Source organism: Python bivittatus, unplaced genomic scaffold, assembly GCF_059951505.1.
Source record: "Python bivittatus isolate LINGU-HERP-01145 unplaced genomic scaffold, Pbiv_v1 ctg000190_np1212, whole genome shotgun sequence".
In the NCBI taxonomy this organism is placed as follows: Eukaryota; Metazoa; Chordata; class Lepidosauria; order Squamata; family Pythonidae; genus Python; species Python bivittatus.
Window position 1 is genome coordinate 4,807,647 of NW_028277042.1, and position 106,516 is coordinate 4,914,162.

The 106,516-nt window shown below is 41.3% G+C and overlaps 3 protein-coding genes across 4 annotated transcripts; 1 reads left to right on the top strand and 2 right to left on the bottom strand.

Annotated features, from left to right (window-relative positions):
* Positions 1-34,365: 34,365 nt before the first annotated feature.
* DUS2 (dihydrouridine synthase 2) lies at positions 34,366-60,033 on the bottom strand. Of its 2 annotated transcripts, XR_015795259.1 has the most exons (17): positions 59,948-60,033; positions 58,587-58,744; positions 57,647-57,692; positions 53,745-53,836; positions 51,422-51,465; positions 49,968-50,028; positions 48,487-48,534; positions 47,718-47,783; positions 46,607-46,677; positions 46,389-46,475; positions 44,612-44,780; positions 43,299-43,420; positions 40,961-41,104; positions 38,978-39,065; positions 37,280-37,353; positions 37,036-37,161; positions 35,475-35,611 (listed from the first exon to the last, which is right to left on the bottom strand). XR_015795259.1 is itself a non-coding variant. In XM_007426064.3 (16 exons), the coding sequence occupies exons 2-16, from the start codon at positions 58,710-58,712 to the stop codon at positions 35,380-35,382; spliced, it is 1,470 nt and encodes a 489-aa protein (XP_007426126.1). In that variant the 5' UTR covers positions 58,713-58,744; positions 59,948-60,033; the 3' UTR covers positions 34,366-35,379. The 2 variants fall into 2 exon arrangements, 1 of the variants encoding a protein (XP_007426126.1); XM_007426064.3 differs by lacking the exon at positions 37,036-37,161 and having other exon boundaries at positions 34,366-35,611.
* A 614-nt stretch (positions 60,034-60,647) lies between these two features.
* On the top strand, positions 60,648-64,249 carry DDX28 (DEAD-box helicase 28). Its single transcript, XM_007426073.3, has one exon. It carries the CDS (start codon positions 60,683-60,685, stop codon positions 62,363-62,365), a length of 1,683 nt encoding a protein of 560 aa, XP_007426135.2. The 5' UTR covers positions 60,648-60,682; the 3' UTR covers positions 62,366-64,249.
* A 2,206-nt stretch (positions 64,250-66,455) lies between these two features.
* Positions 66,456-90,347, bottom strand: LOC103050624 (galanin receptor type 1-like). The gene is made up of 3 exons (XM_007426072.3): positions 89,658-90,347; positions 78,375-78,440; positions 66,456-67,592 (listed from the first exon to the last, which is right to left on the bottom strand). The coding sequence occupies exons 1-3, from the start codon at positions 90,345-90,347 to the stop codon at positions 67,275-67,277; spliced, it is 1,074 nt and encodes a 357-aa protein (XP_007426134.1). The 3' UTR covers positions 66,456-67,274.
* Between the last annotated feature and the right edge of the window lie 16,169 nt (positions 90,348-106,516).

Sequence of the window (106,516 nt, forward strand, 5' to 3'; positions counted from 1 at the left end):
CATTAGTAACCATCATGTTCTCTTGAAGTAACATTGGCTAGGATTTTACAACATAGTTAGGCCTGTTAGCATACCACGTGGTGAGAATGGAACCACTGTGATTGACAAAACGAGGTCCATGACTTAGCTGTTTGACTCAGTCAAGCCAATTGTGGTTTATTCCACGTATCTATGTTTTGTTCAATTTACATAGCCTCCCACTAGTATACAACCCAATAAGCCATAATTTTAAAAGCATAGCTTAGTATAAAATCAACAAAATCATTTCGACTGTTGAAGAAAGGTATCTGCATTTTCTCCCTTGTCGATATTTTTTCTGGTTGCTTTGTACCTGTTCCAGAGCAGTCTTCCCCAACCTGGTGTATTTTAAGTGTATAGGATTGCAACTCATGTAATTCCTCCAGCCACATTGCTAGGGGTTAGGAGAATCTGGGCTATAAAACCACAGCACCAAATCTGGGTTGTAAAACCACAGTTAGCCACTAGATGGCAGCAAAGAACGACTGTTTTCTGTCCCTCTTTGTTGCCCCCTAGTGGTCATCATGGATACTGCAGCATGGGTCTGGTACTGCTAGAATACTGGAGTCTAGTCACTGGGTTAGGAAAAGCAGTTTTAAAGGGATATGCTATTCCAGAGACTTCTTGCATAACAATCAGTTCAGCAGGTGATGTTTTGACTCAGTGATTCTCAGTCTCAGTGACTTTAAGATGTATGGACTTCAGTTCCCAGAATTCCCTAGCCAGCATGAGAATTCTAGACGTAGAAGTCCACATGTCTTAAAGTTGCTGAGATTGAGAAACACTGCTTTAACTGAAACTTCTACATTTTTACAAGACATCTTATTTGCCCACAGCCAGGACCCTTATGAACACTCATAATACGGATGCTGTAAATATGCACATATGTCCACTGTCAATGCAATCTTCTCAGCTCAAAGTCATGCGCCATTGATCTACTAACCGGTGTGCAATCAAATTCAGCAAGATGAGGATATAAAATTAAAGATTTCTTTTAACATGCATGTATTTTTAAGTCAACAGATACCAAGAAATACCCAGGGAAACGTTGAGTTTCCTGTAACTACAGAATCCTGTTCCTTCTCCTCTGTAAAACGGTCTGCTTCAAACATTTTCAGCCCTCACTTCCCCCTTTCAACCCCTGCAGAAGACCCAAATCTATCTATTGCCACTTAGCAATGTTCAATGGGTCCTTTCTACACTGCACATTTCATTTTATTTTATATGTATTCCTTTTTGTTAATCCCATTCTTCTTTCAAGGAATTTATGATGAGAGGGCTGGTCATAATAACTCTGGGGGACAAATCCATATCTCATAAAGTCTCCTGTGATCACCCAAAAAGCGTTCCATTCAAGAAGAGTTTGGATCTGTATTTACCTGAATATTATCCAGCACTCTAGGACTGGGTTGATATTTTGGCCAAGTTATGATTTGAGTAACAATGGTTTATTAAATAAACTGCAACTGGTCTGGCTTAAACAACACACTGAGCCATAAGCCATCATTTGCAAACCACAGTGACAATGAGATTTTTTTCATTTGTAATGTAGCATTTTCTGTGAAGCCAGCAAAGTCTAGGGACAACATCTACAGAAGCTTGTCAGAAGCTTGGAGCTCCAGGCAACAGTTGTCTACAAGCAATGATTTTTTACTTTTTGTGGCCTCTCTAATCAGTAACATCTCCCACAAAGACTCCAAAACTTCCATGTTCACTCTAAAACAGGCCCAGCACCATTTTTAACATTCCTGAATCCTTTAGAACCATCCCTAGGAAAAAACCAAATTGCATTGTTATGCCCAACACACACGGTACAGCCCCCTCCATTATTGGTCATCCGTCTGCATTGTACTGAAGGATTTTCAGGGCAGGTGAGCCCTGTGAATCCAACAGATTGTGGGGGGAAATAGCAGTGCAAAATCAGGAATCCACAACTTTCTGCCTTTTACCAAGGTTATACATACACACCCCTTGAACCCAGGTTGCTAATCCAAAATCCGTTTCTTGTTTAAGAGAAAATTGATAGGCTATCTGAAAGAAGTGGAAGAGATACGCTAGTTGGGGTTCAGAATAATGCTCAGATTAAGGGAAGAGCCCTGAACAATGTAAAAGAAAAAGTAAAGGTGTGGATTTCAGGGTTCAACACAGGATTTGCATGCAGACCAGACGGCTACCAGACCGTTTGGTTCAATGCACGGTATCTGGGGTTTTTTTAGTCATTTCCTTGTCACATTAGCAGTGCAAAGATTACACTCCCAGCACAAGTCAGTCGTGTCAATTTCTCTCTCCCCCACCCCACATCGCCATTTATTAAACTCTCATATGCAACAAGGAAGATTTCATGCAGAGTTTTAATAATTGTTCCCATCATTTTACCCCTAGTCAAAGCCGTTGCTAAATAAAAAGAATATCGTCAACTTAACAAGGCTGAAAAAGACAAAAGACACAGGTGCCGTCTGCAAGAATGTCTCTGCCCTTCGCTTCCCCGACTTAAAAAGAGAGAGAGAGAAACATTTCTAATCAGGAGAGTATTTGTCCAACAGCTGTCATATTTGCCCACAAGGTGAGCTCAGATGGAAAAATGACCCACATAAAAACTTGCAGGGGCCAGGAAGATCTTTTGTCAGCAATTCTATGGCTTTCTCTAAGCAGTTTAACAACTCCTCAGAACTTGGGGGGTTAAGATGAATCTACTTTAATGCTGTTTTTCCTCCTTCACGGTAACTTCTGAAAAGAAAACAGTGCAGTTTCTGTGGATTGCTAGTTTAGCATTCTGCCACAGAAAGCAGAAACAGTCTCATTAAGCTCTTGGTTGTTTTACATTTTGGAAATTATTTAAGGGGAAGAGAAAAATGGTTGCCGCCTACAGATTCCGCTTCTCTGTACGCTTTGGCTGCATGCATTAAATGCTTCCCCTTCTTTAATTCAAACCAGGATTTGCCTGATGAACAAAAGATGCTGAACCTTAAGCTAACTGCAAAGGCTGTGTTCATACAAAATACAGTATGACAATGGTGAAGGCTGAAAAGTTGCCTCAGCTATTGGCTTCCACTAGTCTGAGGAAGCAAGGAAGGAAATGTTGACTAGTCAGAAAAACTATATCTGAATCTCATAGGAATATAAGATATTGTCTTACGGAGTTCTGGTTCACCCATCTTGCTAAGCATAATGTGGCTTGTTCTGCAAAGCCAGTTATGATGTTTCTAAATCACTGTGGATACTTTAGAGCAGCGTTTCTCAACCTCAGTGACTTTAAGGTGTGCGGACTTCAACTCCCAGAATTCCCCAGCCAACATGCTTTAAGACAGTGATGGCGAACCTATGACACGCGTGTCAAAGGTGACACGCCACGTTTTGGGTGACACGCCAGCGTTCACCAACACCCAACAACAACTATTCTCCCTGTCTGAGTTACCAAAGAAACTGAGTCTGTTTTACTTGTATTTCATTTTTGTAATTATTTGACATTTCTTTATATAATGCATAGCACCACACATGATTTTTTTTTTAATAAATGAATATGTAAAGAATTGTTTCTCTTTTGTTTGGGGGGAGGTGACATGCCAGCAGAGTCAAGTTAGGCATTTTCCAAATTGTGACATGCTGAGCCCAAAAGGTTTGCCATCGCGGCTTTAAGATCTGTGGACTTGAACTCCCAGAATTCCCCAGCCAGCATGCTGGCTGGGGAATTCTGGGAGTTGAAGTCCACAGATCTTAAACTTGCTGAGGTTGAGAAATGGTTTAGAGTAATGTGGGAGCCCAATCAGGGGAAAGCAAACTATAACTTAGATCAGTATGGGATCCAAGTCACCAGCCCTGATCATTGATCCATCTACCCAATAATGCCTTTTCCACAATTCCAAACCTGATGCTTCCCAAAGGTGTTTGATTTGCTAAATGGAATTAAAATTCATGCCTCGAATAAAGCTGGGGAGAAAGACAAAGATCTATACAGCAAGCATCTGTGTCTCTTTTCTCTGTTATCATTTTAAGAATCAGCACTGCACTAGACTTCAGATTGCTTCAGCTGTGCTCCCTACCTTTTGAAATACGGATGAAAAAGACTTTGAACAGTGTCATTATTTTCCTGATTCCATTATCCATTTACACCACATATATTACAGTTGTAATCCTACACCCTGGTTTACTTGGGTGTGAGCACCAAATGAATTCAGTGGGATCTACTTCTCCGTCAGTATGTAGTTGGTAAATCTTTAATGCTTATTAATTGTTAACTATAAATGATTAATTATTATCAATTATTACTTATTAATGACTAATTATATTAGTCATTACATTTTCCCCATCCTTTCTCCAAAAGAGCTCATAATCCTTCTTTTGCCATGTGACCATCCTGTTTGTCCACCTTCTGTAGACAGATGTCCTCAGACAATATAGCTCCCAGCATTCCCACCCAATATGGTCAACCCAGAGTTCTCACTCAAGGCACAAGTGACCCACTCAAATTAACCTACTTCAGACACATTATGTGAAAACCCAGCTCCCTGGAGAAGACTCGAATGCTGGGAAAGGTGGAAGGAAAGAGGACACCAGCAGCAAGGTGGATGGACTCAGTTACAGGGCCATTGGAAGACCTGAAGGACCAGGTTAAGGATACATCATCATGGAGAAAATCTATCTATGTGGTCACTAAGAGTCGACACCAACTTGATGGCATCTAATCAATCAATCAATCAATGGTCAACCTATCTGGAGGCCTTCTAGTTATGGAAAGTTACCACAGCTAGGCTGTAAGAATATAGATGGCCCACTAGGTGGCGGTGAAGAGATAAAGCAAACTTCAAGTTTTTGCTGCCATCTTGTGATCAGCTGTCTCTTTGTAGCCCAGATCTTGTAGCCCTAATACTGACCTGCCCCAAGGTTAGACTTGGGATTCTAAACCAGGTTCCAAAATTTGACTTTGCATATTTATCTTCTTCTAAAAAATTAAAACTATGCTGTATGTATAAAAATATAAAATTATTACTATTATTATTATTATTACTAATACTATTATTATTATTATTGCTGGTATCATATTGCAACTTACAATATCCATCCCCATTTGTCATTAATGAGAAAGCAGAGAGCTCATGTGCTTCTCAACGTCCAGTACGTTCTAAGATGTTCTAAGAGTTCTGGACTCCAACCACGTCAAGGTAGATGATGGTGTAAAACTAAAAACTCTTGAACGAATTCTTCATGAATTACAGCTGGAATAGCAGACATACACACTAAAGTTTGATTCAGAAACAAGTTATTTAGTGATTGAGTTCACACGTTGCATTATATTATACAATAGTATGTTTGGTGATTTGTTTCAGTACAATTGCTGACTTTTATATTTTAAGCCTATTCAAAAATGGATCGTGTTTTAAAATGTGTGTTTTGTACTTGTGTATTCTGAGAGAAAATAATACAGAAGTACAACACTGTTTCAACCATAGATAATAAAGAATGCATAGTGAAAACAGTGACAATAAATGCAGTGTTTATACATACCTAATTTGACATGAATTACAATGATTAGTTTTTAAATTGTGTGTTCAGATTATGTTCAGCCAAGATAACAGTAACAGTAATACAATTTTTATAAATATGGAATTTACCATTAATTTCAATGATTAGTTTTAAAATTGTGCATTCCACGTTTTACCTAAGAAAATAATGTTCACCCAAGATGTTAAGAAGACAGACTTTTATATTTCTCATAAGAATTAACACATTTTTAAACTGCAGGTTGGGCAAGATTTGTAATCTTCATCACTTCTGCTTTGCAATCCAAGGCTCTTGAAAACTGAGTTTTATAAGAATCAGGCCTATAAGCCTACACCCATGGGGGATGTAAATATTTTAAATGCACCAGGGAAGACAGAAGATATGGTTTAGAAATTAACATTTTGACAGAAAATCGGTTTTAAGAAATAGATAGACAGTCATAATTTCATGCATTTTGCCTTTATGTAGCTGAGAATGAATACACCTTCAGAGAGGATTGTCTGGTGAGTACATTGAAGTGAAACCCAGTTTCATGAGTTAATGTTTAAAAAATCAGATTTTTAAAATACTTTTTCCCAACAAAATGCTGCATGCATGCCACCCTCTACAATAAGTTAAAATGTCTGGTCCTGAAAAATCACCCAAGTGATCTGAGTCATCTTGTGTGGAAGTCCTATCAAGCAGTGATAGAAGGAAACCACAAGGCTAAAAAGAATTTCAACACAACTGATAGAACTGCTTTCATCGGAGAGATGTGAAGGAAAAATGATTATCTATGCAATCTTTGTGATATGCTAAAAGCATCTGGTCAAAGCAATTGAAAGTCAGGCTTGCAAAGAGGAAGGCTTATTCTGGTCTATGGCATCCTGTGATGACCAGCTTTGCAAGGCAAATAAATGTATTATCTTTGGCGGCATTCACACGAAGCAGGAAGTTTGAAATCGTCAGAATTCGGTTTTACTAATGAAGAAGCTGATAAACAACATTTTGAAAGGACAGCTGTGGTGCCCTAGGCTCTTGCTGTTAGTATAGCTGGTGGCCCAGGACAATTCTACTGAGGTTTGTTGATTGAATGGACCAAATCAGGAATGTTGCCAGAATCATTTCCTTTCTTCTGGAAGGAAAAAGCCAAAGTTCCTGGCATGCATGATGTAAAAAACAAAGAAAAGATGAACCCATCCAAGTTTGTTAGCTGTGTCTGCCAGCAGGAAGAGATCGTAGGAGCGTTCTCAATACTTGAACCAGCTTCTTAGTTGCCCTCGGCCTTCTGGTTTACTGCTTCATGGAACCTCTCTGGTTTCTTCTTCTTTCCCCACAAAGTCAACTCTTTGTTGAGTAAAGCAGGAGTAAAAAGTGCAAGGAAAAAGAAAGAAGAAAAAGAAAGAGAAAAGTAAGAATATAATAAAGAAAGAGAAAAGAAATATATAAAGAAGTGACTTCCAACTTTCATCGTAACAAGTATAAACAAATTTAATGACTCTTTACCCCTTCTAAGGTTACAAACAATTAGCTCTTCATCCCATATCCCATCACTTTTCTACAGGCAAATCCATCAAATATCATATTTTCAGTCCTGGTGTCAGCAAAAAGTCCATAAAAGGTTGCCAGAAGTAGCAACATATCTTGTTTTAACCTTGATCAAATAAGCCAACTTTATATTCCTTCCTTTTCCTTCTAACAGCCTTAATCTTTAGTTCATTCAAATATTGTCATAGGATTTGATTTCTCTACATTTCTTCTTTGTCCCATCACACAGAGTTCTTCAGGTCTTTAACAAGCCTCTTTTGTAAATCCAGTAGGAAAAAATGATCCAGGTCACTTGGTTTGTCATTGGTATTTCCCTTTTACATTTTAAAACCTCAGCCAGTTTCTTTTGTAGATCCAGTGAAACATCCTTTTCTAAGCCATTCTCTAGGCCTGTCAGTTGTAATCCACTTTCGATACCATCTTTATCTTGTCAGATAAAATTTGTTCTACATCTGTCATTTCTTCAATAACATCTTTTGGACATAGTCTATCCATAGAAGCAGACATCATTACTGACATTGTTGATATTGTAGCTACTATTTTCTGATTCCATTCTTCAAAAGTCTCCTTCAGTATTTTCATTGTTAGAACATTTTGCAACATTTTGCAGGTTTGTAAATCTTTCCTAAAATCTTTAGTCCCCTCTAGTGTCCAGTTTTTGAAATCATGAAATTGCTTATCTTTGTTTTGTTCTGTAAAAACCAAAACAGAATCTATTTCCCACAAGAAGCTGTTTGTTCTTTATAATTAATTCCAATTTTTTTTTGATAAAGTTACAATATTCCAATTTTATCTGGACCCTTAGTCCATTTATAGCTTTCTAAGATCAAAATCTTATTTAGCTTTTGCTGTTTATTTCAGATTCTTTAAATTCTTAAGCTTATAATTAAAATTTTCTTTTGTTCAGGATTGAAGGCAGACTCACCCAGCATTTGGAACTTGTCATTCTGAACGTCCTTAGAAGTAGTTAATGAGCAATTTCCAAAAGTGATTATAAAGTGAGGTTTGAGAACTTAGTGTCCTTTAAAAGTCTCCACCATGGTTGCAAGCAAGATGGCTAATCCCATTGTCTTCCAGTGCTCAAACTCATGGAAAACTGCTGCCTGAGGTCTCATGAGCACTGTCTGGAGCACATGTGGGCAATCTCCCATCCTCACCTTATCCGAAGAGGTTCCAAGGGACCGGTCTATTCACCGGTTCCTTGGTCTTTGCCATAGTCATCAGCCTCATGTTCACAGAGCTGTCTTCAGTTCCCCATACCTCCCCCAGAAGCCAGCCTAATACATTAGCATTTCCAAGCACAACTGGTATGAACAGCCAATGCATGGGTGTCACCAGTGACATCAATTGATTCTAAGGGCTATGAGCAGAACAGCCTGGGAGGTGGGCTTGCTCACCACTAGAATCTACAAAATATTTTCTGAAAGTTCCTGGAATAAGCAATGAACAAAGAGGAAAAAAATCCTTTAGGACAGACCTTAATTATGATGTCCTCCAGTGTCAGCCCTTAGATGTAGTCCAGACAAGAAGCTCCAATCATTTATTGGATTTATTTACTTATTGTAAGTTTACATTAACAGAATCTTGTAAGTGTGAAAGTATATCTCTCCCCCCTGGCCTTTACAGTCCAAGAAACTAGGGAGGGTCCCTTCTGAAACATTTGCCAGGCCCCCATTTCTTCTGTGGACTCAGCTGCCTCTTCTCTGACCATTGCCTAGACTGTTGCTCCTCTTCCTCTTCCTCCTGTCTCTCAAGGACATTCTAGCAGACTGTTACTCCTAGCTATCTCCAGGGGAAATGGTTGACTGACTTCTTCCAGCTTTGCATGATGCACTGACATTAACTGATTACAGGGGCTGGAGTCATGCAACATGCAAAGCTAAAATGTTATAAGGGCCAATTTGCACTTCAGGGTGTGCCATGCAAACATAGTCAGCATGTAGTAGTAGACTTATCTTTGGACGTTTTGAAGATTACGGACTCCCGTAACAGTGTAAAGAGCATGGTGTGATAAAGGACAGGAGCATGTGGGGGAAAATACTGCAAAGCAGTTTTGATTGCACACACCAAAGAAGCATTCTACTGAAGGCAGTTTTCACAACCCATCTCACTGATAAAAATAATTTTGGAGGGTGGCGGAGAGGAAGGTGGGAGATTGACATCCCAGGTAAGACATATGAACCATATAGATGGAACTGCTTTTTACAGAGTAAGGACACTGAATCTATCTGGTCTGGAATGAGTAACATTTTTATATTTGGGGATCCTTCCTTCCTTCCTTCCTTCCTTCCTTCCTTCCTTCCTTCCTTCCTTCCTTCCTTCCTTCCTTCCTCCCTCCCTCCCTCCCTCCCTCCACCCCTTCCTTCCTGACATCAGTACAGCAAGTATGCCTGGAAAATTGCTCTAGTTTTTGCTTCCTTTTGTTTTGCTTCTGGGCAAAAGAGTTGTGCTAAGCTTAGCAGAAGTTAATACCCCAATGTTGACTGCCACCTTCCCCCCCAAATGTGCTGCAGAAAGTCAACAATTTATCATCCATTTTAGCATCAGAATGTTGGGCTGCTTTAGAGGGCCGCAGAAACAGGGCTCTTTCCCACTATGAATCCAGTGCAAGATCAGTGACCATGCAGCTGCTGTATAGCAATTCTGGAAGATGCCAGGAATTTAAGTCAGGGCCTTCAGCGTGCAAAGGAGATGTGCAGCTACGACACCCCAGGCCTTGCTATCATGTTTGGCCAGCAAGTAATTCTTCTTCATGTGTGGGCAGCTAATGCATATGTCTACTTAATTCATGTCCTCCTCTTCCACAGCTTATGTTCTGGCGGATGCGAGCCCTTTTCCCATTTTACAATCACAGCCCTACCAAGGGGCCCTTCGATGGGAGCCTCGCAGCTCCAGTTGACACCTGGAGCTCTGCTTTATGAGCCGAGCAGAGGGCAACTGGGGTTTGTTCCAGAAAGGAAGCCAGCTGGGAAAATGTCTTAGTGCTGGGAACTCTATGTACCCATGAATTCCGTCAAGGCAAGGGCACTGAGCGATTCTCGGCTGGGACGTGTTTCTACTCAGCAGGAAAATGCCAGAGCGAGTGACAGCTGCCTCTCCCGGGGTCCCTCGCCTGCAGATCCTAGTCATCTGCATGTATATGGATGATTAAAGAGAAGAGCCGTTAAAGGGAAGCGGGGGGGGCGGGGGGAGGAAGCAGTGCGGATTGTTGGGGAAAAACTTTTCCAACTGCTCGTGAAAGTAGATCTGTGTTTTGCACTTCCACCGTGCACGTCCCATGTAATCGCCCTGTAAAATATGCAAGCCTGCCCTTTAATTTCTTTTCACATATTTGACTCTCCCAGTGATAAGCTGCTAGCATCTGCTTCCCCGAAGGACCCTGGCGGTGTTCGCAGAAGACGTTTAACCAGGCGAGTCAAAGATCTAGCAGTGGCACTAAGCCATGTTCTAAGCTGGGGTCGTTGAATCTTATTTCACGGTTTTGTGCCAACCAGCTTTGGCAGGGCGTCTGCAGAGGGGGAGGGGGTTGAGAAAGTCAAGATGGCACCTGCAATTGAACAACCAGAGCCCTGCCCCTTTGTTATGTGTGCAGCCACCATCTTGACTTTCTTGACCCCTTCTGAGGACACCTCTGTTGGTTAGCTTGTGGTTCAGGATACTCTGCAAACCTAGAAAAGGGTCAATTCTACAATCAAGTTAATTACGTTACATGAAAATGCAAAAGTCTACTCACAGGGGGAAACCCTCTCTGGTGATGATTGAATGGGCCATGTTATACCTCGTGGACACATCCCATCCTGTTGGTGGCTCTTGTTTTTCTGAATCTAATGGTGTAACCTACATGTGAAATACCAGCTGTCAATCACAGCAGACACCAAATGTGCCAATAAGAACACAAAGATGGTTCTGATCAATCCTCAAAATCTCAAAACGCCAACTGTGGAAATTGGTGGCATTTGGCATAACTTTGCTTCACAAGCACAGACCCACTTTTAAAAATGCTATATTATTATGTATAGTATTCGTTTTTCTAAAAAGCAAAACAAAAACAAAGCAGAGTCTCTTAGAAAATGGGATCTTCCCAGGACAGACAGGGTGCACTTCAGCGCTTGCACAGATTATGCAGAAGAAGGAAATCTTTGATCATAAGTGCCTGTCAAGCCAAAGATGGACTACCAGATCTTTGGCAGCTGCCATTCTTCTCTGTGTGCGCACACACCCACAGCCACACACACCTGCATACACATGTGTGCATACCCACCATCTGGAAGGACTGAAAGCAACCGGCAGACTGTTGGCCAGAACAGCTGTGTCTCTCCACAGGGGAGTCCAGGAGTCCCTTAGAAGCAGAGGCATCTCAAGAGAGCTGGGCCAAAAATTAGAGTGGAGGCTTCCCATGACATTTGTATTTCTTGATCATTTTTTCTGCCTCTAAATAACACTTTAAAAAACTGGCCTTCCCTTAAGGAAGGCAATAAGCAGGCAAGGGATGCTGAAAATGAAGATACAAGTCCCCGGGTTAAGAACGCCTGGTTTAAGGATGACCCATAGTTAAGAGTGGAGCCTATTGTAGCAAAATTCGAGTTAAATACACAATGGTTTGAGTTAAATACACAACGGTTCAAGTTCATTACACAATACTACTTATACAGTATTATACACTAATTCTGTTCCGGCTTACATACAAATTCGACTTAAGGACAGATCTTGGGAACGGAACTTGTTCTTAAACAGAGGACTACCTGTATTTGGTTCAGACCCCAGTTCTGTCCTCAGGATGGTTTGCAGAACAAACCACAATTTTCTGGAGCTTTCGATACTCCACACGACAAACCATGGTTTGCAATTCATAGCAGCCAGCCTCAAATGACACATGAAGTCACAAACAAGCAAACTGCAGTTTTGGCTTAGCATATGGAGTCAGCCTGTCAAGAAATATTAACAAAAAATTGTCAGTCATTCTAGTTCCTTTGCTCTGATTGGCTAGAAAACAGTCCATGTGGAAGGAGAGTATATTTATCCATCTTAGGCTGGAATCTGATGTAACCCAACCTGGGAATTAGCTCTTCTGAGCACAAGAAGTTTTAATGCGAAGTAAACATACATAGCTTGGTCACTTTAGTAACATGTGCAAAGAAAATAACCAAGGTATTTTCTCTTGTTACTATTTTTCCTCCCGAATATGTCTGCTTAAAACACCCACCGCCTCCAGCCAGTTGGTTGGGAATGATAAAACTATATTCAGTTTTACATTTTACACTTCAGTTTCACATTTACAAATGCTTCCCATTTGAAGCAACTTTCTCTCTCTCTCTCTTTTTTTCCTTGCAGTGTTAAGTAAAAAAGGAAACATCCCTGAAAAAGAGTGGTAAACCATCTCTATTTTGTGATGAGGAAAACATCATGGATGTGTCCATGAAGTGATGAGGAGTCCTACTTGGCTCAAAGGAGACTTTACTTTTGCTTTAAAGAGAGTGGGACATCTGGCAATGTTGGGGTTGGGTGAGGCCCTGGGAGAACAAGATTTCCCTCTCTGATTTTTAGCGCCCCTCTGCCTCTGTGTAAGTCACAGAACACCATCCCATTCCTGGGATTTGCCTCCTATTTCTTACTTTTTTATTCAGTTTCTTCTTTTGAGGAATGCATATCCTCCCTTGTATGGTTGTAGATCATACCTAATTTTCCCTTTATTTAAACAAGCAAATAAACAAAAGAGTTTCCATCTCCAAGTGTGCAGCTTGGAGGTGAAAGATTGTAGGAAATCTGGAGAATGAATTGGTAAGTTCACACAACATCTTAAGTTGGCCTCAGCCACTTTAAGATGGGTGGACTTCAACTCCCAGAACTGGGTGATTCTGGCAGGGGAATTCTGGGAGTTGAAGTCCACCTATCTTAAAGTGCCTGAGGTTAAGCTGGAAACTCAGCTGATCAAAGCAGAGTGGCTGTGTTCTCATCCCATGGAATGTCTAAAGAAATAAACCATGTTATGCCTTCTTGCGATGACTTGGTTCAACACAACACCCTAGGACAGCGGTTGGGTTCCTATCATGCCCTGAACCACAAACAGCTCAACCCCATTTAAGCCTCATGTAGCAGGTTGTGTGAACCCAGGCAATCTGCCCCATGTTGCAGTTCAATCACTAGACCACACAAACCAATCACTTTTGAAAAAATATTGGTTTAGCAATATCATTGTTTAATGATATAATTTTAAGAATCTGGCCAAAGTGATTGAAGGTCAGACTCAGACAGCATTGCCTTCGAACCGAACAGAGCCTTTGTTAAATAGTTCACACAAATACTTTTAAACTCATTCTACCTTTCAACTTAATTTTTTTTGTTTACTTACTTACACAAGTCTTTTTTTTAAAAAAAATCAAAATAAAACAAACCAAAAGTAAGATTAAAATGTCCCAGCACAAAGATTAAAACTCACACCAACAAGAACACTCAAAAGAAGCATCAGGCAGTGAGCTGTTTCCTGAATCTCAAACAAAAGGCTCACTCCTGGGAAACCCTTAAAAAAATCCCAGGAGAGCTAATTGAGGGTGAAACTGGGAGATCCACTAATGCTGGTAGGCAAACAGATGTGCCTGTTGCAAAGGACAAAAGAAGAGAGGCTTGTAAAGAATTGTTTATGGATTCCCTGCCTCTGTGTGTGTCTGTGTGTGTGTTGTGTGCCTGTTGGTTAAGGCAAACACCAGTTCAATGGTATGATTTTCGGAGCTGTAAAAAAGAGGAGGCCTCATCTCATCAAGACTTTGATGATCAGAAAAAGGGGTGGTGGGCCAAATAAGGATGGATGGATGGGTGGATGGATGGATGGATGGATGGATGGATGGATGGATGGATGGATGGATGGAAAGTATGTGCTGAAAGCTGAAAACTTGAAAGCTGAAAAAAGGTGGGGTTCCTTTCCAGTGAACCTTGAGATGTGTCCACATCGCAACTGAAAACCTGAGAAGTGCTAGAGTAGGAGGGTGGTAAGATCCAACCACAGTGAAGGTAGCTCTGAGAAGAAAAGGACAGTTGGTCTCAGTGGTGTTTTATGGTAGTTCTCAATCATCTCACTATGCAGGAACTGGCAAGTAATAAAGAATGTATGATAAAGTGGGCTAAAAATTTTGGTTATAATATACAGATGGAACAAAGGGAAATATGTGGTTGAAAGGATTGAAATTTACACTATGTTATAATCTTAAAGAGAATGTTTATAAAATGATGTACCATTGGCATAGGTTACCAGAGAAATTGTCTAGAATGTATAAAGGCACTTCAAATTTATGTTGGAAATGTGAAGAACAAGAAGGGACATTTTATCATGCTTGGTGGATGTGTAAAAAAGCTAAAAAAAATTGGATTCAAATATACACATGGATTCAGAGGATTTTAAAGATTAATATAAAATTGAGACCAGAGGTTTTTCTTTTGGGATTGTTGGACAAACAGTTGGAAAAAAAGTCATGCATCGATGGTATCTGTCACTGGAAAGATTGTCAAAAATGTACAAAGGGACTTTAAATATATGTTGGAAATGTGAACAACAAGAAAGGACTTTTTACCATCTTTGGTGGACATGTAATAAAGCTAAAAAAATTGGACTCCAATACATATATTAATTCAGAAGATTTTGAAGATTAATATATAATCAATACCAGAGACATTTCTTTGGGGCTGATGGATAAACAATTGGAAAAATCTCATGGACCTTTGTTTTTATAGATGATAACTGCAGTGAGACTTATATGCTAAAAGGTAGAAGGACTTGATATTACCTACAATGGAAGAATGGATGGTAAAGTTGATGGAGCTAGCTGAGAAGGCGAAATTAACAGCTTTGATTAGAGATAATAACGTATGTTTTACTTATATCTGCTGTAAAAGAAGTCAGAAGTCATTCTTTTTTTGTATTTCTGTTTCTTTCTTTTTATTTTTATTTTCTTCTAATTCTTTTCTTGATTATTAGCGCTTGTTAGTTTTTATCTTTTTGTTTTTGTTTTAATTTAATAAGGTTTTTATATTTAAAAAATTGTACCTGGAAACACACAGGCAGCGAATGCAGCTCACGCAGCAGTGGTGTTGCATGTGTCAAATATCTGACACCATTTACTACCCATTTGGCCACATTCTGCAGCAGTTGAAGCTAATAGAAGCGAATATGGGTAACTCGGGGTTGAACGGTGGAGTCCTTGGGGTTCTCTGAGCTTGGTTGTTGAGAAACTGTCAGCATCTTAGACCAAGCTAAGTCCAGAAATGCGAGGGAATTCCTGGAAGCTTGGTATTCAGACAAGGCAGCCATCATCAGGCACACAGAGATAAACAACATCTACACACTATTCAAAAGAGACAATAGAAAGAAAACAAAAGACCAGAACATCTCCTCACCAGCAATCATCACCCAGATAAGCCGAGATTAACACCAAGATTATCACCAGACACACAAACAGCAGTAAACAATACCCTAATCAAGGAACTTTTGTTGTTGTTCAGTCGTTAAGTCGTGTCCGACTCTTCGTGACCCAATGAACCATATCGCGCCAGGCCTTCCTGTCCTTCACTGCCTCCCTGAGTTTGCTCAGTTTCATGCTCATTGCTTCAGTGATGCTATCCAAGCATCTCATCCTCTGCCGTCCTCTTCTCCTTTGGCCTTCCATCTTTCCCAGCATCGGGTCTTTTCCAAAGAGTCCTCTCTTCGCATTAGGTGACCAAAGTATCTGAGCTTGGGCTTCATTATCAATCCTTCCAATGAACAATCAGGGTTGATTTCCTTTAAGACTGAAATCAAGGAACTACTAGAGGAAAAAATAGAACAAAACAAAACCCACACCCCCACCAACACTGGCAGGGCATGCCACTGTATATAAACAGAGAGCAAACCCCACTCCATTCTAGCACTGAAGATGTTCCCTAGCCGGGTAATGAAACATTTGCAAGAAAACAACCAAGCTCAGAGAACCCCAAGGATTCCCCAGCTGAAGCTTCCAAATGTTCTTCAAGGGCAGCCCCATCTTTCTTTACCTTTACCTTTACCTTTACCATTATCTTTTATGCTAATACTTCTGCTAAAAATTTCCCATCCTTGAACACCCGCACTTGAAATGATGCATAATAGAAATCATCGATTGCCATTGCCAACAATAAAGTAAGCTCACGTTTGCCACTGACAGAAACCTGAAAGAAATTCTCAATTTCCCTGATTTAATGCTAGGAAAAAAAATCAGGAAAAAAAATACTACATGGGAGAAGAAATTTTTGAGAACAACAAGGCAGGTTTCAGCACAGCGTAAATTCAAAACCATCATTTGTTACCTGTTACTCCTTACTGCTATGTTAAGTAACATAATAAAGTAAGGGAGCATAGGATCGGTGGGTGGGGTCAGCCCTTCATGGTAGGTCAGGTCAGGAAACAAACTCTGCAAGGACTACTGCAATTCTACTTTATTGTTGAAGGGTATTATAACAGAATCTTGAGAGCCTGACAGATTTTTCTTTCCCCTCTTATACCCAAGACAATCAAGATAGGGCAATCTTGACTTTCTGTCTCACTTCCTCTTCCCTTCCAAGGCTAAGCTGAGGTTTACCTAACAGCTGTTAAATACCTTCTTTTCAAGGCCACCTCCGTACTCCGCTGCAGGTTGCCTTTTAAATTCCCCACAAGGCTGTACATGGGAAAAAATGCGCACAGCCCTTGCAGTCTTGTGCAGCGTCACTGAGTGTAGAAAATAAATGCATAAAGATCAGCTTAGGTACTGGAGGGTTACATAGGACAATAAGCCAGAAATTAAATGGACCATATTAAGGTTTAAAAGACGTGAGAATCCAACTAGTATGTTGGGTGGCCATATGTCCTACATGAAGGAGGAGATGTAGGGAAGAAGAGTCTTGGAGCTGCCCATCCACAGTTAGTGGCATCTAGACAAAAAAACCCAGGTGATCTTCTGGTGAGTGTTGGACGTCTGTTCAGATTGCAGCCATTATTTCCCAATGAGTATGTACAGATGTTGTGCTACTCTTTTTTCCTTTTCACCTGTTTCGATCTTTAAAAAAACCCCTTCTCTCCTTCATCCCCCACACCAAAGTTACCATTTACTGAGGAGGATCTTCAAGATACCTTAAGTTCCTGGAAGAAAGGAACCTGGGTTACTATATTGGTAGTCCTTGACTTATGACCATTCATTTAACGACCATTCAAAGTTATAACAGCGCTGAAAAAAGTGACTTATGACTGGTCCTCGCACTTACAACCATTGCAGCATCCATGCAGTCACGTGATCAAAATTTGGGTGCTTGGCAACTGGCATGTATTTACAATGCTTGTAGCATCCCGTGGTCACATGATTGCCACTTGCGATCTTTCCAGCCGGCTTCTGACAAGCAAAGTCAATGTGTTTGGGGGGGGGGGAGATGGATTCTCTTAACAACCATGTGATTCACCTAATGACTGTGGCAAAAAAGGTTATAAAATTGGGTGTGACTCACTTAATGACCGCATCACTTAGCGATGGATGTTCCAGTCCCAATTGTGGTCATAAGTTGAGGACTACCTGTACTAGGCATAGTAACATTAAACAACATTCCTGGCATATCCCCTTCTTATGGCTCTTTATCATTAAAGTAGACTTGGATCAGCCTGTTTTTCAACCAGGGAATAGCTTCCAAAAGAGGGCTGTTGCTTTTTCTTCACAGAGCATTCAAGCATGTTGAGATACTTTTTCAAAGTTCTCAGATAAGGCAATGTATACAAATGCTAAGTATTATTAGCATTATTACCAGATCATATGTTAATGCTACTCATACGAGCAGATGGCTTCTTCAAGAAGAACATGCAACCACAGGCATTTAGTAGAAATGGGAGAAAGACTCCCCTGATCCCGTTCTCAGACAAGCCTAGCTTCCTGTAAGCAGATGCATAAACTTTTTATACTCAAGGATCTGCCAGTTTAGAAGTGAAACAAAAAAGAAAGAGTCTGGCATTTTTATAATCCTGCATTGTAACTATATTAAACCTAATCCCAGACCACTGTATATTTGCCTGTAAGAAGTGTTGCGCAATACAACCGCGGCACTCTTAGGCATGAAGTTATAGGCTGTACAGTGTTCAAAATACAACTCTGTTAAATGGTTAGTAGTCATTCTCTAGCATAACTAACACTATGAGACATTAATTTTCCACGGAGCCTCTTGTCTACATTAGGATCACGCATTTCACAGGCTCAGAGTGAGCCACAAATGCTCTGCGTGCAGACAATAGTTTCTCTAGCACAATACAAGAATAGGCCATTGTTTTCCACCTGGGCTACTTTTCATTTTCTTTGGCTACCAAGGGTTGCAGAGCATATGCCCAATTTTATGGTGAGGTCATGGAGCAGCAGGACCCAATTTTTAGGCTCTTGGAGGAAATGTTGGTGGGTCAAGATCATATACTGTAGACGTCATATGGATTGAGATTTGCAGAAGCTTAACCCACCCCTCAATTTTCTCCCTCTGCTAAATTTCAGCACACTTGTGGATCTCTGAGGACATCAAGTGTAAATCTGAGGGCTGCCTGCCCTTCCTCTAACCAAGAGTCATGGAAACAAGATGAGCAGCCATATAAATAATTTAAATAAATAAATAGCTAGCCTCACACGGTCAGGAGGTCTGAAATCATATGGTCCCATCGCCTTGGAGGGAGGCAAATCAATGTGGTGGTGGCGATCAGATAATTGTGAGACTCCTTGTGATCCTCAGAAACTGAGGGGAGTGGAAATGTAATGAGAAGTGCAGCTTCCAATTACACAGAGCTTGTCTTTCTCTGAAATAAAGAAACATTTTCATTGGCTAAAATGAAGGCACATTTCATTGCAATAAATTAAGCAACAAATGGTTGTGGTGGTGGTGGTGATGTTTCTCCTGAACTTGGTTTCTTTAACAGGTTGCCACTACTACCATCTTGTTCTCACAGCTGATAATGTCTTGTAACCAAGTAAGAAAATTCTAAATTCATCATTGCTACTAGAAGAGAAAAGAGGTGTACGTGTTCTCTTTCTGATGAAGTCTACCAGTTAACAGATGTCAACAAAAGTGACTCTTGACCAGGGGATCTGCAGGAGGAATCAAAGAAGTCAAGATGGCAGCTATGATTGTGTGATTGAAGCTCTGTCCACTTTTAACAAGCATTGCATCACTGATACATATTAAAAAGAGGTGGGGCTTCAGTCACGTGGGCAAGGGTGCCATCTTGATTTTTTTTACTTCCTGGAGGATGCCCCACTCTTGACAAGTTTACATCACAAAACATTATTTAACATTACATCTTTTCAGATAACAATAGTAAAAAACAAGAAAACATACAGTCTGGAATATTGTTCAAAAGTCACCTCTGGCTCAGAAGTTGCATTCCTCTGATGTTGCTGTATGCATGAAGAAGTATGTGTGTATTTGTGTGTGTGGATGTGTGTGTTGAGCTGTCTACTGTCAACGTGAGTTCATATTTTTTAAAAATGAATGTATCAATATATACCACCCAGCTCCAGTGACTTACTGTAATGAAATTGAAATCAGTCGATCAATTAATAGAAATGCCATCAAAATAGCCACATTTTTTTAAAAAAAGTTGCTTGTTCACTGTAAAATCATCAATACCATCCAAGTCATCCTCCAAATGCCCAATTAAATAACACCATCTTTACTGTCTTGCAAAAGATTATTAAGGTGTAACATGGTATGTGGGAATGACCTTAGGAGACAGGAGGGAGAGCCGCAGACTTGTCACTGGTGGGTAAAAGGTATTTCAACCCACGGAAGGACAGAAGTGTGGGAAACGTTTCAGAAGGAGCCCTCCTTACTTTTCTGGAGAGTAAAAGGAAAGGAGTCAATCTTGCAAGATTCTGTTACTGTAACCTTATAATAAAGATAGAGTTAGTACTCATGGTTGTGTTTCTTCTCTAGACTACCTTGAAGGGCTAACATCAATCTTAATTGACTTAATTAATAGTAATGAATGTGTTTTTTAATTATTATGGAGAGTTTTCATGTTTGCTTTATGGTTTGCTTTTATTGTACACTGCCTAGAGTCACATTCTGTGAGATGGGCAACTATATAAATGTGAGGAACAAATAAATAAATAAATAAAACTCCCAGAATTCCCCTGCCAGCATGCTGGTTAGGGAATTCTGGGAGTTGAAGTTCACATATCTTATTGTTGTCAAGTCTGAAACACAGCAATCTAGGGCAATCAGGCTCAGATGGGAAGACCTCCCATAGAGAAAACCTTTAGAAATTCCTTTTCCTGCTCTTCCCTTGTGCAGAGGGACTATATATCAGCCAAGGGGTGAAACAAACCCTAGAAATAAACTTTGTCTCTGTGTATAAATGAAAGAGATAGCAAAGTCACCCAACCATGCTATCAATGCTTAACCAATGCTGGAGATCCATTCTATTAATTCCTTGACTGCCATTGTGGGTGGAGAGGAAGGGTATTTGTTTAATTAAATAAAATAGCTGCTCATGAAGTCAAGGAACTATATTCTTTTGGGCATGGAATGCTTTGATGGGTAAAGCAATGATATAAAGTAGGTGGGGCTAGATCAAGTGAGTGGGAGGAGCAGAATGTTAATTTTATTCCCCCCACCCATCTTTCTGAGGGGCTGTTAGTTCTTTGAGGTAGACCAGGATTGGAAACAGATACCATAAGAAATATTAGGACTCTGTGTTATCAATCTAGGTTATAAGAACAGTATATTGGGATCCTGACAGCATTTCCTTTTCCCTCCCTTTTATACCAAAGAGAGTCAAGGCAGGGCAATCTTGAATTTCTTTCACATGCTTTCCTGTTTTCCCAGGCTAAGCTCATGTTTTACTAATGATCGCTGCATATTTTCTTCAAGGCCTTCTTCGTGCTCCTCCACAGGGGTAGAGTTTCAAAATTGTTCTTCTGTTTTTACAATGACTTTTGGCTTATTTTATGACACATACTAAGTTATCATGTGCTTCCTGTTCAGAATGATGGGAAAGGATCCTGCTGGTCTGCAGCTGAGGCCCCTGCTGTTCATCTTTGCACCTGATTGAGCAAGGGAAGCAGCCGATTTAGATCACAGATCAGGTGGATCACCTCACATTCCCATCCTCAACTGATGCTTCAGAGATGGCTGTGTTCGGCCTAGGCTGTCTATTGCCACCTTTGGTGGTGCAGTGAGAGCAAGCAGAAGAGAAACCACCCTAGAAACCATCAAGAATATGTATCCGGTTCTTGGGGCATGTCTGATTTCAGACAGAGCAAGTAACACATTTAGTGCCTCCAGACTCTATCTGGGAGAGCATGTCAGTTGGATGCCCCCCCCCCCAAATGTATTTGAAAGGGCGGGTGTCAGATTTTCTCTGCTGGGGATGTAAAAAATTTGGGGGGTCATTGACTTGGTCATGTGAGCTGTTGGCATTCTTTTGGAACAACATTTTAGTATATATAAGTACACTTGTGGGGAAATCTCTTTTTTTATTTATATTTATTAAGAATGTTTACGTAGAATAAAAGTTTAATCAAAAGGAAAAAAGGAGAGGGAGAAAAAAGTGCAAGAAATGAAAAAGAGAAAAGAAAAAGACTAAACTTTAGAGACATATGAATGGCTTCCAACCTTCTTTTCAACAGATAATTACAATCTTATTACCCCTCCTCCCTCTTAGATGTTATACAAATCCCTTTAGTCCTTCTTTACAAGGGAAACCTCTTATTGCTAAAATGTTAACATTACATAGAATTATGTTCCAAAAATGTGGAATCTGACTGCTTTTCAGGAACGTTGGCTATATTGTGCATGAAGAATTGCCAAAAGAACGATTTCAAGAAATTGGAGAAGTATTATTATTCTGGATATTAAGGACTAGATTCAGGACATGTGTCAATTATCTAATTTTGAAAATTTTCTACAAACCATAAAATGATGCAATATGTTCAGCACATGCTTCATGACATCTTACAACAGTCTTATTTTCTTTTAAATCTGAAATGTTCATATTTTGTTTCATACTTTCCATATAGGTGATGTGCTTAGAAGGTTTATCATTTTCTTTTTCCTATTTTTCTGTATCATTTTCTATTATTTTTCAGTAACTCTGTTTTTCTTTTTTTTCCCCTGTGTTTTTTTTTTCTTTTGCTTTTTTAGCTAATTTGTTTCTTTTTGTATTTTTCTGTCTTTTTTTTTTTTAAACTGGTAATAAAATAAAGTTACAGAAATATTTAAAACCCTGTCTATTAGCAACAAGAAAAATGGCCTTGGAAGGCCTCCCATCTCAACCTGAAAACAAAAATTCTGCACTGTGTGTGATTGCAACTTTGTAAACAAGATTGGATCTGGTGGACAGAAGCTCTTTAGCCACAGAATTCTGCAAGAAGCGATTAAATGTTTAGGGTGGGGCCCTAAAGACCCACAGGACTTTTCCTACTCCTACGATGTTGTAGCTGCATTGCTTTTTTCAGACCGTCTATTTTGGTTTCAGCTCGAGAACACGTGCAGGCTTGTGCAGAGATCTGACAACATGATGACCTTTTAAAGTTAATCAAGCTGAAGGCTCGCAGCCACCCTGACGTGGGAGTCAGAAGATGTGGTCAGAGATATTTTGGCATAGGAGGAAGCTAATGGAGATATGCAGCTTCCTTGCCCCTAAAAAAAAGAAAGCTACAGAAGCTTTGTCAAATAACTCAGAAGTAAGAGGAGGGAATGGTCATGTTGCTATTTTATGGGCTGGGGAAAAATCAGTCCATGGCTGGTTCATCTTCATTCTAGCAAAGTCTCCAGGGTGATGCTGGACCATCACAGTCCTTAGGTAAAGTTTCAGCTGTGGGAAGCCCCTGCTCACTGGAGCTACCCTCCCTGGGTGGGGCAGCTCCCCCATGAACATGGGCATCAGTTGCTGCTGCTCCTTCTCCCCATTCCTCCCACCAAAGACCCAGGAGCAAGCCATCAGTTACACCGGGTGGCAACCACTATTGCTGTTCTTCTGTCCAACCGCTGCCATCACTCGTTTGCTACTTACAGCCAAGGGGAAGAGGGCAGGTGAGCAAGCAAGTGATGGGGGGGGGGGGTAGGGGAGGAGGATGGTGGTCCAGGCAGATGGAACTCTTGAGGGTAGGCACTTTATGTCCTGATGAGGTTCTTCCTGATGGGACCTTGGCAGAGGCCCGTTATGCAACCTTCAGTTTTTGGACCTGATCTTTTGCCTCTGGAGAGGAGAAACTTGGTCTCCTATTCCTTGCTGAAACTCATCCAGAGGCCTCAGGGTAACACAAGACAGCAAACATATATGCATGTATGTCTGTATTTCTATTGACATATGCATATTGCACTAAGCTACAACATGGCGTCTTTGTCTTGCTCAGTTGCATGAACACAACCAGTGTTGTTTGCAAAACACAGCTTATGGATTAGCATTTTGTGCAAGACTGTGGTTCAGACAATAAACCAAGGCTTGGCCCAACTTGGGAACAAAGCCTACATATGTTTCTCTGGCTCATTTATGTCTTCCTCCTCTTGCCTTCTTCACTTGATGACATCTGGATTCCAGGAAAGGCCTGCTGGATGTTGGTTTGGGCTGGTTTTTGCTGCAGCCCATAGTGAAGCATTAGACTTTCATTAACACTCATAATCTGGCCACCCCGGGTAAACTGTCCCACAGCCACACCCCACAGGGGAAAAGGCAACCCCCAGCGCCATGCATGGTGCCACTGATTTCACCCCAACCAGTTAACACTCAGTTCTCAAGAAAGTAGGACACATTATTCTTGATTACCTCTTGATAGTCTGGAATAGAGCACTGCTAACAAATGACGCACTGGCCCTACCCTCACCTCCTTCTTGTCTGCTACAGGTTCTAATCTCTCATTTCCCAGGCATGGAGGACCTTAAAGCCATCAATTTAGGTAAGGCTGCTCTAAAGAACAATCTTTGCCTCTCAGCATATCTTTATCCCTCAGGATCACTAGGAGATGAGGCCTTCTACCAGAATGTTGGAGAAAAGACAGAGATAGACAGGGAACACAAGAGTGTTACTGCTTTGATGTTACTTCAGATGCAGTGACAAATGATAGCAGTGACACATACCACCTGTGATGGGGCTAAGCAATTTGGGGCTACTGTCAAAGGCAAAGACTTCAGCTGGCCAATGATAAAAGACTGTGGCAATTGTGTCCTCCAAATCTAGAAGCTATCCTTGAATTTGTGGAAAGAAAGAAATTGCAAGCATTTGTTGAATAGCTTGATCCATCACAATACAGATTATATATAGAGAGAGAGAGAGAGAGAGAGAGAGACAGACAGACAGACAGACAGATAGAATGGATGGACAGATAGATGTGGGTGGATGATGGATGGACAGACTGATCAGCCATTTTGTAGAAACAGGAATGCAGTTGGTATGACAGAAGTGCAGCTTTACCACAGTTCTGCAGTAGCCGTGGTGATGGAGTAAGATGCCACATCTCCTAATTGGGTCATTCATGTGCCACAGCAGTGAGCAATCTTTGGGTACCTGGAAAGCAGCAATGGAAGGGGCCATGTATGTTGTGGATTTTCTTTTGATATCTAAATTGAGATTATTTTAGAATTTAATATGTATTTACATCTTTGGGACTTCCAAATTTGGGGAAACGGTGCTGCTGATTTTCAGCAATAATGGTGAGAACCTCCAGATGGCATTCAAATTGTATTTGCCCATTTCTACCTAACCCAGCAGTATTTCCAAAGCTTCAAGTAGGTCAGATTAGCTGCAAAACCACCACTACCTAAAATCTCTCCCGGGCACAAGTTGGGATCTACATCCAATGCTAATATGTCCACAGTGTACCTCCAAGTATCCAAAGCTATGGCAACATGTTAGACTGAAGAAATCCACATTGCATGAATCAGTTGGTTGCAGGTGTCTCTAAACACACCCACTGCTTTTTACCAGCACTGGGTCAGCAAAAAATACCAAGCTAAGTTGAGGAACCAGCACATCAGCAAAACAGAACAGTGCTCCTTCATGACGGGTGTGAAGTGTGTAGGCGGGCTGTTCTCAGATTCATCCTACACAAGATCTTGGATGGAGACTTTGGGGCAAAAGTGTTCATGTTGTTCATCTAAACAGGATGAGGTTAGATGTTCTGTTTTATAGCAACACAGCAATCTTTTTGGGAGGGCTCATTTTCCCCTTAACTTACGCATCACTTGGTTTAGCTTTGCCTGGAGGGGGCAGAGAGAAGGGTGGGTGGATACAACCCTTCAAAACAACCCCCAACACACACCTGTTTCTCTATTTTGCTTCCATTAAAACTGCAAATGGGTCTGCAAGGCCCAGGGAATATAAAGCAGCAACTACTTCTCTTTCCCAATATCTTTCAGGGATTAAAGAATCCCCTTCACCAGTTGACTACAAAGAGAACAAGGTGGTTACGTGTCTTTCAGTTTATACCAAACTGCCAATCTTAATTGTTGAGCAAAGCATGAAGTGTACTTCTGAAGATGAAAGCTTGAAGACTGTTAAATCAGAATCTGGTCTTCTCTCATGGAAACTCTTTGCAAGAACCCTAAGAAAATGACTTGAGATTCAGGCCTCTATAGGCTGAATATAGATGTCTCTCAAGCCACATTTTGGCTTATCAGCTAAAAGTTTCCCGTATCTTCTCTACAGTGCTGCTTTTCAAAATACAAGTTTTCAGGAAAGACAGGAGTTCCTTAGAAATTATATATTGGGGGTCTTTCAAATGGAAGAGAGTTAAAGATACTTCTCTGAAGTATAGTGTCTCCTCCACTCTTTTCCCTGCAAGCTGAGCCAAAGGAAAGGACTTCTGCTGTAGACCACCTTCGGGTTCAGAACAGTACTCCTAGTCAGCACACATTGTGAACTGAACACATCTCTCACGTGGCCCATAGGTAGAGCTATGGTATATTAGCCAATTTCTAGTGGAACCATTCAACGCCTGCCAGCTGCTGAGATTATTGTTAAAAAAAAAAGGATTTGACAATTCTCAGTTTGATTCAGGGAAGAATATACTTAGGATCTTAACAGCATCTATCTGGTATTCCTCAACATAAAGGAATTCTGCCTTAACTCAGCCCTCTTTAGCCTCACACTGTCCAGATATATTGGGACTTCAAATTTCAAAATTCTTCTGGAAACTTTCAGATGATCTGAGTGTAAAAATATCAGGAAGGGGCCAGGTGGAGAATGTTGTCTTAACTGTTTAAAGGAACCCAAGGACACTGTTTTGCTCTGAAAGTTTAAGCCGTTTCATGGTGGATGAAGCTATAGTGAAGACATTAGTGTAATTCTAATATTAACAAGCCCCAGCCTCAGATCATGGAAATACTCTGGCCCTATAATGAGTTGAACAAAAAGTAAGCCAGAATCTTCTGGCACATCTCTGGTGATTGCAACAGATAAGCAAGAATTTATGACTCTCACAGCTGTTTTACAGTAACTGATTATTAGCAAGATCCATCTTTGGAAGAGGAGAAAGATGAGACAAGGCAAGAGTTCCTTGATCCTGGCCAAATTGCCATGGATGGCCCTTAGAAGGTGGCTGGAGCTGTTTCAGGAGCTGTAGCTGCAAGCACAAAGCCAACCAAGGAATGCCCCAGTCCCAGAAGTAACTTCTGACAGTGATCCATCTTTGGACGCACAAACCTGATTTGCACATACACAGGTGGATCACAGCCAGACTGCACTTCCATTCTGCCTGGACAAGCTGACAGCTGGCTTATCCAGAACGTAAACCCTGAACACTGGCAGTCCCATCAGAGCACAGTCACTATTATTTGGAGGGGGGGGGGGTGTCATGACACCACAAAGTTTGAGAACCTCTGCATTAAATAATTCATTTAATGTTGGCTTACCTATAGTACATTCCAGACATTTCTGCAACATACCTTATACAGTGTGTTGAAGTTTCCTTGCAAACAAATTGGTGGGGCAAGGGACTTCCAGCCCTTCCCAAAAACCAAAGATTTGGAAATTAATTCATTAGAGAATTTTCTTTGCCTCCAACCCTTCAGCTTCATGCAGCCTCCTCCCACAGATGTGGTAGAGATAAAGTTGGTTTATGCACAGTGTGCTATGAAAACCCAAACAGCTAGGTGAATTCAGCAAATCATGATTGGTTGATCAGCATGTTACATGAACACAGCATCCAGGTGGAGTTTGAACATGGGACTTTTTATCTCAGCTGTTCTAAAATGCTATTATATACAAGGACATCTATTCCTGTTCTATCTCAGTTTCACAGCCTCCTCCTCAATTAAATAATGACCAAAACAAGTGATTATGTATTTGTAATATGAACCAGATATTGCATATCTGATTACATCAGAAGACAATGAACAAAGGGACAGCAGGTCAGAGGTGGCTTATTCATACTCTGACACAGCCTTCCCCAACCAAATGCCTTCCTGATGACTTAGAAGTGGAACTCCCAGACTTCTTAGCTGAGATGGCCTTGATATCATGTAGGCCCATGATGGTTGGGTTTGGGAACACTGCCCTACTCCAAAAGTGGGGTTAGTTCCTCTCATAATCTATCATGGATTAACCCTACGCTGCTCCACCTATTTGCAGATTCCATCGACTGGCTTAGCTTAGCCCCTTCAAGGATACTTCAAAACATCTACAAGTACAGTAGGCTGATCTAAAGAAGCACATTTCACTCTCAGCAAAGCAAACCATGTCAGCTTCCTCTTTTTCTTTCTTAGCTGATAACTCGCTCACTCACTACTTCCTCACTTGTTTCCGGAAAGCAACCGTTTCCAGCTACACCCAAACCTAATACAGGCTTTATCAGCATCATCGTCCAATTCATTGCCACGGATCTTTCACAACTCTCAACACTTCCCAGCAAAGGAAAGATGGATTGCTTCAGAGGAATTCGGCAGACAAAAAGGAGGGATTGCTAGGTCCAGCCACGACACAAACACAAGCATATTTTTATCAGTCATCTGGCTCCTTTAAATTGAGAGTTCTCCTTTTATCCTGTTAGTAACACTGAGAACCAGGATTGTGAGAGTGGTTGTGACTCAATGTCACTAAATAAGTACTATGCGTAAACAGGGTTTTGAATCCTATCCAAATGCCAAGTGGTTTATTTGCTACACTCAGAATTTCTCATCAGTTCCCGGGATGCCAGCCATGTTGGGTAGTTCTAGGATTTGCACACCAAACAGATCTTGAGAAAGTCAGGTTTTCATCATTATTGGTTGAACCAACTTCAAGGGGTTTCATAGAACAAACTTCATAGATCACCCTGAGCACAGTGGTTCACTCAACACACCAAGCCCAAACAAAACAAACTGAATTACAGTTTTTTGTATTGAATGAACCTAGCCTACATTGGCTCGCCAGAAAACAATGCATGTTTGATGGAAAGGAGACACTGGGTAGACCCAGTGACAGCTGGATGCTTCATCAATCAGCAACAGATACTGTATCAGTAATTAAAGAGAAGAGATTTGGTGAATGGGTCCCTGAGCATCCTTGATGTGGGTGAAGGATGGCCAATTTAAGACTTCTCAAGGGTCATTCTTAAAAAAGAACATGTCCTGGCAGATGTGAATGACACAGCTTCACAACTTGGTTTAAGACAGAGAAGATGGAGTTGGACATCAGTTGCTTTGTCCAAAACTACATCATATTTTCTGGATAACATTGCATTTCCTGCAACAAATTAATATGGCTGATAGACCAGGAATGAGGAAGGTGTGGCCCTTCAGGTGTGCTGCTGCTGACCCCCTGAACGCCCTATTATTGGCTATTTGCTCCCATTACTAGAAGCTGTAGCTTAACATCTTGAAGATCACTGGTTCTTCCCCTAAACTTCAAGACTCAGTATTGTCCCTGAATGTTCAGATGACTATAACTGCTTTTGACCATGTTCACATACAATGATGATTCTGAGCACTCCCTAGCAGGAAACCAGTGTCTCAAATGTTGTGCTTTAAAGCCAGATTAGCAGAAGGGCACCTGTAGATACAGGGAAGTAGGGTGCACACAACTGACACCAGTGAGTGCCTCTAATGATACCTTAACGGCAACAAGTTCAGAATGCAGAGAGGCAGACAAGATTTGCAGCATCTATTTGGAATGTGTAGAAAGTGTCTCCAGAATCATCACAATGTGGCTGCCATAAAAGTGCAATTTAAAATGTAAAGTGACAGCCATATTCACCTGTAAAGGTCTAATACTGCAGATCAATGCATTAGCTCAGAAGAAAACACCTCCTAGTGCAATGAAATTTATTCTCAGAGGCAGTGGTCTTGCGGCAGTAAAATTCCTTCCCTGAAGAATTTCTTTTGGTGTTGAGAGGCTGAAAAGCTTTTTTTCCCCATTCAACCCAGGCCTTTTACAATTGCCTTCTTCTTTATCTACGCTCTTTCCTTTGACTTAGTAATGTTACTTTGCTTGTTGTTTTCTGACAATTGACTTTAAGTGTTTCGTTGAAATTGCATCCATGACCTTTGTAAGGCATTTTTTAAAAGATCTTTTAATGTGGAAACATGAAAGTATAAGAAACAGAGATACTTTTATTGTGTTATTAATACAAAGTGTAAAACACCCCCTATACAAAACGTTTTCACCACCATATTGACTTTGTAAATTGATCTGTTAGGGCAGTGTTGTCCAAACTTGGCCACTTTAAGATGAGTGGACTTCAACTCCACTCATGGCTGGCTAGGGAATTCTGGGAGTTGAAGTCCACTCATCTTAAAGTGGCCAAGTTTGGACAACATTGTGCTAGGGTAACCCAGTGCTTAGTAGGAACATTGGTTTAAAGCAAAGTTAGTTAAAGGGTTGAAAGTAACCTGAGGCAGAAATGGCTTAATGTGGCAAAAGATCTGGTTTGGTGTGTCAAAACATGCCAGGAACCTCTCCTTCCCTTCTCACTACACACTTTCTTGGAAGAGCCTTAGGACTCAATTGGGAATTGGAGGAATTGGACCAATTAGCTGATTGTGAAGTATTCTCTGTCTCCAAGGGTGCACAGAAATCCCTGCTGGCAAGCTTTGTTCTCTGTGTGTAATTCGTTATAAGCAAATAAACAGAAGTCTCTGGTAGGATATATTACTTCAGTGTTAACCCTTCAGTCACTGACTGGTCTAGAAGCCAGGCTGGCATGAACCAGAGAATCAAATCCAAACTTCTCAAGAAACATGTGAACAAGTGGGCTTGCTTACAGGAAGAAGGGCGGAATTTGAACGGGTGGTTTTTGGTTATACAAAGAGTAAATTATTCTGTTTCCCTACCAACGGATTCTTCCTTGCCACCTTCTAGAGTCTCATCAAAGGACTCACTTGCTGTTTTGTTTGTTTGAAAAACATGCACTTTGACCACAATTTAATTTGGAAATGTGGTTAAATCCCATGTACATTTTGTATCCAGCATTTATGAAAAGAATAGCAGACTCTGCTCACTGGCAAGACTTTTAAAAAGTTTGAAAGTTGGCATGATATGCAGGTCCTAATCACATATACAAACTGAAGCCAACTCTCTAGTGAGGATAAGACCCAGGAGTTTAATTTTCCCAAGGCCATTCATGTAACGCCGCTGCAGTGGCATCACAAAAGTCAGCACCAGACTAGCAGAAACCCTGCAGAGATTCAAAAGGAGCACACAGATCTCAGCTTTCTCTCAGAAATATGCAGCGCTGTCATGCTGGATTAACCTAAATGAACTGCGCACTTAGATGCGGAAGGCTGTTTTAGCACGCTACGTTGAAGATTAAGTGAAAGCAAGCCACTGTGTCTATTTAAAAAGAAACTTTATTGGATTTGTCTAAGGTAGGGTAAAGTCACTCTATTTTCAGACAGTGAGAAGGCAAACTGAGTAATAAAAGCAAAGGGTCTCATAGAGCCTTGAAGTATAACAAGCATATTGTGGCTTAAGTGTTCATGGCCTGCAGTCCACTTTATCAGACACCTGGAATGGAAAGCATTCCTCCGAAGCTTTCATGTTGTAAGAAACATCTTACAGTAAGCTTTAAGTTGCCAGCAGGTATTTTATTGTTTTTGTTTCAAGAAATCAGCACAGCTAATCCTCTGAAACTGAGCAATAATGAAATCCTTGTGAACAGTTATAAAGTACAGAAAGCTACTTCTAGGGCTTCATGATGGCTTTCTTGACAACAGTATAAAAATCAGAGATTGATTTCTTTTCCCCTGCTTTCCAGTCTAGCCTATCACTTACGGAATTTCTCAGTGGTGTTCCATCCAAATGCCAGCCAGGTCCGACCCTGCTGAGTTCTTCAAGATCAGCCAATTTGGGCTGGATGGCACCCCCTACTGCTGGGGGCAGGACTGAAACACAGACATGTAGAAACAGCAGACTATACTAAGTAATACAGGATATTACAGGAGTGTCTGCAAGGTATGGTAAAAAAAAAAAAAGTCAAGGTGGCCACAATGGTGCAATTGAATCTCTGCCCTGTTTTTATGTGCACTGCAGGTAAATATTACAGAGATTTTTTTCCCCAGCCATATCGGTACTTACTGTTCCAAAGCAACTGCGAAGGAATCATACATTAAAATCATGCATCAATTACGAAATGCTACGTGAGTGCCTACCACTCAGACCAACATTACAGGTCATATCTTTGTTTGACCCTGCAGACATGCTATTTTAGGATTCCTCTTTATGGTATATTTAACTTAAAGCACATTCAAACACCAACCATCATGAAGATCAAGGGCTCCTGTGGTCTGAATAGTACACTATGACAACATCTTGACATAGCAACTTTAGCTCAAATGTTCACTCGAATCTGGAAAACAGTCAACTTTCAAACCTTAAGCTTCCTTTTCAATTTTTTTTTTTTTAAATCACAGAGCACCTTTGCAGGCAAACTGCTTCTGGAGGACAGACATGGGCAGGGGAAACTGAATCCAAACTGCAGCTTGGTTCTTCCAGCTGCACAGAGCTCCTTCAAGCAAACATCGTCAGAAGGACTCGTTCATTCTTCCTCTCTGTCTTCTGCCTTTGCTGGAGGGGGGCAGTGGGGAGAATGACAAACAGCTCCCACAGAAGTTGTGCACCCGCCAAGGGAGACGTTGGTGCCAGCCAGACCACAGCCACTAACAAGGCCCTTTCTGCATCTCAGTTAGCGCGACACCATCTCCAGCCATCTGTTTTCCTGATAGGGTGACAAAACCCTTTTTGTCAATGAGCACTCCTTTAACTAGCACCTGTTTTCATGACATTAAGACTTGCTGAAACGCGTCCTGCAAAGTGCATTCACTGCAGGCCGCAGGGGGTAAGCTAAAAAGGAAAAAGGAAAAGAAACCACCAGCACAGCATTTCTGAAGTCTGAAACAGAACAGCTGAGCTGTCCCACAGCCTCTGGGTCCATGTTCTCAAAGCAAGAGTCCCGGGGAAGCACGGGATGCTGCTATTCAAACTGTATCAAGCCCGACATTCAGCCCTACATTCCAGGGCAAGGCTCGGCTCCGTGCCTGGGACATTCCAAAATATGTTCCACTAACATCTCCGGAGAAGGAAGTCCCCAACGCAGGAGTATCTAAGGTCAAGGGGCACACAAGACTCTCTTTAGAGGGGCCCACAAGTGTCCTGAGTGGGGAGGGCAGGGGCAGCATGTCTTGCATGGAGCTCCTTTACAAAGCATCCAGGTCTACTCTGCGCTAGCTCTAGCGGGAAGGGGCAGGTAAAAAGAAAAAGATGAGAAAAAAAGAAAATCCAGAAAAATGTTGCCGCTGTCCACCATTTCATGATGCCACCGGGCTTCGTGTTGCTTCTGACAGGGGCCCAAGGCTTGGATTTTGGGATGATTACATGGAAGAAAGTTCCATAAAAAGAAGAAGAGAGGATTAGGAGAGAGATTAAAACTTACCTTTTTTTGGGGTGGTGGTATCCTAACTGTCTGAATTGGGCAACAGGGAATATTGTTCAAAAGAGAAATCCCTGTAGGTCTCAGAAACTGGTATGGAGCACAGAAACAGAGACCCAGTAATATCCATTCTGTAACAAGAAATTCCCAGTCTCTCTACAAGCAATGCAGGCATTAAAATCTATGGTGCTGATTTATTTATTTATTTTTCAAATTTTTGTATGCTGCCCGTCTCACTATACAAGTGACTCTAGGCAGCATTGCAGATAAAAAAAAACTATAAAATCCTAGAAAAATTATATAGGTTAAAAAACTACAAAAGGTTAAAATTAAGCTAAGAAGTTAAAACTACAATGCAGACTCAAAAGTGGAGAGCACATCCTCAGGCTACCAGCCACCCCCAGTGCTGCAAACCCCCGTTGGGTCCCTAGGCAAGTTGGCAGAGCCAAGTCTTAACGCCATTTCATGCTGACCTAGTTTTCATACATGAGTCAAGAGTCCAAAGAAGCTCCTAGTTTCTACACTGGACTCGTTTGGTTGTTAGAAACAGAAGGCAACCTGAAACCTCCAGGCATTTTCCCTTATAATTCTGAGAAGCCCTCGTTATTTGGCATGCAGGTTGGGGCTGACAGCACTTGACTCCAAAACCTCTGCTCCCCTTCCTAACAATGACACACAGCTCTGACGACAAACAACAGGCTGTGGTCTACGCTGCCCTCTGATGTGCACAAGGAATACAGCAGTTTCTCCTGTCTCTGCATCTACTCCAGTTGGTGGGCAGGAACCATCTTTTTCCTAGGTGGAAAAGGGATGTGTCCCCTTCTGCTGAGACCCCAAGGGAAAAAACAGCAAAAAGAAGATATCAGAGGGTACAGTAACAGAGTCCCCAGGTGTTCCTACTGGTCCTTCCCTGTCAGTTTTCCATTTAAATCTGAATGGCTATCAATTTGGGATTTCCTTCATTCACAGGAACTGCTTCTAAATGATCACTGAGATGCCATCTATAATCTCTAAATCACTTGAGCAAAAGCCTGACCTATCACCACCGTAGGATTGGTTCTTACTCCAGTCAGATTCCTCAATGAAGCACTATGCTTCCTTGTAAGAGAAGGGGAGCATTCAGAGTTGGAAAACGAAATAAAAAGGAAAAGATCACATTAGGGGCATCGTGTGCTTGTATGATGAAATCCATCCATCCTCCCCAGCAGGACATCACAGGTTCTCAGCATTGGATATGCCTACCTACCATCTGGCTGAGTCTCAGATGCTTTCCCATTTCCTTGCCTGACTGAAGTTTAGAGAAGTGCCTCCCCTCCCGATCCCATCCCTGTCCCATGTTTCATTTCTCATTAACGAACATCTGCCAAAATGGAGAGACATAAGGTCATTTGAATAAACCAGATTTGGGCCATTAATTTTCCTTACTTTATCTTGGTTCAGATTTAAATCAAAACAAAAAGACAAAGAGGGCTGAAATCAGAGCTTCGGAGATGATGTGCCTTTTTATTGTTACTTACAAACAATAAATGAAAGGACCACTGTTTGCAATGCAGATTCAAAGTATCACAATTCCGTATTATTTAAAATCATTATGCCCTGCAAAATGTAAGAACAAAAGAATGGAATAGGGTTCCTAGATCCATTCTGGTCACCTGCCCTCCTTGGATAAAATTAGTATTAGGGGAATCACTAGTTTGTACCCAAACATCTGACATTAAACAAGCTGTACATTTTGTTTGCTTGTATCACCCATTTCTTCCCCTAGAGAAGAATCAGCTGTAAATCAAGTATTAAATTCTGAGATAAGTTCCAATCAGAACAATTCAGAATTAAGCTTCCATCTCCCTCATTAACCCTTAGACCAGTGTTTGTCAACCTTGGGAACTTTAAGAAGTGTGGACTTCAACTCCCAGAATTCTCCAGCCAGCCAGGCTGTCCGGGGAATTCTGGGAGTTGAAGTCCACACTTCTTAAAGTTCCCAAGGTTGACAAACACTGCCTTAGACAGAGTCAGCAATGTGGCATTTGTAGGCAACATGAGATGTTTCCCCCTCTCTGCCCTGCAGCGTGTGCAAGCAACCACCATTAAATTTTTAAAATCTTGAAACATCATGCACGTCATAAGATTTCAGGTAAAAAACACGAGATGGTCAGGTTAAGAGAGCCAGTATCTTGCAAGATGTAATGATCTGGCGAGATTGCAGGCAATTTGAATAAGGAATTTTAGGAATGCCTGCCCTGTGACATCCAGAGCCAGGGACCCCTGGCATAAGAGAATTTGACATGGAGATAAAGCTGCTCAATTGGCTTAACTGTCCCAATTAAAAGGCGCAAAAGAAAAAGCCATAAGAAATGCAGTGCATATCCCAAGTAACATGAATCAAAATTCAAATTTACCTGTTCCACCTGATTGCATCCTAAAAAAATAAAGGGCAGAGAATGTGGGTGGAAATCAGGAGCTGCATAGTTGGAAAACACCAGCGAGCATAGCATGGTGTTCAGGAACCATTGCAAAGAGACGTTTTGGGAAGAAAATGAGGTTTCTTGCAAAGAGCTTCCGTCGCAAAGCTGTCTCCGTGTTCACCACAGTTCAAAAGTTCCTGGTCTTGCCTCTTGCGTTTGTTAAGCAAGGTGTGATTTGTATTTTCATTCCGTTTTCCTTCTGGGAGGCCAAGAGTTCTTAAACAGGCAATAGCCGCAGCTTGTTCTGCTAGCTTCTTGGATTTTTCCCTGGAAAGAAAGAGAACAGCCAAAAACTTTTCTTTCCTTCAACCCAAAAAAGAGCTTTATACCCCTAAAAGTTGCTTCACCTATGAGAAAATGTGGCAAAGGGAATCAGAAAGGCCTCAGTCAAATCTGTACCTTACCAAGCTGGATATTTACTGCGTCCCTTCCTATCTTCTCCCACAACAACAATCCTGCCAGGTAGGTTGGGCTGAGAGACAGGGTCTGGCCCAAGTCACCCAGGGAGCTTCTGTGGTTATCTGAGCAGCTGTTCTGGCTTCTTGATGCACGCCCTTGTCCTCCACCCAGCGTGCTTCAAGTGAGATGGCTCTAAAGTGGGCATGGGCTGGCCCCAAATCTGAAAGGACTGAAGGTTGCAAGTAAGGAACCAGCAGTTCTTAGGATAGACAGAAATGTCATGCCAACACTGAGGAAATGTCTCCCAGTCTCAAGGCTGGGAAGAGAACAGTCAAATTTCCACTGATTTGAAAAAGTGGGTCAGAATGTAATCCCCGGAGCAGACGTATATACATAAAGCTCAAACTCTACATTCTGCAGAATATATACTGCATATCTATCACTGCTGTAAAGCAGCTGAGCTAGCCATGCAGTGACTATGAGCTTCTGCCTTAAGCAAGTTCCTGAATATGGGGTTGAACGTTTGGGGTTTCAAGATGTACTGCCATGTGTGAAATTTGACACTGAAAAACACTTCAGCATAACTTAAGTCAGAACTACCCCAAATGGGGTACTGGCTTCACCACCCCAAGGCCGTAAGAAATGTCAGCACAGCAGATGCTTCCCAGGGTTTATAGCAGACATCCATGGGAAGTGGTAACTGAGCAACTCCACTGGACATGCCTGTGGCACTCACAGTCTGACGCGTTTTGAAATGGATAGGCAGATGCTGATTTACTTCAACATTTTTTTCCTCTCAAAGTACACAAAAGTATCAGGAAACCAACCTCTCTACTAAGTGTCACATCTATTTTAACACAGTGGAAAACCATAAAGTTCCATCCTGAATCTAACTTCTGCCATGAATTTTCTACGTGATAAGAGACTTCACTTATCAGCCAGTCCCCCTGTGTGCAATCAAGAATAACGTGATTTACCTTATTGGATTAATGTAAGAATTATTAGTATGTTAGGATTACATTTAAATGCAATTCTCAATCATAGTTTAGCATTATGTGAAGGAGCTGTGTACGCCATTCCCTCCTCTTCTCTTCTGGCACAGCTGCATAGATGTTAGAAGCATCTGCTGGTTTTAGAAAAAGCAGTTGGACTAGTCGCTTGAACCATAAATTATATTTAAGCTTATCTGTGGTGACTTAAAGTATATGCCTTCCTAAACTAGGGTTTGGTTGGAGAATTTGATTGGAGAATTTGAACTAACTATAGTTAAGATTAACCATGCTTTGGATTACCTAAAAATGGAACCAAAAACTTCCAGACTCCTTCCCAGATGTTACCGAGGGCAACAGCCTGACATTTTCTATGGTATGTCCTGCTCTTTAGCCATTCATCTGAATCAGCTTCGCATACAAGAACATCTAAAGGTATTATACAAAAGTTCAGTAGCATTATTATTACCTCTAAGTTGTCCTGTTGAATAACTTCACTCTTTCTAGCAAATGATCCCCTTGCAAAAACAGCTCCCCAAAGACTTACCATAAGGTTGAGCTGTACTTTTGATCTGCAACTGTCACAACAGAACAGAAAAGTCTATCCCGTGGTCTTTCAATCTAAAGCAAGGTGAGAAATGAAGGGTAGTTTGATTTGAAGTAAACACAAGTGATCCATTCAATATGCATTTGAATGAATTTTGGTGAAACTATCAAATCCCCAACAGGTGGGGCATTTCAGTTCAACGCTGGGAACAACCAGCAGCAATTTAAGCTAGGATCCAGAAGCTTAAGGCAGCTGGTCCAACCCATTCAAAGGGGCTTTCAATTCTTTGGTTTTCTTGAACAGCTGCTCCTCCAGAACACAGAGCAAACTGCTTGTTGAAAAGCTGGAGAATTTCAAAAGCAGCTTGTCATGCAACATGCTTGGGCCTAGTGTACAAGCAGAATGTGTCAAAATTCCCACAGGACACATACAAATATTTGCACAGGCCTCAAGTATCTCTTGCTATCGGAGCCAAAGTTTCAGGAGTGCAAGATTCCCTTTTCAAATCAAATATTTATTATGCTCATAGACCAGCATAACAAGATTTCCTTTTAGGGGATGTTTAACAAACAAATTTGCCATATAGATCAGAGGCGGGGAAGATCCCGTCCGCCAAGGGCTGTGTTCCTGAAGGGGATGGCCTGTTAAGCAACGGGCAGGACCAGAGTTCTCTTCTCTTAATACCATTCTTGCTCCACGCTTGCTCAGGAAGCAGAGAACATGGCCACTTGCTGGGTGCATAAACTGCATTCACGCTGCATGTTCCTGTGACTTCCCTGTTTCCTTTGCCTTCAAGGATCCCAACCCACCCACCTAATTCCACTGAGTTTCACAAGCATTTTCATTCTTCAGCAGAAGGAACAGCTGCAGAAGCCATAAAAAGCAGCCCCTGCATTACCTGACTGCAGACAAAATCATCTTGCATCTGATCCTCCTCTCCCCAATCTCCACAACAAAGCAGCAGGAGGACAGAGGGGGGACCAGGCAGCCTGTGCTGCTTCCAGTCCGCAGTCTGTCTGTGCCAGATGTGCAGAAATCAAGACATCTTCCTCTGCAATCCAGCACAAAAACAGCGGGCAGGTTTTGACAGATAAAGGGTAGGTGGCTATGAGTCCCCCTTCCCAGTGATAAATGCTACAAGAAGCATTTCTACAGCAAAGGGTGGGCCATTTTTCTACCTGACTGGCATAAGGGCTGGCATAATTTGCTTCACCTCTGCCCCTTTCCAGCTTCAGTGATTAACAAGCTCTTCAGCCTCATCTGATGGAGGCTGGAGAATTCACCTAACCTCAGCAAAATTCTGCTATTCTTACATGAGATGTTGCAAGAATTCAACATCCATAACTTTCTGCACTGATTTCATGGCTCCTGGCAAGACTGTGTGACTTTAGAGACTTTTAGGTTTTCTAAAACATGTTTATAAAATATGGGATGAGGCTGGAGAACACCAGTGAGCGGTGTGATACCCATCCCTCTCCTACCTGGAAGGAACTTCCAGGTGAGAAGAAACACAGTACATAAGTGTGACACACTACTTGGGAAGTTAATTTGTACACAATAATTAAACCATCCTGAAGTAGCAATCCTCTACTAAGAAGGTGGTCCCACCGAACTTAATACGGGTTCCTTCTGAGTTGAAGGATTGCTTTTCTTTCAAGTGTCGTTCTTGTGAATGTTTTGCAGGAGACAGCATCTTACTGTTTCATAGGCAGGTTGAAGAAGCTTTTCTTTCCTGCACCATTCCAGAAGATACATTTTAGGTGTAATTTGTGGGGGATACTCTCGTCTGAAGAGTAAAAAAAACAGAAAGAAAGAATAAATGAATACACATTGTAGGCCAGAGGCTGCATTAATCTTCAATAGCTTGCTCCAACCTGAATCAGTCCAACTTACTAGATCAGGAGGTAAAGCCCAATCAGTCCAACTTACTAGATAGAATTCTGGGAACTGAAGTCCACACATCTTAAAAGTTGCCAAGTTTGGAAAACACTGTACTAGATGATATAAGGAGAAACTCCTGGAGGTCCCACTCTTCTGGGAGGTGAAGGGAGTTGAAGCCCGGAGGTGCTGCTTTTCAGTGATAACTCCAGTGCTTTGGAATACTTCCCCGAGAGAGATCAGACTAGCTCACTCCCAACTGGGTTTTAGATAGATCTTAAAGACTGAGCTCTTTTCAAGAGTGTTCTAGCTGAGTTCATTATTGAGCTATTCTTTCTCTTTGTTTTCTGACTTTCTATCCTGGTAATGCTTGTGGATAACGGGGCTATGATTTTATGAGGCAGATTTAAATATGTTTAAGCTGTATAGTACTATGAATATGTAATTAACTTTTCATGTCTGGGAAGCTGCGGAGAATCTTTGGATTGCAGTAGGATACAAACATGATAAAGACAAAGTGAATAGTCAAGGAACATACGTGAACCAGTTTTATGAGCTCCTGAAAAACTGTAGAGAATCAGGGAGATGACCTTGATGGAAACAGGCAAGAACTGTTTCCTAAGAAGAGGGGCTGAAATATTCCTTAAGTCTTGAGAAGGAAGATAGTATTTGGAAGTGACGCAGGCAAACTCCTCCCTAGTTCACTGGGGCATAAGAGGGAGGGGAGGTAAAGCCCAATCAAGCTTGCAAGACTCTGTTATTATGGCCTACCAAGAAAATGTAGTTCTAATCTTGCTGTGAAGTCTGTTTCCTGATCTGGTCTACTCCAAAGAGCTGACAGGAATAAATAACTAATTCTAATAACAACTAATTAGAAGAATTATTGTCCTAATCACGCAGAGGGCAGTGGAGCTATGGAGGGCAACGAAGCCTCACTGGCAAATACTGTGGAACTCATGCCCTATCTTCTGAGAATTCAGCGAACATTTCAGCTAATGTATCTTTATCACTGTAAGGGCTAGAAACAAGTCGGCAGATTAGCAGAAATCTGGTTCATTTTAGCATCCATGTTCAGCACAGTATATTCCAGTTCATCACTTTTGTAATAGATGTTTATTATCATCATTTTACAAAGGCTGACTTTAAAATATCTGCATAGTTTTCATTAACAGTTTCCCCTAATATAGGCAACTTTGGGGAGCTAAGGTGGGAGGTGGGCAGGAAGGCATGTCTGATTATAGAGGAAGTGACAAAGCAGAACGAAAACTTTTTAAAAAAAATTCCTTTCAAAAATAAAGGGGCTTTTTTGTGGATTTTTTGTCAGAGGAAACTATTATACTAGCAGACTCTGTCCAAAACTGCCTTCCAGATGCAACTGGAGATCACTGATAGATCTCTGTATCTCTCTCCATAACACCCTTGGTGTAATTATTTATATCTCCAAAGCCTGTAGGATGAGTCCAGCTTTGGCCAACACCATCTGATGGAGAAAAGAGCTGGCTGTCCCTGTGAAACCCAACAAACATTGAGAGAGAAAATGCAGGAGCAACTAACTTTGAAGCAAATTGTGCTGGCTTGAGACTAATTTGACACAGCAAGCCAGCACCTGTGGTATTGTGTGAACCCAACTCATTAATGATATATTCATCAACAAAACATGATTAAAATCATGGATTAATGTGATGCTTGGACACAGCCAACTTATTCAAACCAAGATTAGAACAGCCTATGGCTTAGTGTAACATAGAAGCTCTCTATGTTTAGTCTTGAAAAGAAACAGAGGATGCTAATTATCTTACTTACTTATCAAACCTAACTGCCATTTTGATGACATCTGTGTCTTCAGTGTAATCATCATTATTCTGGTTCTTGACTTGTAGTGAAACTTTTTTCTTCTCCAGAAAATCGGATGCTTCTTGGAAGAAACTACTCATCTCAAAAGCTTCGCTAATTTAAAAAAAAAAAATCAAATTAATTCTAGAAAAATATTCTCGGATTCTGAAAATGAAATATATGTATATGTATGCTTATCAACATACACATTCATACATATATTATGAAAAGCACTGATTATACAGTAAGAGGTAAAGACTCCTCTTTAAAAAAATAAGCTAAAAACTCCTTTGAAACAAACTTAACTCCTGGGGACTACATAGACACACTCCTGTTATTTTCTTGGCAAAAATATGGAATCCACCTGCCACTGTCTTCTTCTGAGAAGTTTAGCCTACTCATTCAGTAACAAGCAGGCCTAACTGTGCTTAACTTTTTGAGATCTATCCCAGCCAGGTAACTGCTGCCCCACAAAACATATGCACTGGAAACCCAACCTTAGTAGTGATTAGGGATAAGAAAGCTGAGAGAGAAAACAGAAGACAATGTTCAGCCTTTCTGCTCCCCTCTTCTGCCTCCTCCTTTTGCCATAATATATTTGTAACCTCAAAGACCTTCCTGTCTTGGGGATTCCCAAGTGGAATGCAGTACACCGACTGGCCACTAGAAAGCAGTCCCAAACTTCGCATCCAAAGAATCAGAAGCAATTATTTGAAGCAACAAGGGAGGTTGCACCAAGATCCTAACTTCATAAGCATATTCAGTGGTCCTCAAAAAAGCCCCAAATGTATCATTCATATTACTTATCTATTATAAGTGCTTTTGTGTTCTTGCACAATGAGTCTAATATGACATTATGGAGAGGACAGAAAATCAGATGCTTCAACTCAAAACATTAATCTTTAAAAATATATGCTGCACGTCTACAAGTTGGATAAATGATTGTTGTGACATCTTACAGACTGACCAATCTACTATTGCATAAACAGTCTACTTTATCTGATGTATTGAAGAGAGGCCTGGGAAAGCTGGATATTACATATACGCTTAGCTACTGGGGGATCAGTGACAGACAGTGACTGCTAACAAAGCAATTGTTACAGTCTGACACATATATTATTACACTGATAGCTGATTAACAAATGTAATGGGGTCTGTGAAAAATGGGGTTATGATGAATTCTAGATACATATAAACTGGGTGGCTTCTAATTATAAACTGACAAGCTGCATTGATAGGGCAACCTGGGAAGCTGTAGAGTAGTAAAGAGATAGCCTTGAAGAAGATATGCCAAGATCATTAGTTAAACATGAGCTTAGCCTGGGAAAACAGGAAAGTATGAGAAAGAAACTAAAGATTGCTCACCTTGATTTCCTTCGATTTAAGAGGAAGTGAAGGGGAAGCAGGCTTTCAAGATTCTGATATTATAATCTATATCAATAGAGTTCTAGTGTTTTCTGTGGTGTGTGTTTCCTAACCTGGCCTCCCTTTAAAGGCTGACAGAAACTCCAGCACAGAGGTGTGCATGTCAAAACACTAGCATGCAGCTAATAATGCTCTGAAACCTAGCCAAAGTTGTCAACTTTTAATATTTAATTAAATATTTGTTCTCCAAAAATTTAACCAACAGAAAATGCTTTAGAAATGTGTCATTCTACAGGCCAGATACATCACATGCTTCCTTAAGCCAGCCCTTAAAATAAAAAATGTTACTTCTGAACATTTTTTTCCCCAAAGCTTGCAAATATTTTGAGTTGGATCAAGTTAGCTAAATTTAAATCATAAAGAACTTAGTGCAACAAGAGTGGCCCACCAAGATGCCAATCCTATCCCCATTTACCTGGGAAGAGGCTTCATTAAAGACTTACTGCTGAGTAGACATGCATAAGAATGTTATTTTAGCCTGGATTCAACCCCTTACATTTAAGCTTTTGAGGTCTATGGGGGTTTTCTGATAATAAAAATAAACCAACCAAATGGTGCTCAGCAGAAACTCATCTTGACAATTTCATGTTTAGATTTTCATATTGCTTTGAATAATATGAAATAAGATGAATAATATGAGTAAGATAAAAATCATATCAGCAATATGAAGATTAGAATATTCCAAATTCCCAAACAGAAGCTTTCCTTCCCGCAATGAGAGTGAACTTACATTAAAAAAAAAAAACAGGAATAAACAGAAGTATTAAGTTTTTGCATTAAAAACTTTAACGAATGTTTTAACACATTTGCATTTTAGTAGTTTACACTATTGGCTTTATCCAGGGACACATAAATTAAAATAAAAACATGAAAATGCTCCTACCAGATTTCCTGCAAGGATTGTGCTGCATGTAACTTCTTTCCTTGTGCATTTTCTAATTGCTCCCTTAACATCTGGCACAAACAATACTTTGTATTGGTGTAATGGTTATCATATCTCACTGCCTAAGGAAAACAAGATGAGTAACAACACTTTAATGAAGGAGGAAAAAACAAAACAGCTTTATAATCAGGGATGCAAATATTTCAAATTTTGTCTCTAGCAGGTTATTCTGTCAAAAGGATTCTTCATATTCTGAGGCTGAAATACTCAGTCTGTCTAAAACTCTTTGTACCTACAAGGTTCCTTGTCACAAAGAACACAATTGTATTCATTTCAGATCTCATTAGGGGAGACTGCCCAAGCCTTCAAATCCAATTCTCAAGTTCATTTCAAGAAAGGTAAATTTCCAACTCTCTTGAGTTGCAGGACATTTTAAAATATGTTAGAAAATTGGTACTAAAAAGTCATATATCAGAGATGTAACTGGACAAACTGTGTAGCTTACAGAGGGGGAACAATTACTGTATTAAGGGCAACATTCCCATTAGTACAATATCTATTTATTTATTAGATTTATATCCCACCTTTCCTTCAGGATCTCAAGGATGTTTACATAGTTGTGATGGAATGGACTTATGAAGGCCAGGCTTAGGGAGATAAGCGTGTTCCTAGCCCCCAACAGGAGCGTGGGAAGTTCAAGAAGATGAGGCTGGCACCTCCCTAAGGAATTCACGGTACTGTGGCTGGCTGGCTGGCTTGGGAACTTGGGTTCAGTCTGGTGAGATTCTGTCTTGAGGTGGAAGCTAATAAATGCAACGGAACTATATTTGCATTGTCTCTTGGAGTTTTTTGGGCTGAACCTGACAGTAGTGCTCCTTCCTCCTTTTTTCCCCACAATGGTAACCCGGTAACATAGGCTAAGAGGGAAGGACTGGTCCAAAGTCACCAAGGGAGATTCTATGGCTGAGGGTGTACAAGAACCTCCCAGGTGCTAGTCAACACCCTAATGCCTAACCCACATTAGCTCTCATATGGTTTGGGAGGGGAGCATGCAGCACCAGAAGCTTCAGAGATGGCTCCTTTTTTCCCCAGGGGCATCTGTGGGGGGCAGTGGGGGGGCAGACTGTATACTTGTTAAAGGCTTTGGAAATTAGGCCAAGAATCACAAGCTGCACTTCTCTTGTATAGGATTGCTAAAACCTGCTGTTATGAAATTCAGAAAAAAAGGAGAATCGAACACTATCCATGGCTTTATGTCACTGCAAACATAAACAAATGTTTTTTCCTAAGACACAACTATCAAGTATACATACGTATTTGATATATTCCTGCATGACATCCTTCAGGGGCAAAGAACCTTCCTTCCTGAAGACAGAGGGGTTCCACATGGCAGCCCGGGCAACCATTACTGAAGATGCTGTGGTCGCCTCCTGGAAGGTCCTAAGATCAGAATATTCTTTGATGAAATCATGGGATCCTCCACTGAAATAAGAAGGACATTGTTCCATCAGTATGGACAAAATGCATTACTAGCAGTGGTGCATGAACGTGATGCAGATGGCCGACTAGATGCTGTATGTTCTGCAGAACAATAAAACTCTGCAGGAAGCAGCTGACGAGTGTTCCTCACTTTTAAAGGATGGGACACCTTCAATAGTGGACATCAAACATTTCAAAGGGTCAAGCACTACACAGACAGTCTGTCCATCATGCATCAAAGTCAAAGTAATCTTTATTGTCATTGTACTACTTGTACAACAAAATTAAATGCCACCCCAGTGCAGCTTTAAAAATATAAAAACCATAGAACACAAAACACATATAACACAACCTTCACATTCCATATTGCACAACCCCTGATGCTGCATTAATACTGCACTATACGGTAGAGTTCAGTATAGTTACAGCTCTAAGATAGAAGCTATTCTTCAGCCTATTTGTCCTTGTTTTCATTACCCTGTACCGTCTGCCAGATGGTAATAGTTCAAAAAAAGGATGTCCCGGGTGGGATGGGTCCTTAAGAATGTTTTGAGCTTCCTTAAGGCAGCGGGAACTATAAAGTTCTTCCAAAGAGGGGAGAGGGCAACCAGTGATCCTCTGGGCAGTGGTGGTAACCCTCTGGAGCACTTTCCTATCTGCCACTGTGCAGCTAGCAAACCATGCACAGGTGCAGTGGGTTAAAATGCTCTCTATAGTACAGCGGTAGAAGGTCGCCAGCAGTTTTTCATTCAGTTGTTTCCTGAGAAGTCTCAGGTAGTATAATCTCTGCTGGGCCCTCTTAACCAAGGCTGCAATATGAGCACCCCAGGTCTAATACTAAGAATGTTAGTATTAATACCCCAGTACAGCAAATGTCTGAAAGTCTGCTAACTGTAGGGGAGGCAACATTTAAACTAGGAATCTTTATGTTCACACTGCACTTTGTCAACCAGTGCAGCTTTTTGGACTAAGCTTCATGTTAAGACCTGCTTTGCTTAACCAGTTTACTCAACAAGCTACAATTAACTAGGTTTACACAATACATTAAGCCATGAGCCATAGTGTTTTTTTAACACCTACATTCATACAACGTGCCACCAAAACCAAATAACTGGTTTAGCATGATGTGTGAACTTCATCTCTGTTGACAAGTACTAGAATATTAGTTCTACGTTTTACTGCATATAGGTTGGGATTCCACACCAACTAAGTATGAGATGTCAATTTGGCTTTCTGAGAATCTCAACACTCAAAAGCAAAATATAGCAACAAAGTTATAGCAAATATATACTCAGATGTGCATGCAGAATCACTGCTGAAGTCTCAGGAGCCAGGGTGTTTGAATCAGTTTTCCAGGAGATGGAAGTGGGGTTTCCCTCCCACAGGAATGAGAAACCAAGACACTGTGCAACTTCATGCAAATATTATAAAGTAGGTAAAGACAATCCCTCTTTTATTTGTGCAGCATGTGGATTGCTTACATGCAGAACCATAATGGTGCATACACACAGCTCTGGGTGCAACTACATAGCCATTTTTCCAGTCTGACTTTTCTTACTATGTGGTCCATTAGTACACCTGGATGCCTTAGAGATAATTAGTTCTACTTACTTGGCTATTACTGGTATAGAAACTGCCTCAGTGATGGCTTTGATCACATCGCACTGGACAGGGTGCTGGGGCCTCTCTTCTTTCTTCCTTCAAAAGGGGAAGATCAGTGATTAGCAGCAGAGAATGTTCTACCAGCAGATCCAATTCTAGCCAGATAGACTTTTATGGTACAGAAGGACTAATGAGAATTTCTCTTTTCAGATGGAGGATGCATTTACCTTCCATGAACTGCAATTGCAGCAACTCCAGCCTGCTCTATCCTCTTCACTAATCTTATAGTTTCTTCTTTCTGAAAATGGGGGGGGAAAAAATCAACGCTCACCCAAGTTTGCTACTTAACTTTCCTGAAGCTAAACGAAGACTGGGTTCAACACAACAAGTACGCACAATCTTTTTTGAGGCAAAAGGCTGCGCTTGGCTTTTGGGTGGTGGCCAGATGGTGTCCTCCATTGGTTGGGCTTGCTCAACCCACTACAATGTGTGTCAGACTCTTGGCAGCTGCATAAAACCCAGAGTGATTCTTCTTTCAAGTATAAGTCTTTAGTGAGATTTATTGAGATGGATGGAAAGGGGTTACAAGAATTACAGCAAATAAACTCTTTCCAATTTTGAACCAGTATGCCCCTGTGTTGTTAGAAATAAAATCAGAAAGCCCCCACTCTAATAGCCTTCCTGGTGAGGAAGCAGGCAACAGAATCTTGTAACTGTTTCTTTAATAGCCTCCTGAAACTTTATAGGGGTGAGAACCCACCATTACAATGTGGGTGGTTAGTTTGAGTTCAGGGTGCCTCGGGAACCCAGGCAATTGGATTTTTTTCAGCAAATTCTGTTTTAACAAATTGAGTAACACAGTGTGATGTGTTCAGTATACAAATGCTCTCCAAAGGCATGTAATTTAATGCATGGACTTTACATAGGTTAATCTCAGTACCCCCTAAACTCCAATAGAGGTTCTGCACCAATTGAAACCACATCTGATCTGGGCTCTTGTTACCAGAGAGTTTTAAAAGCGCAATCCTAGGCATGTTTACCTAGAAATGTTAAGACATACTAAGTTTAATGGGTCTTATTCCCAGATAAGGGCATATAAGTAGTGGTGAACAATTTTTTATCTCTCAGTGGCCACATCCTCATAGATGCTGGGGCTTTATCTTATGCTAATATTTGAAAGGTCCAGAGCCAAATGTAGGTGTGGTTAACATTATCTCCCTTCATTTTCACTCAATGCAACTGCTGCTAACAAAATGTTTACTGAATTTTTGCATCAAAACATTGGACAGTTTTTTTCCCCCAACATGCATTATTTGAAACGTTATAATATGTTCTTACCGATGGCAAAATTCGGATTTTGCAGGTTACTGGCCTAGACACGCCATTGACGAGAGTGGTCAGAATCTAAAGAACAGGAGACAACAGCACCCTTTAAGGACAAGGGATACAGAGTGATTGCTTTGAAAACCTAGGCCAATACTGCAAAAGCCTCTTTGCTCATTCCAAAAAGTCACGTCTCCTCCTCAAGTCCTCAACCAAACGGTGAACAGGCCAAATGACCCTAACGATTTCTTTTACACTTTTCTTGTGAACAAGGTCCGCAGCTGTGCTTGCAAACTGCCATCAACGTACACTTCTGATCACAGCCTGATCCTCCAGGCAAGCACTGAACTAGGAATATGGGAAGCTTGAATATGTTCCCGAACTCTGTTAAGAGTTACTGCCAAGCAAACAATACATCACTCTGCAAAGGAAAATGCAAGGCTAACAGTTTTCTAGGGATGCATCATTCTTCAGATGCATCAAGAATTACTCTGAGAAAGAAACTTATACATGCTTGGGGGAGGGCGGAGGGGGGAGGGGGGAGAAGGGTAGTGGAGAAAGGAGAAAAAAGAGACAGAGAGTGACTACAGAAGTGACATAACAAAAAGCAAGCAAAAAAAAAAATCAGTTAGTTGTGACACTTGTACATTTTTGATACAACTGCACTCAACATTCTCATGTCTTGCTGCCTTTCACAGCCCCCTTCGATTTTTCAAAGCTCCAGCTGCTTGTGTTTTTATAAATAACAACAGAAAATGATCAGCAGGGCACTGAGCATACTTACAGATTCTATTCTGTCAGGATCAGACAAGAGCGCTGCTCCCATTCCTCCCTGGGGAAATGCACACAAAAAGGACCATCACTCATTATCTTAGCAGCCCAGAATGGCTCTACCAAGAAGAACATCCAGCAACGTAACCACAGAATTTCAAAGCTGTGCAGGGAAACCAGCTACTTCTGCCAAACAAGGAGTACCACTGGGGTGAGGTTAACAAGAGAGTCATGCAGGCTGGGGAATTATGGAACTGAAATCCACCTCATTTGGAAGGCACCAAGTTGGAAAAGAGTCCTGCAGCTGAAAGGATTCAGCTTGCAGGGCCAAGAGCCAGAGGCTTGTTGCCATCTGAAGCAAACCGTACAGAGCTAGATGGGCCAAACACAAGGTTCCATAGCTGGGATCAGACATCATGCCAAGCCACAGTTTGCTTTAATCATGATTTGTTGAAATAAACCACAGTGGCCAGGTTTGCACGTAATACTAAATTGTACTGTCTAGTTTACAAACCACAACATCTAGTAGGCACATTGTACTAAGCCAAAATCAGGCAATCCTATTAGGATTTTGCACGAAGTGTGAATCCAGGCTACCAGCTGACTCCAACTGCTTCTTCACAGGAGTCAATACAAACGGCCCAAGATTGTCTTGTTTCAAAATATTCTTGCTGTATTTTATATTAGTCTATTAATTATATTTTGCTCTGTCTTGTGGAAAGTTCAGAACAACCCATGTGACCCTCCCAATGCTTTCCTATTTAGATCCCAATCATGCCACCAGATCATGCATTAACCGAGAATACTCTGAAATGAATGGAAGTAGTAGAAGGGATTTTTTGTATCTACTCAATAATTCAGATAGAAGTGAATCAGGAACTCAAAAGGCTAGCACACATATTTTCCTGGAGCTAGAGACTCACATCTTTAGTATGCAAAAAAGGGAAGCTTAGTTTGAACACAACTGATCAGAAGTGGTCCACACTGCTAAATCAGCCAAACCTAACAGGATGGCTTCAGTCACTATTTGTCGACTGTTAGGTTCAAGCAGGGAATACTAATGTCTCTTTCCCAATATGACAGAACTGAGACACAAAAACTCTGATTATGATTCTGGCTTGAGAGAAAAACAGGCAAGCAAGCTCATTCACATGTCATTCTGAAAAACAACTTAATTTGTTTTCCTGTTCCTGGGCCCAAGGTTTCTGTTAATACACTTAGCTGCTATGACACAACATATAATTACTTCAGTTAAGTGCAATTCTATTTGCAGCCTGCAAATACCTGGGAGTCATTTCAAAAACTTGAAAGAAAAAGGATGTTTCATACTTTTATAGTCAAGATGAGCAAGAAAGATGGCAATAATTCAAATAATGCTCCAAGTTATGCAGATGTTCGCCAAATCAAAGGTACTGCATGGCATCTAGTGATCAACAGGTGATAAACACGATTCATAAAGAAAAAAAAATTGCAGCTGGGCAAGATCCATCTTACCTTTGTGGAATATTCTTTGGGGCACCCCATGTTAACATCAATGCCAGCGACATCATTCTCTCTGAAACGACAAAGGCAAAAAGGCAATCACAAATGCATAAGGGGGGGGTTAACATGTATTTAAACACACACACATTATTAAGCAATTCATTTTTCAGAGTAACTTACAAGTGGCTGAAAGGGTGAGATGCAAAGCAATTGTTTGTTCTATCATCTTTGTGCAGAAAACCAAGAGAACCCTTCCATTTATTCCTGAAGCATTTCCTTCAGTTTGTTTATTTATTTGTTTGTTTCAATTTATAAGTTCATTGTCAGGAAGAGCAAAATTTCTCTCTGTCCAGACCAGATACAGCTCACGTACTAGCAGTTTCCAAGGATCCTGCTACTGACCTTACAGGATTCACAGCATGCCATGTATGAGTTGCACCTTCACCACAGAGAATACAACTCTGCTTTAAATTACCATAAGGTATCTTTCACTGCACTTTTTGGGGTTCTGTGCATTTGTTACAAAACTTCAGGAACATCACTTCCAGACTTACTATAAGATTTAATTTGCTTCTATTGAAGAATGAGAAACAAGCAGAGTTTCTAAACCGTTCTGCTAATCAATTCAAGGAATACTTTGCATAAATAAGCAACAGCTTTAAGCTATCATCAACCCTAGCCAGCTACAAATTCCTTGGGTGAATTTGTGTGTGTCGATCATTGGTTAGATCAATGCTATCCTTTTCTCCTCCGGGAACTCAAGGCAGATAAAATAAATACTCCACCTTTCCACTTTAGCCACACAGCAGTCTTATGAGGTTGGTTAGGATAAAAGAGCATATGGCCCCAAAGTCATCCCATGGCTGAGTGGGGATTTTAACCTGGGTCTCTCCAATCCTAATCCAACACTCCAATCCAGTGTTTCTCAACCTTGGCAACTTTAAGATGAGTGGACTTCAACTCCCAGAATTCCCTAGCCAGCCATGCTGGCTGGGGAATTCTGGGAGTTGAAGGCCACACATCTTAAAGTTGCTAAGGTTGAGAAACACTACTCTAACCGCTATGCCAAACTAATGCTGTCAACTTTTATTCCTGAGATGTGCAAAATGTAAAAGAGAATAAACTTTAGAAAAATGGAAATTTGGAGTGGATCTGCACCCCAGGCTGATCTAACTGGTAAAGGTTAATGCCAAATAAAGTCAAGTCTATACCTGATCCCATTTGTTTTCTCTTTCTTCTTTTATTCTTTGTTCCTTGTCATTTTTGTGTCCTTATGTTTTGGAGGGAGGGGCTGATGTGGCATTGTTAGCATTGCTATGATTGCTTTGACTGGTTTCAACCTCACTGAGGATGTTTTACGTTTTTTTTATATAGCCTATAAGCGGCTGAGAATTGTTTGATTGCAGCAGGAAAGAAGTACAATAAATAAGTAAAATGCATGTAAAGATATTCTGACAGATACATACACAAGTTTGGCTACTGCCAAGGCTCTCTCGGCATCGGCTGTGCCCTGAACAACAGTGAGGAGAAAAACATACAGGCATTATTTTTCTAGAAAGATAATTACAGCTCATTCTTCGGCTCAAGAGCTCCCAGAGCTGCTCACATATACAGTGGTACCTTGGGTTACGAACGCCTCTACTAACGAACATTTCGGGTTACAACCAGCTTCGGCAGGAAAAAATTACCTCGGGTTACGAACTCGCCTCGACTTACGAACCGGATCCGCGGCCGTTTTCCCTGCTGTCACGCGGTCGCGGCTTCCTGTGGGCGAGGTCGCGGTAGCAAGGAGACGTTCGGTGAGGCTTGTGGTGTGTTTTGTGGTGTTTTGCAAAGGTTTTTGGTGTGCATGTTAGCATGGCTCCAAAGAAAATGCAGAGCAGGCTTGGTGGGAGTAAGGCTCTGAAGAGAAAATTGCCTCGGGTTGCGACCAAATTCAGGCGGAGGGTGGAACGGATTAACCGGATTTACATTGAACCCTATGGGGAAATTTGCCTTGGGTTTCGACCAAATTCGGAGGGTGGAACGGATTAACCGGATTTACATTGAACCCTATGGGAAAATTTGCTTCAGGTTACGACCAACTCGGGATACGTCCAGAGTCACGGAACAGATTAAGTTCGTATCCCGAGGCACCACTGTACATTAAATCAGTATAGGTAGTCCTCACTTAACGACCCTAATTGGGATGGGAAACTGTGTTAAGTGAAGCAGTCGCTAAGTGGGAAATCATGTGACCGTGACTGTGCTTTCTGGCTGGAAAGAGACAAGACTACTTAGTTTCACAACTTCGGCTTTTGTTTGCCTCCTAACCACTCCCCCCCAGCCCCACTTTGGAATGCTCAAGTGCCTGCTTGCTGTCTTGCACACATCAAAAGCAATGTGATCACACCACAGCCCAGGACTGGGAGCAGCACACTATGCAAAGAGCTTACAGTACTCCCCTGAAATCTCTTCCTTTCCAATCTCTCTGCTCTGTGTGGGGCGGAAGGAGGGAGGTCAGGCAAAGGAGAGATTGCCTACAGAAATCGCTTGCTTTTTTTCTCCCCCCACTCTGCCCCCTGCAGAGCAGAGAGACTGGAGAGGAAGAGATTTCAAAAGAGTAAGCTGTTTACATAGTGTGCCTTGGCTCCCAGCCCCAGGCTGCTGGCGCAATCACATTGCTTTCGATGTGTAGAAGAGCAAACAGTTTATTTTCTTGCAATCCCTTTCTCTCCAATCAACCTGCTCTGCAAGGGGGGGGGGGGAGAAGGAAAAAAAAACACAGGTCAGGCACAGGGCAATGCATACGGACTGTAATGGCAATCATGTGACTGAGGGATGCTGCAAAGGTCATAAATGGGCTGTAAAGTTATTTTTTCAGCAGCTTTGTAACTTCAAACAGTCACTGAACAAATGGTCAGTAAATGAGGACTACCTGTAAAACATAAAAATCAGTGCAGCCACACACCTCAAGAATAGCTTTTGAACAGCAGTTCAAACAGTTTAGGAATTAAAAACCAGAAGGATTAATGTACTAGGGGATTATAATATACTATAAACATTTCTTCTGTGTTCAAAATATTATTTTTGAACTTGGTTATCCTCAGCCTAAGCTATTGCTTGTTGAAATACATCAGAATGAAGAGTAACAACCATTTGCCTAATCTGGACAACACAGACTGCCTTTAATTAAAACAGCCTATTGCATTCCAAGTCAGATTCCATAAAAGCAAAATAAAAATCCCCAAGTGTGCAGGTATGCCTGGGATACAGGGGAACCATATTTATCACTGTATCTAAGCATTCTCAGTGGAAGCCAGGGAAGATGGCGAATTGCAAAAACACACATCAAAATTATTTGCTGACGATTACTCAAACTCAAAAACGCTTTAATACTGTTAATGGAACGTATCCAACTTTATGTCACATTACCAGATTAATAATGAAAGAACCTGAATGCTGAGATGGAACTCGGCAGAGGAAGAAAGCTGTAGTGTATCAAGTAACATTGTTACAGAAAAAAAATCATTTTTAAGGAATAAATTTGACTAAAAGAAAAGATGTATTAAAAATAATAACCTATCGAGTTGGAAAAGTAAAATAGATATTTTTAGATGGAAAATGTTGCCCACCCTGGCTTAGCAGTGCGAATGAACCCAGCCTTGTAGTATTTAGAGTCACTCTGGATTCAACCTTGTGAAACAAAATACATTCCTCATTTCTTTTCTGTTAGTAAAATTACAAGGCAATTAACATGATTTTACTTTAGCAGTTGGTTTTGTTTTCGTAAATCATACAGATTTATACCATTTGAAAAACAACACAGTCTTTTTCCCTTTCACAAGTCCTGAACACAACTCTCTCATTGGGAGCAACAAAGTCCACAGTTCCAAGTATATCTGCGGGACAAAAAGGGAACAAGTCTGTATTAAGGACTTAATTAACACATTAATTTTAATTAATTAATTATTAACACATCCATACTGCCATTCAAGATTTCACTTTTTAGATCATAAGAGACTACTGATTACAGCCAAAGATTAAAATATGCTACCAATACTGAAAGTTCAATTTATTTTATTTTATTTTATTTTAATTTATTTATTAGATTTCTCTCCTGCCCATCTCCCCTACAATAGGGGACGCTGGGCGGGTTACAAAGACATTAAAACTATAAATATATATAAAATACATACCATATATACAATTAAAACAATACTAAAAACAAAAAAATCCAAGAAGATGGAAAATCAGGGCGAGGACAGCCAGCCACTATGGGGCTAGCCATCTCCCTGCTTGAGATGTTCCCTCCCCACCCCAGGCCAAGTGGCAGAACCAGGTCTTCAAGGTCCTTTGGAAGGCCAGGAGTGAGGGGGCCAATCGCACCTCCGAGGGCAGAATGTTCCAAAGGGCAGGGGCTACCGCAGAGAAGGCCCGCCTTCTGGACCCCGCTAGACAAAGTTCTTTTACTGAGGGGGTCCGAAGCATGCCTTCTCTGTGTGACCGGGTGGGACGGGTTGAAGTCATAGGGGAGAGGCGGTCCCTTAGGTAACCTGGTCCCATGCCATGTAGGGCTTTAAAGGTAATAACCAACACCTTGAATTGGACCCGGAAGCAAACTGGTACCCAATGCAGCTCGCGGAGCAGTGGTGTTACATGGGCCCTTCTCGGGGCTCCAAAAATAGCCCGCGCGGCTGCATTCTGGACCAGCTGTAGCTTCCGGATACTCTTCAAGGATAACCCCATGTAGAGCGCATTGCAATAGTCTACCTGGGAGATAACAAGGGTGTGAGTGACTGTTCAATGGGCTTCTCGATCCAGGAAAGGGCGTAACTGATGCACAACCTGAAGTTGTGCAAAGGCCCTCCTTGCCATGGCTGCCACCTGCTCTTCAAGCAGGAGCCGTGAGTCTAGGACCCCCCCCAGATTACGCACTGGGTCTGTCTGGGGTAGTGTCACCCCATCGAGCACCAGAGATGACAAAGTCCCAGATACAGAGGAGCCATTAGCCCACAGCCACTCTGTCTTACCAGGGTTCAGCCAAAGCCTGTTGCTCCCCATCCAGACCCTTACAGCCTCCAGGCACCGTGAAAGGGTGGCCACGGCATCACTTACTTCACCAGGGATGGAGATGTATAGCTGCATATCATCAGCATACTGATGATACCTCACCCCATGATGACAGATGATCTCACCCAGCGGCTTCATGTAGATGTTGAAAAGGAGTGGGGAGAGAACCGAACCCTGTGGCACCCCACACAGGAGGGGCCGAGGATGAGACCTCTCGCTCCCTATCAACACCGATTGGGATCAGCCCTGAAGAAAGGAGACGAACCAGCACAATACTGTGCCGCCCACCCCCAATTCCCTGAGCCGTCCCAACAGGATACTGTAGTAGACAGTATCGAAAGCCGCTGAGAGATCAAGGAGAGCAAGGATGGTTGCACTTCCACCATCCCGCTCCCACCAGAGATCATCCATAAGTGCGACCGTTTCCGTTCCATAACCGGGCCTGAAACCTGACTGGAAAGGGTCCAGATAATCCGTTTCCTCCAGGACCCTTTGGAGCTGTGAAGCTCTCAACCACCTTCCCCAAAAAGGGGAGGTGGGAGACTGGATGAAAATTGTCCAGTACGGTGGGATCCAGGGAGGGTTTCTTGAGGAGGGGGTGCATCAACGCCTCCTTGAAGGCAGCCGGAAACACCCCCTCCTGCAATGATGTAGTAACCATCGCCTGGATCCAACCACATGTCACCTCCCGAGCTGCTTTCACCAGCCAGGAGGGGCATGGGTCAAGATGGCAAGTGGTGGCCTTCACAGTCCCCAGGACCTGTCCACTTCCTCAGGAGCAACAGGATCAAACTGTTCCCAGATAACTGGGTAAGAACGGTCCCCCGGTATCTCCCCAGACCCTGCCCCACGTTCGGAGTCTAACTTGGAATGAATCCAAGCGACTTTGTCCTGCAGATGCCCTGAAAATTCCTCCGCACAGCCCTGCAAATGAACCCCCACATCCCCCTTGCCAAGGAGGGACCTAGTGATCCTAAACAGGGCCGCCGGGCGGCATTCTGCAGACGCAATAAGGGCGGAAAAGTATTGGCGCTTTGCCCCCCTTATTGCCATAATGTAGTCCTTAACAGCGGCTCTAACCTGTGTTCGGTCGGATTCAGTCTTTCTTTCTCCAGTAGCACTCTAGACCTCTCTTAACCCTCTTCAGCACCCTCAACTCCTCCGTAAACCACGGGGAGTGTCAGGGCCGATGTGGCAAGAGAGGTCACATAGGCGCGATCCTGTCCAAGGCCCCAGCCGCCTCCCTAAATTTGCAATTTTCTTTATTAAATTTATTGGATATGGCACTTTTACATAAGTTCTGAATACTTCTAAAGAATGTATTCTTTACATAAGTATCAAAAACAATACATTTAATAATCTACAAATAAAGTTGAATGTGCCAGCAATTTATAAGACAAGTCATATGGAAGAACAACAGGACATCTTGTTATTATATATATCATATTATTATATACATGTTTAGCTTAGTTAGTTTACAGGTGGAGTGATTATCTACGCCATAATTTGGTCAAAGGCCTTCCCCAAATGTAAAACTGGGCTGCTCTGAAAATGCATTCTAGCAGCCAAAGAGTTTATGGAAAATATTCAGCAGTCTGTTGAAGACAGCCCAATGTTTTAATTATTTTGCTAGACTCTTAAAATACATTCAGAGTTAGGAAAACAAACTGGAGTTTTATTTCATTCACGAACAAAGACCACTTACAGTATCCTGAAACGTGCTTCATTCTAAATACAGTTGAAGTATATTTGACAGGTAAAAGAAATGTTGGGAATTGTTCTAACAAAGGTATTAAAGGTCAGACATAATTATCAGGGATCAAAATTCCCTTCTCCAACTTCTAAGACATGATTATGCTTTTAAAAATCATTTCAGGCTGAATTAGCAGATGGCTGACATGATTTTCCAATTATGGATTTTTAAAAGCCAAATTAGCAATTACCAATTTCTTTGTATTTAATAGTTTCAAACAAGGCATTTTTATAGAAGCACTATAATTTGTATGGCACTGTTAAATGGAAATGCTGAAATTTTGCTGATTGAGCAATTTGTAAAAATAATTTTTATAATCCAGGCAATGGGCTTTATTGTTAATGTGTACATGTACACATGGGGTGTTCCCACAACAAGTGAAGCATGGCTTAGCATTAACCATGCACAAGAGACTTATCAATGGATCCTGCAACACCTTCCATGGGGAGAAGGAAAAATAGTGAAGTAGAACACTGCTGCAAAAGCAGTTCAGCCATGTGGCTGCTCCTGCAACCAGTCTCTATGCCTAACTGTACTTTACCCCATCGCTCAACTTCAAACATGTGGAGGCACACTGCAGCAAATACGTATGTCAAAAACTCAGACTGTAGCTTTGATGGAGGACCCCGGAAATCATGGTTCAGTTAATCACAAGTTATCATGTCAGAGGTTAATGAGTGACATATTCAAATATGGATTATGGAATTATGGGAACATATTACCAAATTATTTTAGTACTGTTAATTTCAATTGTATCAAGACACCTTAATTTCTTTACCAAGTGCTTTATCTAAAGAAAACAAGCAGTGCTAATCATTGTTTTAAACTACCAGCTTAAGAACTTTTTCATCTTATTTTTCACTCAAATATCAAATAAAATACTTGCCATTTACAACTCTTTTGCATTGAAGCATCTTTATGTCAATCAGCTCCTTAAAGAATAGGGCAAAAGTTACTAAAGCATTCAACCCAATAGAAAAAAACAGAAACAGCTTTAAAAAATGACATCCCCTCCCTCAGCAACAGATAACGTAAAAGATATCCATGCTGTTTTTTTAGCAACAGTGTCTAAGTGGCTTGTCATTGCTGCCTTCTGAGATATTTTCAGACTTCCCAGACTAGCTTTCAGCTCTGGAAATTCCCTTGTGATCTCCTTTCCAAGTACTAGTCAGTATTGGTCAGGTACTGCCACTTGCTGAGGCAGATCTAATTATATTAATATTGGAAGAGACTTCTACAATCAGTCCAAAACACTTGGTTCAAATATGGTTTCTAGCAATCTACTTGTGAACTCTACTCAGAGTATTTCTGTTAATTACTACTTTATTATGATTAGTGACCTGTACACTCTGTTAATTAAGACAGCAGTGGGGAATTGATCCAACAGTGGCCACAGAAACAGGCGGAAGGCAAATACACGTGACTCTGAAGCTGTCTCTCAGTTTCTTAATAGTGGCAAAACTATATTCCCTCAAGATCCTTGTGATGTGTTGTGTACAGAACCTTATATTTGGATCAAGTGTCTGAGTGGTAATATTCAGTATCAATCCTTCTGATCCTACTCTACTTTCACAGGCAAAGGGTTCTAAATGCAGAAATGGAGATGGAGGGAAGGTGAACAGCGCAAAAATGAAGTTTTCTCCTCTATATTATTGAAATCAGGAAAAAAAATCCATAGTAAAAATAAACACAGCTAACTAAACGTACTGATCTGTCACTTGATGTGGTAAGATTCAAATTCAAGTGTTGCCTCAGTAAATAAATACCTGTAATCTTTATCTCCTGAATCCAATCTGAAAGAGACAGAAATATCCTTTGTCCCCTACCTCACAATATACAATATCAGCACCATAATCCAAAGCCAGTAGTCTCATCGGCAGGGTCCCAACCCGCACCATTGGAGCCAATATTGCTTTATTTATGAAATTGAGGGATGTGCAGTTCACTGGCATTATGTCTTCTGAATCAGCTGAAACAAAGAAAACTAGAACAAAAACATATGTTCAAAAATTGAAGAGTGCCACTGAGTAGTAGTATAAACATTGTATAATTATTACAAAATTATTCTTTAAATAAATAGAGAAAACCACCTAGTGCACTTACAACAACAACTATCACAGTCAGATACAGCATCTAACCCTAGTTTAATTCATTTGTTGGTATATACAAAGGAACCTACTCTAACCAAGTAAGATTTGATTCTGGCAAAATAGCTGAAAACATACATAGAAGCTGAGCTGCAAATTTCAACCCGATTAATAATGGCTTGGTGTTACATCCATGTCCACTATCCTACCCTAATGCTTTTGGATTCTGCCCTCTCAACTGGGATGCTGAGATATAAGGCAAAGATTCTTAAAAAAAAACAAAAAAAACTCTCCCAGATCAAACTGTAATGAGATAAAAAAAGTTTCTATTTTTTTCATTCCATAGATCGCTTTATCTGTCTTGATCATGTACCCTATTTCCCCTCCTAAAAAGTTAGATGGGGGCCATATTCCCCTCTTCTCAAGAGTACCTCACCCACAGTGCTTTCATTCCCTCCTCGCTGGACTTGTAATTATTATTATATTTTTATCCTTTTTATATTTATATTTCCACCTTTTTATATATAATTTTTATATATATTTCCACCTTTTTATATATAACTCAAGGTAAGAAAGATACCTAATACTTCTGCCCCCTTTTCCCCACTACAACAACCCTGTGAGGTGGGTTGGGCTGAGAGAGAGGGACTGGCCAGAGTCACCCAGCCGGCTTTCATGCCTGAGGGAGGCCTAGAACTCACAGTCTCCTGGTTTCTTTGTACCTTCACCACTACACCAAACCTAGGTTTATTACTGTTTTCTACCAGTTTTATTACATGGCCACATTGAGGCGGCTTATAAAGCGTGGATAAATGAATGGGCCGGGCCCTTCGCTGCCCTTCCCCCACTTTTTCAGCCTCTTTCCTAAAATGTGGGGCCCAGAAGCGGAACTAAGGCGGGGTCTGGCCGGAGCCCTCCCCCCACTGGAGACCCCAGCCGCCCTTTCTGCCTTCAAGCGCCCCTCCCCAAGGCGAAGGGCTCCAGAACCGTCGCAGGGGACCTGCTGGGCCCAGCCTGCCCCGGGGGGAGCCCCGGCCCTTCCCACCGCGATGGGGCGCAGGCGAAGGGTCCGCTCGGAAGCGGCTCCCAGAGCAACTCACCACCACACGCCGGCTCCCATCGCTTGGACCAGCCTCACCCACTCCTGCGCATGCGCCAGGCGACGGGCTATGACATCACCGCCCCGTCCTTTCACCTCAGACTCGAGGCAGAGATAGGAAAGTTAGGAGATGCCCGCATTGAAGCAAGTTCCAAAGATGGGCATTTCAAAATAAAACTATGAAATCACCCTTTAAACGTGTAGTGATCTTGCACCAATTAAAATTATACTTGCGCCCATGGCTAGCTCTAATAACCGATATGGAGAATGCCCGAGTTAAAATTTTCATCTTTTTAGGGTAACTAACAGAATTGCAAAAATCTGCACAGCCGTTAGAAAACTTTTGGTATTCCTATAAACCACCAGGGGATGTTCAAATTTTTGCGGCCCAGTTCTGGTAAACCACAATTTTATTACTATAACACATGCGTGCATAATAGCTCTCAGATGGTCTCTATGTTTACGCTAAATGTCAAGTCATCATCTTATATTTATGAAAATAATCGTGGCCAAAAGTGACATTACGAAAAACACGGGTCTGTCGGGGCAGCATGTAAAGAGAGGCTTCTCTATAATTTTGCGGTCTATGACTTCTAAGCGCCCCGCCTCTGCGAGGCAGGAGCGGGCGGGGTCATCGGTCAATGTCATCGGGGGACGCCTCCACCGCGAGGCCTAAAGCCGCGCCTCCTTTACGTCATCAATTGGCGACCGTCGCGGTTTCCCTTCCCGCGCCGCCATGGCGTTCCCGCTTTGCGGGGCTCGTCGGGCCGCCGCGGCGGCCGCTCGATTTCCCCCGTGGCTGCCGCTGGCCGTGCGGGGTGGGATGCCGCGCCCGGCCTCCGGAGCGCCGCCGCCTGGCGGCCACGTGGTGCGGATCCCCCACGCCTGGAAGCTCCGGCTGGAGCGGCCCGCGTCCAGGCGGGAGCGAGGCGCGGCCCCCGAGGCGGAGGGCCGCGGGCCCTTCGGGGGACAGCTGTTGCTGCGGACCCGGCGTCGGGAACTGAGCCAGGCGGCTCGGCACACGGTCGGCCGCCTGGAGAGGCCGCGGTTGGTGTCGGACGGCTGGAAGCACCGCCTGTCCCGCGGGGATTATTTCCAGCTGGAGCGGACGCGGAAGGCGCCCCCGCAGGAGCGGGACGGCGGGGCCGCCGCGGCCACCTTCCTCGCGCTGGGGCTGGAGCCCCGCGTGGCGGCTGCCTTGCCCGAGGCACTGGGCATCTCGCAGCCCACGGCGGTGCAGGAGCGCGCCATCCCCGCCCTGCTGAAAGGGGGCAACGCGCTCTGCGCCGCGGAAACCGGCAGCGGCAAGACCCTGGCCTACCTGCTGCCCCTGCTCCAGCGGCTCTTGCAGGCCCAGAGGCTCCCTGAGGGGGAGGCTGACGCGTCCTCCCCCCGCTCCCTGGTGGTGGTGCCCTCCCGAGAACTCGCGGGGCAGGTACGCCGAGTCGCCGCGTCCTTGGGCGCTCCCTTGGGCCTGCAGGTGAAGGAGGTTGGCGGTGGCCGGGGCATGGCCGTGGTTCGGCGCCGGGTCCGTGCGGGTCCCACTGACCTCCTGATCGCCACACCGGGTGCCCTGAGCAAAGCCTTGAAGAGGCGGATATTGTCCCTGAGGAAATTGCTCTTCTTGGTGTTGGATGAAGTGGACACTCTGCTGGATGCCTCATTCATCGATCTGGTGAAAGATATAGTTCAGCAGGCTTTCCTGAAAGATGCAGTTCAGCAGGCTTTTCTAGCCCCAGGTTCTGAAGACAGCAGTGAGGTTTGGGATCCCAAAGCCCAGCTGGTGGCTATGGGCGCTACTCTTCCAAAGGGGCTGAGTCAGCTGTTGAGCGAGTCTGCTGATCTCTCCAACTTCACCATATTGATTGGCTCCAGTTTGCATCATCTTCAGCCTCACGTGGAGCAAAAATTCATACGTTTGAAGGGCTGTGACAAAGCAGCAGAGCTGCTACAGCTCCTCAAAGAGCGAGGGCCCTCCTCTGGAGCTGTTATGATTTTCTGCAACAGAGCCAGCACTGTTAACTGGCTTGGTTACATTTTAGAAGACCATAAGATCAAGCATTTGCGCCTACAGGGAGAAATAGCAGCAGTTATAAGAGCTGGTATTTTTAATGCCTTCCAGAGAGTTGATGCTGACATCTTGGTGTGTACTGATATAGCTTCCCGGGGATTGGACACCATTCACGTAGAGCTCATAATTAACTATGACTTCCCCTTGACATTACCTGATTATCTGCATCGGGTGGGGCGAGTTGGTCGCACCGGCAGTAAATTCCTTGGGACTGTAGTCAGCTTTGTAACCCATAGATGGGATGTAGATCTTGTCCGGAAAATAGAAACAGCAGCTCGCAAAAGAAGTCCACTCCCTGGGCTGGAAATAGTTGTTAAGGATCCTTTGTCTAAAAAGAGGAATTTCTGAATTTGCCTGGAGGACCTACGGTTAATGTTGTTTACAGTGTTTCCTAATTATATTTCTAACATTTTGTATATTTGGCTTTGGACCTACTCAGCTCCTGAATAAAATTGTGCTAGTATATGGCTCCTGACATGGAACAGTCAGATTATTTCACTAGGCCGACTCTTATGCATTTTAGAAAATTGTATCTATCCTGTGTAGACACAGAGCATATTCACCAGATTTATTCAGCCTTTATGTTTTGTATTGTTTAATATTGACTTTATGTATTATTTTAGGAATGTGTAAAATCTAGCAGTTCAGGTACAAAATGGTCTGGAGAATTCCATACCGTTCTGGCCCTCCTCTCGACCATGGCAAACCCCCTCCAGGCTGTGCCATTCCAGGTGCAATTTGGTGGTTTCCTGGAAATAAATTCCACATAACAAAAGCAGTTCAGGGTACACTAGGCAGACATTACTTTCTGAAATCAATAAATTGTATACATCCTTAATATTGTTTGTAAAACCAGTGGCCTATATGAACAGGTTTCTGGCTTAGGGTTTCTACAGAGCACCGTGCCTCACCATATTATAGGTTAATGGTTTGTGATCCCAGTCAGTGGCTTCATTCCTTTGATATACCAAGCCATTGTGATAAGTTAATGGAGTTGCATGTCCCACAATCATATGGAATTTGAGTTCTTCCAACCAAACATGGGAGCTCTTCCCAAGTTCCCATGATGATTGTTTCTGTGTTGAAAGTCTTCTATCATGCCTGCTATAAGACCGTCAGTTGACTCATCTACAGCCATTTTTAGTGCTAGCTCTACTTTTTTGTATTGCTGCCGAATCTCACTAGGGTTGAATCACAGCAGTTTGCTTTCAGTGCCAGAACACAAATGTTAACAACTAGATGAATTGCCTCTGGGCTTGTATAGAGAGCTTTGAGGATGTGGTATAAACATTTGCAGTCATCCAGCTTACTTTGAAGAGTACAAAGACAAGGCAGCACCATGAGCAGTAATATCCAAGATCTCTATGTGCATATTCAGAGAGCGTGCTAAGACAAAGCTCCGGTGGCTGTTAGAGAACCACTATTGGTTCTTTAACCATGGTTTGCCTAAGACTGCATGTCATCTCCCTCAGAGCAGCTGCCATTTCTAATTAACTGGAGAAGTCTTAGACTATGGACTTTGGTTAAAAACATGATTGGGAAGGGGTAAGAGGATGATACATGTGCTTGTCTGTGGCTTAGCATGATATCCAGGCATAATGGCTGCATTCACACAGCATAATTAGCAAGCATCATATTCACCCATAGCAATTTAACTGAGGTTTCAAATTTACTTTATGATCCAGTCCAAAATGGCCAACTTCTTGCATCCTTTTTGTTCAGATGCTACAACCCATAGCAAATCTGAACTACAGCTTCTGGCTTAAAGGGATGAATGATGGTAATAAATCAGCCTGGAGTCTCAGTTGAAAATCAGCTGGTTGCAGGGACTGTATTTAAAAATGGGCTTGTGAACTCTGCTTACAAACCTGGTTTCCTGCAGAGCATGCTGTGCAAATAAAGCCAGCATCTCTGGCTGCTGCTAAAGGTACAGAAATAAAAGCAGGAAGAGCAATACTTGAGGAAATTCAAAGATGTATCCTGCGGGGTTTTTGGTTTTTTGTTTTGTTTTGCCATTATATTCTTCCATTCCTTGGCTTTCTGATTCTTATCCATTTTTAATTCTGTCTCTTTCCTGTCACTGTATTAGAATTATCAAGGTGATGGTTGCTTAACAAAGTAATCTTAGTGAAGTCTTTCCTGTGTAGGATAAAAACAAGATTTTTTTGAAGCAGCAATAGAATGTTCTATTTTAAGAAAACCCCTACATTAATAAAATCTTTGTGAACTAAAGAGCATTTTTGAACACTGACTGGGATCAACATCCTGAACTATGTATGCATGTCGAACATTGTAGGGGAGCTATGCAAGTCTACAGTAACAAAAATCAGCAGAAGTCTGGTAACCCTTTTCAGACTAACAAAATTCATTAAGCATATAAGCTTTCAGGAGCCACAGCTCACTTCATCTTAGGCAGCTGATTTTTTTTTTTTTTGTTGAATTTGACTCTAGCCAAGCTTTGTATGTCGTTTTGAAATTTGTGCTGCCGTTTTACATTCCTAGGAATCAAAGGTTGGGCTAAAACAGGAAGTCAGCAAGGTTGGTTATAGATTTGTGCAGGATAGATGGAGAGTCACATGATGTTGCCATGCAAGCCATCAATCTTTACAGCTTAGCATACAAACAACATCCTTTATTTCAACTTGTTTCTTCTAAACATTTCGAGATGCAGCTATTTTATACCAGCCTGAGCAGGTTAGAAATTCTTTTTATCATGATTTTCATAACTCTGACCCAGTTTAAACATTGTGCTAAGCTCTGGGTTAGGGTTTGTTGAGGGGAAAAAACACAATTGACTGGACTTGTGTAACATAAAGCATGATTTACAAGCCATAATAGCTGGATTCACTTAGCATGCTAAGCCAAAAATGAAGAAGCCACATTATGACTTGGACTACTGTGTGAACCAGACCACAGCAAGCATTGCTGTGCAAGTAGATTAGTATCTGAGAGATGAAAATTTTAACGCAGCATGTTCAAATTTACAAAGGTAGATTAAATGAAGTGTTCTTTCCCATCACAGGTGAATCAGTAAAGCACTCTTACATCAGTTGTGCAATACAATAACAATGTATATCCATTGGCTTTTAAACTAAGGATTCCAATAATGCACAGTTACAGACTTTGACAACTGAGCAAAACCATATTTGGACACAAATATTAATCAACACTACAGTTTTCAGCTCATGCCTTTAAAGAGAAAGGCAGGTCAGTGTTTCAAAGATAATACTATAAACAACCACAGTTCTAAATCTCTGGCCAAAATGAAGTGTATGTTATGTATAAAATCAAATTCTCGCATCTTTCTGCTGTTACAAATGGAACTCACAACTAAGTGTTGTTGACGTGGCATGCTCTTTGGGGAGGTTTTCTAGCCCCCCCCCCCCGAGTTAAACTGTATTTGAGGTTCAGTGGGTAACCTCAGTTCTCCAAGCAGTATTGGGGGCAGAGATTCTCTGACTCTCCCAAGCCCACTGATGCCATTCCTTTACACACAGATGGCATTTGGCCACATGCTGACACCCACAGTTTGAATGCTGGATAAAGAACATGTCTCTTTTTCGGTCTGCTGGATGGAATCTGAAGTCTTGTATGTTCTAGTGGTGAAGAAAGGAAACATGGGATTTGATTCATCCTCTGCTGTGATCCACCTCGATCAGCACCCAAGCAACTACAGATCATTTACATCAGGTACGCTACATTTTCCAGAGCAAGGGCTGCTATTGGACTTTCAATGATGTGCTAAGGGCTGTTCTCCAAAAGCTGGTAGAGCCAGATAGAAACTATTTTCATTGACTCTGACAGTAAAAATGAAATAACCCAAATATAATTAGTACAATCACCCCCAGATCATGTCTGTCTTCCTTCCCAAGTCTGGGTGTTCCCCCAAATATGTGAATCTCAGCTGCATGAGAGCCCTACAACGGCTTTATTTGCTGGAGGATTATGGGAATTGTAGTCCACACATCTAGAAGCAGCCCAAGGCAGCGGCTGCCCAGTGTTTGAAGGGCCACTGGGCAGATCACTTTCAAGGCACTGAGGGGCTGCCTGTGGTGTTGAAACCTCAAATTGTGCCCTCTGCGCTGCGTAGATTGACAGACCTCCAGCAGTTCCTAATTTCAGAGTACGTGCTGTAGTGCCTCTTTTATTGAGGCTGTTTTGCTATATTTTGCTTACATTCCAACAAAGAGAGATACAGGCTAGTTGCAAATTAGAAAGCAGTAAGTGGTCTTTCTCCTGTAATAAAAACAATGTATTATAATATACTTTTCTGACTTAAATTGGCTTGGAATTTATACCATTCCTGAACCTGTGATACTTTTTTTACTTTTCTAGATCTTCTGGTTGCAATAGGATCTTGAAATTATTCCGGCAGAGGCAGAGAGGCGGCTGAAATAGATTTCAGGTGGTCAGCAAAAAAGTTCCGTGGCCCGCCCTTGCTCCTTTCCATAAATTAACAAAAAAAGTTAAAACTGCAAAATAAATCGCACAAAGCAAGATAAGCTTTGTAACCTTGCATAATGCACAGAGGGTACTGAATCCAGTTTTATTTTGGTGCAAACCTTTTGAAGTGTGGCAAGACACCCAAAATACCCACTGTCACCCTAAAAATCAAAACGCTTTTCAAAAGCACCTTTCTGCGAGCTGAAGGTAAGCCAAAGGCTAGGGTTTGGTAGCAGCAGTGTTAAGAGAGATTGCTGTACTGGTGTCTCCTTTCCACTGCCTTTTTCAGTAGCAGGCAACAGGTAGAACTTAGTACAGATTTGGTATTTTCCCTTCAGGCAGTATGAGAAGTAGCTTAGAACATTGTCTCCCCCCCCCCCCCGCTTTTTAAAATATTTTTATCCCGCCTTTTTCTTCAAATACAACTCAAGGTGGCAGACATACCAATGCTCCTTCCTCCTCCTATTTTCCCCACAACAAGAACCCTGTGAGGTGAGTTGGGCTGAGAGAGAGCGACTGGCCCAAAGTCACCCAGACGGTTTTTCATGTCTAAGGCTGGACTAGAACTCACAGTCTCCTGGTTTCTAGGCCAACACCTTAACCACTACACCAAACTGCCTCTCTTTTAAGCCACAAATGGACCAGCGCTGAAGAAGGCAGTCAAAGTGGTGCCAACACAGAATGGGTAATATAGCCATGGTGAACATGATGGATGGCCTGGTCAGGCCAGCTTTTCCAAGACGAGTCCATTTCTGAACATTTGTATTACCACCTATTTGCTGTTCTTCCCATAGTACTTTGTATGATTCCATTTTCACACATTAGTTGTGGAGTGAGTGGTGGAAAAATTCTCCACACGAATTCTCACCAGCTTGTCAGCAGGGGCCGGCTGAAGGAGGAACTTACAAGCGAAGACTTGGCGGCAGGCGTTGCGGAAGTTCTCCGACAGGAAAGCGTAGATGATGGGGTTGATGCAGGAATTCCCATAGGCCAAGCAGTGGGAGATGATGCGGAAGGTGAAGGAGGTATTGTTCAAGGGGAATTGCCCAAATTCTGCCCACATTGTGATGATGTGGTGCGGGAGCCAAGAGATCAGGAAGACGGCAACCACAAGCAGTACTGTCTGTGCCGTCTGCAAGAAAGAAAAGGACAGAGAGATTTTGGAAAGACAGCCTGCGTCAACTGCAGCTCGCACATCATAATTCAACCAAATGGCAAAGAAAGCCTCCTGTTTGTTCAGCTCAACAGACCACTTTGCCAACGCGTGTAGTTTTCTGGCAGCAGTATAGAAGTGCTTTGCCATTACCATCTTCCAGTCCTTTTCAATATTCCAATCTAATCTACAACCCTAAGGTTTCCAAGAAGTCTCCTATCCAAGAGGTAACTAGATCCAACCCTGCTTAACTTTTTCAGGCTCAACTGTAGTTAGCCAGATCCTGGTGTCTGTTGTGACTATAAAGAGATTGAGTGAAAATCTGGAATCCCTCTGTTGTAAAATGCAGTCCCCAGAGAGGTCTAGTTCGCTGCCATTTGTGTCATGCAAGAGGTGGCACTAAAATGTTTATGTTTTGTTGAAGAAGCCTTCAGAATTACACATTACTGTCCACATCTTGGGTTTCATGGGGAGGATATTGGACCAGCTGCTAGATTGTTCTGAGGCTCAGCTTACAGCATAGAAGTAGTTAATTTTTAGAACTGCAAGCATTTTGGGACTGTATTCCTTGGGGTAGAGTAGTAGAGTTGTTTGATTCATTTTACAATGTTTAACCAGTTTGCAAACCAGGTAAAATAGGTTATAAAAAAGATAATAAATAAACCAACTATGTGGATAATTTACAAACCTATATAAAAATATCAGGTAAAATAATTTTATTATTATAATATTCTATAGTTCTGAAGAATCTTATTATTATTATAACTAATCACATTTATGCAGGGTTGCCAGGTATCATAAAAATCTTTGAGATCAGCATATCTCAGCATATATTTTATTTTAAATGTTAATTTTCCCATAGATACCATATGCCATGCTTTATTTAACTATATATCAAGTGATAGGGAAGAGCCAATGTAGAGCTATTTCCAATCTGGCAGCTATCAGCAGAGTAATTAACTTATTTTTGATGTAGTTCTTAAACTCAGCTCAGAACAGATTGACAAGAAATATAATTTTACTTCTGCTACAAAGGGTTTGGTGGTAATATTGCTAATGACCTCATTCCCAAAAATGAGCTTGAATATTTTCATTTTAAAAAACACTGTCTTGTTTCAGGGTTTGTTTTAATTGTACTTCTGCTGTTTTAATTGCATTCCTGTAAGTGCTTACAGTCTTGGCCTGAGGCCATCAAGAAATCTCTCTCTCTCTCTCTCTCTCTCACACACACACACACACACACACAGTTTGAGTGTGGTGTAGTAGTTATGGTGTTGGATTAGAAGTGGGGAGACCCAGGTTCTAATCCCCCTGAATCAAAGAATTTCACTGGGTGATTTTGGACCAGTCCCTCACTCACAACCCAACCTACCTTACTGTGTTGTAGGGGAAAATAGGAGGGAACATTATGTACCCTGCCTCGAAGTTCTGAATGAAAGGTGGGATAAAAATCTAATAAATTATGGAATAGTCACTCACCAAGGTTGGGTTCTACAACATGCTTAACCAGGTCAGTTTAACATCTAGCAGATAGATCCTCACAGCGTGATAAACTCAGTAAGTGATAAGATTGGTTACATTTTTGCACTTTTGCATGTGAATCCGATCTGTTCAGCTTACTGTTTAATGCAGTGTTTCTCAACATCAGCAACTTTAAGATGTGTGGACAGCACCTTGACTGGGGAATTCTGGGAATTGAAGCCCACACATCTTAAAGTTGCTGAGGGTGAGAAACACCGGTTTAATGTATTGCATGAATCTGCCAAATGGGTCCATTCAACAACCAGGACTCTGAAGGTATCAGCACCTTGGAGAGTTCACATTCCCTTCTGTTCAGTGGCTGATGAGTTGCTTGCTGCTGACTTTAAAGAGGCTTTGACTTGCAATCTCACGCTCCTGCGTGGCTCCTCAGAAATTATAGAAACCATGCAGGAATCATTCCCTAGGACTGAGGATTTAAGTATCAAGACAGCTGCATCCTCATACTAAGAAAAGACTAAAGGAGACCTTGAAGGCTTCCTTCACTATGCTGTGTTTCCATCTCTGGACTTTGCAAATTTCCTAGTTTTGAAAATATGACGCCTTGTGTTGGCACTGGTGGATATCTGGAAGTCAATCGGTTCTTTAGGATCTGGAGGCCATAGGCTCAAACCAGGGTGAAACACCCAAAAGGTTTTTATTGAATAAATATTAAGAAAGTGACTGAGAAAAAGATAGAACAACCCACATCCCTTCAATCTGCCAGAAACTCCAGAGAAATGGCAGTGGATGAACCATATTGAGGCATCTGGCAGTTGTACAGCACCTTTTCTTCCTTGGCCTTTAGATCTATGTCAGGGTTCAAAGTGTCTGGGGTCTTTTGCCACCTTCTTATACTTTTCTTAAGGGATGGCAAGGATAAACATAACACCTGGAAATTGCTTGTGGAGCACATCTTATTAGTGACTTGGTCATAATAGAGAAAGCTGACCTTCTGCCAGAGGTATTTTTAAGTAAAACTTGGTCCCTAGCTGACAACATCTGAGGATGGTCTGATGATATATCTTGTCAATAACTTGAGAACCCAGAAAATTGACCCTCTTTCCAAACAAGTTTGTCCATGTGACATTATTTCTGAATGCTGCTACTTTCCTTCTCTTCTTCAAGTGTTAGAGCAGAGAACTCACATTGTTCTCTTCATCTCAGTTGTTGCTAGTATAGAAAAAGCTTAAAGGCAAGAGTGATTTACAATACAACAATGCGATCCTCAGAGCTTGCTGAGTAACGCTTTCTGAGCAGGCACATGGAGGAATTTGCAAGACAAAGCTTGCTAAGTTACACACAATTTGCAACACCTTGTTAGAGTACCTAATATGTGCAGAAGGAAAAAAAATGGATTGCATCACTAGTTCCTCACCAATCTTCCACAGTGCCACCACATGCCTGCATGCACTATGTTCTTTGTAATGGTATTAGTGAGTTTACTGTCCCTTCTGGTCATGTCTTCATGGTGGCCAAAACTGCTGTAAGCGTACACCTAACTGGAAGAGTATAAGCAGGAATATCTGCTTATATGGTGAGTTTACCTCAAGCATGGCAGCTAGACGCAACGTAGATGTTTCTCATGGTGGTGTCCAAGTTCCAGAACATCTGGGATGTCCATTCTTTTAGTTCCCTGCATGCTCCTTCTGCATGCTTTTAGCTGGAGCAGTCATTTGAGATATGTATTCTTTCCATTTTTTTCCAAGCGAATGGAATGTTGGGAAGAAATTATGTAAAGGGGTTTGAGACTTGTCCATCAACAAGAGAACTCTCTGAAAACCGGACCAAATTGGGTGTTGGGGGAGAATCGGGCAAAAGAAAGGTGGAGTTCAAAAATGGGCAAGTGCAACTGGGGGTTGTGGAGAAAAAGAAATCAGAAATAAAATCTTGATGGGAAAAAGAGGTAGGTAGTGCCAGTTTCTCCATTCTAAGCCTATCCTCTTCATTTCTGGATACTTGTACCAGAACAAAAGTATTACTAAGGGTTTGGGGAAAAAGAAATCCTGGAGCCATGCCTGCATGTTTGCCTTACCAGGCTAATTAATGCTCCATGCTGGACTATTGGAAGAGCATTAGCAATGCATTCAGATGGAACTGGCTGTGTTCACACACAACGTGCAAATTTAGATTAGCCCAACTGTGGTTTATTGAAGTAAACCCATTTTCTGGATTGACTTGACACACCAAAGCAGGAGTTCATCCCCAGTTTGGGTTTGTGTCATACATGAGACTAAAATGTGGTATGTTCATTTGTGGTTCGTGTGCTACACACATCTAGCCCTTGACTATTTGGAGAGGGGAGAAATTGAACATCCCTGTTCAATAGAAAGCTATTATCTGCACTGTCCTTTTAACACTAGTTACTTTCTGGGAGCTCACAATTATTGTCAGGTCTTGATTTGATTCATCACCCAAACTTCACCGCAGAAGTACAACCTCTACATTAGCACTTCCAGCACTAAAGTGCTATTGGAAATACTCTAATTACATTGCTCTTGGTTACTTTTGGAAAGCAAAGTGTTTTGTCCTGAATGCATTCACTGGTTGGTTAAAAAAAAAAAAAAAGAACCTCTGAGTCATTTGGAGTTGAATAGCTTTCAATGGCACTGTCCTGAGATTTGTTTTGGTAATTCTGAATAAATAATTGCCGCACAAATTACAAAGAGGAAAGGTGGGAGGTGATGGATAGTTGGAGAAAGGGCACCCTCTGGCAGAGAGACTCCAAAGCCGTCAGAATCAGATACAGCAACGTCTTGGGGCAGATTTAAAGGTAACCTTGGCAAACACAAGCCAAGCTGGCATTCGCTATGATCACATGGCTTTAGGGGTTGTGGAAGAAAATATGGCTTTTTCTCTTTTGCACTTTTGTCCCCAACCTCTTCTACTCTGTGTCAGCCCTTCCTACCCAAGTGGCCTCAACAGAAGATGATGGAAAGGCTTTATTACTCAACACAACATACACGCCCATTCCTGTCCCTGCCAAACCAAAATTATGTTATTTTTTCCCCACAATACCTCCTGATCCTGCCCTGTGGATAAAGAATTCTGGCAATGAGGCAACTAGTCTAAACAACCAACTGGATTTGAAAGCTGTGGGTTCAAACAGCAGCTTTGCAAACTTCTGGCCTTGTGCTGCTCCAATTAGAGTTAAATATGTATTGCCAAGTTCACCAGCCAACATCTTTTTTCAGCTATTGATGCCAATGAGCAGAAAGCATGGTTCGTTTTTCTTTTACACACACAAAAAAAATTCTCACTGGCTTCTTAATTTTTGGAAAGGGGCTTTTTTTAAAATGTGGCCCTTCTAATTCACGTTTCCCTCTTATTCTGCCATTTAGATCTTGCTTAGGCAACCTGAATGGGAAAAGAAGGAGAGCATGATGTGAAGGTCTCTAATGGTTTGCCACAAGAGATGGCAGTTGCTTCTCCTCACCCATGATGGTAGCAGGATTATTTACTCAGATTTGCCTCTGATACTGAATCCTAAAGGAGTGACTTTAGCTGAATTAATGTGACATTGGTTGGAGGGAAGGTAGATGTTGTGTACCTCGTGCCCTAAATCCATTGGCATGGTTTTCTCCGGTGAAGTGAACAGACGTGCTTGCAGATTTTCTGAAGGCAGATAGGATTCCGATTCTTTTCTCCAGATGGGAAAGGAGCAAGCAACTCAACGAACATTCATATTTGTAGAGAAGATGAAAAGTGAGGGTGGGATTGAAGATCTCAAATGCAGGCTTCCCCAACTCTGCTCTCCAGATGTGTTGAGGTGCATATGGATCCTATCAAGTAAGGTCCTGGTTCATAATCAAAGTAACTTCTTGATTATGAGCCAGGACCTCACTTGATAGGATCTCACATGCACATCAACACATCCGGGAAGCAGACGTGATTACGTTTGATACCACTTTTTTTAATACAGGAAGGAAAGCATGCCAAGCAAAGACATTCCTCTTCTCTTAGGCATTCCTACAGTTTTGATTTTAAGTGTTTGCACCACGCTGGAATATTAGGAGTTGGTGACACCTTTTCAGCTTAACAAACTTTATTCAAAGGCATAAGCTTTCATATCTATGAACTTGAGTGGTGAACTTTATATATCTCCTTGGCTAGTCATCTATTCCATTCTGTTGCTAAGTTTCCACTTTTTATTTCCTAACTTCTAAAAAAAAATTAGAAACTAAAAACTTGCAACAAAGTTGTAAGTATTCAATACCTTTGTTACTTTGTCCTCCCATCCAGAAAATAATAAACAAAGAATGCACTGAGCTGGTTGTTCACGTCCTCATGTTTCTCCTTCCCGAACGAAAACTCAACATTGCCACAAGAATTCCCCTACTGTATTAATGAACCAATCCTAACATTTTTTTTTACTCTGCAAATTGTTGGTGGTTAGTTTATTGCCAATCTGAAAACAAAGTTTACACACAGCACTTTTTGATTCTGGTATTTTCCAAGCATGTTGGACTATAGTATCCATCACTGGAGAGGAGAGATGGATGCCGTAGTCCAACACAGGTCAGGAAAGTTTGTCTAAATGTCTGAGAAGAGTTGTGATTAACACTTTCACCTTTATTTGTAGGTATATTTATCTATACTAGATATATAATTACAGGACTTTACAAGGCATTTCCAGACTTCAACCTAGTGGATGTATTTGGGAAATCTGAAAGTGCCAAGGTTCCACCACAAAATAACTACTATGGTGAACCAGTCTAGTCACAACTATATCTGGTACAGTTAAAAGTATCTACCCAGCATTATGCCCCATTTATGTCCATCAATATGATATAATTATCATATTGCTAAGCATAATATTATAGGCACAGGAACTAAACAGCTAATGGCCAGAGGAAAGCAGAGTCTCTCAGCAAAAAATATGCTTCAAATGGAAAACCGATTTGGTATATAATACATATACAAGAGCAAATTATTTTAAATTATATGCATCCTTCAGTCATCAAATAGCTAGAGTGCTTGGGTTTCGTGTTGGTAGTGTACTATTTTCTTGTTTCAGAGTGTGTCTGGCAGCCAAAGGAATCCAGACTGGAAGAATAATACCTCCCTGGAATCATCATCTGCCTCTCTCATTTTGAGGGATGCTTCGGACTCCCAATAATTTTGTTCTTAGCTAATGAGAAACAGACTCAAGGCAGTTGTGCACTTCCAACCAACATTTTGCAGATGTGGTTTTTGTGCTCCCTTGATTATTAGGCCAAAGACACCAATGTCCTCTGATACCTATATGGTGCTGAGGGCTGAAAGAGTGTTCACTTGCACAGACCTGCCCTTTCTGGAGCAGAAACTCAGAGGGCAAACTCAGATTGCATCCAGCCATTAGTACATGGCTGATAGCCTTCACCTCCACTGAGGTTCTCCTGGATTTCAAACTGGGCTTCCCACCTCTAGCCCTATCCAGACATGCTGGGGTTCAGTCTGGAGACCTCTTTCATGCAGAGCATGTGATCTGCCTAAGCTATGGTACCTGTTTGCTTTTGAGAAAATACATTTTCCACCTTCCTTCTGCAAGAAGCCAGTTTATTTGATTTTCATCACCATCCCAACAGGAAGGGGAAAGGAAAATCTCCTTACTCTGCATGCCGCACTCTTAACTGATTCTAGATGAGTGTTTCTCAACCTTAGCAACTTTAAGATATGTGGACTTCAACTCCCAGAATTCCCCAGCCAGCATGAAGTCCACATATTGTAAAGTTGCCAAGGTTGAGAATCACTGTGATTGATAGATGATAGGTGATAGATGATGATAGATGATAGATGGATAGGAATAAACAGCTCAGTAAAGTCCTAGAACTGCATTGAATAACATGCTACATTTGGTGTGACTTAGCGTGTTGTGTGAGCTGAACCCATTTGCTTAGTCTGTGATTCAGTGCATTGAGTATATATGGAAAATGGGTTAATTCAGTAGCCAGGTTAGCATCCTTGAAGGATCCCAGCCATAATACCATGTCTAGTTTGACCCTTATATGACTGTAATCACCAGGACTTTCTAGTCTTTTGAAGCTAGTGGATCTACTTGGGACATCTGAGAAACTGCTGAGGTTTCACCACAAAATAGCTGCTATAATGAACCTCTTTAATCACAAAGAAAAAAAGTGGTTTGTCCCTAAAATAGGGCAGCAGGCAAAAGATGGGGTTGAGCCTCAAGAACCAGATCTGTACTTGTTCCCGTAATGTTTGAAGGAAGGTAATGAGAGCTTCCAAATTGTTGGCAACAAATCACATGGACCTGCCCAGCAGTTTCAGGAGTCAAGCTCAACATGAGATAGACATAAATATTTTAAAGACTTTGCTAGGACTTACACAGGGCTTTTTATGGATTTTCCATCTCAAAATAACAGGTGATTTTAGCAATTATGGTGGGGGAGAGACTTCTGTACTGCTAAAAAGAGGGTTAAGGGCAACAGGCATTTCGTTATTTATTTAATGAATTTATATAGCTGCCCATCTTGCAATTGCAACTAAAACCAACAACAATAAGACATAGAATAAATAGTAATAGTAACAGAAACACTAATAGCACAACAGCATCTGAGGATAATCTAATTCCATATGACCATGATCATAACAAATCACACTCTTGTCCTGCAAGCATGTATCCTATTTGAACTGGTTCTGAAATTGATGCTCTTGTAAAATGGGCATTTAAGAGGTCTCTCCAGAGTGGCTCTTTCTTCACTCTTTCAGCCATACAAGTGCCCAATTATCTGAGACAAAGGATACGCAATTTACAGTTGCTTGGATAGCTTTTCAAAGGAAAGTAGTCAATGCATATGAGAGCCAGTTGGTATAGTGGTTAAGGCACCAGGCTAGAAAACAAGAGACTGTGAGATCTTGTCCTGCCTTAGGAACAAAGCCAACTGGGTGACCTTGGGCCAGTCCCTCTGTCTCAGCCCTAGGAAGCAGGCAAGGGCAAACCACTTCTGAAATCTTGCCAAGAAAACTGCAGAGACTTGTCCAGGCATTTACCAGGAGTCAACAGGGACTCAAAGGCACCAAAAAAAAAAAAAAAAGCTGATGCATATGCTGAGTAGGACCAGGAAAATACAACAGTAAGAGTAGAGGAAGAATTACAAGGCCATTGCCCCTTTAGGGATCAGATTCCTATTTTATATTCAAACACAGGCAAGCTATTTGTATTAAAAGAGAAGTCCACGTCCACATCAATAGAACTTCCAGCCCCCCTCCTTGCAAGGAGCAGATGTTGGCAGGCTGATTCTACAAAGGCTGAGCCTACAAAGGTAAAGGAAAGGATTAAAGTCTCCCCAGTCCTATCCTTCATACCCACTATTCTCATTTTATGATCCACATCTCCAGGTATGAGTTGCATAAATGGCTGACTTAGCCCCATAGATGCTTTTATGTCCAGGTTGTTGGGCAAGATCTTTTTCCTCCAAGTGGGGAAAGGCAGTGAACTCACACCAGTTCTAAGTGGCATTGGTCCCTTGTTTTGGCTACTGTGGGATGTGCTCCCTTTCTTGGAATCACCACCAGAGGGCAGCAAAGAGATATAGACATTTCTAACCCTTTGTCGCTGCCACCTACTGGTTGTTCAGAGTTTTGCAACTCAGACCTGGTAGCCCTATTACTATACAAAAAAATAATATAACTAACACAGATAAGTCTAAGCAACAGTGAATGACAGATAATAGCAGCCTCAATGAAAGCTAGTACTATGCAGATAGTTGATCTCCAAATTCCCCATAGTTTTCTTCCCCCACTGTAGAGGAACATAGGGATGACCTTGAGGAAGGAATTCAACAGATACTAGGTTATCACCAGCTTAGCCCAGGAAGGGAGAAGGGAATGAGAAAGAAGCTCAAGATTGCCCCACCTTGATTCTTTTTGGTATAGAAAGATAGAATCTCTGTCAGGCTTTCAAGATTCTGTTATAATGCCCTTCAACAATAAAGTAGAGTTCCAATAGTCCTGGTGGAGTCTGTTTCCCGGCCTGGCCTGTCTTGAAGGGCTGACATCTACAAAAGATGGTGGGCTTCTCTTCATGAGATGTCTTCAAGCAGAGGACAACCACATTTAAACTATGATTCTGCTTAGTCTAACCAACACTCTGAACTGCATAGTTTATTCAACTAATAATAATACACCACAATTGGCTTGGATCACATATGCTAAGCCATAAACCAGGGTTACAAAACCTGGGTTCACAGAACATCTTCAACCACGGAACCTGGGTAAACCTAGATTCTAAAGTGTACCATGACCTCAGAAAGGACTGGAATCAGAGCACTACCTTCACCAAGTCCACTAAAGACCATAAGAGAGTACAAATTTCAGAGTACTCCAGAATCCTTCACCAGGCCAAAAAGATTAATTAAAAAAAGGGAGGTGAAGCAACAGCTTCTGCATGTAGTTTTAATAGTAAAACAGTATCTGACCATGGATACAAATAGTCACGTAGGATTTTCAGAGGTGCAGAGATGTTTTCAGGATCATTTTACCCAACAGGAATATCTGTGGGAAGGCTGTGTGTGCTTAAAAAGTTAGAACAGAGATTACAATCACACAAAGCCCTGTATCTTTTTTACATCTGTTAGAACTGTGATGCACATTAAAAGGGCGAGGACTTCAAGCACCATCTTGGCCTTTTTTACCCCTACAGGATACCCTCAGTCCTTAAGATTGTTTGTTTGTTCCTTCAGACTAGCAAAAACTTGACCCTCCACCCAACTCCCCATATTTTTAAAAATTGAAAAGTTAATTTGGAACTCTACTATCATTTTAAACCATCTCTTTATCTTCCTTGTGGCAGTATTGCAAATTAACATTGGGATTCTTTGTAACCTTTGGTGAATAAAGGAGGGAAACTGATTAAAACCTTGTTTGGAAACACATTTACCTGTGCTTAGAACTTTGCTCAAACATTGTCATCTTATTAATTGGTTACAAAACAGCAAACAACAGTTCACAGAAATTTTAAATATGCACAGCATGAGAACCATTAACCTTAAATGCCTGCAAGAAGACAGAACTGTTGGCTCTCTTTCAGGAAAAACATTGCCAATTATCGCCCTCAATGAGTTTCTTAGATGAAAATTCAGTGGACTGCACAGCCCAGGGTCCTAACAACTTCCAACAGCCATTGAAAGATAAAGTCTCATCAATTATATTAGTACAGCTTTGGTACAGACATGCCGCATTTTTATTATGTTCGTGAAACGCAAAGCGTCTTCTTCATCTCAGTAATTGCTGTTTGGAACTTACCTTTCTCTTTGATCTCTCTGACTTCCTGGAAATATTCTTCACTTTTTTATGAAGGTGATATAAAACCTAAGAAAAAAGAAAGAAAATGTTGCCTTATTTCATAAAATATTTGTTTTCCTAAGCCTGTTGCAAGATTTTGCAAGAGGATAATGAATCTTCCCCTAACTTGGTCAAGCTTCAATTGAGATTATTGCACCCCCCTACTCTTTTACAGACCCTCAGGTGTTTTTAAGAGCCTGAACTATATATTAGCTATACATATCCACCCACCCACCCACCCATACATCCCCCTTGTTTGGAAACACCTTTACCTGCAATTGAATATTGTCATCATGTTAATTGGTTGCAAAACAGCAAACAACAGTTCACAGAAATTTTAAATATGCACAGCATGATAGAGAAAGATAGCAGATGAATAAGGGCTAACCTGGACAAAATTCCCTCTAATTAAATGACCTGAATCTCCAAAAGTTTGTGTCATACAATGATGTTTGGGTATAATTGAAAAATCTGCAGGGCAGTTAATGAGCATTGCTAACACTATATTTTAACCGGTGGGGCTCTTTGTTCATTGAGAGCTGTCTTCAGTAGAGCCATTAAGGAACACATTGTAAAACTAATAAAAGGATGTATGATATGTGTCAAAAAATGGGCAGTGTTGTAGGGACATATCCTCAAATTAGGGCCACCAAATCTGGGTTGCAAAATTCCCTATGAGCACCAATAGCAGTACAGAGAGGTAGAAAACCCTAGCTCAGGGTTAAATGTTGCCACATGCCTATTTAACTGATTGTGTCATGCCAATAGACCCATCAGAGAGTTTGCTTGTTTGGGGCTTGATGTGTTGTGTAAACCCAGCCAGTTGTGGTTTGTTCAATAAATTGCATTTCCACAAACCCCAGAACAAATCAAGATTTGTTAGATCAGCTGCTGAGGGATGTAGTCCAGTCAATTATCTGAGTAGCTGGAGGTATTTACAAAGTCAGAAACAGAAAGGAATCTGCTATACCCTGATGGCTTATTAGGTCTGCTAATTCTTTGAAAATTGGAGGGAGGCATTTTTTCCACCTTTCCTGCTCTGTGTTATTTGGCATCTGAGAATCTAAAATGGTGGCAGTGGAAGTGAGATAACATGGGCTGGCTACTGGAGGCTCAGGTTTGAAACCTCTTCAGGAGCTTCTGTAGGTACTGATGGTAGTTGGAATGTGACAAATCTGGTTAGCTGGAGGAACTGATATAAGATAAATGTAAAGACATCTCCAAGCTGACCTTGATTTCTGGGGATTGTTACATCCATGCAGTTTCCTTGGCTATGATACAAAAGTGGTTTGTCATTGCTATTTTCCTCCCCCTTTCCAGTCTAGCCTACATCTTCCTGATTTAAATGGCCATGCCAGCCCAAGAAGTTGCTTCATTTCTGATACAGGGGTAAAAGGGACTTGGTAAAAATAGGGTCCCAAACTGATAAAGATTCAGGAGACAGTTCAGTAAACAGTCACCTGCACGTTCTCAGTTAGCAACACAACCCACTTCCTTGCTGAATCATAGAAAAGCTGTTGAGCAAATTAATCAGCCTCCGCTATAACGTACACAGGCATATATTGGCTGTATATGAGAAATAGTTGAGTTGCTGGAATTCTTGTAACCCCATCTCATTTGTCTCAACAAATCTTGCTAAAGAAAACTCTAATAATTGTGCTCAGAGAGAATCACTTTTAGGTTTTGGCAGCTCCAAAGATGTACAGGTGATTTTTCAAGTTGTGAATAACTTTGTGGGTGAATGCTATTGCCAGGTTAAACTTGACATACACACCCCTCCTCAGGTAAATCCTTCTGCAAGCTAAGCTTCCAGCAAGGGCTGCTCTGGGGTAAGGAGAAGTACACTGAAGAACCTAGCACTCTTTCATACAACTTGGAATACTGCCCAGCCTGAGACTCTAAGATGGTGTCCCACAAATGCCTCCAGTTCCCTTGCATGCTCCATGTGGTAGTTGTAGGTCTATTGGGCCAGTGGATACCTTTGTGTCCATCACTGGTTGGGCCTGCAGGTCTTTTCTATTGTTCACTTTTTAAAATGATTATTTAAATGATCAACAAAAATGAATAGGAGACGCCAGCAACAGAAAGCCCAAGGTTCTGGAATCATTTTTATTGGCAAGGAAGCTTTTGGATTTTAAAGAGCTCCCATAGGCAGTCCTAGAAAACAAAAATGATTAGTGCTTGCCTTTTAATGCTTGGAAAATGAGCATCTGCCTGGGAAAAAACAACGGAAGGATGATTCTGGGGATTTGGGACCAAGAACATATGGAAGAAGCAGCTTCGTTAAGTTGACTTCTGCTAAAGGGATCTGCTGTGGCTGGCCCTGTGAGCTGTGACAGCCGTTTTATGAATGATCAAGCTTTCCCTCTTGGCAGCCATTTCCTCCAAGCCTCTTCTTCATTTAAACCACTTTCTTAAAAGTTAACACAGGAGTTACAATAGCTTGGCTGCAATGCTCTGGAAGGTCACTAGATAGCAGCAAAGAGATGCAGAAGCGGCTTATTCTTTGCCACCATCATGTGTTGTCCAAATTTCTGCAGCTCAGGTATGGTAGCCCCAGGTTAACCAAGTATTTTCTAGTCTTTGACCTGACTTTTGCTGTTTTCACACAACACAATTGCAAACACGTCTGTGGGCTCCCCCAAAAGTTGGGGAGCTGTTTGGAATGCATCCAGAGCTTCCAGGAGATCTGGCCAGTGGGCACATCAGCAACTGGAGGTGATTAGGTTGGAATCAGTTTCTTGTACACATTTGATGGGAATGGAAAAAAGCTTGTTTATCTAACCCCAACGAGTTGTGTAAGAAGAAGAAAAATCTCTCTGCATAATAGAATAAGGTTGTGTTTATGGTAACAGATAACCTGACTCTGATCAAGACTGATAAAAAATAGGTTTAGTGTAGAGCAGAGTTTCTCAGCCTTGGCCACCTTAAGATGTGTGGACTTCAACTCCCAGAATTACCCAGCCAAGAATTCTAGGAGTTGAAGACCACACATCTTGAAGTGGCCGAGGTTGAGAAACACTGGTGTAGAGAAAGCAAGTAGAGAGAAGGTTTTATTTCTTTGTCACAATAAAAAAGAAGTCAGCATGGAGTTGGACTAGCAAGACCCAAGTTCAGGTCCACAAGCTCTGTATGGTGCCATGAGCTCCTGAATGAAAAGTGAGGTATAAATCTAATAAATAAACTCAGGATGCTCCAAAGAAGTCAAATCAACAAAGTCAAATAAATAAATATTTTAACATTTCTCAGTTTTAATTTCTAATATAGTACATATCAATAGATATAACCCACATAAACCAAACCTCTTTGGGGATCTCAATGATCTTTAAGAATATAAATGTCTGGAACTGCTGGACTAAAGGATGGGTCTATTTATCCAGTGATTCATATATTGTGCCAAGTTAAAACATGCTTTTGGATTCTGATGCTGGAAGCTTTATTAACCCAGTTGCTTTGGTTGTAAATAGTTTATGCCTTGGTGTATTGGATGAGCCTACTCCATGGTGACCCATCCAGCAAACTACAATTAAACAAACAAGGGAAACAAGGTGGAGCCTGCTTATCCTATGCCATTTGCTCCCACAAGATGATTGTCTTGGCCTAACACTTTAACTGGTTATGGAATTAAACCATGATCTAGCTTCACACAATATACTAAACGCTTAATTAACCTAAGAGGCTAGCTTTTTGCAAGAACAGAAGAGAAGAGAAAGTAACTTTTGAACCTGGGGAAATATAGCCAGTAGATCTCGGACAAGGTTGGTTCCACATTTTGTGTAAATCCAGCTGGCAATCTGATGGCTGTCACCTTAGATCACTGTACAGCTTCAGGAAGGTTACATCTATCAAGAGCCACTAATCTTAATGGAACTGTTCCATCTCCTGTTCCAAAGGCGTCATATTTCTATGGCTCAGGGTTGACATAACATTGTGCAGATCTAATTAATCTGCATTTGTTTTGTTTATGCAAAGAGATTCTCCTCCGTACCTGCATTTGCAAAGGAGGCCTCTGTGGGCAGTAATGAAGGCTGCCCTTGAAAAGCAAAAAAGCATTTATTTTCACTTTTATTATTTCAAACTGGTCTACATCACCTTTCCAAACTGAGTTTCTCAGGGCACTTTGCTGCACCTTAAAAGCATAGAAGTTTTGGAAAGTAGGGTTTTTGGTGTGTAAATCAGAAAGAAACAAGTTGGTTTCTCCCTTCTCTCTCTCCCGCTTCCCAGTGCTGATGCTACTCAGCCTCCAAGCTGTTATTTACATTTGAAGAACCAAATGAAGATAGATGTTAACCGCATTCATGCAATTAATACCATGGCTAGCTTTAGGCCTAAATGATCCATTGCTGAGAAGCAACAGCAGCAAAGGGATCTTGCCCGGATTTGACCCTTGCAGACCACAAAGGCTATTTAGGTATTCTAGGGGTTCATTCAAGAACCAGCTTGGTGTAGGGGTTAAAAGTGCTGGATTAGAAGCCAGGAGACCACAAGTTCTAGTCCTCCCTTAAGCACAGAAGGCAGTTGGGTGGCTTTGGACCAGTTCCTCTCTTTTGGCCTAGGAAGAAGAAGACAAGGGCCAACCACTTCCAAAATCTTGCCAAGAAAACTGCAGGGACTTGTCTATGTCGCTGATAGGAGTCAAGCCTGTCTTCATGGACCATAACAACAAAGGGTTGATCTGCATGACCAGCTTGCCCCAGTGTAAATGAGGACCACTGATAATTTCTTGAGGGCTGTAATTCCAGACTTGGTCACCCACACACAGTTCACACAGAAGGCAACCTCCACCCAACTGTTTTTTTTTTTTTAAACAAGGTCATTAGTGGGATGGAAAAAGGATGGACCTTAAAAAAAAAAAGTGAAGTTGTAAAATTATGTAAGAGTACTCCCACTTTCTCCTTCCAGACAGAAGGAGAAAGTGACTGGCTGAAGCAGAGGAAGAAGTCGAAATCAAGAACGGGGTTTCTTAAGCCAGCTTCATTTCCAGCCAGTTTACATACAGCAAAAGGCTTCAGTGGAGAAATGCTGTAAAAAGAGTTGCTAGCTTAGGTGGGATTTGGATCAACTCCTCAAGACACTTCTTAAGTGACCTAGCATTTTAGCCAAGCACGCTGTGGGAAACGGATTCATCTGCTTAGTTTATTTTTCAGTGTGTTTTGGGAACCCCACTACTGAGTTGAGTAATCATGAATGAAACCATGGTTGTGTTTTGGGAACTCAACAGGATTCTTAGGGCTACATAAATGGAGTGAAATCAAAGTAGAAATAGAAATGAAGGGGGGGGGTCATCCTGAATTATTTCCTACTACTTACTTTAAAATGACTTAGAAGATGTGAAAGGGATGGTGTGTTTCCCAATCAAGAAATAAAGGAACAGGTGAACATGTCACAGGACAGACAAAGGTGCTGTTTCCAGAAATCCATGAAAATGATAAAATAAAGGTTCCAACGAAGCCACTAATAGCGATAGTTCTTCAGATTCTGAAAATGAACTGATCAGACAACATTTCATGTGGTAAAAATGTTCTCTGAGCTTTAGTTTCATTTCCCTTTTTTCAGACTTTACCTGGAAAAGCTTTATATTTGATATTGTAGATGACCAAATTCAGAATACAGAATCCTGTTGGCTTCTTAATTTTTGTCTGCCTTCTTGTAATAAACAGGCAAAAATGGAGAGAGGTTCCATTCTGTAGAATTAGCAGCTTGTAGCTCCATTTTTAACACAATTTAAATAGATTTTTTTGGTAAATTAAATGGAACCATTGATAATAACTGTCTGAATAAACTAAACTTTTCAAACTTCATACACCAAACCTTTTTATAAGCAAAGCAATCTTTATAGAATATATTTAATAAAGCACCTTTATAGCTGTAAAAGCTATTGTATATATAGCTAGTTTCCCCAAATTTTATGTTTTTCTAAATGTTGATTTAGCATTTCTGAATATTTTACGTCTCTATGTTCCACCTTTGTTTACAGAAAGACTTTTTCTCCTGTTTACCAGTCAAAGGTTATGCAAATAAAAGATACTGTAGGCTAAAAACGAATATTTTGTTTTCCCCCCAAAATTATCTTGGGACTGATTTTGAAATGTGAATGTTATGGCTTAAATATCAGGTCTAGTTTTTATACCTTCTTACTTTTTCAGCGCTATCTATCTGGGCTGCAGAAATCCAAATAGCTACTAGATGACAGCAAAGAGATGTAGAAAACTGTTTTGCAGCCCAGACACAATACCTTTAAGCAATGTCCCAGATGGAGAACTTGCTTTTCTTAAAAAAAAAAAATCAATCTTTTCTTAGAAAGTCACCCCCAAACTTCAGCACAGACCACACTGCTTCTTGAAATGGCACCCCTTGTTGTAAAGCAGTTTAAAAGAATTTTAAAAACCAGAAAGACAAGTAAAAGATGTTCAGATCCTGAGATTCCTGAGACCTTGTTTATGAATCCTGAAATCTTGCATGTGATCTCATCAGAGGTCCTTCCTTTTGAGAAATTTCACACTAAATTCATGAAATTTATTTAGGCATGTGCCTGAGTGAGTATGTTTCTGGCAAGATTTAAGAGTATGGGTTAATTAACTTCACTTTGCCTCCGGGGGGGGGGGGGCTTGCATTAATCACCCGTTGGTTCAGTTAAGTGTATTATAGGAATACAGTCAATGCTGGCAGCATCAGCCGTACCTGAAATATATACTTTTTTTACATTGTTATTGTAAACAGCAGGTTAGCATTTATTTTCTGGAGCTCATAATTATTCAAGAGTGCATTTGTTTAATCCTGTAGGCAATAGTTTATCTTTTAAAAAAAGGTAAACTATTAAGAGGAGAAAAAGTGTATCCTGTTCTTTAACAAAATTTAGATTAACCTTTTGAAAACAGAGTTACTGCACTGCTGTAACCAAGCAATGAATGTACTTAACCATTAGATCTAGGAGACCTAAAGTACTTAAGTCAATTAATTAAAAGAAAATGCATCTATTAAAGATAGCATTTATTATCTCCCTTGCTGGCGTGCTTGCTCAAAGCAATGACGCAGAAGGAATATGAATTCCTAAGTCACTACTGAGGTTGGAAGGGAATTTGTGTTTATTGTATTCAGTTTATTGCCCTCTGCTAAAGAAGACCCAGAACAGGATTCATAGAGGGCGCTTGGCCAAGCCATCCCATTCCTTCAAATACAGAGCCAACCCTGGTATGGGGAGGCAAGCAGGGAGGCAAATGATGTCATGTATGCCAGGATGTCATCAAGCAAATGACACAAATGATGTCATTACGGAAACACATAATTCACATTATCTGAGTAATGTTATCATGATGCCTGTGACATCACTACGGCTTGTACCAAATCAGGAGTGTTGGTGTTACAATCTTGACAATGGGAAAGCTGAACTGATTTATTTCTATCTCAGCAGCAGTGTGGCTGAATCTGCCCCAAAACTGATTTACTTAGTCTTTTTGGGATAGAGGGGGAGGTTCTCTGGCTCAGTTTCCCATTGAGGAACTCTCTCTCTCTCTCCCTCCCTCCCTCCCTCCTTTTGGTTCACGAACTGCAAGTTCTATAAATGGAAAGCTGGTTTGATGGCTTTGCAGGCTTCCCTGGTCTCGTAACCCAGACAAACAAACAGGTTAAAATCAATAAGAGTTCAAGACCAATACTATCCTGGCACAACAGGATACTAGGCACGTCCTGGAGAAATTGGGCAGAAACTCCCATAATGGAGATTTTTTACCTAATGGTAGTGTGTGCTATGTTATGTTCAGATATTTGACTGTTTAAATACCCTCTGGAAATGAGCATTACTGTTTGGTGACAGTGAAATTGACTCATAAACTAATCAGGTACTCTTAGGCTTAATAAGAAGATTGGGAGAACAGGGTATTACTTATTAGATTTATATTCCACCTTTCATCCAGGAGGAAAGGGCGATGTCCATATACTCCCTCCTGCAGATTTTTCCTAGAACAACAACTCTGAGTGTTAGGTAGGGCTGAGGCAGAGAGAGAAGCTGGCCCAAAGTCATCCAGTGTAAAAGAATGAGAGATGACCTTGATATGAAAGAACCATTAAGGAGGGAGTTGGAGTAACAATTACATAGTCCAGGGGTGAAGCAAGTGTGAGAAAGAAATTCAAAATAACCCCACCTTGATTTTGCTAGTATAAGAGGGGACAAACTTGAAGAACCTTTCAAGATTCATGTCAGCTCTTTAACATAGGCCGTCAAAAAACAGGCATGGTAGGGATTTCAGGAATGCTGCTTTATCATAATAGAATATAATAACAGAATCTTCAAAAATCTTTAGAAAAGGAGTTATGAAGACCATGTTCTATTAGAAAACATAGAAGAATTGGAAATGTCTCACCTGAAGAATATATGCTTTAGAACTAATATCAGTGCCATCTTAAAACATCTGGATGGCTTGTTAGATGGATGAGAGGACGAGGTTGTTCTCTACTGCTATACAGTAGTAAATAGTAGTAAGAACTTGAACCAAAAAGTTCAGATCAGAAGGAAGTTCAGCTTAACTTTACAGAGAAATCCCAGACACAAATGAATTGTTGAAGAGACTGCCCAGAGTGGAGAACTTTCTTTCTAGCCACTGTATCAAAGCCAACTAAATGGATAGAGAGTTGATGAGTCATTAAATGACCATTAAATGACCATAGGGGGAACCCTATATTTTTATGATGATATGACCTCAATGCAAGCCACAAGGAGGGCTCATGTCAACTCCTTTCCAAAACCGGCTAAGTGTATACAAAGCCACGCAAGAGTCATGCTAAACCAGAATATGGTTTACTTAGATATGGCTTAGTGAATATGAACTCAAAAATGGTTTGTCAAACATGTTATATGGCTCAGGTATATACTTGCTATATGTAACCAAGCTACACCTCATCTTAAGTTCATTTAATCTTCATTTATTGAATAAGCCACTATGGCTGGATTGACACAAAACACTAAGTGAAATCCGACAGTTTGACTGCATATGTTGTGTGAATAGGGCATCTTCCAGAGGCTGAACCGGGGGTCAAAAAAAGTCTGCAACCTGTATCTTTTTATGTATGTCACATTATCATCACCTAACAAACATTAAGGAGGGAATATTTTTCCCAGCCAAGTCCACATGCCACAAAGATAACATTTTATTGGGAACCAAATCCATCCTATTCATTACTTCAACTTCTAGGTTTGCACTCCCCAAGGCTGGGAAAGGAGGAAATTGCCAAGATCACACCTGTAGGGGAAAATGGGGGAGAGTCAGACTAATTTGGGGGGGGGGGCAAGGAAAAAATTATGTATCTTTTCCTTGAGCTTCAGAATCTGACTGGACTGCTGTTCAAACTGTCTTCAGCATGGGAGACGGACCACATTTTTCACTAAACTGAAGATTGTCCAAAACAAATGTTTTTTTTTTTTAATTTGCTGGTTTCTCCACTGAAATTCCCAGTAATGCAAAGAAGTTTCTCTCAATTCCTGTTCTGGGTTTTCTTAATGCTGCTGAAGAGTGCTGAACTAGACACAAATTTCCTCCTGTCATCTGTTTCTTCTTGTGATTTAGTTGGTTCATTTGGTCTCTGGCTACAAATGAATGAATCATCTCAGGTAGACAATATTGTGAGATGACAGGAGATGGCCATGTCCCAAAGAGTTTCCTCCCCTCTACCTTCCTGCCACCTCATAATGTTGTCTACCTGAGATGATTCATTCACTCTACCTGATAGGGCTGGCCCAGATAGGGATGGGAATCATGATAAGTGAGAGGTGGAGTAAGTTTAGTTTCTTTTTTTGGGAGGAGATTTTTCAACACTAACAAATTTCTTACCCCAGGAAGCATCTGCTTTTCATACATTATTCATACAAATGAAGACATTCATGGTGTCTTAGTTTGGGGAAGAACACATGCAAGGAGGAAGAGGAGAAGCCCACTCTCTCTGAGGCTGGTTATCTATGTTGCTGAGAAGGTGGCTTACAACCATTTGCAAATAAATAACCAAGTTCCATTTTTTTAAAAAAAATTGGGCATCTACGAAGAAGTAATTGCAACTGTGACAAACAAACATCCATATTAACATAAAACAATCTGTATTTCCACAAATTAAATATTAACCTTGATGACTTGAAAAAAAGTCAGTTAGAGGGAAGTAGAGTAAAATGAGAAGGAAGGGTTTGCATTTCCTCAAATGGCAATAGCATGATCAAATAGCATTATCTCCAGACTCTGCTTAGGCTCACGTATCGAAAATCCACTTTTTCAGTGCTTGAGAGAAAATCTGATTGTGGATGTGTTCAGATTTTTTTCTCCAGGTTTCTAAATGTTAAAAAAATGTTTCTGGAACAATATGATTCTGCATCTTAAAACTAAGGAGGGGTATCTTGCTCTCTCTGGCCTCACCCTGTTCCTTCTGGTGTGTATGTATGCGCATAGATGTAAGAAGAAATAATAGGGCGAATTTCTGCTTCGGGCAAGAAATTTAGGAAAGGAAAGAAAGTTCCTAAACTGAATTTGGAACTACAAGCTGCCTATCTGTTCTATCAAGGTGAGCCCAGACCTCTGGATTTGGTTAGTTTCTAGCACAAACTTAACAAGATCATTGGAGTGGGTAGGCATGTAGCTTAGCAGTAGAATACGTTCTGCATCATGTGGAAATTCCCAGATTCGGCTGACTGGGAACCCCTGAACTTTCATCTACCAGTGTTGACAACACAATGCAGCATGGATGAATGGCTTTTGTTGATGATTGGATTCATACATCATACTATACCCAAGTTTATTTTCAACATGGTTTGAAATAACCACTTTTGGCTGGGGTCACACAATACACTAAGCTATAAGTCAGTTTACAATCCATAAGAGCTGGGTCACACTAAATTCAAACCAAAAATTATGAGTAACAATCTGGCTTAGCTTAAGGTATGAGCCCACTCTGTCTAAGGTAGAAACCTATGTTCCTGTGATTTGAAGGTGGGTTTGCTGTGACAGATGACCAGAAGATTTAAGTCACCCTTGCTTTCCCCTTAGTTCAAGTCATGTATGGACTGGCAGGGATAAATTAGTGGTAAGGAGGATGTCCTATGTGCATGCTTGGGAAAAGTGCCATCTCCACCACCAGTGCACTGAATCTTTCTCTAGCAAGCAAAGGACTTCTGGGATTGAGCAATGCTGGCTTAAACTGAGAGCCTGGGTGTGCCAACTTGAAAATGCGCCTCCCATCTCCATCCCTTCTTGCCCCATTGGTACCCACCTTGGTGTAGCAGCATGTGATGAGCACCAGAGGTAGCAGATAACCCACCACGAAGATGGTCACCTTGTACATCTGCTTGGCAGCTAGATTGCCAGGCCAGTGTTCCCAGCAGAAGGAGCTGTTGGGTGCCTGCTGGTGCCCGCTTAAAAGTGCCTGGTGCTTAGCCACTGGGATGGCAAAGAGCAGAGACAGCAACCAGATGACACCCACCCCAAGAGTGGCATTGCGTTTGCTGCGAATGCACAGGGAGCGCTTAGCATGCACCACAGCAATGTACCGATCCACCGACATGGCCACCAAGGTGAAGATGCTGACAAGCATGGTGGCCATGGCGAGATAGTGCACCCACTTGCAGAAAAAGGCACCAAAGATCCACTCTGGCAGGGAGTAAATGGTGGCCTGGAATGGGACACAGAAGAGAAGAAAGGAGAAGTCCGCAATGCTCAAGTTGAGGATGAAGATGTTGGTGGCACTGCGTGATGGACGTCCTCCTGATGGGAGACGGCCAAGCACCACCAGCACTAGTGTGTTCCCCACAATGCCCAGAAGGAAGATCAGTCCAAACAGCACAGGGATAATCACTGTCTCTGGGCCAGCTCCTGGCATGCTGGGCCAGCAAGATGAAGCATTGGCTTGCTTGAAAACCACATCGGTGGTGCAGAGGGTGACATTGGTCACCACCTCCTCCATGGGGACTCTCTTGAGGGGATGGCCCCACTTTGGGGGATGTTTCCAGGAAAATAATGGATCTGTACGTTTTGCCTACAGATTTTGGAAGTTGATGCTCAACGCTTCTGGATGGAGATCTGTTGGATTCTATATTCTCACTCTCTCTCCAGAGACCTCCTCCAGTGTGGTGATCAATAGAAGGGCTTCACCCAAAAGTCGCAGCAGTTGAATGGGCATCTTTGAGATTTGCTTCCCTCTGTTGTCAAGATCATCAGCTCGAGCCTCTGTTAATCAACCCTTGGAGATAGAGAGAGGGCTGCTTTAAGCTGCTTCCAGCAATGCTGCCGAGGAAGCTAGTGAGCTTAGACTGAGAGCAGCTGGCTGAGCTTTCCAGCTCCTCCTCTTTTCACTCAGTAGCCTGAGGGAGGGGAGAGGGCTCTTGCTAAGCAAACACAACACAACAGAGGAGTTTTCACACAGAATGCTTAAAGCATTGCTTTTTCCCCATGCTTCCAGGTCCCTGGTGCACATCAAAACCAACCCACTGCTAAAACTTGGTTTAACAGTGACATGTGCATCCTGCCCCAACATGTTTGCTTAGTGGATCTCAAGGAGGGTGGGCTGCCTAGGACCTGAAAGTCTTGATCCTCTGACTGGATTCACGCATTAACTCAAATGTGGTTTAGATGACCTTGGCTTGGGGTGCAGTTACAATTCAGTGGTCACTTTTGGAGGGGAGAGGACAACCTTGGAGCCTCACCCCACCCTAAGGATGCACTCCTCTAGGTTAAGACATCTAAACTGACCAACTCCAAATGCTCTTATAGAGTTTGCCAGCTGTAAGAATTTGCTTGATGGCTATAGAAAGCTGGTGGCTGCTAGCAAGGATGTTGGTATGGAGAGACAACACGTTCCCCGTAGCTGGATGCTGGAGAAAAATAGTTCAGCTAGTGGAATGTACCTGTGGCAGAGGACTAAAGGCTGTCTTTTTCACCTAGTAGACCATAAGCTTTTGCAAGCTGGTGATGGAACAATTACTGTACTGCTAGGGAATAGATGTCACCTTAAGGAAAATCTTTCTGGCTGTGCCTACTTTGATCCTCAATCCATGTTTGTTAATAAGCTGGCATTGTAAAAGCTGCCTGTGTCTCAAGAACTCCCTATTTTCATAAGGGAAATAGCTTTGGGAGAAAGCAGCTTCTGAAAGCTTCTCTCAACCATGAAAGCAGAAACTCTGAAACTATCTGAAGACACCCAGAGCTTTTCTCCTGAGGTGGTGGGGATGGCCTTGGGAAATAAGCTTTGTGCAGCAATGGCCTGATCCAGTTTATTCTGCTATGACGGAAAGCACCGTGGGGACCCGCTGACCATATTTTCCATCTGATGCTAAATGTTGCTGAAATCATTGGCTCTTGTTTCCAATTGCAACGTCTGAAAATATGCAAACCTCTGACCAGAATTACAGCTATGGAAAGCTACAAAGTAGCCTTCCTGGGTCAGCATGCTCTGTCCCAAGGTGGCCAACAGATGCTATGGCCTTTCCTTCCCTTATCTTCCACCATAGGGACTTCTGGAGCACCAACATTCCCAAAGGAAAGAAGAACAGATCAGCCTGATAAGACAAAGATGTGTTACTCTTCTAGGTTTCATCCTGTGTCTTAATGAATGTTTTTTCCTAGTGCAAAGGTGATGGCCAGATATTTCTGGATTGTTGCCAAGGAAGCATCATGGATAGTCTTTGGAGAGAAGTTCAACTCAATGGAGATTTGACTTATGTAGTCCATTTGCAGGGCCACCCAAAAAGCAAGAGATAAATGCCTTCAGTGAAATAAGGCTTCTCAAAGACAATAAAAGGCTTCTGTTTTTGTTCTCAAACATCTGCTATGCAGCCTCTGACCTGGACATGATGTATGTAGGACATACATCATGTCACACATACTCCAAGGTATGTAGGAATTACCTTGGGAGACTGGAGTGGGGGTGGGGGGAAGAGATGCTGCCTAGGGAATGATCAGATAAGAGAGGGCATAGCCCTTAGCTGCATAATGGAAAAAGAAAAAGACTCAGAAAGGACCCTCCCTAACTTCCCAGGCGGTAAAAGAGACAGTGGGAGATTTGTACTTTCAGACTTGCAAGATTCTGTTAATGTAGCTTTACAATGAAGTAGAATTAGCTCATCTGGTCATGTTTCCTGTCTGGTCTACCTGGGAAGGCTGACAATAATGCATATAGTTATCATGCATCACCCACTAACCCAGCCAGTACTGGGACGAGAGACAGGCAGTTTAATCCACAACTGTATTGGACAATTGTGAGCCAATCTCCTTTCCCTTGGTCAGCAGTGTTGTGCAGACCTCAAAATCCATTTGACCGTGGGCAGTGGCCAAGCCCCCTTCTCTCAGTCCTCCAAGGAAAAGAGATGGAGGTGTAGATCGGCCAAAATGCAAGTGGTGCCGAGGCCTGGCCATGCAGAATATGCTTCCTAAATGCTGATTGGCTGCAGTTCCCAAGCCACACCCAATGCTGTATGCTAGATCAGTGGGAAAGGGGCTGTTAACATAAGGAAGCCTTCTAAATACTCCCTGGGCATTTTATGGGATAGCAGGGAAGATGGAAGAAGTAAGCAAGAACTCCACTTCCTTAAATGTGGTCCTTGACTTGGTTAGCATAAATAGGGGCTCCCCAATCCAATGGTCAAGCACTATGGTTGAGTTAGTGGCTAAAGTGGGTTACGTGAACTCAACTAATAAATATCCCAATGGCGGAACTGATTAACTATGCTTCCTGAGGTTCTTTTCCCTTCTACATGGCAGCACATATGCTGCCCTGGAGCAGATCAAGAGTTCATTTTCTCTTTTCCACCACGGCCATCTAGCACCTCTGCAAAATCCAGAAGCAGGACATGAAGGCAAATACTTTCTTCTTCTCTCCCTGAACAGTTCCCTCTGATACTGGAGACAGCACTAAAACCATTGTCATTAATCTGCCAGCTGGTTGCAAGCAGAAGCATTTCAGGCTAATTTCGTGGGTGAGGTAGCATTTAAAGATTCTTGGAATTCGGCAGGATTAATCCCAAGTGGTTTGGCTCAAGGTGTCAGCCTTAATTCTCCATCCTCTGTGCTTTTTGATCTGGAACAGGGGCAGAGGGCTAATAGATGAAGCTTGGAAGAGGGGTTTCTGAGCCATCCTGCCATTTTGGCAGCTCTCCATTATATCTAGTCCTGCCAGAAGAAGAGAAATGGAAGATTTCTATAGGAAAAGAGACACTGGCCAATTGTTAATGAAGATTTATGCACATGGCGGGGACTGTAAGAGGGTTGTTATTTCTTCCCATCTGCTGGAGAGGGATGATTGGGTACAGATTTTGAGCAGGTGTACAGCCAAGTCAAAAAAATCCAGAGGTGGTCCAGGGATGTCCATGAGGAAGGGGGTCAAAAAGTCAAGATGGCAGTTGTGACCATGCAATCAACATTCTACCTCTTTTTTTTTCTTTTTCTTTTATTCAATGCACATTAAAAATGACAGGGCTTTGGTTATATAGTCATGGCTGCCATTGTGACTATTTGATGCACGCACACACATTCAGTGGACCCGTTTGGCTGGTGCTACTCTCAGGACCTGCCACATGATTGCATGAGCCAGAGGTCATTCTTGGTCATCTAAATAAACTTATTGGCAGGTATTAAAGTAGCAAATGAAGGCTGCAACATTTGTACTGTAGCACTGCGTGACAGGATACTAATCAACCAATCAATACATGGACCAAGGGGTTCCGTTTCATCATTCCTCCTCTTTTCTTTGTTCTTCTTTTGAATGTACTCCGTTTTGGCCCCCTCTTTTGCAAACTTTGCCATTCTCCATACTTCCAATACTTCCCATTTGTATGCCTTTGTTGAAGTTTTGGCTAGATGAGCCAAAGCATTTTGGTCTGAATGTCAGGGGGAATTTTCTCTCCAACCTTTCAGCTCAAAGCTTGGAATAAAAATATTAACCAAAGGCCATGCGACAAAAATTACGACGCATGAAATACAAATGAGGGCAAGCTATCTAAAAGCAAAATCTGGAGTTCTTATAAGTTTCACAGCAGCAAGGGAAAAAACCCTGTGTAAATCCATAAAAATGCAAACAATTTTTATTGAGGGAGCTCCAGTGCTTTTATAAGCCTATTCAGGCTTCAAGATTGGGATCAGAAGCATTACATTTTAGAATCAGTTGGTGGACTCTAGGGACATCTCCATGACAGTATCAGCAACCATGACAAAGCTACCAGATCTGAGTAGAAAAAATTGTGATATTTTCTAGATGACAGCAAAGAACAAGAACTTTCTGCATTTCTTTGTGGCCATCTAGTGCCTGCCTGCCTGCCTGCCTGCCTTCCTTCCTTCCTTCCTTCCTTCCTTCCTTCCTTCCTTCCTTCCTTCCTTCCTTCCTTCCTTCCTTCCTTCCTCAACTTCCATAACTATTTACCTCAATACTAGTATGGTGTTCCCATGAACACATACACACTCCTATAGAGATCTGCAAGCAAACCAGTTTGTAACATTAGCTTCTGATAAGGAAATGTGTAGTGATGCTGATCGTCTTTGATAGAAGCTCACAGCTGATCTCTTCCTAAATCTGGACTTGATTTTAAGTTTGCAGTTTCTCAGTGACTATACTGTATATTTTGAACAATTTATTATATATTGTAGAGTATTCTTATTTTCCTTGAGGATCTTTAGCAGAAGAACTATCTCCACCTTGTGCATAAAAAAGTTTTTTTTTAAAGAAATCAGAGCACAAGAAATCTGGAACAAAAGGGTGTGGGGCATGAGTTTATATGTGCATCAACAATACAACAGCCTAGAAATTCAAATCTGTAATATAGAAAAAGAAGAAGAAAAGGCAGGTTCTTATTTTAATATTGCAAATATTTATGAATATCTTGAAAAATTGGTTAAATTTGTCTGTAAAGAAAATTAATTGTAGAAGCAATATAATTCCAATATTTTCCTCTACCAGTCTAAAATTTTAGTGAGTCTTCTTCCCAGTGATGTAACACATGTTAATTTTATGAATGGCAACTACAATTAGTGCCCACATAAAGGTTCTGTGGTTTCTTTGATGCACTGTAATCACATGGGAATAATTTTAGGAATCACAAGTAACTGATAGCTTATAGCCACCAAATAATATACAGCATATCTCCCCAGACAATTTTGTGGAGATGACTAGAAAACAACACAGAAAAATCTACTTAAGATCTCCAACATCTCTGCCAGTGGTCCTGATTGTTGTGATATTTTTTTACTTTGTTCAGTTAATTTTAAACCTGTTCTCATTTTAGCTTGCATTTCACTCTTGTTGACTTTCTAGTCCTCCACCAGGAGATGGAGTTCTTGCAGTAGATCAACGGAAAGCAGAATAGAGGTAATTTCAAGCAGCAGAAGCTTCAGTCACCCAGTGAACTGATTGACAAAAAAATTCAGGGCAGACAAAGCAAGATTTCACACTGCTCTGCACTTTGGAGATTGAATGTATGGTGTAATTGTAATCCTGGCCCGTGATGGCTTTCAGAAGAGATCCCTGAAAGGGGCTAGAACTCTCCTTTTAATTCCACTTCACGTCTTTGGCTTTTTTTTTTACACTACCTTTCAACAAAGCTTTCAGTGTGATTTATGAAAACAAGGAAATTATTGTTATTGTTGTTATTATTATTATTATTATATGCACAACAACATGAAATCACAGCTGCCAGTTCTTTAGCTGGTGTTGACCTTCATTCGCATCAAGTTCTTCCCAAGAACCTAGGATGTCCTAATGTATCGGCGTGGTCTATGTGCGGATCCAAGCAGGGTGGCCTTTTGTGATTGACAGATGGAAATTTTGTTAATGCGCAGATCCAAGGTTTTTTGGAATGGCACCCAATATGCCAATAACCCCTGGCACCACCACTGCCAGTGTATTCCATAGTCTTTCAACTTCAGTTTTCAAATCTTGGTACTTTATGATCTTCTCCAATTCTTTGTCTTCTATTCTACTATCCCCTGGTATTGCCACATCAATTATCCACCCTTTCTTCTTTTCAACCACAGTTAAATCTGGTGTGTTGTTATTGTTGTTATGGATTCACAGCTGCATTAGGAAGATAATGGAAATAAAAATGTTCTTCCCAATGCCCAACAGATAAGGATGTTGGCATCAAGATAGTCTCTTTGGGGTATATATACCATGAAGGAGGACTAAGAGCAGAATTTCCCATTTTGGTTCAGGTGATGGAAGTCTGAAGAAGAGCCACCAGGGATGGTCTTAATAAGCAGGAAGTGAGTCCTGATGTAGAATTCCTTTTAGCTACATAGAATACCTGTCCATTAAATAAAAATGGTTGAAATCTTGCAGAAGTGAGATTTCAGCCATCTTTTAAATATATTGGGCAGATATTCTACTTCAGTGACCTTACTGCTGTGATCTCTCATAAACTTCCCTGAAATTTCATGAGATCAGTAAGAACGCCAGTATCTTATGAATGTTTGACCAATGTTTAAAACATTATTTCTATTCATGAGTGCTGCTGATATCTTGATATTCTCAAACATCACAGCTGATACGTTGATGCTCTTTGATGGGAGGGAGGGATGTAAAAAACCTGAAGATGGTGGCCATGGTAACAATGCATGCAAAAAGAGGCAGGGCTTTGAATGGTCATGGATATCATCTTGACTATTTTGACCCTCCTGTGGACCCTCCTATGTAAGCCCTACAAAGTAGACCAGACTAAAAAAAACAGTGCCATGTAGGTCAGGACTATTTTTATTGTAACAGCCATAGTAACAGACTCTTGCAAGTCTGAATGTATTTCTCCTCCCTCCCTTTATCTTCCTGTGAACTAGGGAGAGGCCTGTCCAAGACATTTACTCAAATTAGTTTTTTGGCCTGGGCTCAAGCCCTGCTTATCTGACTTTTGCCTTGGCTCTTTCTCCTGTCCTTCAAGGCCATTCCTTATGCCCTCTACTCCCTGCCTTTGATAGAGAGCTTTAATCTACCCTTTGAGTGGTGTTTAAAAATGAACTTGGGTTGAATAAAATTTGGTAATGGCAAGTTATATTCCCAGTTGTCACTCCAAGTCAACAGAGTAGTGGTTGTCTTTTGAACCAACTGAATTTTCTACATAGACTTCAAAACCAGATCTCTCAATAATACCAATAGCTACAAAGCTCTCCGGTATCTTGTGCTGTATACTAGTGATTCCTGGTTGTTTTTGCACTTTCTTGGTAGCTTTCCAGAAATGTCCAGTCTTAGTCCAATAGGCTTCATTTCCTATATCATTCATTCACTTTTAGATAGGGACAAACAATCAGGGGCCGTCCAGATATTTTGCATTACATCTTCCACAGTTCCTTGTCATTAGCTACATTATGGTTGATGGAATGAAGTCAAAAATTTGTCAAGGACATCACAACGCTTTTGCTTCTGTGACAGAATATCAAGACAGGCATGTTGTCTGGGTCAACTGACAGTTCCAAAACAAATGTCAATTAGGGGGTTACATGCTATTACAAGAGTCATTCTAGATATTATTTACTATACTTGAGTACCAAGATCTTGTGTTTCTGGAAAGCTTTTCTTCTCTCTGAATTTGATTATGTGCTTTGCAAAGTAGCATTAGGTTTTCTCAAAAACCTTTTAAAATCACTCACGGCACTTCAGTGAAAAAGCTATTCAGTGTATATTTGAAAAGGCAATGGGAGAGTGGTCAGGTGGGTTCTTCTGGTAAAAGATCAATTTTCAGAAGAATCCAGAAGAAGATATGACCTAGGTCCTTCCTGTGGAAACTATGTCTTAGAAGTAAGAGTGAGAGAAAGCAATTATTTCTCTGGCTTTGCACACAGCACAAGGCTGTCATGTGGTTGGTGTCATGTCTGCTTTTCATGCTATATGAAACCAACCTGACAGCTCACAATCAAGAAAGCAAGATTGTCACAGATTATGCATGTATAAGGTATAGGCAGGTAAGCAGACCTATTGTAATGTAAGACATTAGGTTGGAGAATCTTGGGAACTGGATATGTGTACTTTGGCTCTCATTTATAGTGAATGCAGTAAGGTGGGGCCTCGCTATTCCCTTTGATTTTCTACCATATTGAGTCTTAGGGTAAAGGGGGGGGGGTGCTAAGTGTTTATTTGATCCCACAAAAAGTTCCATCTGTTCTTATTCTACTATATTTTGGAAACATCCAATTTCATTCCCAGGGTGACAGAATTTCATCACACAACCCCTGCTGTTTATAAATCAGGATTAGATGGCTTACCATGTGGTTCAGCATGGATAAAAATCAGTGTTATACTGTAATTCCCCGCCATTCTGAAGCAGCATGGAAACTAGTGTAAAAGCCCTAAAATAGGTTTAACCTCATGCTTTAGAAAATTTTCCTAAACAAAAATCCAGCTCACCCTCACTGTACCCTCACACCACCAAAAACGTTGCACACTCTGGCTTATCAAGTTGGTTGAAACCAGCCAATTTGATTCCACCAATGAGGGGAACCCATAGGGATGGGGACCAAAAAAGTCAAGAAAGCAGCGGTGCCTTCATGATCAAAGAGTCACCCCTTTTATGTGCTTCACAGGTGACACACATAAAAAAGGGCCAGGGGTTCAACTGCATGGCCATGCTGATCATCTTAACCTTTTTGACCCCCCCTCCCAGATGTTCCATTAGAAGACTACACAGAGCAAAACTTGACTTGAGATTTTACCTTCTCTTTTTTAAAAAATAAAAGAACAGAAAATGGGAAGAGTTTACTTTCATCTTAAAAAGAAAAAGGAAAGGAGGAAAAACACCTACCCAGGAAAAGTAAACAAGAGATAGTATAGTATTTTCATATGTTAGGTAGGTCTAGGACCTGGAATAAAGAATAAAGTAAGTCATGCTATTTAAAAAAAAACTCCATCCCTGAACATTTCAGATAGAAATTCTCTTATCTCACCAACTTCACTTCAGCTTTTTAGAGATTTTAATTTTTGATATGGTGTGCAGATAAAGGTAGCCTCTGATTAATAGGGCTACCGTATCTAGGCTGCACAACTTTCGACGACCTCTCAAGGCAGTGCTGTGACTGACTGGCTAGTTTGAGCCTCTGAGCTACACTAAATTAAAACCTGGTTTAATCATTGGTAGTTCAGCACATGATGGGCGACTCAGCCAGTATTTTAATAGACTAGATGAGCCTTGCATCACAAGAAACTATAATATGGTGTTCCTTCCATTGGCCTCCTGGATTTTTCCTCTTCCTTTTATTCTGTGTAAATGTGTTTTTTTAAATAAATTTTAACTGTATATTTATTTATTGTTTTAATATGTTGTAAGCCACCCAGAGAGTCCCCCATTGGGGGGAGATGGGCGGGGATAAGTTTGATAAATAAATAAATAAATAAATAAATAAAATGCTTTATTGGGGGGTGGGGTGGGGGCTTAATTTGTGAACACAGCCAGTGCACTTTATTAACCTGGATTTAAGGTTTAGCATGTTGGGTGAACCTAGCTACCCAGTAGGGTAGGATTGTATGAGCATATATTTTGGGTTAAATGTTACCAAGTGTTTCTAATTGGGTATATATTCAAATACATTAAAACTAAAAGTAAGAAGTCCCCTGAGTTGAGTTTGACTCCTAATAACTTCACGAATGCTACCATATAGGATTTGTTTGGCTACAATACAGAAATGATTTGAGATCTTCCCCTTCTGAAAAGATTTTTGAATTCCTAATCTGGTCTACAACTCTGGGATATTCTGGTGCCCTTCCATCCAAGTAACAGGACAAACTCTCTAGATCAGTGTTGTCCAAACTTGGCCACTTTAAGATGAATGGACTTCAACTCCCAGAATTCCCCAGCTGGCTCCACTCATCTTAAAGCAGCCAAGTTTGGACAACACTGCCATAATACATAGGTAGCTAACTTTTTAAAGATAAAGGTAAATCTAAATCCTCAAGAAAACCCTTATATCCTTAGGGATTATAAGAAAACAGGGATATATTAGCTCTGCAGAAATGTTTCTCCCATTTCACTGCAAAATCCCAGCTGCACTTTTGGAGAATAATCTATACTTCATCTGTCTTTTATGTCCTTGGGGGACACTGCTGCCTCTGCTGATAAACAACATTTCTTTTCTTTTCTTTTTTTAATTTATTTTTATAACAACATTTATTTTCCAGGAGCAAATGAAATCTGTCCAGAAGAACATATATTAATTAATCTGGATTTTTATTTATTGGTAGCAATTGCTACCAATAAAATGTATAATCTTTGACAGGTCCTCCTTCTTCTCCTTCTCTGAAATCCCCTTCCTCTCCAGACTCTGCCTAAACAAGTCATATCTGAATTAAAAGCTCTAAAAAGAAAAGAAACACATTTTTATGGCAAAGGAATGGGCAACCTTGTGCTGGTTGGGGCCTTCAGATATTTTTACTCTATCTTTGCACCCTACATTTGCTGGATGTACACATACTCCTGAAATGCCCGACCTATCACTCTTGGAAGACTGATATAACCTTTCCTCTCAATATAAATCATCTGCACTGGTCCCAACAGGCAACAGACTAAGATTGTGAAGTCTCCTGAAAAGTAGCCTGATTTTCTGCTGCAGCAATGGCAGTTAGAAGTCAATGGATCAAACAGAATCTAGGTAGGCTTAGTTTTTGCAGTGAGCAGGACTTTTATACTGGATGTTTTCTATTTTAACACTGTTTGGGGTCTGTGACTGTACACATACTAATGATAATAATTTCTGAGTGGCCTTTCGGTAGTCAAGACCTTTGTCCAGCCTTTTGCAAAGACCCCCTTAGATCCCCCCCCCCCCCGGGATCCTTTATCTCCTTGCAGGAAATGACAGGTGACAAATGTGAGAAACACGTTAGCTTTAAAAATGGCCCTGACAATGTCATCTGCATTGTTTTTGTGTAAAGGTTTATTTTGAGAGCGTTCATGAATCATGTGCGGAAAAAGCGCGCAACCGTTTTACTTCCCAAGGAGGAGGGAGAGGAATTTGACATGTTAAGGACCCACGTTTGCCTGTGGCTCTATTTCCAGTTTAGCGAAGCATTTCTTAGCAAAAACTGAGTGATGCTTGGAATCCACAGCAACACAAAGAATGGTGACTGCAGGCTCAAATGACTTGGAAACAAAAGATTTGCAACTGATTTGAAAATGAATATTCAATACTTTCCCCTCCTGCTGCTGTTCCATGCAGAATCCTTCTTTTGAGGTTGGCAGTTCAAATATTTCTGTGCCAACAATGACTTTAGAGGAAGCCCACACCTACCGTAATCTCATTAAAAGACTGGGTGGTTCTTTTTGTACCCCTGCTAACTATTCCTGATTATTATTAAATTATTTTTTAAAGAAGATAAAAACTAATGCAAACTAATATAAAGAGAGAAAAAGAAAGAAATCAAAGAGAAAGCTAGAAGGGCAGGAAAGGAAAAAACGTAAAAGAAAAATGGAAAAGAAAGAAAAAAGATACACAGAAGTAGCTTTCCATCTTCTTTACAGCAGTTGTAAGTATAATTATAAATTTCCCTGTTGCTCTATGGTTACAACAGAACTCTCTTCTTTCTATAATCTATCCTGTCTAATAATCAAAACCATAAATCATAAGTTCATTTTTTTCTGTTTCATGCAAAAAGTCTATAAGGGGTTTCCAGTCAGCATTAAACTTAGAGAATATCTTTTCTCTGATCAAAGAAGTCAATTTGGCCATCTCAGTAAGTTCCATCATCTTCACCAACTATTCTTCCATTGTGGGTAGTGCTGAATCTTTCCATCTTTGTGCATACAAAGTAATGTCGCTGCAGTTATCTTGTATGAAAAGAAAGTTCCATGGCTTTTTCCCTGCTAACTATTCTATTGTGACCTAAACTATTATTAATCTTTGAGCAGAGGTGTGCATAGGGAGATGTCAAAAAACAAAGATGGCAGTCACAATCGTGCAACTGAAGCCCCATCCCTTTCTCATATGCATTGCAACATGTGTAAGAAAGGATAGGCTTTGACCAGCTGGTTGTAGCCACCATCTTTACTCTTTTTAACTCTCCCTCCCCCTGCAGACCTCCATGCCCTAGAAGAAATGGGAACTCCTGGTCGACAGGTGTCTCTCCTCCAAGCTGTTTGTTGTACGATGGAGGAATGGATTGTGAAGATGTCAGAATTGGCAGAAATGGCAAAACTGACCTGTTTTGTCGGGGATAAAGCAATAAGTACTTTTTAAAGACCAGAAACCTTTTATGGACTTTTTGCTGAAAACAGAAAAAAAGTGAAGTGATGATTTATGGATCTGATGATTGAAAAAGGGTTAAACAGGGGGCTGAAGGAATTTTTGCAATATCAGAGGGAGGAGGGATAATGGGTATGTTAATATCTGTTGAAGAGAAGGTCAGAAGTCATTTGTTTTTATTATTCTTGTTTCTTTACTTATCTTCTTTTTCTTTTTTTCTTTTGGCATTTTTTCTTTGCTTTCTCTTTTTCTCTTTTTCTTTTTTCTTTAGATTTATCTTTTACTTATGGAAGAATTCTCAGTAAAAATATTCTTTAAAAAAGACCTATTCGTTTTGTTTCCTGGACTCCACTGGCATTCTACCCCAACCCTGGCATAGTTTTGCAGCAATTTTCCACAGGAAATAAGTGAAAAACAAAGACAAGATGGTATATTGAGCCATGCATCAGTTTAACAACTTAGACTCAGCCCTTTTAAAAGTAAATAAGAGACCACAAATACTAGGCCCATTGGTTCTCTTATGACAGTACATTTCTGCTTTGTTATTCCCTTTCAATAGAACTCCGCTGTTGAAAAATCTCTTTTTAAAAGCAGTGGTCTCCAGCATCAGAAAATTTGCCCATCATTGCTTGAACCCTGTTGCACACGTTGATTTTATATTATCTGAAGAGTAGAACGCATATTTTTCTCTTGGAAGAACCACTGGAGTTGTAAGGGGGTAAAATGATTTGAAACTGGAATGCTACAATTCCATTTGAAACATTTAGGAAATGACAAAAGCGATGTTGGTTTAACCTTTGTCCTCTGCTTCTTCTTAATAAACAATCCCACATACAATCGGGGGGGGGGGGGCAAACCCTGAATGAAAGTGGAGATTCAAATGCTTCTGGCATTACAAGAGCTGAAAAGAGCAGTTTCTCTCTATATTTAGTATCCTACATTAGAACAAAACCAAAATCTAGAATGATGCCCATGTTTGACTCATTTAGAGAAGATTATGAAGATGTTAAACAGGACAGAAAAGGTGATGAATATATGTTTTGGTAATATGAATATGAATAATGTTTTGGTAAGCACTTCTTGGCTTCTTCATCTCACAGTTTGAGAAGCCTCCATTTTCCAGTTAGGCTACCTGCCAAAAATAAAAATAAAAATGAACCACTTGACTGGGACTACCAAGCTGAAGAGAAACAATGTTGAGCATCTTATTTTTTAAAATAATTTTTTTTAAACATTAATTACAGTAGTAAAAGATAATCCAAATTTGAAAAAAGAAAAGAAAAGATAGAATAAAAGGTGCAAGAAAACAAAAAAGAAAGAAAAAACAGGGAAAAAATACCCTGAGAAAGCAACTTCCCAAACTCATCCTGACAAATATAAACAATTTCACTATCTCTTCGCCTCCTCTTAATTAGCAGACATAAAACTCTTCATCCCATAACTCAACTCTTAACTATAGACAAATCCAGTAAGTAACATCTTCTCCAATCCAAGTGTCAGCAAAAAGTCCAAACAGAGCCCTAAAATAAGGAAATTAATTAACAAATGTAAAAGTCATCATTCCATATTTTAACTGTAAACAAATCCACATTTAACAGGAATAAAGTGGTCCCAGTATCCCAGGATGAACAAAAGACTGAAATTTAACCTGACAAAGAGGGACAATTTCTCCTTTAAAGAGAACAAGCTCCCAAAGATCTGTAACTTTAAGTAAAAGGACAGTTAGATTCAAAGCCGATGTAGATGCTGTCAGATTAGGATACATAAGGTGACTATAGGGAAAAAGGCTTAAACACCATGTTAACTGTAAGCAAATTCAATAAACAACATGTTTCCAGTCCAGATGTCAGCAAGTCAAAAAATAACAACCCAAAATAACAACATGTCCTGTTTTAACCCTGATCAAATAAGCCAACTTTGTTTTCCTTCCTTTTGCATAAGACAATCTTGCTCTTTAATCCATCCAGATGATTATTGATCCTTGCCTCTTGTAAATTTCTTCAAAACTTTAAAAAGCCTCTTTTGTAACTCCAGCAAGAAGAAATTTTTCCAATTACTCTCTGGGGATGACATTTTTAATTTCCTTCTTAATTTTTAAAGCCTCGTCCGATTTTATTTTATTTTTTTGTATATCTAATAACAAATTCTCGTTCATGTTGTTCTCAGATAAATTTTGTTGCAAGTCTTTTTCTGTAACAGCTTCTTCTGGGAACAGACTGTTCATAAGAACACACAACACAACTGACATTATTGATTCAAGGTCCTGATGCACATTTTGGACTATTTCTGAGCTTGGGCTCTAAAAAATGAAAATGGCTGATATCGGCAAGATTTCACCCCCAAAATCTCATCTAATAATATTAACTTCTCCTGCAACCTTGTATGCATTTTTAAGTGGATAGTTCATGGGAAAATACTGAAGTATTGTGAGCTTTGGTGATCTCATGAGGTTTGGGTTTTATAGAATAAAATAATAAAATAAATAATGCATAAATGTTGTGTGTACACCACAGATTTTCCTATGGATAACTTAACCATGATTTGATAAGGGATGAAATCTCTATTCTATGTTCTCTGGAGCTTGTCCACATATCTCTATCCCAGAACTGATTATCTCCAAAGATCACCAGTTCTGCTCTGGTCAAGTAGATAGATTTATTCTTCTCTATCCATAACATGCTTTCCGTGTGGGTTCAGGAATATCCAGTCATGTGGTTTTCCTAATGAGTCATTTAAAAAGGATATTGTAGAAGATTTTAACTCTAGATGACATGTGTTTGAGCTCTTCTGGATCAAAGCTCTGTTTCTCTTTGTTTTCTAATGAAGAAATGATTCTATCTTACATCTAAAAGATATTCAAGCTTACAACTACCAAAAGGTAAGTCACACAAACATGTTGTATTGAGTATTTTTGTATTAATGATTTTCTACATTTCAGAGCAAGTGTAAAGCATCCATGAAACTTGGTCTTCAGTAGACTTCTGTGCATTTTCCTGCTTTAAATTTAAACTGTACATAATCTGAGAATGGCACACTCTTTTTAGTGAGACAACAAATAACTGTTTTTTGAAAACAATATCCAACTTGCAAAAATACAGTTGTGTTTGGTTTGGTTTGGTTGTTTTTAAGAGGTTCATTGTTTTTGTATGATGCTATTAATACTTCAAAGGGGGACGCAGTGGCGCAGCGGCTTAATGACACTGAAAGTTGCCGGCCAGAAATGGTCGACACTTCAGCGGTTCGAGTCCAGCCTTCGCGTTAAACAGGGTGAGCTCCTGTTTCCTCCCCAGTTCCTGTCAACCCAACAGTTCGAAAACTTATGTGAGTAGATAAATGGGGACTCTCACTCCGGTGGGAGGAAAAATGCTGGCGGCGCCTTGCAAAAAAGGAGTTGGGAGCAGTTGCTGGTAAGCGTGAAAAACCGCACGCGCCCGAAAAGGACACGAAGCAACGGAAACCCCGCCTCCTGCGCTCGCCAGCTGGGCTCTGCCCTAGGAAGGAGGCTCTGGCAAACCACTTCCGAAAAACAGTTGCCTTGAAAACTGCAAGGACTCGTCCAAGCAGTCACTGCAGGGTCAGCAATGACTGAGCGCAGACAAAAAAAAAAAAAAAAAAAAAAAATTAATACTTCAAGTGCTGTTTTCAAAAATAAAGCAGGAAATAAATAAATAGGCTTTCTCTTTTACAATTGCCCACACAGGGACACTGTTTTCTAACCAGTTTAGATCTATTGACTTGCCTTATTTTCAAAAGGGAGGTGGGGGTGAGGGAAAATTATCAAATATTGCAACTTCAGCCCCAAATCCAGCTTTTTATATCACTTCTTCTGCTGCAGCTTCTACAAAACCAGGTTGATCCTAGTAAGGATATTCCCCAGCTATGAGTTTTGTCAACAAAAACCATCCTACCTCAGAAAACAACTGCGTTTTACATGAGCCC

Coding starts and splice junctions, on each gene's coding strand:
- DUS2 (XM_007426064.3), bottom strand. CDS start 58,712: ATGCCAGTGAACTGCACATCCCTCAATTTCATAAATAAAGCAATATTG. Junction 51,466..53,744: donor ACTGTGTTGTTTTTCAAATG/GTATAAATCTGT, acceptor ACTGTTGTTCAG/GGCACAGCCGATGCCGAGAG. Junction 46,678..47,717: donor AAATCCGAATTTTGCCATCG/GTAAGAACATAT, acceptor CCCCATTTTCAG/AAAGAAGAAACTATAAGATT.
- DDX28 (XM_007426073.3), top strand. CDS start 60,683: ATGGCGTTCCCGCTTTGCGGGGCTCGTCGGGCCGCCGCGGCGGCCGCT.
- LOC103050624 (XM_007426072.3), bottom strand. CDS start 90,347: ATGGAGGAGGTGGTGACCAATGTCACCCTCTGCACCACCGATGTGGTT. Junction 78,441..89,657: donor TCACATGCTGCTACACCAAG/GTGGGTACCAAT, acceptor CTTTTTTCTTAG/GTTTTATATCACCTTCATAA. Junction 67,593..78,374: donor CAGAGAGATCAAAGAGAAAG/GTAAGTTCCAAA, acceptor TCTTTCTTGCAG/ACGGCACAGACAGTACTGCT.